The following is a 102,754-nucleotide window of genomic DNA, read 5'->3' as shown; positions in this document are numbered from 1 at the left end:
CAGTATTACAGTACAGTGTCTGTTGTTAGATTACACACCTGAATGATTGAGGACACAGTTGTTCTCCCAACATTTGGCTGCACCCTTCAACCAGCCTCAGCCATGACTGAAATGTGGTCTACAAGTGTGGCTCTCATCTCATCAGGAACGCACACGTGTCGTCTAAAGATGAATATTCAAATGTAAAATCTCAGGCTCCATAAGGCTCAAAACACAAGTCAGCTGGAGCCCCATGACATCTAGCTCATGCCTCACCTAAATTAAGACATATGTCTGAGAGTGGCCTTTTGAACATTTCTTTTTTCCTAAATCTCATATTGATCCGTTTGTTTGACAATCCCACACACTGAAATATAATTCATGGCTTTTTCCTGCCTTATGACTGTGATTAAAAAGGAGAAAGACATTGCCCATATTGTTTCTGTCTCATCAAATAGGCTGAAGCAGGAACTGGATACAGACAGAGAGGAGCCTCTCTGACCAGCAGCATCGCCAGACTTAAGACAGCAAGCACTGTTTCACTCACGAGATAGTCGTATGGGAAGTACACGGGCTGCCATTATTCCTTCTTTTCACTTTGTGAATATGAAGCAGAGAGGTTCCTTATCAGTTCTCCTGTGTTGCTGTGTTATGCGCCTATTTCCTCTGGCATTTTTGCTAATGTTTTACAGCGGCAGTGATTTGTTCTCTGATTATGTTTGAATATTGTCTTAAAATACCTCCTTTACAGCTGCGTGGAATATTATTGTACGTACTGGGGGAAATCTGCTGAAAGGAAAGCTGTTTATATGTGTTGTAAAGAGGACGATTTTCTCCTCAGAGGAAATGTAAATTTCCAAATAGTTTATTTACTGTGGCGGCCTGTGTGTCTCCCCTATTTGGAGAATTGTGTTTTTGTGTCTGTTTAAAAGGATGATTTGTGTGAAAGTACTGAAATAATAGCATTATATTTTTAGATTAATCTCATCCCAGCTTTTCTGTTTTTTCCATCAACTTTCACAGCTTCAGTAATTTCAATGCAATTTCAAGCTCTGATTGCTCTGTTGCTCAAATGCTAATCATTGTTACTCTATAACTTGTTTGCTATTCTGCCCTTTATGCATTTAAAGAAGCGCTGTTTCATAAAAAACATGAAGAAAAATAAATAAGAAGAAATGTGAAAGTTACGAGAGGTCAATAAACAGATGGAACAACACAGAGATGCAAGGTAAAACTGAACCGTCTGCTGCTCAAAAATTGACTCGGTGCATAGAGAGAGTATCCTCAGTCTAATTTAAATCATTTATTACTCAAACCATAAGGGCCAATGGAATAGAAAAGGTTGCATATGACCGATAGAGCAGTAAAGGTTAAAAATATCTAAAATATCTAAATAAATAAGTGAATACTGAGAAGGACTGGCAGTCCAGTCCGACTGGGGATAGGCAAACTGGGAATCAGAGAAAAACCTAAGCAAGCAAAGAACAGCTAAACATGAGAAGTAGATACTAGAAAATGCTCATGTACTCGAGAGAAAGCACAAAGACGACTTGTTAGAGAGAGAAGGTGAAGGCATGGAATATATACGCAGCTTAATGAGACACAGGTGAAACAGTCAGGGTGGGGCTGACAATCCCAAAGGCAAAAAACACACAAGAGCAGGAAGAGGGCATCTGATGTAAGTGGAAGAACAAAACAAAAACGCGACACAATGGAGAACAAAATAATGACCCAGATAGCGGGATCAGGCCTTACGTGAACTGACATTGAAATTGCCCTAAATATCTTTCAACTTGCCAAGCTCACATTCAACTCACTTGTAACATGTGCGTCTCTGTGTACCATCTGTGGTCTAACCTGAAACTGGTGCAACTATAAAGTGACTTTCAAGTGAAGTCACACCACACAGCTTGCATTTTAGTTTTGCACTTTAAAAATGAACTTTTGAAATGCTTGCACATTCACAAATACTGATTTTCGAATGGAGGTGTAGGCATGAATGATATGAAGTGTCGTATCCATAGATAAAAAGAAGTCATCAATGCCAGAAATGATTAGTTAGACATCTCCCTATTCTGTAGTGAAATATGCAGGCAGGCATCTTAAAGGAATAAAATAATAAAAAAACATGTTCAAATAATTAGACAATTATTTTAACTGAAACTGGCGTAAATGTAGTGTTATTATCATTCTTATTATTTTAATTAAACTCAAATGAACTGATAATAGTCCTGTGATAGACCAGTGACCTGTCCAGGGTGTACTCTTCTCACCCAATGACAGCTGGGACAGGATACTACCCACCCCAACACACGAGCCTCCAGAGGACAAGCAGTTACAGAAAATGAATGAACGAATGAAAGAAGTGATCATCAGAATTCAATTACTATCAAAGTTTACTTGGTCAAGCCCCTGATCAAGATCACATTGATCTTTGAAATGCTCTGATCAATTTCTAATTTATCATCTACAGACCTTCAAAGTGGCACAAATTCCCCAGATTTTGTCACTGTGAAGCCTCTTTTCTTCAGCCTTCGGTACTGAAGAGTACTGCATCAGTGTTACAGTACAGTGTCACACTCTGGAGGCAGCGACAGAGAAGAGGATGAGAAGGAAGCTGAAAGCCCCTCTCACCCCCTCTCATCCTCTCTATGAGCCTCAGAGCATTTAGGAGGCTCTTTCTTACCATCAGGCTCCACAGCGCCACCTCAAGTCTCAACTGATGCCGGTACTTTTCAGATCAGTAAATCTTTCTAAATTAATGCAAAATTAGGTCAAAACTGTTCTGAATTGCTTTCCTGTCCATATGAAATGTCATATATTCAGTCACTGTGCTGGATTGTAGCGATCAGCCATAACATTATGATCACTGACTGGTGAGATGAATAGCTGATTATTTCATTATCTGTCAGTGGGTGGGGTATTTTAGGCAGCAAGTGAATATTTTGCACTGAGCAGAGGACAAGGCCTGATCACTACGTCATTTTTATATCTGCATTACTTACCTTTATTTGACTGTTTATGAAGCGAGCTATGAAGATCATTCAAAAGCATGGCAATTTTCTGATTTTTCTTCCGTCTGATGTTTGAAATTTTGAACGTTTAATTAACACGCCCAGTGATAAAGACTTCCACTTACAAGATGAACAGCAGGATTTCTAGAGTCAAGGACTCAAGTCAGTGGAGCACAGGCATTCCAGTTTGTTATTTACTTTATTACGCAGGTTTTATTCCCGTTATACAAGGTGTAACGTGGACAGAAGTCAATATCTGGGCACTGACAGAAGCTGTGCTACTGAGGATATTCATCGGATGTGCGGTGGCTGACTACTACCCAAAACAAAGACTGACCTTCGCTGCAACTCTCTGATCTCAGTACTTGACCTATTAAATTGTCATGATTATTGATTATTGTTGTTTCAGTGTGTGGCCGTCAAAAAAAAGCAATGAAGGTATAAAACTAAAATCATCATTGTGTCTGGTCAGAAGACACAAACAACATATAGATTCAAAGGGAAAAATCAACAGCAGCACAATAAGTACAGCAAGGATTGTCAGAGTGTAAAAGAAAAGCATTTTATTCATGTTTCCACTAAATCACATGCTCTAAATTAAAATCAGTAGTGAAGAATATAATCCTTATTTCACTTAATTAACAGCAACAAGATGCAAGTGTAAAAATGCATCAAAAGTACCAAATGAATAAATGGATGCATATGCATAACTGTAATACAACATTATTGGGTTGTTTATTTTTATTTTATTCTAATAATACATAATAACATTAGTTATTAACAGTAGTTAGTGCTGTTAAGTACAAAATATTAGGAAGTGGAAACACTTAAATACGGCACAAGAGCCTTGAAGTACAGGACTTGAGAAAATATATATAGTTGCATCCTACCACTGATTAAAATCTACGTCGGCCCTGAGTAGGCAAAGTCATAATATAAAAACAATATAAAAAAGGACATTGGATAACAAATGTATTTGATGAAATGGACAATGAGACTGAGACTGTATGACACTTCCTGTTATGAACAAGGAAAATAATAAATACATTTGCAGTTTTCTTTATTTGTGGGCCTTCATGAGCATTAATGCGTAGCTCTTAAAGAGGGACCATTGTGAGTGATCAGGAAGCCCTGCTTGTTATTATAACATCCTAACAATAGAACTAAAATCAGACCATTCAAGTCTTTATAGCTTCAGTCTTCAGTCTTCAAAGCTTTATGTGCATTCCTGGACCGTTTCTAAAGCCACATTGATGCACCTTTTCAGAAATTTACTAAAGAGCAGAAACAAATGCAAATACTACAAATGTGACGTATTAAGCATGTGTCCTGTCATGCAACAAAGGCAAAAAACAAACAAACAAAAAAAAGGAAAAACTGATGTGGGACGGGTGAGCTTCGCTCTTCTCCTCTGTTCTTCTGGATCCTTTCAACCTTTGAGGCATCCACTACACATGTGCAGGTACAGTACAGCTGACTTATTCCATGGTAATTATGGAAATCGATGGGTCAACAGCCTTTGTTTTCCTTTTCTCCACAAAGACATACAGTAGCTCTGCAGAGTCTGGGTGTCTGCTCACAGACATTTATGCAAACTTACACCACTGATGTTTTCCAGAACCTACAGATCAAGAGGTGCAGCAGTGAACCAAACAAACAAGTTTCTGATTTTATCTGTTGTTTTTAGCAATGTGCTCTAAAACATTGTCAAAAGACAGTAAAAACATCACATTTAATGCTACAGAGCCACATAATGTATATTCTTTAATCTTCGTCTTCCTGCCACCATCATTACCCATAATGCAACTTGACCAGCAACAACTTGTTGTCGTGCTAGTAGAGCTGGGAGCCTCCGGCAGAGATTAGGAGCAGGATACAGAGGTCTGCTGAGCTCATTTCTTGCCGGCATTCAGATTTTTTCTTTCTGCTTTTGAAATTGTAGTGTCCATGCTCAGCTGATGCTGACCAAACTGATTTTTTTATTTTTATTTTTTTTAAAGCACCCCAACACATCTGGAATCAAACATTGACATGCAAAGCGCTTTTCAAGTCCTCAAGATGCAGATAACTAAATAAAACATGAGTGAACTGCTGGAACAGTCGCCCTCACATCAACTTCCACTGAGAACAGTAGCTGTCCCAGAGCGCAGAACAGATGTTTGTTTTTCTCTCTGCACTTTGAAGACCAGTCATGCATGTTAGCTTTGAAATGTAATTGTTGAGCATGAAAACAGTAGTTTATTTGAACTTTTAATAAATCAGTGAGAGCCGACCGTAAACATCTGCTGAGCGAGATCGTACGATATAATTAAAAAACTCCAAAACAGTTACCGGAGAAAACTTGTAGTGACCTTGTTTTGCCAAATAATGTTTACATGATGTTTTTACAGAACCGGTTAGGAATTTTCAAACTATGAAGTTGGTATTCTATTTGAGGAATACTTTCCACTTCACACAGTGCAAAACAGGTTGGAATAATAAGGCCTAATGTGAAGTTTTGGTTTGTGTCCTTCACCGGTTATTAGTCCAGTGCTCACGCCGCTGTTTAATTTTGCCTCATCATTCATTCTATGTGTGGGCTGTTGCCTAAAACCAAGCCACGTTAGTACTAGGGCATTCAGCTCCATGGCAAACACTGAAGCCGCTCATTAGTCATCAGCTTAGTTTAGGCAACACTCACTTCAAAGGCCGATGAATATTTCAGACTGAAAATCCCGTTCAGTCGTATCAGACACTGTGGGTCAGTTATTTAATGAATTAATCAGCATCTGCAGCCTCCTCACAATTACGGCACACAACCAAGTGACCATGCAGGTGATCACCTTCAAAACGTCATTTCTCCTAACCATCCGGTTGTCTCAAACGCTTCATAAAAGGCATCAGCTGAATGAGAGGAAAAGAACATGAAGACATGAAAAAAAAACAGCTTAATGCACAAAAGTAGAAAATGTTTATGAAAACAAAATACTGACATTCATATGAAACAAGATATTTGGTTACAGTATGCATGGAATGTCATCTTGCCACAGAAACTCATATATAACTCACATGTCATACAAGTCCATAAAAAACAAAACAGGTCTTTGGTATCTTAAAACTGATGCACATGCACTCGATTGTGTCATTCAACATGAGATATTAGGCAGCTGATAACATAGCACACACATAATGTATTAACATGGCAGAAACTAACTTTAATATAATGCCTGGTCATTTTGCAAATATAATTTTCAAGCAGTTCTAAAGGTAAACTACATATTCTGCATATCTAAAGTGCTTCAGCAGCATCATTAGAGTGTCCATGAGAAGAGGAAGCGACCTTGTGTCCTCTCGTCAGAGAGGTTTGATCTTCTGATGAGCATGGTTAAAAATTGTGGCAAGATTGGCAAGTATGGTCAACCACTTTCCACTATTGTCTACAATCAATCTGAAAATGTTACAAATATTAAAACAGAATTGTTTGTGATGTTGTGCAGGTTGAAGTTAAAACTGTGAAGGTCTCGTTACCCCTTCATGTTTTTAACTGATTCAACAGTAGGTGGCAGCAAAGTAAAACTAAATACTCTGTAGTATTTAGGACAGTCCACAGCGAGTGTTTTGTGTCATTCATAAAAAAATAACTGTTCATGAGAGTAAACAGTGGTCAGATCATAAAACACCCTGTAAAACACATACCTACATATATATATTTTTTTAAAAAAAATTATGATAATAATTATGGCAGAAGCACATATGCATAGTCAAAAGAAAACCTGCATTACACCAGGCTTTTGTCCAATGTGACAGTTTACAAAGATAAAGTGCATCAAGTTGGTCAGTCATAACCCGAGACAAGAAATTTAACTCCAGGTCCAATTTTCCATGGTGTAAAAGTTAAATTCTACAGCAATGATGATTTCAGCAGTCTCCTATGCTACTACTTTAAACCTATTGGGACAACTAATTAGAAAATCCGCACAGATTCCACATCAAACCAACTGCAAACTTAGCTGGTGCAGCTTTCATTGTGTGACAAATTGTCCCAAGTAAACTGCAAAAAGTTGTATTAGCAACCTACAGTGTCTCTTCTTTGTCTTGTGCACAGGAACATCCAACAGCAAATCTACCCACAGTGTCATCATAAAAGGTAAGTAAACATTAAAAAGGTGCTTGTGCACATTTGCAAACGGTAAAATGACGAGCTCCTGCTAATGTGCACGTCAGCCACTGATTTCCACTTGTGGAGTAATGTTTCAGGGTTAAACGTTAACCCGTTAAGTCTAAATGAGCCTGTGCCCGACCTGCTCCTGCAGCCATAGTAGTACGGGCTGCAAAAAGCTAGGTTCGTCAGGCACGGCCTCTGTGTACATCTGCAGCAGTACCTCTTGTAAAACAAACAGCAGTGGCAAGCTCATACTCAGTAGCTCATACAACAATGCATAGTCCTGGGCGTTGTCCCTCAGGTGCCCGGCAAGAGCCTGTGCTGCACTGCGTACACTCTGGGACAAATACCAGGGGGCGTTACACACAGCGCGAGTCACACTCAGGGGCCAGCTCAGCTGTTTCCTTATGAAAGAGCCGAAGGTACCTGCAGCAGGTTGACTCTGCAGGTCTGCTGTACAGCTGGACTGTGAGCTTTCTTCATTAGCAGCAGGTTGCTCCTGAACTCCGTTGCGAATCTATGATTGAGAGCGTGATGGCCAGAAGGGTTAGAAACTTCACAGGAAACAGTGATAGAAAGAGACGTGTGAACAAGCAAAGGACTCACAGAGCGGAGGGAGAAATTCCTCCGTAGGTTTGTTCCATTGTTCCGTTGATCAAAATGAAGTTTGCAGTACAGTTTCCCTGTAAGATGACAGCAGACGTCAGGACAAAGCACGGCAGCAAAAAAACAAACAATTTGATGCCGACAACGTAACTGGGACACAAACCGTCTTCAGAATGGAAGTCATGTGCTCCCTGTCGCAGAGCAGAGCTACAGGTCGAACAGCGAAAACACTCCCTGTGGAAGTAGAGCCCCTCGGCACAGACCCTCTCCACCATATAAACACGCTTCTCGCATGAATGACACTTGTCACCGGAGTGGGAAAACGTTCGTCGTACGGAGCCACTCTGGGAAACAAACAAAAAGATGAATGCCAGTGGCAGACACTTTGTTAGATGTAAAGATAATACACTGACCACTGACTTTGATCTTCTCAGTGTTCATTTCCCATTAAACATAATAGATATAACTATTAAAGTCAACACATTCAATTCTTTATACAGCTGTTGTATTTCTCTGGCTTAACCTTTCTTAAAACATCTTTAAGATAATTTATATCTTTTATATCTTATATATCTTATCGTGTCTATACCAGCTTGTTCAAATCTGATCCAAACTGAAATACATGCATCCTAATTATGTAGCAGTAGTTGCTCCTTTATTAGGCTAGTCGAAGTCCTGCATTGACATCTGGCTCGGGAGTTGGAGCAACCAGTTTGTTATGGGTGGAGAAGAGAAAGCCACAAAGTGACAGCACAAGAACACCCACTTCTGCTGTGTGAGCAGCGCCGGTAATTAAAAACACAAGAAGCAGAAGCAGCAGTTAAAGCACAGCTCTCATGCGAAGCACACTGCTTTTGTGTGAATCTGTCTCTTGTAAATTACGAGACAGATGCATGTTTACAATGCAAATGTTGGGAGTAGACGATTGTTTTGACACTCTGGAAAAAATCATGTGTTGTCTTTAGAATTAATGAGATACGGAAAATACACCGTAAACACCCGCACATTTTTCAAGTGTGGAAAACTAATGGACGTGGGACTGCATGCAACACTTGTGATTCCAAAGGTGTTTCTACATGCAAGTAAACACACTGTGCACACACTGTGCAAAACACAAAGCTGGAGTGGGGTCACAAGTCAAACTTGAGATGGTCACCTTGAGTAAAGCAGAGCTGTCTTCTGAAAACATTCTCCTAAGGTGAACAGCTTTCTCCTTTATACTCTTAGTATGAAACTCTCTAACCTGTTGTGTCTGAGCTCTTTTCTGCAGGAGTACAGGAACAAAAGAAAAGTCATCAGCCTACGGGGCACAGTGAAACACACCCACTGACAAATGTGGAGGTCTCTGTTTAAGAGACATAATTAAGTAGACTAATACACACTTAATAAGCGCTGCAGAGTTAAATGATGAAAGACCTTTCTGTTCTGCTCTCTCAATAAGCAGCAGGATTTGACAGCTAAGTGTGCATTGTCGAGAGGAGAACAATGACGTCGCTGTGTGGAATGAAGGCGGCCTTATTACGTTAATTTCACACCCCACTTGATGTGGTTACTCATACTGTACTGCTTTAGAAACCTGAGCCAGCCGCGCAGTCCTGGCAGACAAATCAGACGCAGGTTGAGCCAAAGTCAGATTTTTAAGTGTGTTAAGGAAAAGGATAATCATGGAATTAAACAGCAGTTTGCACAAAAAGTACAAAAAATAAAATAAAAATCCCTTAAATGAATAGTTCACCTATTCTCTTTGCTTTTTTGAGAATCGTGTGGGTTGAAGTGTTGCTCACTGTAAATCAGTTTGGAGCGGGAGCTAGAGGATGGTTAACATAGCTTAGCATAAAGAATGGAGGGAGGAACAGTTGTAATATCCGCTTGACTCTCCCTACGCCACACAATTGTTGATATGTCATATAGACTGAGGTACAGACACACCAAACCAGTTAGGATCTGTGACGTCGCCTCACATCACACTGAGTCTCAACCAAAGAGTTGCTGTCGAGCCCACAGTAAATCAAGAATGGAAGCAAGAGACTCATTCTGATTGGTTGTTGCACCATTTATGAAAAACGAGAAGAGTCTGTGTGTCCCACCATGACTTAGTGTGCTTTCTTTCTCACATCTGATCCTCTTAACGTTCACTGTTTTGCTCTGACCAACCGACCAGAGGGATCTCTGCCACTGACGAGCTCCGCTGCTGATTCAACATGTGGAAAAATAGTCTGCAAAAGCAACGTTGGAGTTCTGACCGACTAGCAGCAACAGTGCATAACACACTGGCAAAGCTAAGGTCACAGACAGCGAATGCTCGACACCAGCGAATGGCCAGCCGTTGGCTTGGTGCGTAATGGCCTTAAAACAAAAATTAGAAAAATGACGTCTGCTAGTGCGTTTTAGCTTTGTAGAAGTAAAGCTATCAGTTTCAGCCTGTTTCGGGTCTTCACGCTAAGCTGAGGTTATCGCCATTTAGCTCCAGCTCTGGATCTGATTCACACGTTTATATGAATTAAATGATAACTTACTGATAATTACAATCAGGGTTACCAGAGTTTCTGTGTTCCTTGTATTTGAAACTCTCTCTTTCTCAACAAACGTTCTACACTAAATCTTTCAACAATTCTTGGAGTTCTGAACGGGGCCAGTTCAGGAAGTCCCTTAACAAATCTGAATAATCAAAATAACTTAATTTCAGACATAAGCCTGCGCCTGCAGTCTGGCCTTGGCTAACCTGTTTCACAAATACTCAGACCGGCCAATAATCTCTCTGTGTGTCTGTCTCAGCTCGTGCCAGGTCTGTAGGCCTGCTCTTGCCATTTCTGTCATTTGGGATAATTAAGGGCCGACTCCGCCATCTGACTACACATTACACAAGTCTAAATGTATAATCAGGACGTAATATATAATCAGCATTCACTCTGGGGCCTTTCGTGGGGTCAAAACTTTCAGTAATCACAGTGGTTTGCAAAGAGGACAGAGAAAAAAAGACGGAAACACACAAAAGAAGAGATACTGTTCACCTCAGAGACGTGTTCATCCACCTCCCTGAGGCGATGCAGGATCCTTGACATGAAATGGATTGCTGACTGGCAGGGGGTAGGAGGAGCAGGGGGGTCTGGGCTCTCAGGCTGGGGCTGGGGCTTCATCTCAGCATGTGGCTGATCAACATGTCTGAGCTTCACTACAGAAAATGGATGCAGGAGCTGGGGTTTGGGCAGAGTCTTTGGAGGCAGACGGACTAACTGCTCTGCTGCTTTTCTGATACTGACTTCAAACTGAAAAGGATAATACACAGGTGAGCTCTAGCAACTCCTAGACCAGTCAAACAAAGTCAACTTTTTGGTCCACTGCAGGGACTGCAGATAATTTAAAGAACCATGAAGGTGGTTTTATATGTTTCAGCCCATTACTGCCAAATCACACATAGTTCACTATACTTCCAACCGTTTTCAAAGTAGAGCACGAGATAGATTTCCTACCCTCTTGGCAGACATTAGTCACACCAGCACAGCATGAAAATCAACCTGCATAGGTAATCCATTACAGAGTCTGACTGATCCAAGTTTTACCTAAGTTATGAAATCATCTCATGAAGTCATGCAGCGTGAGCATGAACTGTTTTTGAAACGAGGCAGTCAAGAACTGGAGAGGCAGTCTGACATCTGAGAGCTACGAGTGAACAGCCAACAGCTAAGTCTGAATAAAAGAGACTCTTAAATTCACATGCTCTTTTCTGACACTTATGTTTGCTTTTTGTTTGCCCTGTGGGTACAATTTTTCAACAGCTTGGCTTGTAAGAAAAATTAAGTGCCAAAAGCTGTAGTTCCATAAATGGTCACTTGGCTATAATTTCAAGTCAGTCCCCACAGGCTTTAATGTTACTATGGCCATCTTTACAGCCGAATCAATTGTTCACAGGCTGATACAGAAATAGTTTTTGGTGAACATTTATTTCACTCTTTAAACTGTGCTAAGGCTATGTTGTGTATAATTAAGGGCAGCTTTAAATGGTACAGATGGGTACCACCTCAGCTCCTTCTTTTTAAACTAGCTGTGGTAGATGTGGAGTCTGGCAGTGTTACCACATTAATCCTTAAAAATGATCAAAAAAATTCAAACTAAGTTAACTAATGCTAACCATGTACAAAAGAAAGAACAAATGATGATAGTGGAAGTTAATTGATTCAATATCTCTTCCCCCACATTTAAGATGGCTAGACTGGCAGCACGGAGTTAGCTGTTCAGAATTATCATTAATTGTCATTATCTTTACTTTTTTCTCCTCTTTCTTTAGCTATTTCTTTCTGTTTTCATTTCCAGAGGAATAATTTCTTTTCATTTTGAATTTGGAGCTGCTGTCAGAGTTGTGCATGCAACATTTAATGGGATTAAGGTCAAATGCTTGGAAGCTATCACCCCTCACCACTAAACCAGCCCCTTACTTCAAAGCAAGTCACGGCTGAATTAAAGAATGGTGCCATCGTTTGTTTTAAGGAGCAGGTCAATAGATATGATTTGCTGGCGTCACAACGTCACAACTCTAAAAACTCAGCACTTTGCCATTGTTGAAGTTTTTAAAAGTTTGTCAGCCATTTAAGGCCCCACGCCGCTGCGCTCCTTGCCTGTTGATAAGGCGCGCCCGTGCTTGTTTCAGAACTTTCCAACAAGAAAAGCTACTCCAATGGTAATCCCTTTTGTTCTCGCATTTGAGCGCTTTCATAAAACATAATCGAGTGTAACGTGAAGTAAAACAGACTTTATAAGCAAAGAGGATAAGTATAACAAACTCAGATGCCAAGGTAAAATAAGCATTGTTCACACGATTTTGAGTGTTTATTTTATGTTTTGAACACTGAGCAAGTTTACTGTGTAATATAAAATTTAAAAGATACTTGATTGGAGAGTTTCTAAATTAAAAGGAGGGTCCAAGTCTGTCAAGACTAAAGAAACTAAAACCACCAACATGGTCCTTTAAACATCCAAGGAGTCCTTGTTTAGGTAAATTATGGTGTGCTGTGTGAGATGTGTACACTACATGTGTACACTGTGAAATATAGTAACCGTGGGAGAACTTGATGAATTAAAAAAAAATCCAAAAATAAGTGTTTGCTTTATGTGAAATTGACCAAACTGTAACTACTTTTGAAGGCACGCTCTGAAGCATTTTTGCCACAGTTAGTACACTTTGTGCAGCTCCAGACTACCTGTGTCAGAGGAGGAGGTTTGGGCGGCAGCGGAGGGCTGAGTTTAACAGGGAAACTCTCAGTCAGGTCAAGAGCGTTCAGCAGCAAAGACTTCTCACAGTCTGACTGAGATTTTTGAAAGGGGTAAGGAACAGACTTGAAACATGAACACAGAAACAGAAAAGGCTGAAAATATTCCACGCAAGAAATGACAGACAACAGCAGACTTCGTAGCATTGGCAAAAGGAAAGATTTTGGAAAGTTACGTTAAACCACAGACCACTGACTGAACTCCAGCTGACAACAGAGGAAATTTAAAACATATTTATGGTCTGTAAAAAAAAAAAAAAAAAAAAAAAAGAGTGCAAATGGGCCTTTTAAATTTCTGTACTGAGGAAGGATGTAAACATATCGGACAGTAGGAGCTGCACTTACATCAAGATTAAATAGATAAATAAACGTAAATGCTGTTGTGTTTACCTGTGTCCTGCGGACGGTGCAACTGGGTGGACTTTCAAACTTGGCCTGCAACTGCGTAGCCATTGAGCGCACTTTATTTTCTTTGGGATCCCGCCCACCCAGTACTGCAGAGCCATTAGTGGAAAGATTGGTGGCCTGAGTGCACAACAGATAAAAACTTAGTAACACATCGAAACACCCGCATAACTTTGTATTCAGAAGTATGACATTAACAAACCTCCTCCAAATAACAGAACTTCCGCCTCCTCTTGTAAAGGGAGTCTGTACCGTCCAACTTCTTCTCATCCTGAAAACACAGAATGAGAAAATGAGGAAAAAGACGTTTCAAAAAAGCAACATATTCCTTAACCAAAACTATTTTGACATACAATAAAATGTACATTAAAAAAATAATCAAACTTCAGCTTCGTTACCTTTGGCACCCGTTTTCTTGGCAGTGTGAGATTGAGCACATTATTATTACTTCTGACGTCCTTAGATGGATAGTCTTCATTGTTTTCATCCACTCCTCTGGAACCTGAAGAGTGTAACACGTGACTGCATTAGGCTTTTCACATTTTCCACTGTGTACAGTCATAAAAGTCACATAACATCAATGCATTATCGCCTTATAGATGAGACAGGTTTTATGAGTGGCCTGGAAAAAAAGAAGCTATTGGAATTATATAGAGGAATGTTCCACCACAACAGCACCGCTGTATAACGCAGCAGCACCAAAGAGGTAGGTGAGAAGGTTGAGGTTAAATAACACAGCGCAGTATAGGCAGGAATTAAGTAGCACTTTTGTTGAAACAGGCAGCCGTATGCTGGGAAGAATCTCAGACTGCAGCAGTGCATAGCTCTGATACCGATGCACATTCCTCTCATGCCACTGCACTAGATTAAAACACCAGACAACAAACACAACTTTTTACAGAAAATCAAAAGTAATTTAAAACATTCTCTCATTAGATGTTTTGTAATTGCTGTGGCCAAACAAAAGAGGACAGAAAAAAGGAGAAATGGTAGCAGCAGGCCTCAGTGAGTGAAAGTATCAGCATGGAGCAGCAGAGTAGTGTACCTGAGGCAGGTAGAGGCGTTCCCCGGAAGAGCTCATAGAACTTGGACAGATAGGTGCTCATCTTGGTCTTATCCAGCTCCTCATCAGCACTCAGCTCCTTCGCAGATGCGAATGATCGGATCCCAAATTCGCGCTCACTGATGTCAAAAGCCAGCTGGAGGTTTGCAGCATGGTCCAACTCGTTTAATGAGTTAAAATCTCTGATGGAAACACAGAAACAGAAAAAAAATGTCCAAAAAGTCCAGCTTAAAGATGTCAGTGCAAAGCAGTTAGGAAAAATATATAGTCGGTATGTTTGTGCTTTGTCCCCATGACCTATAAATAAATGTAATGCTCTGAACAGTGAAAGAGGAATGTGAATTTTATTCTCTGCTTTCTACCCGTCAGGCATGCGATATGTAAATGTAAACATAACATGAGCAAATGTAACATAACACACAGACGTGAAGATTTAACACAAGCACAGTGGCATTCACACAGATATCTATCCTATTCAGCGTTCAAAAAACATAGAAAAAAAAGAAAGGAAATTACTTCTAATGGGAGGAAAAAGACACAGCTCTGACGTCTGTACTAACGTTGACAGTGTGCAGACACCGTAAGGACTAACGTAAAGGAGAGAGCAGTAACCTAGCAGCAGCACACAAACTTTGGTGTTATTCAGTTAACTGCAGAGGCTCACTCTTTCTTTCTTTCTTTTCTATGAACCTGCTCCCCTCTCCGCCGTCTGCTCCGCTGACAGGTATGCATTTGGAAGAGCGAAGGGAGAGAGAGAGAGAGAGAGAAAAAAAAAGCCAGTGCTTCCTGGAAACTTGCATGACCACATGAAGCGGTGCAGCGGTATGGAGTCAATAATTGAAGGGCGAGAGGATATAATTAAATCGGCAAATGTACTAATCTAAAGTTGCACTGACTAATTCCATGTTGTGTAAGGCAGACCGACCCTGGAAGTGGAAACTAAGCTGCAGTTTCTGTTTGACTTGCTTTTTTTCCTCTATAACCCCAGATTACTAGAGAAGAAGGGGCCATTATTGAGAATGAAAGCCCGCTGAATAATAGCTTCTGATGGATACATGTTAATACAGGCACTGGAGCAGTGACTATTGGTTTCAGCTGAGTCAATAAAGTCAGTGTTGAAATGCTCTTGATAAAAATGCGTGACATGAAGCAAAGGCAAAAGGTCAATACGGGAGATGTATTGACTCATTTTGTCTCTATCCCTCCGTGTTCACGTTCCTACTGCTCCACTCACTTCATCACTTTTGCCTTTTCAAACAGAACGTTTCTCAGAACAGAATATCAGAATATTCTCAGTTTCAACATCATAACTCTTTTGAAATTATCCGTCCAGCGATCGACCGGCTTCTAAATTTCAGCAGATCCCGTCTCTATCTGTCCCTATCTAATCCAGGACTCTGTGGTGATGCTTCTTGTTTGAGTCTAACCACAAAAATATTCACCATCTTCTTGTTACTTCAATAAAATTCACACATTACTTCCACATGATTTCTCTTATTGAATTGTACACGGTGCATTCTGACACTCCTCTGGTTTCACACTATACTACCAGCTAGCTTTAAGCTCGGGGCATTTATTGGTACTCTAAAAAGAGTGTGGGTTTTTTTTAAAGTTGTTATATATAGCAAGTGTTGCTTTCATCCCGAGCATATATAACACACCCATGAGAAATGAATTTCCTCCCAAAATAGTTAGCACAGAGAGGCAGCCAACAAAACAGAAAAAAAACTTGTATGTCCACTGGAATGTGTTAAAGCTGTAAAGAGATAAAGGCAATGATTCTGGTATTTGATCGAAGCTGCAGCTCTGCAGGCTGCCGCGAGATTATCTGGTGTGTTTTACGTACATCAGCTGAGGTCTGAACCTGTGGATGAGGGCACAGAGGGCGATGCCACTCTTCCAAGATGATGTCAGGTCCGTGATCGTCACATTCCTGTAGCCCTCCGTCTGTTTCTGGCACCAGGTAAGAAGCCTCGCTGGCCTGATCTCCGACTCTATAAAAGAAACAGAGATAGGCAGGTTTTCATTAAAACAATCAAAAGCTCATATAACTTGTCAGAGGAATGCAGGCTAGAGAACAGCATCAGTCATGTAGACATTCGGGGGGTTTAAGGCCAAGATAATATAAGGCCACAACCTTACTCCAGCCAACAATGCTGTGAAGTGGGTGCTGAGGTATGCACATGTCTCTGACAGGACATGTACATACTTGCTGTCCTTGCTGTATGACTAAAGTTATTCACAGCTCATTTCAGCATGCAGCTATTGTTTCAAATGTTTCATTCATGAATATAGGTTTCATAATTACGTGCGTGTTTTTTTAGTTCAAACTCAGGGTCATTTTAAAGACAGCAACATAAAACAACATGGAACTTGGTGAGTGTGGTACGGTGTGTGAGTGTTTCTTCCTGTTCCTCCCGCAGCCCTGCAGCTCCTCTTTCAGAGCTCCCTCCCCTCAATGAACCCACATGTAAAAACAAACCCCAGATTGTGACTTATTCCCTAAAATGCAGTGAATTCTGTTTGTTGGAAGGCGAAGGACGAGAACAGACGTGGGCCGCAGTGTTTAAATCAGCCAGATGGCTATCATAAATAACGCAGACATGAGTCAGCAGCAGTCAGACTTTGAGTCTGTCAATTCTTGAAATACCTCGTCTGCTGAGATTGACAGGCCGCCGTATGGAAGCAGCGCGCTCCAGAGAGCAGGGGTTAAGCTCTCCGCTGATGTACAAGTGACGCACCTGAAAGAGCAAGGGCAAAGAAAAGAAGATCACGTTCCAGACATTCATAAAAAATGTGTATATTTATTAAAAAACAAGCCCATTGTCACATCCTCTCACCTGATGAGGCCTCACGCAGGCAGTGTTGAGGTTGGGGTATCGGGTCCCCGGATCTACGGTGTACTGCTCAAAGTTTTTGGCTAAGTTTTCAGGTGTGGTCTGAGGCAGTAGTCGGTAAATACTCTCCCTACAGAAAAAGAAAAAAAAAAAAAAAACACAATCAGATGACAGACATCACTGAATTACGTAATTATGCAAACACACACCTGTATATTTCTCAATCTCAGTCTCAATGTGTGTGTGTGTGTGTGTTTTTACCTCTCTGCCAGCACTTCCAAAACCGTCCGACCTTGAGCCCAGCTCTTTACCATCCAGGCCGTGTCGAAGGCCGCCAGGAAGCCTCTGGCACAACCTGTACCCATTGGCCAGAAGGGCTGCACATGAACACAGAGCAAACATTTCAACTGTGTGTCAGGAAAGAACGAACAATACAAATACAAGGGGGAGAAGAAATGATAAGTAGTGGCTGTGAAAAATAATTACACTTTCTTATTTTTTTCAGGCTTGCCAGGAATTTGGAGCATGTTTTAGTTATTTGTCAGTTGTAATAATTTACTCTGTAATGTCACATACCAGAAGGATGAGTGTTTGCCTTCAAATATTTTGGAAACATTACTAATAACTCCTGTCAGTGTAACTGTGCAGATCAGCTTGTACATGTCCATGCAGTCACCTTTAACGTCTCCCTAAATCTTGGGCTTGTACAGTTGCCAGTAAAGAGTCCCTGTCTCTGCTGTCAGAGACTCCCCATCCAAAGAAACTGAGCATCTCAGCCATGACTGGCTGTGTAACGGCTGCTTCTTTTCCCAGGTAGAACTGAGCAAACCTGACTTGGCTTGATCTCTCTTCCCCTTCCTCACCTCCAGCAGACTGTCGCCGACCAGCGCCACCAGCAGCTGGCGTCCACTTCTCTCCCGGACCAGAGCAGCGTTCTCAGAGGCGTACATGCTTGTGAAGTCAAACATTGCCACATCTGGCTGCCCGCAGTGGTTCATGGCAAAATCCAGTGTGGGAAGTTGGTAGTTGGTGCCAAAGTCAGCAGCTTCTCGGGCGTAGCACAGAAGAGCTTCCTGGTTGACATTTTCACTGCTCAGCAACATCTGGGTCTCTATGTAATCCTGTAGAGCAGAAGCAGTCAGGAAAAGATTGCAGAGATTAACATTTTTAAAATACACCAGTTCAATTCTATATGATTGGTTATATATACCAATATATTGGTAATAAATAAATAAATCTATACCAACCCAATTCTAGACCTCTGCTTATCAGTGTAGTTTGTAATTTCATCCAACACACAACAATTAACAGTAACAATTCTGTATTAGAAAGACTTAGCAAAAATAGGCAGCGTGATGAGTATTTGTGGAAAGGCATTTCATTCACAATATGCATCCCTGTTACGATCAAATGGAAAACTACACTGTCAATTAGCTATTAGAAAACAAGGAAAGTCAAACTGAACACTGTGCCAGCAAGACATAGTGGATCTGCAGGATTAACATATTCTGCTTACGTTAATGACAACTCCCTTGTCCAGCAGGCTTTGTTTCTTGGCAGTCATGACGAAGTAATGTGTGTTGTCCCTGTAGTAAACAATGTTCTCCAGATCGATACCTGCAAGACATGACATGTTTTCAATGTGGCAGGAATTCACGAAAAAAAAGCAGACAGATGTTATTAATTTAACTGCATTTTGAGTGCTTTTTTCAGTCAATTACTGCTGAACAAACCAAGTCAGTCCTTTGTATTGAGGACAGCTATTGTCATTCCTTCTCACCTGTCTCCTCTTTGAGGTCAAGAAAGAACTTCTGGTTGAAGATGAAGGCCACTCCGCTGATCTCTTCTACTTTGGCCTCTGCAGTGGTGTTCCTGTTGATGAAGTTGGCTGTGATGGCAATTGCAAGTTTACCTCTGAACTCCTTCCTTTTGAAACCTGTAAGAAAACACAATATAGACACAGAGGGAGAGAGAATGAAATGGAGACATGGATCTTCCCAAGCAAACCAGTCCCGTTGGATAGGTTGTTAAAAGCTCAGGAAATCCAACCTTAAAAATGATTACAAGGTAGTTATGAGTTAGGATAAGAGGCACGTTAGATGAGGTAAGCTTTTATCCAGCCATGCAAAGAAAAGATTAGAAAGAAGTAACAGGAATTCAATCAACAGGACCAAAAGTTCTGGTGGTTAAAAATCCACTTGTACCATACAGTGTTTCGAATTATGAACAGCTTATTCATAGATAAAGTATTTAAAAAAGTCCAAATTAGAGTAGTGCATTCAGTGTCTCTGATTAAATATTTTAAAGTCTGAACGAGTTCAAAAGTTCCGTTTCAAAATAGTTGGAATAGGCAAAGTCAGGGACACAGGGGGAAAAACAAGTTAACTTTTAAAATGAAGGAACGACATTGTACTGGTAGATTTTCAAACTGTCTATTCATGATGAAGGACTCACTAAAAATGTCACTCATTCTAAAGCTGCAGCGCATAAAGAAAAAAGGGGAATAAGTGAACTGGTGGCTTCCTTCAAAGTGTCTCACGAGACAAGGAAAAGGAAAGTGTCACTGTTAAAAAAATCACAGAAGGCCGTTTCCATCCCCGCAACAATCAACATTTTTACCCCGTTACCATAGCTAGGCCACAGAAGTAGCACAAAAGCAGGCTGAGTAAAGGGGAAAATCATTTCCCTCGGGCGTCTTCATAATTGGGGAATGAGCTAAACGTCTTGTTCTGCCGCACATTGCCCTTATTAGGAATAAGCATTTAATGTGAATTGGTTGTTCGATGACAGCATTTTTTAAGAGAAACAAAACAGTTTGAGAGATGGAGCCGGTCCAAAATGAGTGCATCAGCTGCCGCGCTGGGATCTGAGCTCTGCTCTATTTATGTACAGTGTTTCGACAGTTTCTTGCCGTTCCCATTGGGAGAGTCAACTGTTATTTGTTAGCACAAGTTTACAGAAGTTGAGTTTCATTTATAGCTCTTAAAACAGAGACAATATAGGACAAGTTATTTAAAGGGAAAGTTCAGTGTTTGCTGAACACTTAACAGTGGATATGCTGGGTTCTATCTGATTAAAGCCACAAACCCTTGAGTATGTCGAGTGTGTGTCAGTCTCATCTATGACAGGCACTGAAGTAATGTGTAGCTGAAGTAAACTGCTGGATGCATCATACAGTGCCTCTGTATTTAAACACGCATCAATGGACTGAAAACCTGAGCTTTCAAATTTTGAATGAAAAGTTCATAACAGCCTTGGTCCAGAAAAATCTGGATCATAGCTCCTTCCTGTATAACACACTTTGTTGTCAGGTCTAAAAGAACTGTAATCCTTCAGGCATCTATACTGTGTAACCCTTTTGTTCGCCGTCTTCTCACCTTCCAGAGTATTCCTGCGTCCGTCAGCCCCCACCACGACGTCAAACTCAAAGTTAGCCACAGGGTGATCAGCAGGTCGGATTACAGCCCTCCACCCAACTCCTGAAAGACACAGAGAAACCCACATAATATAAATCCTAGCTATATTCCCTTTGTTGTCTTCTCTTCCACAGAACAGTCAGCTCAAAGCATGTGGAACGTGACATGATAAGGATTGGTGTTTTTCCTCTTTATCACAACATTTCTCCTTTGACCATCTGCCATGTTCTGCACTTCTAAATTTGTCAGTCCAGAAACAATGAAGGATGAGAATGAGTAAATACACTTAGGCACTGTTGCTGTTTAGTGTTGCTATGTTGCTGTAATCCTGCTCATGCTATGATGCCAATAAAGTAAGGACAAATATGGCTATTCGTTCGGCAATCATGACGGAGGAAAATAAAATGTTAAAGACGCTGCATTGGCCAGTTCAGGTTGTTAGACAAATAACACAGTGAAATTGATACCTAAAATATTATTTTAAGTTTAATGTTAGTAGAAACAATATGAGCAGCATAGCAAATGTTAGGCAGCTTGTTGTGCACTGTGTGGAAAATGCTTTCCGTGGAGTCAAGGATACAGCTATGTCTGTCACAGCAGAACGGGAGGGTTAAGGCTACGTCTAATTTTAGGCAAGGCTCTTGTTGTTATCGGTGTATTGATATTAGAGCTGAAGGGACACCACTCCAGTGTGCTAGTTATTTTCTTCCTCAGAACATATAAGCCCATGTGAGATAAGAAGGTCAAGTAGCCATCTGAAGTGCAGTGTCCATGCTCTAATGTAATGTCAGTCGACGCAAAGCTCTAAATGTCAATTAAAACTAAGGAAACCAAAACTGAATCTCTGGTATTATTATGGTAGGTTAGTGCTGCATGGTACATTTGAGTAGAAAAACCCTTGGCCTCTGCTAACCTCATCTAAATATGATGAAAATGAAATCAGTGCCAGCGCTTCAAATACTGCAGGATGAGACATCCCGTGCTGCCTGATCAGCCTTGAAATAGAAAGTCAGAGAGTAGGAGGGTAAATGCGGCTCCTCCAGGAAGCTACGTGGAACCATACATCTGTCGAACAATGTGATGTCTGTGTTAAACTTCTCAGCCTCATTCTGCTGACAGTCCCAGCTGTACGGTTTCCAGCTGTGCTCATCTCCCCACACCTTGCAGATAATGATGAAATGTGAAGGCGCAAGGGCCGTGTTAATCTATTGTTTGGGCGTGTATCTGAAGTGATGGTGTGGATGAATACCTTCATTTTCCTGATCCTCTGGAGGCTCCGACAGCTTGACAAACTCCACGTTGATGTGAAACTCCACTGCAACTATCAGTGCAACCTTCAGGAGGATCAGCTGCAGCTGCTGGATGCCTATCAGACACAACACATGCACATATTAATACAACCCTGAGAACATATTTAGATTGATTGTATCCAATATATTGTAGTTGGACTTGATAGATAATTCGCAAAGAGAACCCCAGACGTAGCAAATGGGCACATAATGACAGATATTTTATAGTCATGCAGCAAAAATTTGTTCCACTCCATTACATCATAGGCTTTATAATTTTAGAGTTCAGTCAAATTCTGTGCATCACATTATACGAGACGGTAAAATCAAATACTCACTGATGTGGTCTATGGCCCCGGCGCAGAACTTTCCGTAGAACTTTTTGGCCCCGAGGCCTCGCAGGTCATGGATGGTATAGGGCCAAAGATGGAGCACGTTGTTCCTGGAAAAAGAGTCTCTCTTCTCAATCACCACCACTTTGGCACCCATCAAGGCGAGCTCTATGGCGGTCCGCAGGCCGCAGGGACCTCCTCCAATGATGAGGCACTAAATGAGACAGAATGACAAACAGACCTCATTACCAATAAGACACATGGAGATGAGCTACAGCATGATAACATCTTTGTCATATTAATAACAGAAGGCTGAGACTTCTCCTGCAGAAGAGACTGAGATGTGCTCCCACTTGTTTATAACTTGCCCAGGAACATTATAACATTTACATAGATCAGGAAACACTGCAGCACTTTCCTGCACCACCCGGGCAACTTAGAGGCTGAGCGTCCCTCTTAGGAACATTTGAGCATGATAGACGCTGATTCTGAGAACTGGGCCATTTGTAGGATGACCGTTCTGGACCACCTGGCATGTGAGAGGATTCTTAGTATTAAACATGAAGAAGAGTGTTTACCCGTGGCCGAAGTGGTGCAGGCCCAGTGGGACGTTCTCGTGTAACCAACCTAAACCATTACCACAACCTTTGCATATCTACGGTGTTATTCACACACCAGGCTCACGCAAAAATGCATGAAGTCAGTTCACTGAGGTTTCAGCATTTGTCTGAGAATGTGTGCTTCAAACATGACATCATCCTCTTGAAAGACGATGAAAGAAGTGACGCATGTGTGCTGGCTCACTCTGTCTCATTTCTTTTGCTTTAAACTAATTTAGAGGCACTGGGGTGAATTGTGTAGGAGTTTGCGTGTGGATTTATTTAACGTTTAATCGAGAATGACGCCACTTTTCAAAATCATTCCTGCTGTGCTCAACATGGTGGGCTGTGTCCTCACCAAATTAGCTCTAAATCACAAAGACATGGCACTACCGGTACACAGCAGACAGAGTTTTATCAAAAGGACTGTCTTCCTGCCTTCCTGTGCATCCAACAACAGAATAATACCAAGGTGTAGGTGGTTTCAGTAGTGATCTGAAATCCTACATCAAACCCTAAACGGCTTTTTCGTCAGCACCAAAATAACAAAAATAGTTCGGCTTTGTTTTCTCCATACTCCATTTTCCTCTGAGTGCTTCAGGATGTTTTCTTTGGCATGAGTGTGAAGAAGAACACAATGTTTCATCATTGCCTGAGGTTACCAGGATGAGGTATTCTCAGGTGTGAAGCACTGCCTGGACAAGCCTGCCTGTTGTTTTGGGGTGGGTGGGGGGTTAGGCTATTCACACAGCTAGAGACGGTGATGGGAGGATGTTGAAAATGTGATCATTTACAGTATGCACACGGCACCAACTCAGTTTATACAGATGTTCACATTTTTTCTCCTAAACCCCCGTCACTGTTTTCATGTCTCTATCGACCAATAGCAGACATGTGCCGTTTGTTTGTACTTTTCCATTCACGGATGTATTTGAGCAGATTTTCCTGAAGGGTCTCGCCGCATCTGCTGAGTCAGGACGCACACTTCCTTTCAACTACCCACCTGTGACCTCATCTCATGCCAACTCTACCTCGCCCAGGCATTCATCACACGCCCTACGAACAAACTCACATGTCAAGGCCCAACACAATGCAACCAATAAGCCTTTAACTATCACAGACATTGAGATGTGGAAAGCACCTTGATTTAAAAACAAGGACAAAAGTGACGTCCCAAGAAACGCATCAATGTACAAAGAAAGAAGAAATTACGCTAATACTCCAAGGAGCCCTTTAAAGTCAAAGGTTTATATCTCAAATGCACATTTTATTATTTTGTTTAATACTAATCCAAGAGGGGTTACAAGGATTAAAAACTCAGTGGAAGATCTGATTAAATGTAAGACCATATGACAAAATGGACAAATTAAAAAAGATAAATTTTACCTTAGACAGTAAAACTTTATGAGGAAGACACACTTTTACGTGTTAGTGCAGCCAGCTGTGCCGGGCCATAAAACATATATGACATCACATCCTTTAAAAGGTTGCTGCTGCAGCAGAAATATGAAGAGGAGCCGCTGAGTGATATCACATCTGTCACTGTTACAACAGAGCTTGTGATAAAAACAAGTCATCACCTTGTGGTTTCCTCCAGGGCACGGCGATACTATTAATCGTGTAAAAGCAGCTATCCTGCACTGTGACCAATTATATATACTGAAATAAATCTCAGGCTTTAGAAGAGAAACATAAACTCAAATGTTTCATTCATGCAAAGCAACCATTGTTCATTTCGCTGGTTAGCCATTTTTCCTTTAGAAGAACTCTGTGCAATGTCAGAACTGTAAACCTAAAGGAAACCCTAAACATTTTGGCTCAACGGTGCAGGAGAGTCACACCTCTTATTACCTAATGAGGTGCTGGCTTAAATCAGACAGGCCCTATGAAACTGGACTGAAACATTTTAATAATGAGCTGGGCCTCGCTCCAACCTTTAAGGAAGAACCTATAAAGAGCAGTGCACACCTCAGTTATGACTGGGGCCAGATAATAATAGTTGCCGAGTGATGCTGTCTGTTTCTCCTTGAAATAAAAACACGGTCTCAGGCTGGGCACAGCTGATGGCGCAATGGCAATCCTCCAGGTTTTTGCTACTTTTCCTCAACCATCCAGCCACAACATTCAGCTTCGTAGACAAATGTGGTTGTCTGTCGTCAAGCAGAGATTCAATCCAGGCCACCAAGGGTTCACTTTAAATATACACCAATCAGGCATAACATGATGACCACCCTCCTAATATTGTGTCTCCCTTGTGTCTCCAAATCAGTTGTGACTCATCAGAGAATGGACATGGGTCTTCTGAGGGTGTCCTGTGATGTCTGGTAACAGAATATTGTTAGTGGGGGTCTTTGGGTCCTATGGGTTGAGGGGAGGGGCCTCTATGGATCATCACACAGATCTGAATTTGGAGGCCAGGTCAACACCTTGTGCTGTTCACCATGTTTTTTTTAGTTGGTCCTAAAGTCTTGTGTGTGTCTGTGTCAGGCTGCATCCTGCTGGGGATGGCTGCTGCCATCAAGGAGTGTCATTGCTATGGGGTGGGGGTGTCTGGTCTGGTCTAGGTGGGTGGTACCTGTCTAAGTAAAACCCACATGAATGCCAGGTCAAATGTTTCTCAGCAGAACACTGCACAGTGCCCATAAGGTTGTGGCTGATTGGTGTATACACAACCATTATTATTGCATTGCCTCTACTGCAAAACTCATATTGTGATTCATTCTCTGAATGAAACTGAAGCTTTGCGTTATGTGGTTGCAATTTCATTGTGTCTCTTGTGTCTTTGGTTGTGATTAAATCCTGTAAACGTGCTTGGTGCACGCATGAGGTCTTTGTCACACATCAGATTGTGCGTTATATTCACAATGGTTGTATTTCTTCAAGTTTTGTTTCAGTTTTGTCACATAGCGCCTCTGAACAGCAGAAATCACTGCAGAAATCACTGCAAAACATTTCCTCTTCTGTGCATTGTAGCGTCAGAGTAATTGTTACTGTCAGTGTTATCAATAGCACGACCTGAGCAATGGCTCTCTGCAGAGTTCTGTAAAAGGGCAGTCAGAGTGCCGGCGGTTTAAAATAAAAATAAAAAAAGGAAGCACATTAGCTGAAGTCATAAAGACACTTCCTAAATCATAAAACATGAACTTTAATGATGTATGAAGAGAACCTGATATTTTTTCGACATTTTTCAGGATTCCTGTGAGGCTTTAATGGACCGTACACATTTAAGGTGTGTTGGCTGTTCTCCAAAGCATACAGCATATTTTTCTTTTCAGTAATGGAAATTAAGAGACATGGCTGAGTTAGAAAAAACCATCGCACTTCATCGGCGATGTCTTTTTCTTATCAGTTTGAAAAACTACCGCGTTGCAGATGTGAGCGTTGGTTCCTTTCAAGCAAATAACTGAGTGACAGAGTGTCATTTCTTCTATGAAAAGGACACGCAAACTAACATAACATCAAACAAATGACTGAACTTCATACCAGTCTGAAAACATCACATGAAAAGATAACAACGTCTGCTGGGAAAATAAATCTTGTCTTTAAGCGTTTTTGCCTTTATTGGATAGCTGCAGTGGAAAAACGGACAGAAAATCAGGGGAAAGAGCTGAGGAATGAAAAGCAGCAAAGGTCCCGCCGGCCGGGAGTCAAATGGTAGACTGCTAAGCTGCTGAGGGCATTTTCTGCCCATGTGGTATGTGCCCCAACCACTCAGCCAGGAAATATATTTGTCATATACTTCAAAAAACAGCCAACAAACTCAAACAAAAAAATCCATCTCTATGACTGGAAAACATTTTTTTTTTTTTCATTTTACAAAGACATAATTAACTTACCTTGGTGTCTGCGCAGGCTTGGCCTTTCTTGTACTCCTTATGGGACATCCTCTTGTCTAACTTACTCCAAAGTGCTTTGGCCTTCCAGGTGGTGAGCTTCGCCTTCAGACCGCTGTAGAAAGTGGTGTGGTCTGCAGGGTCCAGGTCCAGGCGCCTGCAGAGGACGTTGAAGGCCTGAAGAGTCCCTTTGCAGGTCGAGGCCTGGATGAAGTTTTCAAACAGCTTTCCCACATTGTCCCTCTCCTCCTCCGTCTCCCCCATCTTCCCCACCGCAGTAGACGATCTGGTGTACTGAGGCTCCTGCTTACTTCAGCGCTCCCTGCCAGATGTGGCTACACCCTCGACTTGGCCCGCTCTGTCATGCCCAATCTGAGGAGGCAAGACACATAAGAGTCTGATGTCATCTTATGGCTCATTCACACATGGCTTTCAGCAAATAATGTTTTTCCCATTTTCAATCATTAGCATGACAAAATTGGGTATTGGATCAAAATCTATTTAAAAAGCTCCTAGATAAGATCAGAATGCTAAAGTAGCAACACTCGACAACACGACTGCAGTCTATCTGCTGCTCTCCTCACTGGGGCTCCATGTGCACAGAAGTCGCCAGGCATTTTGAAAAGCAGAAGGCTTAGACCCACATCAAGGAGATAACATTTCAAGTAGAGACAAGGCTACGAGATACACAAAAGTAGACGGAGCTAGTCCGTCAATGTCAGGCAGCTGCTGAGCACATTTACTGCTTGAGCTTTATAGAGGCTTAACCAAGGGAGCCTATAAATGGAGCTGTTTGTGGTCCTACACAGCACTTATTGGTTTAAAGCAGAGCCAAACTTATCAACAGCTTCAAGTTTCGGAGAAAGTTTTTACATGAGATTTCGCAAACAAATAAAACAAAATCAGATACTGTTCTGTTTTTTGGAAGTATATTTTTGATGCAGAGTCTTGGAAAGTGTAGGCAATTTTTTATTACAGAGCCAATAAAGGTGAAAAACAATTGTTCAGGATACATGGAAAATTTAATAGGTGGCAAATATACTCACGTGTGAAAACTAGTGAAAACAAAGGCAGTTTAATATAACAGTTCAGTACTAACTATTCAGTTTCATGAATGGTATGGTATTCAGCTCATTTTTTTGCAATAATTAACCTACTATGATCAATTCATTTCCCTTGTGACTTATTAAAATCTGTCTAAGTCTAAATTAACAGAAGGATGCCCTTTCATTCATCTTCGTTTTCATTGCTGAGCTTGTGATGTCTTCTACCAACACACATTTCTACTATTTGGATAATGCCATTTTACTCAGAGCTAGGCCAAACAACAGAAATAGGTTTGCGTTTAATTCAATCCAGTCTAACAGCACCACAAACTACATCTTCTGAAATTCAAAAATAGAATAAATGAAACAAAAGAATTAACGCATTTCTTACAATGTTTCAAGCTAAACTGATCTTCAACAGCCATAAAACTAAGATTTACTTCAAGACCAGCATAGGAGTTGAACTGGCTAGGGAATGTATATTATCCATACACAATTTAGAAATAGCTCTGTTTACTTTTTATGATAAAACACATACTGAAATTCTATTCTTTCAATGTATTGTATTCAGTGTGGATGGCTTTTTTCTACTACAGCACTCCGGTAAGTGACTGTTTGTTTCTCTTAAGCACCTTTCATTCCTGGTGTGCAGCACTGACCATGGAAGAGTGGACAGGAAAAGTATTTGTCTTGTGGTATTTTTCATTCCAGCTGAAAGCCAGACAATGATCCGAGCAGTGAAAAGGGAGTTCTTTGCAGCTAAGTGTAACACAAAGTCAGGCTAAGATAGGCTGGTACACGCTGTTAGGTCTACATGCCTAATAGTACACCTTGTCCTGTGTATCACTGTGTGTGTGTCTGCGTGTGAACAACACTTTTACTGACACAAAAAAATGTCAGAATGGAGCTGAACTGACAGAATGAAATACAACGTCTGTAGTTCTCTCTTTCCTCCAATCAACCATCAAGCATTTTGAAAACCATGCCAGCAAGCCAGTGCCAGGACTCAACTTCAAAGGAAGCTGTGGATATTTTCTGCATTAAGCATGTGTGTGTGCTCACTTGGGAGGAGACCACAGCTTCCGTGAGTTTTGGGAGAAGCCTGCCTTTGATATTTTAGTGTCCCACGGAGCGGGATGGGCATGGTCAAAGGAGAGGTCAGACTAGCTGTGCAGGACTTGAACAACCCCCCCACATTAATCCACTCTTACTGTGTCACACCCAGGGCCTCAGGTGGTTCCACGACAGTACCATGAAAGCCACAGCTCACTATATACTGTGCAATGCTCATTTAGTTTTAGGTCACAGCCTTGTTTGACTGTGTTTTGAATGTGGTGAGATGTTCCCAACAGCAACATTTGTCCCCGGTCTAAAATTAGCATATTCATTTGCACAAGATCCTGTCTGGCTTTGTGTTTGCATCCTGTTTTGATGTCATGATGTTTTACATTACAGAGAAAGATTTGTGCAGAGAAAGGAACCTGAATCTGCTCACAGAAATGCTGTAAACTCAGGTGAACCACTGCCTGTTTTCTACCCCTTTGTAGCCTAAAAACAAAAAAAAAAGACTCTTGTCCCTTCAGTAGATGCTATGGACCCCTGAGGTTTTACACAGCAAACATTCAGCCTCACTCAGCGAGCTGGCATTCCTTTGCCACGTGGCTAGAAGGGCTCTGAACTGCTCCATAAGCGCCAGTGCTACATGCACAATGCTAGCACTCCAGCTAGCTCAAAGGACCACCTCCACTCAGTTTTGGGGAATTCACCCTGATTGTCAAAGTAACAAGTGATGACTACGACATGCCTGGACATCGGATGCCGGAGCTTTAATCTTTTACGCATGGCAGGAGACAGTGATTGACAAATGGCTGTGTTTTCTGGAGAGTTTTGGGCTCAAATATCTTCAATAAAGCCTTAGTGTGTCATTGCTTTTGACAGCTGAGTTTAAATTGAAATATTTCTGCCTAAACAAAAGAGCAAAGCTACAAAAAAAAGCTTATTTCCCATTTTCATAACTGTCACAAACAATTTCACACAAACATTGTTTTATTCTACACTCTCTAATAAAGACATGTTGACTGCACTTGTGTTTTCACCTTTCAGTCCAAATAAAGCAGTAAAACAGGCACAATTATTGTAACCATCTGTTGCGTGAGTCTGCCAAGACTAATGAAAAGGTGCCGCACACCGTCTTCATAGCCAAGTCGATGCTCAACCCTCGAGCTTCATTGTCTCTGACCCAGTCCTATGACTTCACCATCTCGGGCTGACAGAATGGAAAAGTCACTTGTGGGCAGACGAAGCGAACCCACAGAGCGGCTGTAAAAATACAACTAATGACAGACGAAGCGGAAAGAATACACACCCGTGCACACACACGTCATACATCACAGCCTGATCAGAGAGTTTAACGGGGTGCAGGTTTAAGCTTCTTGTCTGTTTAGACACATTACCTGACTGTGGCTCAACTGTGAGAAAACCACTGATGGATTCCTTTGTCCAGAGCGAAAGATTTATCTGCGAGGAGATATGTGCGGTTTGTTGCTTATATTAACAACTTAGGCAAAACTAATGCTGTCTGTGTGTTTTTATCATTATTTATGTGAAAAAGTGTATCCTGACACATAACCCAGAGAGAAAAGTAGATAGGCTATTCAGCTGAGTGTACGTCACATGTTTAAAAAACAAAGCACAGACGTGTGTATGACAGACATAGCAAGCTATTGGTTTCTACTCTGATAAAGGAGGAATGAAAGGAATGACATGAACGTACCTGTTACACCCTGACGGCAAAAACGAAAAAAACATCTACATGCAAAATTTCTTATTCATTTATTGCACTTCATTACGGCATTCTTTCTGATACAACAGGCCTGCATTAAATCCTCCCTCTTGATTGTGTAATGTTCATGTTGAAACAGGGTAAGAAAGGAAGTAATTCAACCGTGTGATCACTGTGAAGTATGTAGTTTGAACTGCTGTTAAGAGTATGAGAGGTTAAGACACGAAATATAAAGGTAGCTGTGATATCAAGGCTTGGCTGCACAGGCAAAAAATGTAAGTAGGATTTATGTATTGTTTTTTCTCTTTTCAATGGAGCCACGCAAGAGTGGCTATGAGTATCTTATAAAAGACAGGTTTATTTAAAACATGTAGACAAAACTGAGCAGAGGAGAGTCTGATCAGTGGAGCAGTGTCTCCATTTGTTTCTGCAGAGTGCACAGCTTCAGGCTATCAGAATACAATAGGAAGCTGACAGCACAACGAAAACACTGGGAATGCTGGGAAAATGCACACACTGTAGTGTAGCAAGCCAGTACACTACAACAGTAATTACAGGCTGGACTGAAGAAAACCAGGAAGGAACCCTCTGTAGGCCTGATAAGCAGGCAACGTGCCTCGGAAAACATTGGACTCATGTGGACTTCAGCCTGTGGGCTCTGCCCTTCACCAGGCCCCAGAGCTTCAGAGTATTATCTCAGCTCTCTGAAATCTGACTGCGTGTTCAGGCACCGGTGCCAAAACAAAAGAAGATCTGTCACAAGCAAGGTAGAAACGCTGATAGAACACAGTGAATGTCAGTCAGCCTCAGAGGGAAAAGCCGTTTATGTACACAAACAGGAGCGGGCCTGTGGGGCTCCGGGGCTGCTGCTGCCTGCGGCTGACCCTCAAGGTGTGTTCACTACATGGCTCCGCTGGAGAATGATTCATCTGGACAAACCGAGCACAGAGTTACACCTGCTCGGCTACTCACTGACACAGGAATGAATATTCTGACTGGTTTTATTGCTACGGTGTAGTATATGTGACTGTGATAAAGAAATATTGTAGAAATAAAAAAGAGACTTACGTAACATCAGAGCATTTTTAAATGATCACTAAAGTACGCACAATAAAAGTAGTGAAAGTAAGCCAGGACAATGTGTCTGATGATGAGGGTTAAAGATCAGCCTCATCACACAGGAGCACAGTGAAGGTTTAGACAGCAGTATTACCACCTGGCAGGAATAGCAAATTCTGTGAGCCTACAATCATGAAGCCAGGCTCAAAATAGACGAGTGTCGTGTTGCAGGAAAAAAAACTGCACACGAACTGAAAAATGATATCAACCAAACTAGAATATGTAAACAAGAAGCCTGTAAACAAGACTACCTCAACAAAAACATCGAAAGTGAACAAAGTTCAGCTCAATAACTGCGCCCTGGGTCCAGCTACGTTGCACTCGACATAGAGGTGAGTTCAGGTGATGAAACGCTGCAACAGAGAGCGTGAGCTCCCCGAGACGCCTCATATCCAGACTCTTCCTGCAGGTTTCCTGCCCAGATCAAAGCCAAGAGGAGAGCTGCTTCTGTAAAACTCCACCTCTGCGACTTTAAAACGTGGCTGAGATATATTTTATATCCTTTTTATGCCAGAGGGGACTGGTTAACGACACCCTGGTGTGAATATACTACAGCTATCCCTTCTGCCCTTTTCAGTGGCTCCATATGAAGAAATGTTAAAAATACTATTTGTGCTATTTCAATCTGACCTGAAGTGGCAGACAATGCTTTTACCAAATAAATGGGAACTTGAACTTGACAGACTGCACAGCATAGGCATTATGCTGTGCTCTTTTTTTTTTTTTTGCTTACATCACGGCAAACCTTTCTTTGGTTTGGCCACAGGGAACAACATGTCCCACCTATCTCTGGGAGTTCCTATCTCTTTTGTGCAGCCGATGCTTGGAAACAAGTGTCCGCTTTTTATGCTGTGGAACAAGGAAGGAAACATATGGCAGAGAGGAAGGAGAAAGTTTACAACGCCTCTCTGGCAATAATGAGCGCAAGCTTCCACTCTGTGTCCGTTTATGGGGCCGAGTGAGACACGTTTTTTATAGTTTTTGTTCACAACATGACATCCTCACATTTCTTAGTACTTTAATTCATAAATATCGTGAAACAAACGTCTCACATTTGGTGCCACTGTTTACCTGTATGCAAGAAGCTGTAACCATTGACGCATAGTGTTAAAGTAAGAGGTCTTGGAGAGACTGGAGCAATCATTACAACACTGAGACCTTCCAGGTCAGGAGTCTTCAACAAGAAACACTTAATTACGTGTTGAATGCAGCTCAGACTGGCAGCAGACTGTGTTATCGTCACAGTGGATATCAAAAAGACGTGGTGATTAACATCATTTTCGGGATCCTTCATCATAATTTAGGCCTTCATTTGGGCCTCTGCAGCTTTCTGCAATGTTTCTATCTGCGCACACTGTCGTTAAGTCGAACTCAAGTAAAGCTGGTAATTACAATCTAAAAATGAAAGGCTGGCACGGGAATTTGCAGTTCTAAGCCACCGGAGCCGAGTTCTTCTCTCCCGAAGATATTTTTGGCAACACTCATGCGACTGTTTAAAAATGCGGTTGTTTGTACACAAATGTCGTCTGAATTAGTTTGTGTTGGTGCACCGGTTTCTCATCATGTGCCTGTGAAGTCAGACATGCTGGTGAATTTGTTCATACATATCTGACCCACAGCCTCATTATCTCTGGACGTTTGTATATTCCCTCAGCTCTAGGGGGAGTTCATGTGTTGAAAGAAAAAGAGTATAATCCTCGGAGCTCTATGACAAACACACAAGGCTGTATAATAAAGCATTTGGCGAAAGACTATTTGTCTTATTGAGCAATACAATGTTTACTACGTTTTTCCATATATTTTATATCATCTCACAGGAGGGACTCAAAAAAGGGCTTACTGAGAGGGAAATTCCAGCACAGGGAGCGTAATGTGGTCGCAGCCGAATGTTGGGGTTGTTAATCTCTTTTGGGATAAATTACATGGTCCGTCACATCAGTGTCTGGACCGGCTGAATACTTTTTAGATGTTAGCATGTTCACTGGCCGAGTCACTCGACGGAGAAGAGTGAGCTGAAGAAAATAGGAAATGATTGCTCATAGGAAGGACGGCTGTTTTTGACTCTTCTGGCCTCCTGTAAGAAAACATAAGATACGCCGATGTATCATGCATCTTCTCACAAGACGTGAGTCACACCAGAATGAGTGCAGTATGTTGAAACGCAGAGAGGAAGGCCGAACGGACTGATTTTTGTGGCGTCTTTTCCTGCTTTATGGGGAAGCTTTTGTTTAGGGGCCCAGCTGTGTATTCGACCTGCAGCTTCGTATTAACGTCCAGCCGCACTCACACTCGAAAACTTAAACAGTTTCCATCACTCACTGAGCTTTGTTCAGTTGTCTGCAGCACCGCACCTTTCTTTATTATGCAGTTTGTGTCACAACAGCCCAAAAGACACACAGAGGGCTGTTTAGAGTCTATTTACAGAAGCTGCTGAGCAGGTGGAGTCAGCCTGAGAAAGAAATAACCTGTGCCAGCAGAAGGATTTAAACAAAAAACAAAGTCAGCTTTAATATGCCTTAACCCAGCTTCACTGTCTTTGAACTTGTATAGAAAAGGCTGCCGGTCCAGTACTTGATGGATTTGATTTAAGGCATGTTCTGAAAAAGGCAGCCACACAGGCACTCAAAGGTGATTTATGGCATCAGCACAGCAACAACAACAAAAATGTAGAAATAACCTTTTTGTTATCAGGGAGTAGATGGAAGTCCAGATGTCTGACTCCTCCCAGGGAGTTCAATCAGGAGTCCTCGATAACAGCTGAGATTTAACACGTGTTCAGAAGTCATCGGGAACGGTGCTTCTTAAACATCTGTCAGAGGGACAAATTAGCCGCCTCGCTTGATCACGGCTCGCTTCTCCACACATCGTGTCATAAATTTTAAGTCTGAGCCTCTGAGACACATGCTTTAACAAACGAGGAACGGGTCAGAACTCCTGTCAGGTGCCTCAGAGCCACGAGATTAACAAAGACAATATATGTCAGAAAAGCACCCACCTCATATCTCTGTGTAACCCGCCCTTCCTTCCTTTTCAGTGTCTTCGGGCAATCGAGGTGCGGACTGTTGTGTGAAGTGCGTCCTCGGCCGGTCAGTCAGTAAGTCAGTCAGTCTGACAGGCAGCTCAGCAGCTGAGTCCAGAGTTTGAGGGCGGTGCTCCAAAGTTGGGACACTTCCCAGAGCAGCTACCGCTCCCGCTGCTGGATCCAGAGGTTCCGCACTTTCTCAGTCTGAAGACAAACTTCACCACTTAACAGACCACCTGAGTTCTTATGACAGCAGCACGGGAGCGATAAATACACACTGCACCTACTGCATCAGACTGGATTTATGTGCTTAAACATGGCTAGATTTATTATTTACATATGTTGATGAAGAAAGTTACTGCCGACTGAAATTTTAAAACGCTACCGTTGCTTGTTAAATGTCGAGATCATTTTTTTTTATGCAGTTTAGTGGCTTTTTGTGCCCGAATATCAGGCGCCATACGGTCCCAGTTAGTCAACACATCTGTGGTCCACGTTTCATTGTGTCAGCGGGATCGGTAATCTACACAGCACACGGACAAAACCCACTGAACAAACTCCACAAACATGAGCGCAGACGATGAAGTTACTGTGTGACTGTGTGAATTACTGAAAGGAAATGATGCCATCTCGTGGCTAATTTATGAAACTGCAGTTTAGACCCAGCAGCTATGCCCGTGTGGGCTCACAGTGGGCAAATGTGCAGATAGTACAAAGCCACATTAATCCCGTGTGGGAGAGCCCATATGCTTTCCTTTTTGTGGTTCTCAAACTGGCGTTGTGGTACCATTCCTGTTATTTAACTGATAAAGCATTCATTCATAAGGAGCAGTATTTATAATCATATTTACCCATTCTTTACACTGTGTGGTTTTCTAGTGTTTAAGAATCACCCTATCTGCTTCTGAGACCCTGACCACGATAACAGAAGATTTCCCTTTTCTGTCCTTTATCACCAAGTAAACACAGTCTTGGACAGAGTGGCACAGTTCTTTGTAACCAACCACTTTGCCCATTAGAGCTTCCTTAAGGCAACCCATGCGGGCTGGCGTAAAGAAAATCTGCAGCAGTTTGGGGCCACCAGGATTTACTGTGGGAAGCCCTGTCTCAACAGCACAGACAGTAAAAACATAGCACTGACAACATACATGTTCTAGGACCAAGAGGTATCAAGCCTTTTTATCTGCAGCCTATATGCAAATGCTGCAAAGTCATGGGTCTGATCCTTGAAGAGCTTGTTCACATAAATTATGAAGGATCCAGTCCTGTTTGGACACAATGCTCTCTGGTCAGTACAGTAATTACACTTGTTAATCTACTAATTTACCCAAATATCTAATCAAAAATGGGGAACAACTGTCATTTAAGTGATTGGTCATGGTGTGTATTTTCACACACAACCATCTTGAGTGGTTTACAGAGAACGGTCTGATAAAAAGAAAACATCCAAATACAAATATCCAACAAATCCAAATACAAAGTTACAAAGTAACTGTGAGTGACAGCTGAGCTGCAACCCTCTGTGGGAGTCCTGATGGGGGATTCAGATTTGTGCCTACAAGAAAAAACACAACATTTAAAGTTTTATACATTTACACAGAAGGAGGAACATAGCAAGAATTCAATTCGCCAAAAGTTGAAAGAAAATTAATAATGTAATGCATTGTTTAATTATGATTATTATGTTCAGTAGGTAACAATCGAATTTACACTTGGGTATAAGCGCATTGCTGCTCCCTACCGCCCCCTCGTGGAGAAGATACTGTGTGGACGTCTAATTCACCTCACCAATAACATAAAATAAGATAAAATAAATATGACACATACACATACCAACGCTCTTAAAGGTATGTGTGGCAATGATGTTCCAGTTTTCTCTGGATGACCTGTCCCCCGGGTAAAGCTGTCCCCGAAAATGTCCCCGATTGTAGCGTTTTATGAATTAGGGGAAAAAAAATTGTTATTAGGAATATTACGGTACCCAGATGGGAAGCGCTAGTGAGCATGTTGCGCTCAGACTACAACTATTATGGTAGCTGGACATTACATAAATAGCAGTTTAAATATGGAAAATGTCAGAATAAATGAAGTCGTAATTGTTTGTTTGTTCATTTCACCTTGATAACATTTAATACTTTTTTTTTTTATCTTTGAGCTGTACAAGTCCCCGAATTTCTTTTCACAAATCTGTTCCGTGACACAGTTAGAACAAAGCAAACTGCCTGATATTTTTCTTTTTGTGGCTAACATTGTTCGGACTAACCTTTCAGTTTGGCTGGTTCAAATATATGAAAAACATCCACTGATATTAAACAATATACGTCCCACGTTACAAACAGTCGCCTAAATAGCTAAAGGCGTCTGAAGTGAAATGTTTGCTAGCTGCAGGCCCGGGCTGTTTGTGGTCGAAAAAATCCAACATTTTCGGATAGCATGTAAACGCAGCAGAGCCGTTTGGGCGCCAAGGTACAGATGTGTTGATTTAATAGAAAATAGCCATAAAATAATAAAAATACTCGGCTAGCTGGCGAGTAATAGCTGATACTCGGTTCTATACGTAGTAGCTAATTTTTTATGATAGTCTCAACTATGTTTCTGAACAAGACTGCCTGGTTTTCAAGCAGTGTGCCACAGGCCTATCACAACTTCTGGAGTAAGTATGCTTTTATTAAGTGTTGAGGCTGTTTTATTTATTTCAGATGACTCATTAAACTGACTACGACCATCTATGTAATGTGTTTATGGTATTGTTGGCAGTTGATTCGTGACAAAGCAAACATGTTAGCTTATCGCAACCATATTTTTATTTCAACTACAAAAATATGTTGCTCATATTTGCACGATGAATAGCACCTTAAAACCACCAACCCTTGAAATTAATAACTCATTAATGAAAAACGCATTACAGTGTAATTGGGGAAACCTGTGTCCTGGATTTTATTTTGATTAACCACCACCTGAGCAGCAGACCAAGCACAGCCCCATGGCAATACAAAGGGGTGTTCCTTAAGTCCCTGTGCTATATGTGCCATCCATGGGATGTAAAAAAGATGTGGCACATCCATTGACTGTATATACTAGGGCACATCAGACCAGTCCATCATTGTCCATTGCTCTGTGTTCCAGTTCTAATGATCACGTTCCTGTTGTAGGTCCTATTGGACCACAATGCGATCGACCCTGTCACTGGGTCACCACTTTTTTTTTTTTTTTTTTACCTTTTGCTTCTTTTCATAGATCGACCACTGCAGACTGGAAACAACCCCCACTAGATGCCAGTCGTCTAGCTATCACAATTTGGCCCTTGTCAAAAATCACTCAAATCTGTTCACTTGCCCATTTTTTTCACGCTTCTAACACATCACCTAAAAGGACAAAATGTTCACCTTCTGTCTGATGTATCCCATCCACTGCCATGATGTCAAGATATTCAGCGTTTTTCACTTGATCTGTGAGTGAGAGCCATCCATTGTAGTGTTACAGCAGATTGTTTGTGTTTCTTGTAGAAACGCAGGGTGGGACTATTGCAGGATGGAGGTCAGCAGATTACCTTTTCAGTGCAGATGCTACATGTCCTGATACTCAGAGGTGATTAAAACGGAACATACGATTATTTTCATTATTTTATTTCATAAATGTATACACTGTTTGGTTCTGTTTTTCAGGATATTTGAGAGCAAAGATTATATCTGCAACAAGGTGACGCTTTTTCACAGCTTGTTTCTGTCGACCTGTGAGAAGCGTCAAAGTGTGAAGTCCGTGGTCATCGGCCATTATGTCCTGCCTCCAGTCTCAGTACAGGACGGTGAGGATTACTAAAGGTTCACTGACTATACACGTACAGATACACTACTAATTGCACTTCTTCAGGTCTTAAACACAGCATTATCAAATTCAAATCATGATTCTCATTTAAGAGGTGAGGAGCGTGGTTGGGAGGTTGATTTGGGAGTGTGAAGATGCACAGTCAGTGGCACAGGTACTGATTCGTTCAACAGAGATTATAGGAAGGCAGTTTTCACTGTAATCACTGTGGGTGGGCTACTTCCTGTTTTGCAGAGTTCCTGTAGGAGTTTTAGTTGCCTCACCGAAGACGAGTACAATGAAGAAGAAGAAGTCAGCAAAAGCGAGTATGTTGACTTTCCACCGTAATAATTTAGAATTGAAAATGAACTGTAAATTGTCCAGTAAATTAATTAAGTCCCCATTTCTCTTTCTGCAGTTGTGTCCATTCTGACACAGACTCGTCAGAAAGTGAGGCCTCTCTCTGTGATCACTTGCAAGATTATCCAGTTAGTAGTATGCATACAGGTGAAGTCATTTATTGTAATTTTCATTTATTGTATTTTATTTCAGAAAATGTATAGACTTTTGTATCTAACGAGATAACAGTAGATAATGAACCTGCATTGAATACCCGCTGTAATCAATGTAAATAGGCTGTAGAAGCTGCATCTGTTACCAATATGTCTTCTGTTTACTTCCTCCCTACAGGACATGTCAGCATGGACAGGCTCAAGAAATATTCAGGTGATCTGAGTGACGTCCGTCCCAGGTGCTTCCGATGCTCCAGATGTAAAGCCCACTGCTGTTTGTCACACACATAAGCAAATGTACACACTGATTAAACCAGTTTGATGTTTGTGTTTTATCTCAGAATTGTCTTCATGTACTCCTGTTTTAAATTTAAATCTACCCTGACATTTAATAAATAAGTATCTACTGTGATGCTGATCTCGCGTCTAATGTTGTGTTGTCAACATTGTTGTTCTTTTTGCTAAACATCCCTGATTTTTGTTGTTTTTAGTGAAATAGATTATGCCTGAAGAGTCAAGTGATTCTATTGTATCTGCACTTAAATACATACACAATAAACCATAACATTATGACCATCAAAGCCAGATATCTATATAAGCAAAATTTGCTTTTTTTTGTCCCAACATTTTGAAACATTTATATTTAATTGGCACCCTCAATAAGAAACTTGGAGCTTTATCAAAACAGAGAAATACAGAGTCGTAGAAAAGTATTTTAATTACAACATGAATCATAATATTGTATTAGAAACGCGACAACCACTCAAATCAGTTTATCAGTTCAGATGCCGTAACCAGCTGTATTGGAGTAATCGATGGAGTTTAAAGGGTTTTATGATAATTGCACATTGAACACATAATTATGATACAGACTCGGCAGTGACCAACAATGTATAACAAAATAATTTACAGAAATGTCGCTTTAAGATTAAGTAGTAGTGGGTGTAACGTGAAATCTGAAGTGAATTTCGATTTGTCTAGTCGCTAGCGTCCACCCCCGCAAAATAGACTGCGCCGCGGCTCTTCGACCAATCACATGCTTTGTTTTGGTACCAGCCCTGCTACCAGGAAGGAGTAGCCTCGTCTTTGCTGCTGGACTTTGACACTAGCAGGAGAGCTTTCAAGTTTGAGTGGTGACTTTTTTCTGTCCGTTAAGTCTTCACTCAGAGCACAGCTCGGTGTTGCATCTGATCATGGCGCAGAAAAATCTATCTGTGGTGCTGCACGCTCAGGGAGATCTCAGGCTTGTATGAAACAGATCACATATCACAGTCCCACATGCTGCATCATATGTAGCCGGACAGACTGTATGATTTAACCGACTGCAACTTTTTAAAACATTTTGTTGTGATCTTTTTCTCCTAGGAAAATCTCCCCGTCCCGGAGCCAGGACCTAATGGTAAGTGTGTGTTTCTAAAGGAAAACTACTAAACTGCTAAGCAATATATAATGTACTTTGACAGAAATTATCCACATACGTAAACATATGCAAAATGTGAAAACTCTGTGCATCTTCTGTAGAGTTATATAGAGTTATATTCTTTGCAATGCGTTACATTAACCGGTTAACTTAAAGCTGCTTTGTGTCAAAAAATCTTATTAGTCTTCATGGTGCCGTTGTCTTGTTTTATATTCAGAGGTTTTGCTGCAGATGCACTCGGTTGGAATCTGCGGCTCAGATGTGCACTACTGGCAGCATGGTCGAATCGGGGACTTTGTGCTAACAAAACCAATGGTGTTGGGGCACGAGGCTTCAGGGACAGTGGTCAAGGTTGGCTCAGCAGTCAAGCACCTTAAAGAAGGTGAGTCGGTAAAGGCTGGATGACTCTTGAAGTTGTATAGCTCCAAAGTGGGTGTGTCCTGCAGCAATGTGTGGGCTGCAGAAATCTGGTCATTCGGTTGAAAGGGAATGTTTTTTTTTTTTTTGTTTTTTTTTTAAATATTTGCTATCCAGATGTGTTCTATTTCGTATCTGTGGTACTTTTACATGCAAATACATTTAAATGTAGACATTCAGACTACTGTAATATCATACCTTATCATAGCTTTTTATGGTATCATAATCAGTTCATACTGTGATAAGGTAACTACTGTAAACACAACTTTTTATTTTCTAGGTGACAGAGTAGCCATTGAGCCTGGTGTGCCCCGCGAGACGGATGAGTTCTTCAAAAGCGGACGATACAACTTATCCCCCACCATCTTCTTCTGCGCCACACCGCCTGATGATGGAAACCTGTGTCGATACTACAAGCACAGTGCCAACTTCTGCTACAAGTAGCTGTTATTTCAGGGCTTTGCACCGGAGATTGCTTCACAACTGCCTGATATACCACTCTCTTGACTAACCTTTGCTTACCCTTTGGTCTGTGTAATGTTTCCCCAAATGTCCAGGTTGCCTGATAATGTGACTTTTGAGGAGGGAGCTCTAATTGAACCTCTGTCTGTGGGGATCCACGCTTGTCGCAGAGGTGGCGTACGCCTCGGCAGCACTGTGCTCATCTGTGGTGCAGGTAATTGTGAGAGCTAAACCTCACAAACCTTTGTAGGAATATTCCATCAACTCTGTACTGCAGACTGCTGCATACTAACATAAAAGACTTGATTGTGCTGTATTTGAGTGACATGTCTGTGCAAGTAAAGAATCTGATTACTGCACAGTGGGTGCATTCACAAGGGATGGACTCATACTGACTCAACAAAACTTAAGAGTCAGAAAACCAGTGAACCCTAATCAACCTTGTCAGGTACTTAATATTTAACATGCTCTCGATGAGGAGAAAACAAGCTAATGTCCATTTCAGGAACTTGTCTTAAGTAGTGAAGTCCTTGATCTTTCTCATTAAACCCAAAGTTGTTTAACACAGATTTACTGTGATGCAGTGTCTACAGTGTGCATGTTTATTTCTTTTCTTTCTACAGGACCTATTGGGTTGGTCACTTTGCTTGCCGCCAAGGCAATGGGGGCCTCGCAGGTCATCATCACCGGTAACATACCGTCTATAATCACTTATGTCAGCTGACTCATGACCCAGCATGCAGACAACGATACACCATTGTGGCTTTTGCTCTCTCTTCACCTTCCTTTGCTGTGTTCAGATCTGTCCCCAGACCGTCTGTCAAAGGCCAAGGAGCTGGGCGCAGACTTCCAGCTGACAGTGAAGAGAGCAGATTCGCCACAGCAGCTGGCCAAGAGTGTTGAGGACATGCTGGGAGCTCAGGCTGACGTCACCATCGAATGCACTGGTGCTAAGAGCTGCGTCCAGACTGCCATCTATGTACGTGACTCAGTAAAAAGCAATCAAAGTTATATTCTGAATCACGAAACGCTTCCATGCAACTCATCGACCCAAACAAAGAATTTAAAAAGTCCAGGTGTTATTACTGCCTCAGTATCAGCAGGCTCCAAACATAACCTAATAACTTTCTTTCCTGTCAGGCAACACATTCAGGAGGCGTGGTGGTGCTGGTGGGTCATGGTCCTGAGATGGTCACCATCCCTTTGATTAATGCTGCCACGAGAGAGGTGGACATCAGAGGGGTCTTCCGCTACTGCAATACGTGAGAACATATCAATTCCTTTCTTGTCTTTTCATTCAATCAAAGTTTTTAAATAAAGTTGGCTATGGTTCTTTTGAGTTATCCAGTCCTCCTTGGCTGGAGCTAAACTCATGAATTAATAATTCCATGTCATGGAGAATGAACTGTTACATAAAAAAAATTATCTTGCCTTGTTGCAGCTGGCCGATGGCCATCTCCATGTTGGCATCAGGTAAAGTGAACGTCAAGCCCCTCGTGACCCATCGTTTCCCTCTGGAGCAGGCTCTGCAGGCCTTTGAGACCACTCGTCAGGGCATTGGGATAAAAGTCATGTTAAAATGTGACCAGAATGACCCGAACCCCTGAACTGACCTGCTGCAGTGGAACCAAACAACCAAGAGCGACTCAGCATGACAGGCACAAACTGGACATTGACCTCAAGTAAGATAAAAGATCTAGTTCAAAGAGATGCACTAATAACAGCACTTTGAAACACAACTGACTGCTGTGTTGCCTGCAGGTCAGATATGTAATCAGCATCAAACGGTACGACTCTTTCATGATGCTCAAAATGATTTTATAATCATCACTTTAATAATTGTATCACTGCAAGAAAATGCAGTTTAAACATTTTAACTGTAACAGATTAATAATAATAAAAAATAACAATCATAGTGAAAATGTGTGAATTTTTCTGTACTATATTTAACACTGATCACACGTAACATTATGGCCACCTTCCTGATATTGTGTAGGTCTCGTTTGAGCCTCGAAAACAGTTGTGACTCAGAGAGATATGGACCTTCTGAGGGTGTCCTGTGGAGTCTGGTGCCAGAATGTTGTTAGTGGGGGTCTTTGGGTCCTTTGGGTCAAGGGGAGGGGGCTCTGTGGATCATCCCACAGATACTAGATCAGTTTGGGATCTAGTGAATTTGGAGACCAGGTCAACACCTTGTTTGTGTTTTTTGAGTTGTTCCTAAAGGGTGTGTGTGTGTGTGTGTCTGTGTCAGGCTGCATCCTGCTGGGGACGACTGCTGACATCAAGGAGTGTCATTGCTATGGGGTGGGGGTGCCTGGTCTGGTCTAGTCTAGGTGTGTGGTACATGTCTAAGTAACATTCACCTGAATGCCAGGTCCAAAAGTTTCCCATCAGAACAGTGAATTGTCACATGATGTTCAATGTTATTAACTTCTGTCCGTGGTTTTAGTGTTGATCGGTGTGTATCATAGCCTGCACTACCTAATTCTAAACACTAGAGGGAAACAGAGGCTCCAAGTTAAATCGTTGGAAGACAATTGTACCAGTGCGTACAATATGCTGCATATTGTCCTGTTTCTATAACTGCTAAGCAGGAACTCAGTGAGCTTGACAGTGCAGTGCAAGTTAGAAATGAATATACAAACAGTGCAACAAGTTTAGCTTGAGAATTATAATGTTTCCCTGAAAATGTAATGTTTTATATTTTATTTACCAATATATGTGTCTTGTCACTGTCTTCTCCACTTTTTCTTTGCAAGAGAAACATGTTTATCAGTGCCTCAAATTACACACTCATCCATCAGATGTGGCATGCACATTATAAATGAAGTCACTATTCAATACACAAAATTAGTAGGTATGAGATCACATTATATCATAACCATTCTTCTTAGGGCTGCAGTATGTAGGCTTGTGACCCCTTTAGGTCAATATATATATATTTTTATGATTAACATCCTGCTTTGTGTTTAAATATCTGTGAGTAAAAGAAAAGAAACTACCTAACATCTGGCAAGTTAATTAATGGCGATTAAACTAAATTTACTGTTATCCTATTATCAGTTTGTATAAATCAGTTTGAAACCTCAGTTCGATGATGCTGTACTATCTAGTATTAAGTACATGTACAGTACATCTACACAATACTAGCTAGTACAGCATCACATACAGATGTAAAGGAGTACTAGTTTGCAGTTAGTTTTCAATAAATCTGTGTATTAAAGGAGAAAAATAATTGATCTAATGCACAGCTATATGAAAAGACTTTGTGTCTGTCCTGATTGACTTCTCCACAGCAGACGTTCTGAGACGGCAAATCAGGAAAATGCTCCGGTAGAATCAACTTCTTTAACAATGGCTCTGGTGTGCTGCAAAACTCTGATATTGTACATCCTCCTTCACACTGATGACTTCTTTCCATTGTTAATGTCGCTATTATGTGCTTCTCCGGCTTTGATGGGGGAAAACAAAGAAAATCGTTTATCTAACAGATATTTCTACAAGAGCAAGGTGAAACCTTTTCTGGACTGGTCTAAATAGAAGCTCAGCTAAAAGTGTCCAACATACACAGTAGTTCATCCTTTATGGGAAGGCCTGCTCCAGCATAATTTAGTCCAGAGTTGTGAGGCGACAACAAGTTATTGGAAAAATATTTATCTGATTTATTTATCTTTGTCATAAAAGCTTTAGCATCTTCTATTGATTCGATCTCTGATGGCAGCTCTGGGAGTTACACACTTAACACAATATTAAGCTCAGAACAGAGGATGTCATCATTCGTCAGCCAAAAAGCTACACCAACACACTCAAGCTTAAAGATTGAAGTGATGAAATATGTGGAATTAAAAAAGATTAAATTCTCTCTGGAAAACAAGATTAGAAATGCTCCGATCTGGCATCTTTTAATGGATCATTTTTTTTAGAGATGCAAGGGCTCAGACTTGTGGGAAGCTTCCAAAAAAAAAGAAAAAAAAAGAAAAAACTCCAGACATGAGAGATTACAGTAAGTAAAATAGACTGATTCCAAATTAGTGTTTTGATGTAAATGTACGAACTACAAGTTTCGAGTTGTATCACCTAAATTTTATTGTGGAATGGAAAACGTGCTGTGAAATAAAGATCTCTTGTGATTATTTATTCATTAAAACAGTTTTTATTTATTATTATTTTCATGTTACCATTTATTAATATTTCTTTTCTTGGCAGCAGTGCGCCTCCATTGGAACAGTTCACTCATGAAAGGGGGGTGGAGATTTGAAGCAACACATGCCTTCCTTTTAGATTCAGTTTCATCCTCTCCAAAAAAAAAAAAAAAAAAAATCCTCCAGCTGATGTTGAGCTCAGATTTTCTTACCTTCTTTTGTCAGAGTTCTGCCTGGGGCGTTAGATTTTTGTGAAGCGACATTTCTACTGAAGATGTCTAACCTACAATCCAAAGTTAAAATCAGTAACTTCATAAAGTTTCTCTAGAGCTTCTTTATGCACAAGACATTAAAAGGTCTTGTGCATTGTTTTAGTTTGAATGTGTTAAATCAGAGTGGCCCTTTAACAAAAGGCAATGAACTGTATATAAAGTTGGACAAACCCTCTGTGATGTCACCCACTTTGAAGAGATCTCACAGTTTATCAAAAAAAAATGGGGTATGAGTGGAGGTGGACTCACTCCATTGATCATGCATTTTGAATACAGTTTAAATGTGAAAACGTCTTGGATGAGTACAGTGTCCCGAAATGACAATTACAACTTACTAATTCAAATAAAACATCATTTTGATTTATCTAGTTTTTATTTTTTACCTGCTAAACATCCCATTTATTTTGCTTTAATGTATCTTATTTTGGCAACAATGGGTCTCCATAGAAACCGTCCACAAAAAGCTTTTATTCAAGATTCAGTTTGATCAAGTCGAAAAAAATAATAATCCAAAATCAAACCCAGGTTTAGCTCAGATTTTATTATCTTCTTGCCACAATGACATGATACTACTTTACGAGGCATGCACACAGATAATGTTCATACGGTTAAAATTTACTACAATGCATTGAAAAGCCATTACTCCGTGGCTTTTTTTTCCCCGTCACAGTGTGTGATTCACAGTTCTCTCCTTCCTTCTCGAGATCGAAAGCCAGCATACAGTCGGGAAGATGTTTGCAGTGACTAAACCTGTGTGTTTTGGTTTTGTTTTGTTTTTTTTTCTAACATGAGCACAATACTAGACACGTTTCTCTTTATGTACAGACATTCTAATACTGCTTATGGCAATGAGACAGCTCACACAACACAGTTACATTCACAGTCCGCTCATAGTATGCATGAGTTCCAGTCAGAACACTAAAGATGAACATACAGTAAAGTAGCACACGAAAGAAATTGTTTGTACATGTGACTTTGATATCAAAAGCATAGTTAATGCATGTTAAGAGTCGCCTTTTATTTAAATGTGTGTGCGTTTGTACATGAGAATTAGAAAAGACGTCCTATTCAGAGATTGAACTCGTGTATTGCCTTACAATGTCGTAAATCAAAAGGATATGGCGTTTTTCCCATGAACCCCTGCTGCAAGCATGGGTTCGATTCACATGTAGTTTATGTCAACTTAACACATTCAAACCCATTGATCCAAACACGTAACTCGGGCCACTTTTCACTGGCCACTACTATGATATCCGGCATTTTTAATTGTGTCTTTGCCATCATCATGGTCTGTTTTCAATTCACTATCAATGTTCAGTAAATATTTACAATGCAGCTGTGGCCCCTCCCTCCCCACTGCCTTCAGTCACAATATTAGCAAAATATGTATTTACATGGGAAATAAATTAACAGGGAGGAACATGAAACTATACAAGAAGTATAGCAGAAGTCATATTGCATTACGTGAATATAAAAAAATAGACTGTGACACACTCACGCTGTAAGTCCGTCCACACTATCTCACTGGAGTGACAGGAAAGCACAGACAGGACAAATAAATAACATCCACACACACTCTGCCTCTTCAGCTGGTCAGATGGATTAAGCATCTCGCGTCAAGAAAATGGCTGTTGCATGTTAAGCACAGACAAGAGAGAGAAAGGAAATTAGAAGTCATCAGCCCAAAGAAAAAAGGGAAATGAACTGACGGGGAGGAGAAGCGCTCCTCCCCATGGTCGCTGATCGGCTTGGTTTGCCGGTGAGATAACCAATCACAGCTGACAGTCTGTCCCGTGGAGCGTCCCTGGCCGTCGTTCATATGTACATAGGCGTCTCCTGTCCTGTTAGAAGCCTGAACATGGCTGCTGGCATGGTCTTCATGTGAATCTGGCAGTGAGAGAAATAACAGTGTAGTTTCAGTGCAACGCGCAAACAAGAGAAAAGCGTAGGACATTGTGTGTAAGTCAGTGTGTTTGTACTGGTGGACACTGAGCAACATATCGTATGATAAAAACGGTCACATTACAGGGCGCATAAAACCCATAACCCGAGTAACACCTTCAAGTTCTCCACCCTCTACAGACGACCTCCTGCACACTGATCAGTGAGTGAGTGAATTCAATTCAACCTGGTGCTCTGAGCTCAAATGACCTTGACAAATTCTTTACATTAAAAGCTGTCAGTATTTTTGAATTCATTCTTTTCACAGAAACACTCTCTTGTATCCACACTCATCAGCCACAACATTAAAACCACTGACTTAAATAGACGTAAATAACACTGACCATCTTGAGGCAATTCAGTGTTCAGCTGGGAAACGTTTGGACCTGGTATTCATGTGGAACAATGACGAACAGCTCCAAAAAACATGAAGAACATCACAAAGTGTTGACCTGGCCTCCAACCACAGAGGCCCCTCCCCTCAACCCATAGGACCCAAAGACTCCCACTAGACACCACAGGACACTCCCAGAAGACCCATGTCCATTCTCTTGTCACAACTCTTTTGGAGGTACAAGGGAGACCTAGACAATATTAGGAAGGTTGTGAGACATTCAGACTTTTAGTGCCCCAATAAATTCAACAGTTCCCTTGATGCAACACTTAATTATCGCATAATTTTACGGGTTAATACTATCTTAATGCGTGAGTTACATAAACCTCATCCCTGGTACATTTAAAAAATATAGTTCTGTGTTGCAATGTTCTTCATGTGTACGTTATCCCTCCCTTTGTTTGTGCACGTGTGTTCGTATGCATCAGACTAACCTCGCCAACAGAGTTTGACAGGGCCTGGACGATCTTCTCATGTGCTGTGGCCACCACACTCTGGCCATTGATCTCTATGATCCTGTGCCCCACACGGACACCACCTCGCTCTGCAATGCCTCCTCGCATCAGACTGCATATCTGCAGGGGAATACAGATGAAAGAAATGCCCTCAGGTTTACAGGTAGCAGTGGCACTGAACGGTAAAACCGCAGAAATATAGCAGAACGGTGGTACCATCTAAAAATGATTCTTAGAAGGTACTATATTGAGTCAAAATAACAATTTCTCTCCATCCGTCGTGTCTCTGGTGTATCCTGTACAGAGGAAATGCAACACTGAGCAGGTTAACCTTAACTGAGACGGAGTTCATGTGAAACATGCACATGCTGTACTTACAATGCCGTTCTGGACACTGAAGCCCAGCTGGTACTTTAGATCTGGTCTCTTGATGAGGACAGTTGTAACCGGAGGGCAGCTGACAATGTTCATTTTCACCTGGACTTGATTCTTTAAGCCCTTTGTCACAGAGACACACAAAATGATGTGTTTGAGTGTTTGAAAACTGACGGCTTCAGCTGCCTCTTGCAGTCGGACTTCTCTGTACATGTTCAGCGTCGGCGTACCTTAATGATTCCCTGACAGGTGGCGAGCGGCAGCCCCACTAGGCTCGTGTTGTTGATGGACATGATCTGGTCTCCGATGCTGAGCTTGCCAGAGCGAGCTGCTGGCCCGCCATTCATCATGTTGGCTAAGATAACTGTGGGCAGGATGGAGCCCCAGCCGGACTCCACGATCACCACACCCAAGATCTCCCCTTTGCTCTTCTCCAGCTGCAGCTGTGGATTGGGGGTGGGGCAGAGGTGGAGAAGGAAGGAGGAGAAGAAGAAGAAGGAGACAGTTTGTTTTTATTTTGCAAATTGCTGAAAAATGCATAAAAAACTCATTATCACTTGAAACAATATGGTTTCTACTTGACACCTTTCAGAAAAATATATTCTGACTCTAGCTCTAATGGGTCAGAGGATGTTATAACGGCAGCTCAGAGGATAGTGGTGAGAAATATCACAATATATACAGTACCATGACATAATAATGTTCTTTTTTTGTTTGTTTATATTGAGGTAGATATCTCTGGTTGCATTAGATCGTTGCAGATAATGTTGCAAATCAATGAGGGGCGGTGCTCTATAGCGTGGATTTACAGAAACAGCGTAGATTTAAGAAGTAGCCTCATCTCTTGAATTTTCTGGCTCAGTTTACATTAGATTAGACAGAACCATCGGTATATTTGATCTAGAAATGGATTCTCTCTTGAATTCTGCGTCCTTAAACCCAAACACTTAAATAACACAAATAAAAGAGAGTCAGGAAATGAACAGGGATCTATCATTAGCTTTGAGGAAGCATGTCAACAGTTACATTTGGTGACCAATTCTAACAAGCATAAACTTTAAATGGACGTTAATGACATGATGTCAAGTGCTGTGTGACAGGACTAGAAGATTACAGAGGTAAATATGTGCCCTTTCATTGTAGTGTGTGACATGTTGAAGTAAAAGAAAACATGCATTAAACAACAAATAAAACTTACTACACAAATTTAAATAGCCTTAACAATATAACAACTCAGTTTATGTTCCCTTGATTGAATTAAATGAGGACAGTTAAGTCGTATATAAAAGTTACAAATGAGGTGTGTCTTCAAGGAGACATAAGAAGCACGATGAAGCACATATAGAGCATGTAGGCAGATAAAATATTATAAAGCATAAAAGCTGTGCGCAATATACACTATCAGTCATAACATTATGACCATAACATTATAACCATTATAATTTTTGGGCCTTTGTAGATCATCCCACAGATACTTGATCAGTTTGGGATCTATTGAATTTGTTTTGGTCAACACCTTGTGCTGGTCTTTTTTGTGTGTCTGTGTCAGGCTGCATCCTGCTGGGGATGGCTGCTGCCATCAAAGAGTGTCATTGCTATGGGGTGTCTGGTCTGGTCTAGGTGAGTGCTACGTGTCTAAGTAACATCCAACTGAATGCCTGGTCCAAAAGTGTCCCAGCAGAACATTGAATTGTCACAAGATGATCAATGTTGTTTCTTGTGTCAGTAGTTCTAATGGTGTAAATCAGTGTACTTTGGTTGTTAGTTATACTATAACAGACTGTAATTGTACCATTAAAAACAATGGGAGAGGGTTAAACACTTTGCTACAGTCAAGACAATCTGCACTGCAAAACAGACTTTAACATCTAACATCTAGACTGAGTTCTGCTGAAGCTAAATATGGGTTGTTATGTTAGACATAAACACTCAAAGAGCACAAGTCATTTATTCATAGAACTATTTTATGTTTCAGTCATATTTTCCTGTTCCAGTTCTTCAGACCAGCAGATGCTACCAGCGCACACAACCAGCCTCGAGACACAAATTTATTCTCAGTTAGGAAGGTTGGGAAGCTTTAGTGCTTCAAGAAAGCCCAAGTTCCCCATCAGTACAAATTACTCATGTGCCTCTAATAGAGCAACTGTACAGTGGTAATGCCCATGCAGCTTCCCTGCTCCTACAGCACAGAGTGTTCCACGGTTTTTAATTCTCCAAAAGCCTCCAGCAATGTTTTCAGGGCACAGCGTTAACGAAAGTTGAAATGCTACAGCAGAAAAAGCTTGAGTTGACATGCTCCCTGTACCATCTGCCTTTTAATATGTCTAATTAGCTAACAGCTACTATAGTTGTGTTTCTTTAACAGCCCTGCGATTGTTTGTACCACATGTGAAAGGTGCTCTGTCTTTTTTCCTGGACTGACACAAATAAACATCTACATGAAAAAAACAAAAAAAACAACGCATGCATACCTTCTGAGATATTAACATGTGTACTGTACGTTTAACCAACCTCTTTGCAGTTTTCAGAGTTGGAGAAGTGAATGAGGTCATCATTATACATTTCCTGGGTATTGATGATGTCGCTGTACTCCTTCTGACTCAGATCCTCTGGGTTGATGCCGTTGGCTCTCAGGAACTCCTGGTAAGCTACACTGAACGCCTGGCCGATAGACTGAGCGATAAGCTGGGCCTGCAGGCAGAAAAAAGATCAGGATTCATGAGGTAAATGTGTGTCTATGATCTTGTCTTGTTAGGGGTAAAAAAAAAATGCAAACCTTCACAAAAGTAACAATGGAGCCTTCAATGGCATCAAACAATAGTGCTGCTGGGTGTGCCAAGTATGTGTTAAAGGATAATATAAATTGATGTCCACTGTCAAAAGCTGTTCACAGTTCACATTGAGAGAGCTAGCTCTTTATTCCTCTCTGGGTTAGGAGGAATGGAGCTTAATGAAGACAAAGAATATAAAAACACAACATGATGGGAAGCTAAGTGGACTTTGATCTTGAAAAGTGATAGAAAAGTAGAAGAATCCTCATGTAAATCTTTTACAGAATTTGCAGACACTAATGAGTCAAAGCCATGCGGTGACTTGGTTTCCCGCATCAATAAAGTCACAAACCAGATACAAGGCAGCCTTAATAACAGAAACAGTTAATAAGTTGATGGATGAGTGGCTCAGTGGTTCTATTATAACTCTAGCCGCCTTTATAAAACCTGGCAACAAAATTAGATGAAGAGGGGACAGCTTGGAGTCCAGCTTTTAAACTCATTGGCACAGAAAGTGAGCTGTTGGCTCCTCAGTGCAACATTGTTCACGTTGCCAAGTTTCACTGAATCTGCTTCAACAAGGCCAGCAGCCGTTCAGCGTGGTAAGAAAAAATAAATGAAAAGTGGCCAGCCACTTTACATCATTGCACATCACTGGGTTGTTTTAATTAGATACTGCAAGGCACACCGGAACATTTGTGGGATTTCAAAATAACAGTGACAAAATTAAAGATACACAAATAAAACGATGTGTTGGAGCCGAACTGAAAAAAAAAAGATAAAGCTTAGAAATGGGAAGGTGAATTGAAACACTTACAAGTACACTTACCCTTAAAGAATATAAGCATAACCTCTCACTTGAGACAAATTGTCTCACAAATGCAAGAAGACACAGCAGCTTAATGAATTTGAAGTCAAGAGTCACTTACATCCTCGGACTCAAAGACGTGGCATATCATCTTGTACTGCTTCTTTGCCTCTGGTGCCCCAGGTGTAGTTTCGATACAGTCCTGCGAGGCTGTGCGTGGCATCCGGCGTCTCGCCATCAGGACTACGATGTTGCCAATGTCAGCGATGTAGGATATAGTGCGGAGGGCATTGTCCATCATCGTTTCCTGTCCACACATTGACCACAACACGTTAAATAGGACTCCACAGTTGAGTGCTTGTCATTATGATGAGATTTAGATTTACAGACTCTGATGGTGATGGCAGCATGTAGGACGGCACCCTTTTTAAGCACTTCTGTCGGTGGTTTATGCACGGCTACGAGGTAGGATGAATTCATCTTAAACTAATCAATGAAATAAATAATATATGTATGTATGGACACAACAATTAAACGTCTCCAGACAAACTCCCACAATTAGAATGATGCCATCCATGCAGGACTTAGTGAGTTTTTTGTGAAGGGTCGAATTATTGGCATGCATCAAGCAGAGGGTAAGAAGAGAGGCAGATGAAGTGATGCCCTCATCATGCCTAGTGTCTACTGTACCAGCCTGTGAGGGCAGTGATATGATCTGGGATTGCTGCAGTTGCTCTAGTCTAGGTTAAGCAACATTATGCCCAAAATGAGATCAGCTGACCACCTGAATATAATGAATGACCAGGTTATTCCATCAATGAATTCTTTCTTCCCTGATTGTATATTCCAAGATGACAATGCCAGGACTCATCAGGCTCAAATCGTGAAAGAGTGGTTCAGGGAGCATGAGACCTCATTTTCACACATGGATTGGTCTCCACAGAGTCCAGACCCTATTGAGAATCTTTGGGATGTGCTGGAGAAGGATTAGTGGACTGGTGAGACTCTCCCATCATCGATACAAGACCTTGGTCGGTCGAACCAAATATTAGACCATATGTTTTGGTTGCAAGTTTTTCTTTCTTTCTTTTTCCTTTCTTTCATCCATTTAGCACAGAAGGTGAGATGAAAGTATTATCGACAGAAAACAACCAGGCCTACTGCTGATTGGATTCAAACCTGCAGTATAATCTGATTAAAGCACAATAAAGCCTCTGTAAATCGTGTTGTGAGTATGATGTTCATCTTAACAGGTGTGCAATAAATAAAAACTCTGACTGTTTGTGTCGATGGTTTAATCAGGGTTCTTCACTCAGCCTTATAATTGTGTAATAATGCAGATTTCATGAGGTATCATTCCTGGATGAAACAACTTAGAGAAGATCTGAACTTCAAAGACGAATGTGTCACTATGAGGTATTTGTTCACGGTGTTATGATAATGTGCTATATTTAATTTCAGTTTAGTTACCATCACTTCATTAATTGTGTGGTGGGTTTTATCACATCAGCCTAATTAGTGTTGTAGTTTCAGCCCACGTTTGGAGTTGTTCTTATTGTGACTCATTGTCAGAAACAGCGCGCAAGCTGCATCAAGCTTTTAATTGCAGAAGAAGGCTTCAATACTTGACTCTCCTCTCCAGGACCAGTGGCAACCAGATGGGAAAGGGAGGAAGATAGACACTGCATTGCAGCACGTTATTTTCTGCCAGGCGGCTGCCCACACACTCACACACATTCTGACACTCTGCTCAGATGGCCAGACGGCAGCTGAGACCGAAATACTGCACATGAATCATCTATCACATATACATTGAACTGTTGCTGGGACCGCAAGGCCCTATACACGATACACTGCAGAGCATCTATCAAAAACTCCACCTTCTGTGGAGACTTGAATTGCTGCTTCACATGATGTACCTCGTTGTAAAGGCAGAAAGGGAAACAAAAAAAAATGGAGAAGCGGTTTTGTGTGAAGAAAACATGTGGTAAATTGTGCACTTTAAACAGGCCTTTAACAATTTCTGGTTAAAATCGGGATGTTTGTACTAAGCCAAATAAAATAACACCAAGCTGCACAGATGTTAGCAGAGCTTTTTTTTTCTTCACTTGGCTTTGCAGAATTTATTTTTAAGCCCGGTCAAATTGAACTCTGACTGTGACGCCATGAGATTAAACAAGTAACAATCAGAGTCGGGGTTTCATAAGATGCAGTTGGTGTCAGGAGTTAAGCTGAGGACAGCAATGACAGAGCAACAGTCTCTTAATGAGTAACTCAGCTTGAAGCACTTACCTGTGAGTCTGCATTGAGGACCTTGATCCTCTGGGTGGAGATGAATAGATCAACCTCAGTGAGGGTTTGAGCATCTCCATCTGCACTCTGAAGAAACACAGAAAGAGGGGAGTTGGTCAAATCATCTCCTTGTGACTTTGATGGCTCAAGATATTTTAACTAAACCTACTGACAGAGCTGTCTGAATGATGTCCGTGTTAAATGTAGGGTAGTCCTAATCTATATATCAAAAACTCATGCATATTTGGTTTAGTTTCCAACAACGTAAATGGCTGTAAGATGAACGGGTTGCTGATTTAAATATGAGGTGGAAAAGTCAGAAGACGAAAGTGTTTAGCAGTGGTGTTAGTTTACATCATCTGTCCTGGCACGAGGATGCAGAGCTGGCACGGGAATCTGGAGAGCAGCTTAACATTAAACCCTTACCAGCTGGCTGTTACACCAGTGAGAGCTTCAAGCCGGCACACATTTCCCACTAATCACTAAACTGTAGACTAATAAAATTATATTTGTTTTAGTTTAATTGAAAATTGCCTCATGCATTTCAAATAAGGCAACAGTGATACAGAATCTTTATAGATATAAAAGCATATCGCTGTGATTAAAGTTTTCATGACATAAACATTGGACTAGACTGCAGAGAACGTAAAAGAAGATTAGAAAGCAAACATCTGGTCGGGCTTTGTTCATTAATAGCCATTAATAGTTCATTAGAGTCATTCACTGGAGGAAGAAAACAGCATCAAAACAAATTCCTCCAATTACAGATAGTATGTGTTTGACTTGGATGACTGGTGAAATTTCTCCATGAAACCCAACAAGTCCAGTTGCCTTTAGTTCTGCTTTGTTTTCTTGGTATGTACCATGACCTGGATGGCTGAGAACCTCCACAGACATGCTGCTAATTTATGTTTCTCGTATGCAAGAACACTTGCTTTCAATTAGAGGTTAACATATGGAGCAAGCAAACTAATTTATTCTGGTCGACCAAATCAAGATCCAATCTGTGTAGTGAATATAAATCACCATGCATGTCCTTCTGCCTGTAACTGCCTATATGATGAAGGCAAAGCAAAACAGTTTACCGCCAAATTTGTGGATTAAAGCTCTTTAATGCTCTCCTTTAAAGCTTTCCTTGGTTCTTTAACATTTAGTCTAAAACGCATGTGTTTGTTTGCACATAATCCTCCTCCCCACTGCATCTCAGAATCACCAGAGTCTAGAGATGACATGATATGAACTGAGACTTATTTCTTGCTTTGGCTGGTAAAAAACGTTAATCCCATAAAAATTAGACATGCAAAGAATTACAATTTGCTAAATACATCATTTAACTTACTTGAGGGCAAGAGCATACTGCTAAAACATGATCATGCACCCTTTATTAAATGCTATTTCATTACACAAATATGAGTTGGTATGAACTTTGATTTGGATACGTTAGTGAGTTTATGTCTCTGACCACGATGGGAAGGAGTTGTTCCAAATGTGTTGTGCTTTGTTACCATTTCTGTTATTTTTCCTGACACTTTGGTATATTTATGGGAGAAAATATACTTAATTAAACAGACAAACAGATGCTTTAACTTCCTGATCCTTTAGTTTAAGGAATTTTGAGAGATTTATGGGAAACTGGGAAAAAATGGGTTACACACCGATCAGGCATAACATTATGACCCCTGTGTCGTCTGCATACTGTGTCGTCTACCAGAGGTGCAGATAAACTTTATTCCAGACTCAGAGTCCACACAACAAAAACACACAAAACGAAAGATTAAATATACAAAAGATTAGAAAAAAAAATGTTTAGTGACCTTTTCTTAAAAGGCACTTGTACCAGTGCTCCCAAAGTTGAGAAGTGCAGCATGTGGCGTTGAGCTTCACGAGGACCAATACATGCAGGCTCAATATTTTATAGTTCAACCACAGATGTGCAGTGTATAAAGGAGAACAAAATGCTTTAAACAGAATCAGTTTCACTCCATCAGTGCAATATCTGCAATCTGCATTAGTGAAAACGGCCTCCAAAACAGTTCTGACTCAAGTTTTTTGAGTTGTTCCTAAACCATTTGTGTGTCTGTGTCAGGCTGCATCTTGCTGGGGATGACAACTACCATCAAGGAGTGTCATTGCTATGGGGTGGGGGTGTCTGGTCTGGTCTGGTCTAGGTGGGTGCTACATGTCTAAGTAGCATCTGCATGAATCCCAGGTCCAAAAGTTTCCCAGTGGAACAGTGAATTGCCATAAGATGATCAATGTTATTAACTTCTCCTATCAGTGGTTTTAATGTTGTGGCTGATCGGTGTATATCAGCAATTATATGTATTATAATGTCTAAATGGGTTTTATAAAGGCATGAGTAAATATAATCACAGAACATACACTGTATCATTGTGTATGACATGTATAATGTTTGTATTGTGTGTTGTGTATAATGCACTGGTTCATATACAAGAAACCTGACAAAGACGTAGTGAAGCCAATGCATGAAGTTAGAAGTGTGCAACACACACATGGGGGAGGATACACAGACAGGCAAAAAAAATAAATAAAAATAAATGAAGAAAAAAGGTGAGAGTGGAAGGAAAGTGGCCAAAGGGTCTTCCGTTTGCTCTGTTTATTACACACCGCCTTTTTCTTGATTTTGGCAGCCTTCTGTACCCTCTGGCAGGCAGGCAGGCAGGCAGGCAGGAGGGCAGGCACGCAGGCGTTGGGACGGGACAAGGTCAGCAGATACGGAGCACAAAAAACAGGAGGAAGAGGAGGAGGAAATAAAGAAGGTGAATAAAAGAAGGTAAGATAGCAAAGCCCCAAACCAAACGGCAGGTGTGCTATCACTGCACTCACAAACAGGGAGAGTGATACTGAGACAGACAAAGAGAAAGAGATAGAGGAAGTGTTCAACTGAGAGAAATGTTTGTTTGTGGAGATAGCGTATTACACGACTGTTTATCATAAAAAATATAAAAAAAAATGGAATATACCATTACAGATGGTAATAATTGCTTTTCCCTCTTTAAAATACACCAATTCAAAAGACATGAATTTATTCTTTTAGGGCGGCAGCCTAAAAAGAATGGGGATGTAGATGTCTAACAGTTGTCAACAGCAAGTCAAGTGTATGGGCACTGCTCTTACCGACATCCATGTTCATGTCACAGTCAAAATGCTATTAACAGAAAAGACATGCTGGAAAACAATCAACGACACACAAAAAGGGAGGGGAGATTAAGCCCTGGACAAGGATTTAAACTGTTTACAAGGTCAACTCACCATGTTTGGAATTAAAAAGCTCAGATCAACAGTTTTACACAGCTAATGCGTGTCATTAGTTCATTAGTAATACTGTCCAGGGAGTGCGCCTGAGATAAACCTAAGTCAATGACATTTGAGAGGACTCTTAGCAAAATCAACACTTCTGTATAAAGTTCAAGCTGAGCTGCTGTCCCTTTTCTCCACCTACCACCATACCAGAGCAAATGATCTCCCAATTAGATTTTTGAGCACAAGACTAGATGTTTGCTCGAGCCACCATGCTAAGCTGGAACCACTAAGATGGTGTTTGGAAACAGCCCAAAAGGAAGAGTCTTTTTCCAGTTTTCAGTTTGTAAAGTTTCCTCCACCGTGATCGGCTCTCATGTAAGAAAAACATCCGCAACATCTAATGCTCTGCTGAGGAGAAGCAGAGTGAATGGGGGTGGGTGGGGTGGGGGGGTGTAGCCTCATAAATATTTCATCAAACAGGGCGAGCAACATGCCAAAAAAGATCTGCATAAATAACCTACACAGTTCTGCTACAATTTACCTGGCGTGCTTCTTGTTACTCGGCGCAGCACTATGTGGTGTGTCCCTGTGATTGTGTTTACCACATGTGTACTTCCTTGTTATGATCTAAAGCAAATACACAAGTACGACTGCACTAAACTGCGTGGTTGGGTTTGTTTGAAGGCGACTGCATCCTTCTCAGAGTCACAGTTTAATTGTTGGTTCCTGCAACAAATATATTTGTGGCAGTAGGACAAATCAAGGAGATGCTGGGTGACTCTTTGTTCAGTCTGCCTATCGGGGCAAACCATAAAGAGGTTTATTGTCACCATGGTTTTTATCCCAACAACATTATTACAGGAATGGCAGAGAGTGAGTGAGTGAAAGAAGCAGCACACACAGACTAGACAGATGGAATGATGCCAGTAGGCTTTGTAATGAAGAGGGCTGTTAGACTGAGACAAGTCAACAGGCCAAAACATTTGAAGACTTTCCTCATGAACCTTTAATGAGCATGTGACTGATCCGAATAAAGATGTTAGGGATTGGTTTATAATAAGTTTATTGGTCTCAATCACTACTTTCCAGTCTTCTTCCAAAACACAGCATGGTGCTTATTTTATATGGAAAATAATAGTTGTATTTAAAGTAAATTAGATAATAAAGCAGGTTACAATTTAGGGCATGGTATCCTAACGCTAACTCGTGATCGTAGTGGTGTTCCATCGCTCCTCCAAAAACCAAGAAGAAAGCTAAGCGGCCGAAATTCAGACTTTAACTATGTTTAGGTGTGAATGCTCTGAGAGGCAACATGTGTGGCTGTAGTATACAATGTAAATCAAGGTGAGTGATGGAAAAGTGAAGCCAAAGCAAATAGAGCTCCCCCTGGTGTCTGGCTGCAATATAGGTCATAAGCACCAAACTAAAACACTAAAAGACACGCCAAATAAAATATTTTCAATGATGGTTTCAGTCATTTTAGGTGGACAATATAATGCTGATTCATACTCAAGTGTTCATTTTTCTTTTAAGTTTAGTTTTATTTAGTTATTTGATGCTATAGAAACATATTGTGACATCATGATGATGACAAGTTGCCATGCAAACTACTCCCTTTTCTTTCATTTCTTTGTAACTCGTAGGGGGTGGGGTTGATCAGAGCACAGTAACAAAAAGCTAAGTGAGTCTAGGGCAAGTGTGGGAGGTCATTAATAACGCAGTTCCACTTGGCTTCACTCTCGGACCGTATCGTGCAGCCCGTATCCCTTGGGAAAATAATGTCAGTTTGGCCAGTGCAAGGAAGTGGGGACGTGTTGTCCATATTTATATACAGTCTATGGGTTGAAGTTAGGTTAAGAATCATCCAAGCACCTGTGTTTTTTTGAAAGAGTCTGTCCTTTTCCAAGCAGTTTTCAAGGGCCATCTGGTGGGTCAGGTTGAACCCTCATGCCACATACATGGTTACAACACTTATGAGCCAATAATGCTTTGGTGTGTTTAGTTTATGGAATTATGTTCACTTAAAGAAGACCAAAATCCAATTATAAATACTTGCATCAGTAACTATCTCTCATCCTCTTAAACCACAACATGATATAAAATAAGATTGACCAGTAGTCCTTGGTGCAAAGTGTGATAACAATCCATTACAGTGTATGCTACAAAGGACCATATAACATTAAAGGACAGGGCAAAGTGGTAACATTGTGTCATAGAATCTGCCTCTTAATTAAAAAGACCAATGTGGCTAAAATCATACCAAAACAGGTGTTTGCATTGACACCGGAAACTATAGTTTGTTTTCTGATATCAAGCACATGGACAGCTGAAAAACACACTTATATACTTTATCAATCAGAAGTTTCATTACAGCACGTAACTTTCTAAAAGTAGACCACTACACAGGAAGTCATTCAATATTTAGAAGCCAAGCTTGTGTTCACATAAGCAGGAGATAAAAAGAAAGTGCTGTCTGGGTAGCAACTGTGCGCTGAAAAAAAACAAAACAAAACAAAACACTGGTGCTGAATTATGTCATTTGCATCATGACATTGGTCTTTGATCACAAAAGTTACCTGGCAAAGGGGACTCTGAACTCACAACAGAGGGAAACGTGAGGAACATCAAAAGTTTTCCTTGACAGAGGGAAATTTTGAGCATCTTTTTCTATAAAGTTTGCACGTTGAAGGGTGTAACAGCGATGCATAAAACAACTGCAATCTGTTGAACTGGAACACCATCCTCATCACAATAATATTAGTGAACAGTAGGGTGCGAGTGTCAGCAAGGGAAATCTAAAGTTCACATGGCAGCGGCCCCATTGTCCAGTCGTGTGTGTCAAACACATGCCCTACAGCCCAATCTGGCCAAGTTTTTTAGCTGCTCTAAAAGAGCACTCATGCCTAATGCGTTATTTTGCTGCTTTGCTGTAGACAAACAGCATTCGTAAATTTGTTTAAGGTGCAGACACATCAAACTGACATCAAAGAACGGCCGGCAATGAGGGCCAACGATGTTGAAAAAGTAGCCTGGCAAAGAGCTAGCACAGATGTTCCATGCCTGTATAGAAGGAAACAACTGTTTCTGAAAATGGGAAGAGACACTTTCAATGCTAGGAAGTTAGGAAGATCTGTGCGTGAGGCCTATTTAAATAATAGCTCGTCATTACTCGAAGATGGTCAATGTTATTTACTTCTCCTTCTCCTTAGTGGTTTTAATGTTGTGGCTGATTGGTGTAAATTAATATAATATACTAAAATAATAAACTGTAATAACAGAATGTTAAGTGTTTCCTTGAGTTTGTGGACTACACTGGCTTTCAGTAATATCCAAATTATAATGCAGAAGGCTTCTATGTCAATATTTTATGATGCTAAAAATCAAGCTGCAAATTATTTAGGTAACCACTCAAGTTGTAAAATATATAACTGCAAAGGCGTGTATCTAACGCAGCTGTTATTTTTGGAAAAGTCCTAATAAGCATAGTTATTAAGAGTTTATTAGGACATCAAACATCAGATGAGAATGTTTCTCTGGGATGGCTTTAAGGGAAACATGTTTCTCTTTTTGATTCTGAACAGTGAATAGGCCAAACATGTGGCACAGACTGAGTATGCGTGTTTACAAGTGGACCGTGGCGTGAGTGCTTTTGAGTACCTTGACCCTGCTGACAGCCTCCTGGGCTTGCATCATGCGTATGTTCTTGGAGGGGTTCCTCTCAGACAGCAGCTGAGTGGAGCCCAGGTAGTTAGCAGCAAAGATAATTCCATCAATCAGGTCTTCTGGCTCGCAGGGTCCTGGGACTGGACCAGGGAGAGTCAGAGAAGATGATGATTAACAAGGGGACACATGGAAAGCGATTAGATGAAAGGGTTGGGTGTGAGGTGGAGAGGGTATTGTAATCACTGCACTCCATTGGCTGTGGGGAGAAACCGAGCCAAACCCTGTTGCTCTGGAGATGGAGATATGGTGATAACAGGCTGAGCAGTGAGATGGCCACTGACTGTGAGCTGATGGAGTGCAGTACAGTGCTGGTGGGAGCGAGATTAATCTGCCCCTGTGATACTATGTAGGTGTGGACTCTCAAACACACACTTCAGAACGCGATAGGCTGTCGTGATCAAAAGGAGCAAACACACAACTAAGGCCATCAGGTATTATTAGACCTGGAAGGTGCCTAGAGGCAGATACACAGCACTGGAAATGGTAGGGAAAGCGACACTTGTAATATTTCATTAAAATATTTCGATTTCATTAGCACTCAGGTGTGCAGACAGATTAACTTACCATCGACAAAGCTGGGGAACGATGCAACTTTCTTTGTTGGCTGGAAGACAGAAACAGAGTGTGACAGATAAATGGTTGTGGATTAGGTATGTCTCTACAGTCTCAAAGGAGCCAGATGAAATGTTAATGCTTGATCCTCTTTGTCAGCGTTATTAGGGGCTAAACGTGGCTTGAATCTGCTACTTACATTTTCATGTCATGCCATAAAACTGTAAGCGGTTTGATATATTTTAGAGTGTGTCTTATTATTGATGCATCTGTATGAAACAATAATCAGGTTTCATTCATTTCAAGGTTTCATTTTCCGATTGATTTTAAAACCATCCTTCCTGTCATCCTTTAGAAATAGTTACAATATATATATTTGTGTGTGTATATATATATATATATACATACACACACATATGCCTTGCGCAAGAGCGCTGCAGAAGGGAGGGAGGTGGAGGAAAAGGCTCCAGACAACTGATGAGATTCAGACCGTCATCCCAGTGGATCTACTGAATCCCATAACCGGTGCACTGCATATTCATAAAGTTTACATTGCTCAAGGACAAAGAAATGTGGGTGGAGCCTGTGGAGGAAGCATCCACTGCAGACATCCCAGTGAAAAATGGCTCTCATAAAACCACAAGCAGACACGCTGCTCAATTACTAGGATGCTATCACGCCGTAAGGAGAGGACATGAGCTGAAGCTGTAATTGCACTATTACTCATTTACTCAGATGGCCACATGTATCCACACTGGAACCCACACATAAACAACAATATCTAGAGTCTAAAGGACAAGCGACTTCCCATCAGATAACGGACAACGAAGGAAATGCTGCTACTGAACATATAGCAACACCTTACCTCTGGTACGTTGTTGTTCTCCAGGGGAACGTTGAGGTCGGACCGCTGCTGTTTTCTGGGTTGCTCTGCACCATTGCTCCCCTGTCAAGTCAACCCAGAAGAACAGGGGCAAACAAATAAGAATTTTTTTTTTGTTTGTTTTTTTAAAGAGAATGATACTGAATTAGCTAATGCAAACATATTTCATTTCCTCCAGAGACTCAGGTAGGAAACTGACGTACATGTGTGAGGTTTTGTATATACAGAATATTGCTATAAATAAGATGTGTGAGAGAGTGCAGCCCTGTCATAAACCTCTGGAAGCTCAAATACAATAAATGTGTCTTTCTGCTTTTGGTGTGTTAAGCTATTACAAAAAATTAAACAAAATCATTCTACGGGCTAAGCGCTGTTTTGAAGAAAGCAACAATCTGGGTTCAAACGACTGTCATTTGGCACACGGCTAAGCTCTTCGTGTTGTCACATCTTTTTATAAGATTTACATACACAATACATCCGGAGTATAATCACACAGTGGAAGAATTACATTGGGTGTTTTCCATCTGGCTATCGTGGCTCCTCGCTTCATGTTTTCATGATGCATTCATGATTCACATTCTACAAATGCATTTGTGTTTATGTTATTAATAAACAGGAAATTATTACTGTAGTTGCTTGTGGTGCCAGTTGGGAGTCTCATCATGAAATTCTATTATTTTATTATAAGTTGTTTCTGTAACAGCGAGGCTGGGAAAGAGCGGACGGATGGCCAATTTAGCAGAATGATAAAGTCCCTTTTTACCCACCTGGATATTCATTTTCAAGTCCACAAGCACTCATTAACATTCAGTCATATTCGTGGCAGAGATTAAACGCTCCAGCCAATAAAACCTCCAGTGCAGAAGTGAAATGCAGAGGAACTGCTGAGAATCTGTGTCGCCTTTTTTGTAAAAACTAAACTAAACATAAAGTCTTGATCAGTATTCATTATGCTGCTCAGCTCAGCTGTGCAAACAACCATTAAATTAATGAGATCCGTGTTGTCGTTTGGAGGGACGCGACGGTAAACTGTGATGTTCTACAAAACTTTGCTCATGTTCAGAATCCAGAGCGAATCCAGTCCTGCTTTGTATCTTGCACGAAGGGTCTACATGTAAAATTTTATCATCAATAAATAAGCACCACATAAATTTTAATCCATCCAAGCAATTAACAGCCGCAAGATCACCACTGAGAGGCTTGGCAGCTTCCACCCATGTGTACACGACAGGAGAGATTTAGTAGGATTTGTGTGTAATTGAATGCCTGATCCTGTATCTACTTATGAGGCTCAAGTTAAAACTACAGTTATATGATCTTTACTATTTTCTGTCATATGTTTAGCCGGAGGTAAATTATTTGTCTGTGGTCTTCATATGAAACAGGATATTATACAATTGAAACTGCGCTTAACTACCCACCTACAGAAAAGAGATAAAATATCTGGTGTATGTACAATATGTATTGTAAATATCAAAATGGATAATTTCAGTCATGGAGAAAACCCCTAAATATTATCTGTTGTTGGAAAAAGACACATTTCTGAAGGTCAAAAACTAATACCGCTTTCACACTGAACACAGGATTTTCTGACCAGGTTCGACCTGCCTTGGTGGGCGCTAATGGGCTTTCAGACTGCCAGCAGTCCCAGGCTTGACCTCCCGCTGTGAGAGCTGTGTATCTGTTTTTTTTTCCTCCCTCATCATTACACATTTAAGTGCGAAGTAAACAATGGACAGCATGGAAATCAGTGAGTCAAATGTTAGCCTTTGTTGTGCATTGCAATTTTGTCCCTTTGGTATTTGTGGAATTTGTGGCTAATCTGGAAAGGGATCGTAGAAGCTAAAGGCAAAGGAGGCGAGCCCTTATTGCCTCCATGGTGGCTCTTATGGGTGACGCTGTCCCGACTGTTCATCGTATGTGGGTACGAGATCGAGCACACGGTTTTTAGTCGACTGAGCAAGGATCTTGCGGTCGTGCCATGATCGATAGAAATGTGTGTGACATCGTTATACAAGCTGTATATAAACACAGTGGCGCATTCGCAGCTCACATCAGGATTCCCCCGATCAGTAGCGTATGCGCTAACATTAAAGATCGTGTAATTACGCATTTGATTAGTTTGATTTAAAAAAAATGGAGAAAAAATCAATCTCGGGGAGATCAACAGGAAGACAGGAAGATCTCATGAGAGTAGACCAAAACTTTGCTCTGTTTGAGATTTGAGTGAGCAGCTTCCAGCACTGGAGCTTCCACAACGACTGTCAGACAGGCTGCCCAGTGACAAAAACAGAACGAGACAGGCACGTACATCAACGTCATCGGGTAATTTAGCGGGACGACACAGGATGCGTTTCACACACGCTAAATTTATGGGACATTTTAAAGGTCATTTGACCCAGGAAGAAATGCCAGGGCAACCATTTCGCACAGTGTTAAAGGGGCTTAATATAAAGCAAGTACGAAGGAAAATGTGCGAAAGCAGAAGAAGGATATTATGGGAAAGGATGTGTGAATGTTTGGTGTGAAACCCTCTCAATGGTGCTCAAATAAACAGATTACAAAAGCACTGACATGATGATGTTTAAAACATTTAAACCAGTTAAACTAATATTGCATTTGTATGTGTGTTCAGACACATACATTATAGTTTTTCGCAATATAGAATCGATATTTCTGAAATTTCGATTTGTGTTTCCATTGGTAGGTATTTTGAAAATGAGCTGCAACTCTACATCATCTCCACATGAACGATACACTTTTATATGGATATGTCAGGAAAACCTCCTCATGAGAACGTAAAAATGTTTTAGTGATATTTGAGAAGTTTTCTGAAATGTAGGCGTTTATATTACCAGTTTTATTGCGGTATTTATGTTTTACGCCTTTCTAGGGGTAATGGAAATGCACCAAATGAATTTTGCACAGCATTTCTTCTGTTGACATAATCTTTTGGCTCCATGCTGGTCCAAGAGGCTCTTATTAAATTCATTGTTGCTCTGGTTCAGTCGAGGGTCACGCTGAGGTGGTGTACTGAGAACATTTCAATTGATAACAGAGGATGAAAAAATAATCCGAGTGAATCTGCACCGTACTGTACATTTTTTCCAGTTTAATCTAGTTACACTGTGTGACCTAGTTCAGTGCGACAAATGAGCAACGTAGAGTGATTGTACGAGCACATGTGCACAGTGTGGAGCAGGTGTGTATCAGCATGTTGCCCACAGGAGACTATCCCTGCTCTCCTTTTACCATCTGACTTTTAGAAGATGGGGAAGCTCTGCATGCATTTGAATTTAATGATGTCTCCATACAGTGTGTGTTTGTGTGCGTGTGTATCTGTGAGAGTAAGAGAGTATGAGGAGCGGGGGACATTTGAAGGTAAGGTTGAGGTGGTGTGAGGCTGCTGCGATTCTCTGGGTGGTAATGAGGAACGTGTCACCTGTATCTCATCTCTAGCTTGTCACAAAACTCTTTCAATCACATCCAGTGGCAAGACTCTCAAAATATCCTGAACCTGCATCCTGTGCTTAGACCATGTACAGTAGCTGTGTTCCCATCACTGCTGACATGCTTCCTGTTTCTCTCAGCCGTTGTCTGTATCTTAACTTCAGTGATCTTCAACAGGGAAGTCTTGAATTGAAATAATGGCACATGCATTCTTCATTAAGACCAAACTTCATTAGCTTTATATGAAGCCCTTTGGAGGAAATGGAGGGCAGTGGCTTGTAAATGGAAAACAACTATTACAAAACCACTTTGGGTCACATAATTAAATCCCAGTGTGACCACATGCGTTTGTGTATCAAGGTTTGGACCAGCAGCTATATCAGACATCACATATTGAACTAAGAATTACTTTCATGGCAGAGCTAATGTTATTAATGAATTAAATAAATTCTCACAACTGCTCTGCCTCAAAACAGCTCACCTGCTCTTGCGCCCATCGCTGCCGGTCTTCAGGGGAGCGTGGATGCACCTTCACACCCCTCTGCAGGTCAGGGTTGTTGTGGTGCATGGATGGGAGGTTCAGCGACTTGGGCCGGCTGTCGTGACGGTGGTGGGCCGGTGGGTAGGGGGCTACGTCAGGCTTGGAGAGGGTGTAGTCGCTTGGTGCTGGGTCCTGTGCCAGCTCCTCTGGGCTTTGGTCAGTGCCACTGCTAAGACTCCCCATACTCATGCTCATTTTAATCTCAGCAACAATTTGGTCAATGTCCTCCTCTGCCTCCTCCCCCGTCTCTCCTTCTACCACCAGCACTTTACGGCTACGGTACGGAGATACTCGCACTGAGTTTCCATTGTCTTCAGGGACGTAGTAATCTCCAGTGTAGGCCCTTCCGTGTTGCTCCTCCTCGTCCCCTTCCTCATCTTCTTCCTCATTGGGGCAGTACTCCTCGCTCTCTGCCTCCTCCTCTTCCTCGGCCCGGCAAGTGTGCGAGGCGTCTTGCATGGCGGGCTGGTGGTGATGATGATGGTGTTGGTGATGGTCCAGGATGGGTTCTGGTCGTCCATTGTATATCTGTTCATCAGGATCTTGCTCCACCACCTCACAGCGCACCTCCCCCTCTCTGTCGCCCCACTCCTCCACCCGGTGCCTCTCTCGTCTCGCCCACTGCTCCTGCCGGACCTGGCCCTCGTCCCTCCACTCTTCTCGTGCCTCCTCATCTCCCTCTCTCCACTCTTCCCTCACCTCTTCCTCCTCCTCCTCCTCCTCTTCTCTCCACTCTTCTCTCACTGCTTGCCCCCCCTCCTCATCTTCCACCCATTCTTCCTCTCTCGGCCTCCCTTCCCCCTCTTCGGCCCATCCTTCCACAGCCTCCTGGCATTCATCGGTGTGGGCCTCGTCCATCTCCCTGGTGCCGGTGCAGTCCCCCTGGCTGTGGCCATGGTTACAGTCTCCCTGGCTGCTGCAATCCATACCTTCCAGGTAGCTGTCGTCTTCTGGGCAGTAGCGGATGTAGTAAGTCACACCCTCGTCTTCCTCTGCCAATCCTGGAGGTGTTTATAGCCACAAACAGAAATGTTTCTCATTAATACAACTTAACCAGGGTGGGGTGGTATACACATGAAAGCATTACAGCAGTGCTCCGTCTGTCTATTGGTCGATTAGTTCTTTGGTCCAAATTGAAGTGCTTCCACCCCTATTGACTTGATTACCATCAAAATCACAACCTATTATCTTGGCTTTCATGTGTAGAATAAATAAAGATGCTCTTTTTGAAGCTTTTTGAGATGTAAATTTAGCAGAATCGATAAGAGAAAGTAATAAATAGACATACGTTTGTTTTATTAGTATGACTGATGTCACACTCACCGTCATCATAGTCTTCCTCATCATCCGAAGTGTTGTTGATATAGTCAGAGCTGGAGTCATCATCCAAGCTGTCAGCTCCTCCATGGAAGTCAGCCTGGTCATGCACATGCACATGCTCATGTTCATGCTCATGCTCATGTTCATGCTCATGCTCATGCTCATGCTCATGCTCATGCTCATGTTCATGCTCATGCTCATGGTCGTGGTCGTGGTCGTGGTTCTGTTCGGGCGTGGACGGTGTAGCTGGCCGCTGGTCCTCAATGTCTGCATCTACTTGGTTGCTGTAACGCTTCACATCCACCTCTCCACCTGCGTCTGCTTCCGGATGACTTCGACCCGCGTCTTCAGACTTGGAAGAAGAATATTGTGCCTTACAATTATGAGGGAGGGATTTCGGAACACGTGACTCTTTGGGGTAGCGCACTGGGCGTCGCCGCGCGGGGATGGCTTTCAGATCACACGACTCTGTAGGATGAGGGTTGGGACAGGAGATGGGACCTGGAGCAGCCATATTGTTTGCTCCGCTGGTCCCTGGCCTCTTCCTGTGAGCCATGATTGGCGGCTTACAGGCCGTGCATTGTTATTGGTTTTATCCTGTAAGAGAGAGACACACACAGGGACAGCGTTTCAGGGCCACATCAAATGAAACTGTTAATCTGGCTGCATCAAGTGGCATATATACATAGAGCAGAGCACGTCCACACACTATACACCTAAACAATACCTTCTAAATATTTTCCACATCTGACAATACAATATATTGACAAAATTGAGTCAAACTTTCTGTAGTTTACTTTATTCATATAGGGAGCAACTTTTGTGCTTACTCTGCACAGTTCTAGTTCCATAGTCACAGCAGTGGGCTCAATATGTCCCTCAGGCTCAGCTTTATAACAGCAAACGCAAAGAGTGGTGCTTTTCAAAGCACAATGCCTTCACATAAACCTAATGGGACACTGCCAGACCAAGAATCAATATTTAAATCAGGGCCATCTCCACATGTGCACTGATAACATTACAGATGATCAGTCAATCGAAAATCTTATTGATCCTTCTGAAGCTCACTCGCTAAGATTAGTCAACATGGGAGACAAAGGCTATTCATACGTAACACCTGGTTAAGTACATGTGTAGAGGCAGTAAAATGCAGCACACAATCTGACTGGAAACGTTTGCTGCTTCCTGGACATAAAGTGATAGGTGCGATCAAGACAAGTGTGCAACATCAGTGATTACTTCAGTATGTCTTTATTTGTAACATGTAGCCGCAAATAGTTGAAAGTGTTAATTTAAAAGGTCCATGTATGTATTTGTAGGTCAGGTTTCTCTGAAGCCAGCATTAAGTGAACTGTTTTCTAATTTTTCAGCTGTATAGATCCTAAGATTTAGATATCACCTCTCCAAAATAAAAATAAAAATCCCACCCAAATACCCTGAAGAACAAAAAGAAAGAATATCCTGAACAAGGGTGCAACCGAAATATGTGCGCATGCTGCAGCTGTGCTCCACGCTGTTTCTGAAGTGACGTTAAAAATGTACCAAAGCAAGGTGAAGATCCTATCATATTTTATGTATCATGAACAATGGCATAAATAAATCCAAACCAGGACTGACACACACACCAACAAACTAAAAGCACGTTATTATTAGCTCTGCTGCATTATATCAACCCAACAACTTTTTTGTCCTGTCATCATTTTTGCCACTCTGTTGTGCCCTCCAGCTTCAATCAACAACTGCCCTCAGAGGGAAGCTTTCCCCTATTTTCCTTCACCATAATTACATTTTCCATCACCAGTAATTATACCGGTTAATTAGCTCTGCACAACCTGGCACAAACATCTCCTCTGAAACACAGATAGGAGTGCACAAACATGCAGCTTGTTGTTCCCCGAGTAGCTAAGTCAAGATTACACACAAGACACAAATACTGGGCTACAAGCAGCAGAACTAGCATGAAGGGTAGGGACACCTGATGAAATATAGCCACACGTCTCTATAATAAAAGATTTTTTTGTTCATCATTTAAGACAGCACATAAAAGCTCAACTCAAAAGTCTCCTCATTCTTGTTAACATCTAGGAAGCCATGTACCGACTGTACCGCTTACCTGAGATCTGTAGTTCTCCTGAGCTGATATACAATAGCACCCTGATCTGTTGCAACAACGGCCCCCATCCTCCCTTTGCCCTCCCTCATGTTCTTCCTCGCTCCTCCCATCCCCCACATGCTGCTACACAGCATGCACCTCTGACTCCACCCTCCCTTTTCCTTCACATTATTTCCCCGCACCGTGTTGTGTGAGCTCAGCCACGCCTCATCCACATCCCCGGAGCTAAGGGTAAGGACTGGTAACTATGGGTAACAGCATCCCCTGGGGACCGATACCCTCTGACCTCATCTCTGTGCTTCCTGGATGCACAAGTTCTCTTTGTTTGGGGCAGCAGTGCCTGTTGTGGGGTAGCAGACTGTTGCTGTGTTTTTTGTTCCATTTTCTTCTCTTTTTTACATTGTTCCCACGTGCACTACAATTGCCATGTAATTTTGAAAATCCTGCAAGTCCCAAGCCATGTGGCTTTTCCCAAATCTGCTTTGTCCTGCGTATATTTGAGATTTCACTGTGTTTATTCAATTTGCATGCATTTGTACATGAATAGTAATGCCATCATAACAAGACGCACAGGGGATTTGTCCACCTGCTTAGTACCGTTAGGACAGAATTCGAATGAATTATGGAACGCACTACAGCTATGCTTATTCACAGATGACACATTTTAGTATTGCTCTTTTAAAATCGTTGTTTATCTTTTGGGGATTTTACCAAAAAGCCCTACAACCCTATCCTGTAGTTATTTAGTCATTTCTTTTTGCTTTTTTATCTCACAAAGGTCTTTTCACACTCACTGAACCTGTAAAGTTTTGAGAATGGTCTCGTGTATGAGCCTCACAGCATTTGTCATAACAAATCAATACAACTAGTGAGAAGTGATGCGTACATATCAGAAGCAGATGAGGAAAACATGTGTTCAATGGCACCTTATACACTTTCAGGTGTGTCAGGCCACGGTGGTTCAGTAGTTAGCACTGATGCCGCGCAGCATGAAGGTTTGGCGTTCTTGCTGGGTGGAGTTTGCATATTCTCCCTGTGTCTGCGTGGGTTTTCTCTGGATACTCCAGTGTCCTCACACCATCCAAAGACATGCTCATTAGGTTGATTGGTGACTCTAAATTGACCCTTAGTGTGAGTGTGGTTGTTTGTCTCTGTGTTAGCCCTGTGATAGACTGGTAACCTGTCCAGGTTGTACCCCGCCTCTCGCCTGATGACAGCTGGGATAGGCTCCAGCAACCCCCACAATCCACTGAGGATTAAGCGGTAGCAGAAGATGAGATGAGTCCTCACTTCCTTGCATTGGCCAAACAGACGCTAACCCTGCTAACCTGTTCTGTTGTTCATCTTCATACAGTTTATGGGGGAAACAGGAAGAGCTACTATTAGTTGTGAGAATCTAGAAAGGCCCGGCCTCTTGTGAATCAAGTCATCTATACTTTATTCATTGTGGGCCATCATTTGTATATTCCAGTGTTAAAATGAGATTAAGATGTAGAATAAAAATAGGCTTCTGTGTGACCTTTTTCGTTTACTTACGTCAAATCTGTTTCTCTTCTCGTTCACTGGCTCTCTAAGAGCCAATGAGAGTGATATTTCAGATCAGCTGATTGTGCCACTAGTTCAACATGCTACATTGGTTGACAATTCATAGAGGGATATCTGACTAGTGCTCATGGTGTGGGATAAAATTAGAGCCCCAGACACCGGCCAACAGCCAACACTGACAAAAGGCTAACAATCGGCTTGTTGTGTCATGGCATTTACGAAAAGTGAAGCAGCACCTTCCACTTTTGTCACAGGTATCCTATATTGGCTTTGACTGTGCATCTTGGCATCTTGTCATATCACAAATAACAGTTATGGCACAAACTGACTGATTAACTTTGACACTGCATTTCTTCTGGGGGTGATTTTATGTTCTTCAAACTCCTTGTTTTATCTAAGCTGTTGACAAGCTGAATAAAATTGATCCTTAAGGCAGTTTTAGAGCCGGCAGAACTTTGGTTTGACTCACAGTTAAAGACTTAAACCACCACAACGTCCCATTCTTCAAGAACTATGATACATAGAAATATAGTGTTAACATGTTTATGTGTCTAAACAACAAGACATCTAAATTTAAATCTAAAAAGTTTGAAAGACAGAGTGTCCCTGTCCCTGTCTTATGCCCAATGCATGCAGCAATATGCTCCAGTATGGCTGAAGAAAACAACTCAGTGGCTGGAGCCAAAACAAATCAAAATCCAACCAGCTCCATCAGTGTGCACTCACGTCTATATCCCACCTGCACACTCACACACACACAGGCACACATGCTCTTAAATGTATGCACCCATTCAAGCGGTTACCTTGATCACTAAAAGAGGTTTGGCACACACATGCAGACTAACTCAACGCACCGAACGGCAGCGCACCAGGCCTGCCTGCAATATCCCATTTGTCTGTTTTGACCTGCAGCTGGGGACCACTTGTGAAGAGCTGTCTCCACAGAGAGATCCATTCATGCATTCCACAAAACACTACAGCAGACTAAAGCTTTAAATCACCCTCTGACACGCCTCTTATCTGGCATCTCTTAAAGGTGTGCATATGCATGTGTGGTTGACAATAATGTACGTGTGTGCCTAAAAACAGGGCTGAGGAACAGACACAGGCCAAGAGAAGCAGTCCGAAAGCAGCAGATGGTTTGGTCAGAGTGTGGGCCTTGAGAATACTAATGCCTTTCTGTCATTGAATTCTAAGTTGTGACCTCTGATCACACCAGCAAATTAGGCAGACAGTCAGGCTTCGATAGGGAAGAGGCACGACAGAAAAGAAGAAAGAAGTAAGAAAGAAGCATAAAAACTGAAGATTATCTGACAAACTGTGACACAGCTTTTTAAATCTTCTTTAAGAAGAAATAGCTGCACTGAAGTTGTTAGGATATGACTGATTAGGCTGGGAGACTGATCAAAATCAATGAGGCATTAAACCGTGAGACCTCCAGCATTCAGATAAAAACAAATTCACCATTTTAGTTTCTCAGTAAAACAGTGGTTCCTCTGTTTCTTTTTAACCTTGAGGAGTAAAAATATTAAACTTTGCTTCATATGATTAATTCGGGTCATATTTTAATTATAAACCGAGTTAATGAATAATTTAAATGGCAACTCAGACCCTGGCTGAAAAGACAAAATGCATGGCTCTAGATCAACATTAATTGAACTAAACACTAATTTTACTCGCAACGCAGACGTGAGTGTGCATGTAGTCCACTGCAGATTGTTTTTTACATATTTAACATCACATGCAAATATTAGAAAATACGTGTTAATGTGTTGTGACATTGTTTGTTTTATGGATGTTATGTAATTTAATTGTTGAAAGTGATTCATTCAGGCCCACTCAATTAGAAAATTCTTGATCCAAACTATTTTTTTGTTGAAACAAACTGCTGCTTTGATCATTTTAGTCACTAATTGGAAATTAATTTCAAAAGCCTCATTTGCTGCAGGCTCAGCTGTTTAGGAACCACAAGTGTCATCAAAATGGAACTGTTTGTGGAGGTGGAGGAGATGGCATCGAGGCAGCAGCTTACTCAGAACGTGTAGCGTCATGGTCTCTCTGGTTTATTTTAATACCACTGCATCCTACTATCAAAAGGTCACTGCACATTAGGCCACAGTGGGAAGCAGCCAAACACTCAAAGCTGAATCAGTGTCTTTTTAAAGTTGCTCACAGACCAGAGTCTCTCTCTCTCTCTCACTCTCACTCCATCTTGATTTAAGTTTTTTTCTGATGTTTAGTTGCCCTGCAGTACATGGTTTTGAACTTTCATCATCACTATCTTTAAAAAACCTAAATATTTTCTGCACCACCATAGACCAGCCATCCGGTTTACCCACTACACACACACTATCTTTACTGCCTTTTTGAGAACAGACAAAGCCAGTCGCCTTGGCCATTTCAGTACATTGTGAACTATTTATTATTGAATTATTATTACAAACTATTTTGGTCAATTACAAATAAGGTCCACAATAAATCCAGCACAGCCATCATGCACTCTCTTTTATTTTATTAAATGAATAAAGCTATTAGTTCATAGTTTCTTTATAGGAAATCAGATTTGTTAAGTTACAAGAAACAGTTTGACATACTGAGAGTCACGTACGATGGGAAGAATCAGAATTTCTGAGACAAACTCTGTGGTCCATGAAATCACCACTGCTGCCATTTGTCATTCATCTGTCATCCTTATTAGGGTCAGTTCTGATTCTCAGTGTGATCTGATAAACATTTCACAGTGTGACATTAAAATGCCCTTACAACACTTCCACATTCTTAAACACATGTAGATAAACTGTGCCACGTTACGCAGCAGTAAATAAAGAACAGAAGTACTATCAGAGAGACTCAGCGCTAGAAAATGAGTTTTTTCCTCGGCTGTCTCATTGATATTCAGAATTTGTTCTTGTCACAGTCTCCCACTCACTTCAAAATGAAAACGAGAGAGAGATATGTGGGAGACGGGTGGAGAAGGAAAGCACTTGGACTTGGTGAGCAGCAGGAATGGCGCAGGACCACAGAAAGCATCGTTTCGCTCCCCCGTCATTCTGCCAGCCAATGTCCATTTTGCTACTTCTAGCACAACAGCACAGACACACCCTCCTCCTTCACCCTTGACTGTTACCATGGTAACTCTTTGTTTTCCAGCACAGTCTCTCTCGAGGAGGATTGTCTCGGCCAATCATCACATAAACCCTTTTACTGAATAAACACACAGGCACACACAGTATTCAAACAATTCCACTGTGTGGATATAGCCTTTGTTTAGGATTTTTGCAAACACAAGATTCTGCAGTACTTCTAGCGCAGACTGCGTTAGGTAAATCTTCCCCATCGCAACATATGAAGGTAGAGTGAACCCACCTGAGGGGAATTTTGCTTTTTGGGTGAACCAACATCAAAGCTACAAGAACACAAGCAACAAGCCTCCATTACAGATTCACAGCGATGCAAAAAAGCATCCAGGACAAGACCTAAGGGGCAGACAAAGACACAAATAGACAATACTAAAACGGTAAAGACTGCATGCTAAATTAGCAGATAAGCATATGGCAACACAATAAAACCAAGGTGGTGAACGTGATACCGATTGTAATGCAATTTTGAGCTTGTTAGAATAATGCTCAAAGCGCTTCCGAGTACAACCACTTCTGGTTTTATGACTGGTATTTTCCCGAGGTGATTTAATTGCACCAGTGGGAGGAGAGGATAGGGGGTGTTGCTGTGTCAATCCAGCTGCATACTGCAGTCTCATGCGGTTTACTGCAGCTCACCTGCTCAAAAGGCCGGCAGGTCCATGCAGCCGTGTCCCAGTGAGGTAATCTGACGCACCAGATGGTCTGTTACACAAGACCAGAGAGGTCGACCTTGAAACACTTTGGAAAAATGCAGGTCCGTTCAAAATATGCTTGGCAATTTACCGAGCTAGCCGTATTTTCTCATAGGATTCTGATCAGCCTAAGCCACTGTGGTTTAGCATATATTGGAGTTTGAGAGCTACATTTCCCCTACAGCAGCATTTCCTACAGCTGGGTCAATACACAAGCACTGATGGGAGCAGACTGTTACAAAAGGACCACAGAAATGTATGTTTATGTGCAAATGAAGCAATCTCTGCACGTAAAACTATTCAGACAAACTTGAAATTTTTATCTTCCAATGTCAAATTTTAGTTTCTTCTAAAATGCAGGTTCTGTATTTAAATAGCTGCTAGATTTCTTGCTGTAGTCTTATAGCATGCAAGAAACAGTTTTAACAACACACAAGCTGATATACACTCACTTCACGGCCACTTTATTAGGGTTAGTTAGGCATAGTTTTGGTCCATATATTGGTCCAAATTGACATGATGGCATCACACAGTTGCTGTAGATTTTTCGGCTGCACATCTATGATGTGAATCACCTGTTCCACCACATCCCAAAGGTGTTTTATCTATTGGATTGAGATCTGGTGATTGTGGAGGCCTTTGGAGTACAGTGAACTCATTGTCATGTTCAAGAAACCAGTTTGAGATGATATGAGCTTTGTGACATGGTGCATTATCCTGCTGGAAGTAGCCGTCAGAAGATGGTTCACTGTGGTCATAAAGGGATGGACATGGTCAGCAACAATACTCAGGTAGGCTGTGGCATTTAAACCATGCTCAGTTTATACTAAGGGGCCCAAAGTGTGCCAAGAAAATATCCCCCACACCATTACACCACCACCACCAGCCGTTGATACAAGGCAGGATGGATCCATGCTTTCATGTTGTTTACGCCAAATTCTGACCCTGACATCTGAATGTCACAGCTGAAATCGAGACTCATCCGACCAGGCAACGTTTTTCCAATCTTCTATTGTGAACTGTTCTCAGTTTCCTGTTCTTAGATGACAGGAGTGGCCCCCTGTGTGGTCTTCTGCTGCTGTAGCCCATCTTCTTCATGGTTGGACGTGTTGTGCGTTCAGTGATGGTATTCTGCATTCCTTGGTGGTAATGAGTGGTTATTTGAGTTACTGTTGCCTTTCTATCATCTCCAACCAGTCTGCCCATTCTGCTCTGACTTCTCACATCAACAAGGCATTTTTGTCCACACACCTGCTGCTCAGTGGATATTTTCTCTTTTTCAGACCATCCTCTGTAAACCCTAGAGATGGTTGTGTATGAAAATCCCAGTAGATCAGTAGTTTCTGAAATATTCAGACCAGCCCGTCTGGCACCAACAACCATACCACGTTCAAAGTCACTTAAATCCTCTTTCTGCCCCATTCTGATGCTCGGTTTGAACTTCAGCAAGTTGTTTTGATCACCTCTACATGACTAAATGCATTGATTGGCTGATTAGCTATTTGTGTTAACAAGCAATTGAACAGGTGTACCTAATAAAGAGGCCTGAGAGAAAACATTAGGTTGATATAGTAATTATAATTCTATGCACATACACACACACACCAGGAGAACAACACACGTGGTTGTTGTTCACTTGAAAACCAGTTGCCTTAAAATACTAAATGCAAGAAAACTATCACTCAGCTCAATGGACCTCTGTACAGTATGTGGCCTGACCAGGTGGCACATAAGTTTACTCTTGGTTTACTTGGTCTAAAATTTAAGAAAGAAAACACAAAACGCTCCTAAGATTGCCTGGTGACAAGTTGAGCTTGTGGAGAGCTAAGCACAGCTAAATGGTCCCACAATTTCACAGGGTTTAATTGAAGCGATCAACGGGGTTTGGTAGCTGATGAGAGTGAATGAGTGATAGGAAGAGAGCAAGAAAGAACCATTAAGTTATTAAAATATGTAAAATTATGGACTTGACAGCCTTGACATCACACCTACACTCATTCATGGTTTGGACAGCGACCACTGCACACACATTACCAGCAAGGAAAACGTTTGGTTTTGGATATAATGAGAAATCCTCCCACACTGCTCTCTCCCAACAAGGCTGAAATCTGACAGCAAAAATAAATGGTTATTAATCTAAACCTCAAAAAGAGAAGATGAGTTGATAAAGATTATGGAGATGCTGCTAATTAAAATCTATGGCTGGAATATGCAGGATAAAAAAAGACATTTTTTTTTTTTTTTTAGTTTGAAACAGGATTTGTTATATTTATGTAAAAGCTCTATCCAAAACAGGATAGAAAATGAGGACATACGCTGAAAATAACAGCGAGGTGCATTTTTATAAAACATGTCTGCCGGTGGTGAGGATAAACGATGCAATCATATATCATTTTAATTAGGAAAAGCATAGCAGAGGCTGAAATATTTGCTTGTTTGAAATATTCAAAAAAGTAGAAATAAATAAATACTGTAAAGTAAATTAAATCTTGAGTTTTGCACCGAACATATGTGGTAAATCACACTAAACATGAAGATATTCATCCATTTGCTACACCAACCTGTCATTCCTCCTGAAGTGTCACTAACAGTGTGAAGAGATGAAGGTGAGAATTGCTCCCTGGCTGAGACAATACACCACCTGATCCCTCAGTTGGAGGGAGGCCTTTCATAGCTCTGCTTCCCATTGAACCCTCCCCAGAAACAGTTCTCTCCTCCGGCCTCTAATCCTCATTCTTTGTCAACTTTTAATCAACAGCAGCCATTTCTCAGCAGCCTTCTCTCCCTTGACCTCTGTCAGGTCCTTTCAAATCAGAACAACGGCAACAGCATGAAACTGCTGAGCCAGGTGATTTTCTTTTTTCGTTAATGCACGGCAATAACGGGTGTTTGACAGCTGCCTCATAATTGAATTTAAGCCGGACAATAAACTGCAGTATCAACTTTATTCTCCGAGACTCGGCTCAGATATCAAACCACGGCCAAAACAGCGTGTTCCTTCTACTCCCACAAAGCTCTCTTCCACATAGACAGAATCCTGGGGAAAATGCTAATCATATTCATTGGAAATGGTGATGGTCATTGTATTCAGTGACAGTGCAGAAAAGAGCAAGCAAATATCCCCTTAGCTTGTTGAGAGACAGACTGCCTGAGCCAAAACAGCGAGGCCCGCTAATGCGGTTTGGTGGCAGGGACATGAAATAAGTTCTGGGCCCGGTCAATCACACTCACCCTCTGGGGAGGAAACAGGAGGAAAATATTCATCAGCTTTCACATTTCTCACAAATGAATACACACAAATACACATTCTGTAGTGCGCTCTCTTTCAGGCCTTGCTTGCGTCTTTCCACATCCATGCACAGTTAGGTTACATGCATTCAAGAATGAAATGCCTTGAAAACCACACACTAAAGCCGTGACTATAATTAACTGCAAGCTGAAAGCGAAGCATGCTTGTTGCTCAGACTTCAAGTGATGCAGGGGAGGAAACAGCACGGTTGACTGTTTTACCTTTCATTGCTTTGCATTGATTCTAACCCAACCCGCACGCCTGCACATCCAGAGAGGGACCATGAAAGCACGCTGCTAAGCTTTGTGTGAGTTTTTATTTGGTTCCTGTATCATAGCCGGCCAGCAGAGAGGCGGAGGATTAATCACTGAGACGGCGACTGTTCAGCCACATGCAGAAGGACTACTCCTGATAGAACAAAAGACAGGCGGACAGACAGAAAGAGGCTTGTTTTTTATTATTATCAGTCCAGTCCCGTAATGCACTGACATTTTGCTTATCTAAGTGCGTGTGTATTTGTACCTCCACCCTGTATGCGTGCCAGTCGACAGTGTCTCGAGTTCGTCGCATCTGATGTCTGTGTGTGCATGTTGTGTGTGAAACTGTCACATCAATCCTCCTGAAGCAGTAGCGGTTTCAGCGGGGTGTCACACCTCTCAGCATCTTCTATGCTTTACTGAACCCAAGGGAATTACACAAAGTCAAGCTGGAAGATTGAAATCTGGCCACCACCACTCCACAAACACAACATACATGCCCCACGAGATGCTCTCCACATTCCACAGCAATTGCACTTTTACACATTCAAACTTCAAACAATGACAACATCTATTCACATGTGTTTTTTATGATTCTTCTTAAGCGCATTTACTACTGAGAGACAGGGAAGCCAATGCGTGAGTTTCTCCTTATAAACTATAAAGCTATGCTAATGAGGTTAGGGAATCTTTTCACATGTGAAAGCTTGAAGAAAACAAGGAGACAATAATCACAGCAGCAAGTGCAGCTTGACAGAGGAGGCAGGCCTGCTATGTAATAATGTATGATCCAAAGCTATTTTAAGATTGCGGTTTGCTAAACCTAGATTTCTTTAGGGAAATCTTCCTCACATTGCTCAGTGGAAACTGTGCCAAGCAGGAATACAGTCAGTGCCTCTGTTTGGTAATGAGTTTGGCTCTGGCTCAGTATTATATGTCGACATTTAGGGAGAGCATGTTTCAGTTCACGTTTGGAGTTGGTGCGACGTGTCTGCTCCTGTTTGTCCCGTTTTAAGTCACTAGCACAAAGCAGACTTGATCACAGCTGTCTTTAACTATGGCTCTTTTTTTTTTATTCTCAACGAAATCAAAAAAGTGGATAATACATCAAGATCAAATACGCAGTTAAGGGTTTTACATCATTTTATGATTATTGAATACAAGATAATAAACCTTGAAAGGTCGAAATCACAAAATGTGCACATTAAATGTTACAATAAATTAGGGTTTAATGTGCCATGAATATGAGTGAAACTCTGAAAGAAGCCAACTAGGAACAGAACAGAGCTGTGACCACGCTTTGATGGGCTATTTTATGTGACTGGGAGAGTACCAAGTACATTTTGGAATTTTCCATAGCCACCTGATTGTATTAAATTATTGAGAGACAACTAAGAAAGCTAAATAGCTGCTTATTTCTCAGTTTAGTTGCTGTAAAAATGGGTTTAAATCCCAGTGGCAGTTGTAACAGAACAAATATATTTAAGCTGATATTCAAGTTTGCAATAATTATTTTCCTCATGTGACTTGTTTGTCATATAAAAAATGTTTATATGTGGCTTAACATAGAGAAAGTAAGAAACCATCACAACTGAGAAGCTTGTAAACAAGTCTAAATGACATGAGATAATAATTAAAATGACTGCCAGTAATTCTTTAGTCATTTCACTAACTGTATTATTAATGTTGCAGCTCCAGTTGCAAGTATCCAATAATTATCATAATTGATTAATTTGTTGAATTAATTTAGATTTGGATTTGTTAGTCATAAAACAGTGAACCCCTTCGGAACGATCTGTTTTCTTTTCTTGTTATGAAATGTGACTGATCAAACAAGACAACAATCATCACATTTTGTGTCAAGAAAAATCTATTTTACACTGAATGACAGATTAAACTTATTTTAAGTCAAACAAGCACCTCTGCTGCACTGATACACAGTGTTCGGGAGGTATGTTGAGTCATTCTTCCTGACAAAACCATCAGTTCAGTCATAGTCTGAAGATGGAAATGCTTCACTTATGTGGTACTGTTCTACTTTCATGGTGGTTGAAAGGCCTTAGAATGTTTCTCATTCACACACTGATGGCTACAGAGCTCGCCCAAGGACACTTGCGGAGGTGGCCGGGGATCAAACCGTCAACGCTATGATTGGTGGACAACCTGGGCAACAGCTGCCCTGTCTGATGTCAACTGTTATATTATATTCCTGCACATTTATAGTTAAATGAGCCAAAGAAATTGCCACTAGAGTTTTGTGATTCATTTCTTTCCCAATTCATGTCACATTTTCTGCAAGTGAGCTGGGTGTGGTAGATTTATTTTTTTTTGTCACTATATAAATAAAATTTAATTGAAATGTCACCTAGTTAAAATCAATGTATACAGATAAGGTTTCCAGTGAAGCCACTGGTTTATAGTAATATTCATATTCTTAAAAGCTGGTTTTATAAATTTGTGAGTCATAAAACATAATAAATAAATTCAATAAATGTTTAAAGAAGGGAAACAAAGGGGATATGAACTATGGGAGGACTATACCTTCATTATCGATGTTTATGTTCCACTGGCACATACAAAGTGGTAATTTGGGGGAACTGTCAGGCTTTTATTACTATATAAAAAGGTCAGATCAGAGGAGAAATAAATCAATGTAAGGATGGCAGCTTGTAGATACATTGCCTCCATCATTCCAATGTGGTGTTCTGAGTACTAATTTCAATGTCCCTGGGGATGGAGCCAGGGATCATTAGAGACAGCAAGGACACAGAGCTGGCTGACCAACACAAGCTAACAGCAGCACTGATCCCATGATGACAGAAATCTGGATTATAGCAGCTCTTATGTGAATCCCCTACATCACATGACTCTGGTCTCTTTGCTACAGTTTGAAACGACACTAGAGACTCTGCAGTCGCTAAAACTACTCAAAGTTCACTAGCTGAGGTTTCTCTGAGCGTGGCACTGAATCACCAAATGCTGCTTTCAATATTCTGTATCTGACCATGCACTCTGACCTCCTCTTATCGGTCTTCAGGACTGAATGAAGTAGTCACACCATTAAAAGCACTTCTTGTTCATATCTGTGATCACTCTCGAGGAGAGCACATCATTACTCCTTTGATAGATAATATTCAGTATTCTGCTTTTCTAATGGGATTCACTGGCCTTGTCCACATAATTGACTATTTCATGGGCAGCTACTGCCTGCTGGACTGGCTTTGTTGAGAATCCCAATGGTTATATTTTCTGGTGAAACTTCCCATTAAATTGTTTGTCACCTTTTTCACTTTCATTACAGCATTTGGATAGTGTTGAAATGGCAAAGAGCATCTAAACTGTAACGATTCGCTAATTAATTAGAAAATGTGTTGGCAGCTATCCTGATGCAGCATTAGCATATTTATTTCAGAACCTATACACGTGCTTAAATTTGGGCACTTGTCAAGAGAGAGTTCATGATCGTTTTTCTTGTTTCAGTCTTCCACCCACTAGGTGTCCTCAATCTCTCAGTCCACATCCAGTCTCCTATTTACCACCTGCTGCCAGGTCACCCTCTATGGGAGAAGCTGGAAGCACACTCAGAAGGTGATACAAAAAACATACAAGCAAAGGCTGGCTATCAAGAGCAGTGCATCAGGTAAGGGCTTATTTTTATTGTATCTAGATTGTCTTTACACATTTTGTCTTGTTGTCTTGATTTTGCTTGTATTTGGTGCAGCTGATCCATTTAAACTTTCTTTGGTCAAAGCTGTAAAGTTTTACCAGGACAACACATGAGCTCAAGTTTAGAACTAATATCCGATAACTTGCATGAGGATTTTGATATTTGATATTGACGCTTTTTATTAAGCAAATATTTGCTCTTCCTTGCTCAAATAGAACATTTTATTTTCCTTATAAGCACTAATGTTTATATCTCTACATTCTGAGGATGGCTACTTTCCTTTCCTGTGTGTCATTCCCCCCTCTCTGCCTCCCATTTCCTGTCTATCTTTGCTGTGCTTTCCATTAGAGGCTTAAAAGCCCAAAAATATATTTAAAAGACACAAATTCCTTGAAAAACAACTGGAGGATGATAATAAAAATCATCATTTTTATCATCACATAGTTTATGTCTAAAATGGTTGTATGCATGCAGTGGGTTGGTGCAGTTTTTCTTCTCGGCTTTCAAAGAAGATTTCATATGGTGGTAATATCCTGTTCTGTGCTGCCAATTTAGACTAAATGCATCCAACTGTCAAGCGACGTTAGAATGCAAACATGCAAGCTATAGAGTGACTGTAGATTCTTTGAAGTATTCAGATAATTGCAATCCCTAAGAAGAGCAGAGAGAAAGATTAAGTACAGATGATTCCTCACACAGTTAACAGCATATTTGATGACAGATGTGAGTAACTTCATAGCCCAGCATTCGGTGACTTATCTGAACATTCACAGTGCGGTATCACAGAACCAGTGTACACAGTAATGATTCTTTGTCAGTCCCTTCATCTTCAAAGGATTCAATCAAAATAAGTGAAGCATGTAGACGGCAGACTGAGCACACATAACCGCACTGAACTGTCTGACTCAAATTGCAAATGCTGCCATCTTTAAAACTAGACTGAAGTTCCTTTTATGAATCTTAACAGATTTCTCAGAAATGAGCCTGACTGTGAGTACCATGCAGATGGACGGAGTCTCATTTTGAGGCGTGTTATGGAGGTAATCAAGTGTGAATATGATCCTGAGGCTGATGTAATGTGGAGGCACAGCTCCCTTAAGCTCATATTGTGGATTAGAGACTGGTACCCACAACACACAGCCCTGTCCTGTGGCTCGTTAATCCGTTCACAGAAAACAATATGGAATAAGCAGGAGGAAGTATAGATCAAGATGGTAGTGGATAGAGTGACTACAAGACTGGAGCACAATGTTGGATGTCAGGATGATACAGGGCTATATTAATTTCTCTCTCTAGGAGAATTGTGCTCTACCAGGGTGGTTGAATATTCTAGCAGAAGATTAATAAATGATTAGTTAAGACAGTGTTGAGAGAGCCTTCCAACACTTTGAATTGCTCAACTGTTCTTGCATCTTCTTCCTCCAACCATGTATAGCGTTCCAGGCTGTGCCATGATGCTGCTCCTTCACCAACACACAATTTGCCTACTCTCCGAACCCTCTCATTTTATTCCCTGCTTCTGTCTGCTTTTGTAGTTGTGCTCATAAAGAGAATGAATATCTGACTACATTAATAAATGCAAGACCTGCTACTGATTCACATTAACCATCATCTCCTCTGCCATTCAATTCAAAAGTCTACTGCAGTGAGATATTAAATTAAAACTAACTTAAAAATAATTCAAATTGCATAGTTGTTTAGGTTTGTTATGAGTCAAACAGAGGGAGAAATGGGTGAACTTTGAACACAAGATGAGCACTGGATTTCTTTGTGTGACTTTATAAGAATTCCTCCTACACTCTTCAGTGCCACTACGCAGTAACAACCTGCCACGGCACTGTAAAGATAACTTACTGATAGCTGTGAGCAGGCAGAGCAGCTCCACCGTTCGTTTCAAATGAAGACCTAAAACACAAAAGGAGAAAACTGAGCATCGGACTGACAACCCACATAAAAGAGACGTTTCAGCATGAAGACTGAGCTTTGATCTGTTTCAGCCTGCCAGAATGTGTCGACAATTAGGGATGTGATGATGATGATAAACAGGATTGTTAGGTTATAGTCGTGAGGACGTGTGCTATAGAAAATGACTGACACTGAATGCAGCATTAGTAAGGGGTCAGAGTCAGAACGGATGTTTTTGAAGTTGCATCAAGCTCGGGAGGAAAATGAGCTCTATAAAATACCATATCAGATATTATTGATATTACACTGTACATTATAAGAATATACTTATGGGAACTTAAATTGTCTTGTTATCTGGCAAACACATTTGCTGCCTTAACAACAACATTAATATTCTATTAATAATCATACATAATAGTCCCATCAGACTGAAAATGGCTCACAACTACCTCACTGGAACGGACTGGCTACATGTCGGCCTGACTGAAGGGAATATTTGATCACAATGAGACGGGTAGTATGAACCTTTGATATCCTGTTCAAAAGAAAAATATCAGGTCTCTCTGACTGAAATAAATACATTGTTTTTATGCATCTTTGCCCCACTTGTTGCAAACATCATAGCATGTGATATGCTTGAGGGCGGGATAGAAAACATGGCTCCATCTTGGTTATGTTCTGTTGAAATAATTCAGTGCTATAAATAAACTTGGGAAAAAAAGTTCTGATTATGGTTTTGAAGCACATAAAGCAATACTGTATATCTTGTCAGACTATTTTATTTAGTGTCACAGCTGGAATGTCTAATAAGAAACATTTCAGATGAGCTGAGGCTATGTTGATATAAATACAAATAAACATGGCCACTGATGTTTTTTGCATTTAATGCATGTATGTATTATGATGGCATATGTAAAGACACTAAATAAATTTTTCACACTTTACCATGCTGAGAGAAATAATGCCAAAGACAGAGGCTACCAAAGACTAAAGGCTGGCAAACCTGTAAAGAGGTTTTGCACAAGCATTTGTATTCATCTCCACAGACCCATAATCCCAGCGTCTGCTCTGAATGATACTAAAACAAGACCATGTGTGTAGTGCAGTGGCAGTGCATATGGAAGCCCTCTTTAAAACTACATTTTACAAAATATAATGTATGTGCACAAAAAAAATGAAACTGCCTAAATTTTGCAGTTTATACAAAAACAAATGTGTGAAATCACATGGTCAGATATAATCAAATTGCAACTTTGACTCTTCATTAGCTTGTTTTAAATCTGGCCCATAATGTAATGGGTGTACATTTTTTCAAGGCTGGTAGACAGTCCGAGGTTACCTCTAAAATTCATGGTGCTCTGAAGATCTGCTGGGACATTTAAAATAATCCGTGTGGGCTTCAAGCGGTGACGAATAAAAGAGTAACAGATGTAGTCATACATGTTATGTGACTGCCGTCAAAGTGATTCTGTTTATGACAAAGTGGCTGTAGAAGTGAGAAGTTTAGGTTCACTACAGTGTTTTACTGTACTTTTACTTTTACTGTTTAAGACAATATTAGTGAAATAACAAAAGTTGGATGATTAAATGTGATCTAGGAATTTGTTGGGAAGCATGCATCACATCATTTGTTACCTTAATTGCTATCCAGTTTCTTGTAGAGGTTTTATTTCTCAGTATCTGTCAAAACATGCCCCATAATGAAATCCAAATGGTGTGTTACCCTGCCGGGCTACATTTTCTCATCGTAACAGGATCTAAGTCAAGCTAAAATTAAGTGAGGTTAATATAAATCCAACTAATACTTGTATGATATGAAATACAAATTGCATCTATAAGACACACACTGGATAATTTGGGTAGAAAACAGGGAGGAGCATTTGATGTATGATCACTGCTCTATTTATTATCTTGATTAAGCACACTGAGGTTGAGGCATGGATATTAGCTCAGCTGGATTCTCCCAAACTTAGACAGCAGGGTTTTACCATCTGCCACTACCCCAAGGCCACATATCACGGCCTCACGGCCCGAGTCCCACTTGTAACAGTTTCAAGGTTGCTGTCCCCACTTAGCAGTTGGATCAAATCTGCCAGAAAACACACCAGCAGCATGCACACTGTTACTGTCAGTATGATGGCTCTTTCACGGCAAACTGGTGTTTGTGTTGGAGAAAACCAGAAGCTCAGAAAGAAGGGGGTAAGAAATAGGCACGTGGAAGATATGATGAAGACAAGAACAGCTCATCAGCCATGAGTCTCTTAGAGTGCTAATATACATGAGCAGATGTCCAGGGATTTTTGCAATAGCTGATGAAAGTGGCAGATATTCAAATATAACTTGAAAACAATAGGTGTAGCACACAAAACTGTTGATATACTCTTGGGTCCTTTATTGGTCATGGACAAACAATGAGAGAATAGAGCCATGTTGTCTTTTGAACTGCAAGCGGACACCCACTGACTCATAGCTGTAGAAATTTGTTATAAGCTATTGCTATTGAGGTATTTGTGAATGCATTGTTTTGATGTTACATGACTAACTAAAGAATGTATGCACTGACTTAAACCATGACACCTTTGACCTTTAACCTTGACTTAAGCATACCTCCAACCTCAATTTGAAAAATTCATGAAATTATTATATAGTTACAATGACCATGTCTCCCATTCAACCACTGTTGTAGATCACCATGACTCCCCTGCCCCTTGAAAACAGCCCAGAGGCTTGTACTGGTCCCACAAGTCCAATTCACACTGCAGCACACTGCAGTACTCAAGACAAAACACTCAGCACATCACACTGAGGACCAATCCAAGGGGAAAGAACAAAACCCAAGTCAGCTGCAGTCTAGGAATCTTGGTTTACTCTGTAGCCAACTGTCACCATCTCGTTATGTAAGAAACCACTGTATATGGAGATGCACACAATAAACTTAGGGAAACAACAGAACTATACTGCATAAACTCAGAAAATGTGAAGACATAGCTGAATACAAAATCTAATTTTACCATGGATTATGAGAGAACTCTTCCAAAAAATTACAAAAATGCAAATGAACCTACATAAATACCTCAGAGTCATTTGCTGTGTTTTCATTACCCCTAGAAATGTGCACAACCTAAATATCACTAATTTCTATTCTAATGGAAACGCCTAGATTTTGAAAAACCTGTCAAATATTGCTAAAACATTTTTACGCTCTAATGAGGTGGTTTTTCAGATGTATCAATGTAAAGGTTTATTGCAAAAGTGCGATGGAAACACTTTTTGTCACCAGCGTCACCAAAGATGAATTTGGGATATTGCGAGACGAGACTTTACAAGAGTTACAGCTCATTCACAAAACACCAAATTTTAGAAATATCGCTTTTATTCAGCGAAAAACTAATGGAAATGCAGCTAGTGTCTAGTACCTTGTTTAGAACAATTATCTGCAATTACATCTTTTGCAAAGTCTGCACATAGATCAATGCTGGACATGTTATTTTTCCTTGGACAACAAAATGTAGGATAGCACATTTTTAGATGGTAACACTTCTCCAGGTAACACTGTCACATGAATTGTGTCATGTTGCCTGCTGTCAATAAAGAACACTTGGCCTAAACCATCAAGAGAAATCTTGAAGGCATAAACATTCTCTCTGAAAATGTTTTCTTTGTTTTGAGATCCTCAATGTCCCACTGCACCTGGAGTGTAGCACTCTTTCAGTTTTTTGAGATTTGACTGTTTGAGTTTGGAAATAATTAACTGAAATGTTAATTGCAGTTTGCCGTGGTGAGAAGAACTCTGGCAGTTTTGGTATCATTAAACAGGCACTTAATGGTAATTACGGATAACTTCTTTATTCATGTATTCTGTTGTCCTGGCAGAATTAACAAGGATAGGTTATTGTGGGGATAACTAGTGGAGAGAGATGCTTTACGGGAGCAACAGGTCAAAACAACAATCCAACAATGCTGATGTTATCCGATGCGTGTAAAGCTATATTCATTATGAGACTTTGGCAGCCTGCCATCGTCTAAGCAATTAATGGGAAACACAAATGTGCTAATTACTTGATGTTTAATTCCATGGTTTATAAAACATTAGAAAACTGAAATCATTTCCATCATTACTGTTCAGTACCCAGAGTGGACACCATTTAAAGTCTTGTTTTGTAGTCAGAAATCAAATATCTAATATACTCTACATTACGATAGTACAGTATGTAACCAGAATCTGCAAAAAATAAATGTTGGGCATTACTTCCTTGGGAAATCAGTACGTTAGCAGAATAGTTGTTTGGTAAAATGTCTGTTGGCTGGCTAAAAAACTTGGTCAACTAATTGATGCACTTTTTTTCATTTGACGTTCCAAGAATGAAATCAACAATCATCAACAACAATCAACCATAATTTATAATCAACCATTATTTATAATTTCCTGGATGCAGTGTTTTTCAGTTGATAGATTGGTTGTACTGGTGGAAAGCCTGTGTATGCACACATACATTTCATCTCAGAGGCCATCTCCAGCAGGAAATCTAACCCCATCGGTCTCTCCCCCCTCTCTCATGCCAGCCAAAGCTTATTTGCCCTGTTCTCTTTAAAGCCTTGCATAAGCTGTTCTCTGGTTCTAACACCCGTCAACATTTTACAAGGTTGCTCGCTGCCATGCCGACGTGACCTCCTGTCCCACAGCAATAACTAAGCGTTCTTTTCTGAATTATAGACCTAAGGCACCTAAAGCTGGAATGGAAGATGTAGCACAGATAAACAAGCTGCTGACAGTCAGTTAGGATGCGCTGGCCTGTAGCTTTAAACACTTAGTTCAGTAAGCTATTGTATTTTTCCACCGATACTTTAGTCTTATCAAACAACAAGCTTCCTCAAACTGTGTATCTGATCACAACTGGGACATGATGATGGCCTGTCAACACTGACACAAGACCTCATGTTAATGTTCTCGTATTCATTCAGTTTAAACCCACGTCTATTTATTCTCTCATTAGTATTCCTGAGCTAACCTCAACACAACCTGAGACTGGGAGGTCAGCACAGACTGCTCCAATTTCAGCATGTAAGACCAAACCATAATTCGTTTTTTTGAGATTATCGCTTAAGTGCAGAACCTCTCTCCTGGCCTTTTGAAACGCCCCCTGAACTAAAATCAGGTAGGTATGAGAAACTCTTTGATGCAGAGCTTCAACAATGCAGTGCGTTTCCTATTAGTTTGTCTGGAAGTGCAGAGTCATCCAGAATGTTACCGTTTACAACCCTTATTTTTTTCTTTTTTTTCCTATTTTTAAATCAGATTGTTCGGTATGTTCTCTGCTCTTCTCCCTTTACACAAACAAATGCCCCTCAGGGGACCCTTCTGTTAAACTCCTTAAGTTTGCAGACGACACCACTGTCACTGGACTCATCCGGGATGGTGACAGGTCTGCATACAGAGAAGAAGTGGAACAGCTGGTTCTCTGGTGCAGTCAGAACCACCTCGAGCTAAACCCGCTCAAAACTGTGGAGATGACAGTGGACTTCAGGAAGAGCCTCCCATCAACCCCTCCTCTTACAGTCCTCAACAGAACAGCCCCTACAGTGGATTCATTCAGGTTCCATGGGTCCACAGTCTCACAGGACCTGAAGTGGACCTCTCACATAGACTCTGTTTTAGAAGAAGGCCCAGCAGAGGTTGTACTTCCTTCATCAGAATTGGGACGGTAAAATCTCCACAGACCCCTCATACCCCGGACACAGTCTGTTCAGACTCCTCCCCTCAGGCTGGTGTTACAGCTTTTATTTTTATGCTTATTTGAGTTCTGTGTTTTTGTACAGTTTGATGTGCTTTTGCAAAGTGACCTGAGTCATATACTTGGCCAATAAATCACTGATTAAAATTTCCTCAGTAAAAAAATAAGAATATGAGTCCTACTTGTATGTAATAATAATAATAAATAAACCTATAAATTGCATTCAAGCCTCTTTAAAATGTGCCTATTTGCCATAAGATGTACCAGACTGTACCTGACCAAAAAAATCAACTAGAACGAACTAGACCCTTTAAATATATATGCCTAAATATATATGCCTCTGTTGATCATCCCACGGATATTTTATTAATTTGGGATCTAGTTAATTTGGAGGCCTTGTGCTTTTTTCATGTTCTTTGAGTTCTTCCTAAACCATTTTTGTGTGTGTGCCTGTGTCAAACATTATTATGGGGTGGGGGTGTCTGGTCTGGTTTAGGTGGGTGGTACATGTCTAAGTAACATCCACACTAAAGCCAAGTTCAAAAGTTTCCCAGCAGAACACTGAATTGTCACTGATGGTCAATCTTATTTACTTCTCCTGTCAGTGGTTTTAATGTTGTGGCTGGTTGATGTGTGTGGGTGTGAACTGTCTATACAAGCATGCACACATTTTTAAGTCTGGGGTGCTGTATTCAAGATGAGGCACGGTCGTTTTTACTACGTACTGACTATATATCCGTGGTTAGCTGCTTATCTCTCGGAAAAGTGAAAGCCATTTATGAATACTTACAGCTCTTCAATATACAACTCAATGCCTCCGCTGTCGCTGAGCCAACCTGCATGCATAAAATACAGATAACAGCCAGGATTATATCAGTGACTGTAGTCTTATTTTAAATTAAGTGTTTGGGCTTGTATTTTTATGTAAATCACAATGCAACATTCAAAGTCTTAAGAACTTGTTTTAAGGCAAAAAAATCTACCCTCAAATAATTTTGAAGCTTTATATATACACACACATTACTTTTCCAAAATGATATGAGGCTGACCTAGAAATCATATGTTGTTTATTCATCCATGTCTGACCTCAGATCCACGGAACAAACAGAATAGGCCCGGAAATAGAAAGCACATCTGTAATAATACCTTTTTGACATTGCTGAGGTGATCCTTCCTACTGTAATACTTGAACTCATGAGGTGAGTAATAGCAACTGATTGATGCCCTACATAACCACAATACAGAACAAAGAAGAAGGGTTGGGCTAGAGATTTAAAAGCAACATGCTGAGTCTCTTTTTAGTCTTTGGAACAGTCAATCAAAAGTAACATGCACGCTATACTACTTATGCATTTTAATGTTATCTTGTATGTGGAAGGATATACTACACAAGCGATCACTGTTGACAACTACTACAGGTCCTCTGTAGCTCAAGGGATGCTCACACTGCTAGTCTTACTGAAAATAAACATCCTATGTCTTTTCATGTTATACTAAATAGGTCTTCCTCATTTTCTAAACCCAATTTAATGTTCCATTTTACCTTTCTCTCCCTCACTTTCATTCCTTTTTTGAGCCATTTTTATTTTTTATCTGCGTGAAGTCTCACACCCTCTTTCCTCTCAGACAAGTCTGACACTATAGATAAAAAAAACATCTGTTTACGTCCCCTCAACTTGATCACACAAATGATGAACAATCATCTATGCTTTCAATCAACGTGTATGGCTACAGAAATAATGACAGAGAGGCCGGTGCTCTAAAGCAATTCCAGATTCTGTCTGGTTCCCATTCATCATGCTTGAATAACAACACCATTCTCCATTGTGGAAATAAATTTACCCTTCCATGCTATAGACAGCATTGCTTGTTCGAATGACAATCTCTCACTACTGAAAGAAATTTACCAGATGTGAATTTGACTGCACGCTCCAACAATGACAGCAGCAGGTGAGTCTCTGGGTACATCTAAATGCTAATGTCATGCCGCTCGTCAAACAAAAGCAATAGCTAATGAGCAAGCTTGGGGAATGCATCTTAAGCTGTCATGATGACATAATTGACAGCATATAGAGAGACGGAAGTCATTTTATGATTCTCGATGCAGAGGGTGGGAAAGTAAATACTGGTATAGGGTCACATACAAAGCGTACTAACCCACACACACATAACCTTAAAACTGACGAAGCCGACTGACAAATTCAAGGTGTTCTTATCACATCCTACACACTTTGAACACTTATACCTTCCTCATTGCACTGCAAAGATCTCAAACACGTTTTACATAAAAATGGCAACTTTGAAGGACGACTGTTGGCCCAAAACAACCAGAGTTAACCATGCACAGGATGTGCAAACCTACCCATGCATATTCATACTCTATACGCTTGTAAAAGAATGTTCAGAAGTCGAAGAACAACAAACTACAAATATAGTCTTACCTCAAAATAATTTAACTCACATGCCACTTTATAAGGTACACCTGTTCAATTGTTTGTTAACAAAAAATAGCCAATCAGCCAGTCACATGGCTGCAGTTCAATACATTTAGACATGTAGAGGTGATCAAGACAACTTGCTGAAGGTCAAACCGAGCATCAGAATGGGGGAGAAGAGTGATTTTAAACGTGGTATGGTTGTTGGTGCCAGGTCTGCCAGGTCTGAATATTTTAGAAACTGCTGATCTACTGGGATTTTCACACACAACCATCTCTAGGGTTTACAGAGAATGGTCTGAAAAAGAGAAAATATCCACTGAGCAGCAGGTGTGTGGATGAAAATGCCTTGTTAATGTGAGAGGTCAGATTAGAATGGGAGGACTGGTTGGAGATGATAGAAAGGCAACAGTAACTCAAATAACCACTTGTTACAACCAAGGAATGCAGAATACCATCACTGAACGCACAACACATCCAACCATGAAGAAGATGGGCTACAGCAGCAGAAGACCACACAGGGGGCCATTCCTGTCAGCTAAGAACAGGAAACTGAGACTATAAATTAGACAATAGAAGATTGGAAAAACATTGCCTGGTCCGATGAGTCTCGATTTCAGCTGTGACATTCAGATGTCAGGGTCAGAATTTGACGTAAACAACATGAAAGCATGGATCCATCCTGCCTTGTATCAACGCTTCAGGCTGGTGGTGGTGGTGTAATGGTGTGGGGGATATTTTCTTGGCACACTTTGGGCCCCTTAGTATAAACTGAGCATGGTTTAAATGCCACAGCCTACCTAAGTATTGTTGCTGACCATGTCCATCCCTTTATGACCACAGTGGACCATCTTCTGACGGCTACTTCCAGCAGGATAATGCACCATGTCACAAAGTTCATATCATCTCAAACTGGTTTCTTGAACATGGTAATGAGTTCACTGTACTCCAATGGCCTCCACAGTCACCAGATCTCAATCCAATAGAGAACCTTTGGGATGTGGTGGAACGGGAGGTTCAAATCATAGATGTGCAGCCGACAAATCTGCAGCAACTGTGTGATGCTATCATGTCAATATGGACCAAAATCTCTGAGGAATGTTTCCAACACCTTGTTAAAAGTATGACACGAAGAATTAAGGCAGTTCTGAAGGCAAAAGGGGTCCAACCTTTTACTAGCAAGGAGTACCTAATAAAGTCACCGGTGAGTGTATATATGTTTCTTTTCAGATCCATGTAACTGAAGATACATTAGAGATATAATTGTCTCTATTATAGTCTCTTCTTGCTTTGTTTTCAAATTAACACACATCAAGTTTAACTGTGAGTTGTTTAATCTCTAGAATAACTTTCCAGGAGCAACCAGTGGCATTTCTAATCAACATTTCATCTCATTATCTGGTTGTAGTCGCAGGTTTTGTACATTATGTTAATAAACATGCCAGTCAAAACTTATCTTTTTCCAGGCAACAACACACATCTCTGTATCTTTCAAAACTGTAGTAATTTCCAATTTTAATTACAAACAAATGCTTAAAGCTGAACCTAGAGTTAGTGAGGGATTTGAAAGATAATATTTATGAATTTCATAACAGATTAAAATGCTATTAAATCAAAACCAATTTTAGCTGTATTAATAAGGAATAAAAAAGACACCTTGGAATATTCAGGGTGAGTTAACAGATACTAAAGAGTAGATGTGGATTAACACACCCATGTTAAAGAATCTAACAGATGTTTAAATTATACTGGCCGAGATCAAAGAGGACACAACTGTGAAGCGAAAGGAGACAGTTAGCATTCAGACAGATTCAGTTAACGAATAAGGCTGTTTCAATGCTTCTGTTCTTTTTCCGTCTCCCTCTCTCCCTCTCTGGGTGCCGCCTCAGAGCCATTCTTTAGTGCCACCCATGATTAATGCAGCTATGAATGGGTTTCTCTTTCACCAGGCACTGTGGGAGAAGGGTTTCTTTCGTTCTTTCTTTGCCATTTTGCTTTCCTCCCAATGTGACCTGATTTAGTCAGTGTGAAGCTGATTTGGACTCATTTACATGCTGATTCTATGAAGAGAGGTGAAATGATGTGTCACCTCATTGATTCCACGATACACAGATGCACTTAGAAAAAAAAAAACGATTGGAAGATTAAACTATATCATTTACCGTCTACATTTAACTGGCGAATAGTATGTAGGAAAACACTCTAGTACTCATTATACACAGAGAGAAGCAAAAACTTAGTTACTAAGTTAAATAAAGGCTTGAAATTGGAAGAAGGCAGCCTGAATGTGTGTGTTGGTTTGGTTTGTCCCTCAGCAAATGAGTTTAGTCAAAGATTTTTTTAAAAAGCTCAACATTTCTGATGCTAGTTAATAAAATAAATAAATCATGAAGGCAATTCATAACGTAGAATTTTAAATATATATACAGAATCCATATATGGTCAGCGTTCCTAACTTCTTGCTGTCAATAACTCCTGAAATATGATTATTTTCTCTACATGTCCTGTCTCTCTGGGTGCTTTGTGAGTAATTTTCTGTGCATGTATGCGACTGTTGTGCGTGATCTGATGTATTAATGACTCTCATACTGATAAGTTTTCTCATCTAATCGACATACTCCTATAATGTTTTTGCAAGCAATTAAAAATAATTAAGAAACAGATAATTGATGGAATTAGAGAAATGCCTACAGCAGTACCTTAATAAGTTGCTCTCTCTCGCTTTATATGCGGTCAGGACTGGATCAAAGATGAGTTGCTGTGCCATAAACTGCACCATCTGCGTAAGGATTTCCAATAGTGTGGGGATTTTGTACTTTCTCATCATAACTAAAAACTAAAGGGTATTTAAAACAGCAATGAAGATTATATCACATTTGGCAACCAAAGAGATTTAGTACACTACCTGTGTGCTTTGAAACCCTTACCCAAGAGGCTATGTGGCCTTCACGGTTGACTCAGCAGTGCTATTCTGAACACTAAGGAAAGTGTAAACAACACATCCTGCTGGCCTGCAACATTTCTCGCAAAAACTCTTCATGCCCTTACTAACCACTGCTTTAGAATTGATTACCTGGATGTGTGGGTCATTGATGTGTTGACAAATGTCAAGGGAATGAAGACAAGTAAGTTTCAAGCATTCTGGAGACTTTTCCAAACTGCATTTAACACGAGGCCTGGACAAGGAGAACACAGAACTGGAGACTAGTGTGCCTAGTGAATTGCCCAATCAGAATAAATATGCCTCATTTAACTACCTCGATCAGAACAGACTGATCTGAATAAAAGACGAGCAAAGACACGCAAAGCTAGAATATATGGACAGTGGTGCTTCTTAGTCTTTTTCTATTGAAATAAGCGAGTGAATGTTAATGAAGTTGGAAAAAGAAACCCTTTGGCATCTCAAATACACACCAGTCTGACACAAAGGTATGACCACTAACAGGACAAGTAAACCTAACATTGACCATCTTGTGAAAACTCAGTGTTCTGCTGGGAAACTTTTGGACCTGGTATTCATGTGGACCAGACCAGACCAGACACGCCCACCCCATAGCAATGACACTCCTTGATTGCAGCAGCCATCCCCAGCAGGATGCAGTGTGACACAGACACACACAAAAACGCTTTAGAAATAACTCAAAAAACGTGAAAAATGGAACAAGGTGTTGACCTGGCCTCCAAATTCACTAGATTCCAAACTGATCAAGTATCCATGTGATACAATGGGACAAGCCTGATCCACAGAGTCCCCTCCCCTCAACCTATAGGACCCAAAGACCCCCACTAACAACATTCTGTTCCCAGAGGCACAAGGGAAACCCACAATATTAGCAAGATGGTCATAATGTTATGTATTCTGATGTTGTGGGACATGTAAACCTATACAGTGTAATGGATTTTAACTCATGTAAACATTTGATCAGAATGATTGCAATGGGATTGAGGAAATATTCTCGGAATAAATGTAGCCACTGGCAAGAGCAACTTCTTAGTGACAATAGCGTGCCGATATATCACCAGCCCAGTTGGGAGAATGTGAAATCGAACTGTCCCAGCTATCTGTACAAAGACTGGAGCATCACAGAGCTCTCAAGGTTGTTGCCTACACATGGCATAATTAAATCAAACAATACTACTGGCACTCATTTTAAGAACAGTCAAACCATAAAACCTATAATGTCCAAACAGGGGGCACAGTTTAGCTACGACTGACTGACCCACAGAGTGTGACCTGGATTCCTGCACGATTTTACCTGTTAGCGCAGAGCAGTAAAAAATCTTAGCCCTGAGCCTTAAGTCAACACTTGATCCAGATTAATGCTCTGCATCACAAAGGCCAGTCAAGACACTGCAAACGACAGTGACCAACGGACGAAAAATAGCTGCATCTCCAAAATCATAGGAGTCTAGTGGAACTTTAAGGCATGACAGAGGCAGTAACATAGATCACACTTAAAAGGAAAAAGGGAAAATCAATTGAGACAACACTGTCAAAACAACTGTAGTAACCCTGATATGGCTGTCATATTCATGTGTGTGATACTAGAACAATGTCAAGAGCTGAACAACAAGGGCTGACCTAACTCCTTCTAAATAGTCATGCTTTATTAAGGACTCATGACTCATTAAATATTATACAGCCTGGCATTTAAGGCATAGAAAATATGTCCACGATCAGTAAAAGACTCCTCACAGATAACCTCAAAAACATCTGTGTCAGTTGTTGAGCCTTTCAAACATATGAACCTATCAAGTATGCTATCTATATATGCTATGCTATGATCACTGGATACAAATATGAACACAAAAGGCCAGAAAAGGGCTTTATGAATTACCTAAAATGAATATGTACATGGACGTCTAGGGAGCATTATCATCATCTGATGCGCTGGTTGTTGCAGTGCCAGCTAAGTTGTGATGCTGCGCTCATGTTCCCAAGTCAACCGCAAAGCTATTTCTCCTTGTGATGAACACTGAATTGTGATTAAACTCTACGGTTAAAAAACAGCTGCTGGCAGGTTGAAAACCAGAAGATTAAAGTTCATGCTGTTCAAACATAAGAGCCAGAGGACCAGAGCCGCCCAGCGAAAAATGATGAACTGAGGCACATAATCTGTAGAAGTATTAAGTTACACTGTGATTTCAAATCACCTGGGGAAACTCGACAAACAGAGACAGAAAAGTTCAGCTTAATTTAAGTCAGAGCATTTAAAATACTCCAGAGAGGTGCCAAGTCATCTCTACACTTTTTTTGTACTTGCAATTAACCACATTAACTGGCCAAAGTTTTTGCCAATATGTTGATCTAACTTAGTAATTTTAAATGCCCAACTAAAAATAAAAAACACATCTCCCAAAAGGCACATACACTCTCTTTGCCCATAAACCTTAAAATGTTATCATTTAATAACAGACTTGATATTTTAGGTTCACCCAAATCCAGTACATTAATTCATATTGTATCCATGACCAGCCTTAAAGGGTTGCTGGGGGGCTGGAGCCTATGCCAGCTGACTATGGGCAGAAGTGGGGTGCACCCCGCACAGATTGTTTGTCCATCAGAGGGTGGGTCCAGATCAGCTTCAACAAAGACAAATGTGATTGGTCAGAGTTTTAGGAAAATAACAGCCTGGAAGGTTTTGTTTAGGAAGATGAGATTCTTGACCACTCAACTGAAGTCACGCATGTCCGATCGGTGGATTGAACTGCTCGTTATTTGCACAGCTGAGCAGAAAAAGACCGTTGTGATGACATCATCTGGAAATAAACCCTCCGTAGATGGTGAATAATGGGACAACTCACACAGGCACTTAAATATGAGAGCTGCAATAGAGAGCTTAAATAGGGCAATATTAAAATACATATTCCTGAGGAGGTAACATCAGCTTATGTCTCCATGCTTGGATTTCCTCCTTAGACAAATGACCTTGTTTGTAAAGAGGGAAAACCATTGTCCACAATGAAAAGTGAAGTCAGTTTACTTGTTTTGTATTCACATTAATCAACTTCCAATGGATTACAACTATGTCTGTGTTGTGCATTATATTCCTTATCTCTAATTCATTGCTTTGTTTGCTAGTTAACACACAGCGGTGTGTTAACAATGTGGTGTATAGCTTATTCTCTCCATGCTAAATCGTGTGCTGGATGGAAATTTCCTCAATCTAATTGCTCACACAACGGTTCTCCATTACTATACAATTGTCTGCAGCACCACTTATCTTAGAAAGGACCCACCATAAATCATGGATTCAATTCCCTTTTCTCATTTGTAACAGTTTTATGGAATCTGAAAATCAGCTCACTCCCTAGTAATATCTACAGGCTTTATCGTGGAATCTTTTGTTTTTGCTCAAGGGCATTATAGTCTGTTATTGTACCTCCACCCACACCAATTTTATGCGCAGAGCACCAAATGCAAATGTTTTGCATGTGAAATCCGTTGCTTACAGGGCAAAGCTCTTAAGAAGATATTGCACATGATATTATATAATGGATGACAGATTTCCCTGTGGCTCTGCCATCCGCAATGCCACGGACAACCCATTTCTCCTAAAAGAATACTGGTGTTTGTCTGATGCTAGCAACTTCACATGGTGATAATTCAATAACAAATGTGCAAATATTTGTTGTGTCTTTTGTTATTTGTGCAGCAGTCCTGGAAGTTGCTGCCCTATCCTGGTCCTCCCTCAGAGTCCAGTCTAGTATCCTGCGACTGCAGCATGATCCCAGCAGACTGCAGGAAAGGGTGTTTGTCGTCTACTGCAGGTGCTACATGGCAAACCTTCCTAGGCTACAGGCCGGGTGAGACAGAGCAGTGACATGAAAGAGCGACGCACAAGAGGTGAGAAATTGAGGACAGACCCACAGTACAGGAAAAAACAGGATGAGAGGAAGGAAATACTGATGAAAACTTTCAGAACATAGTGGCACGTCAACATGCTCTGTGCTTCCTTATTGGTATTTTTTATGGCTCTCCAGGGGCCCTTCACTTTCTCTAATAGAAATGCATTACTCTCCTCCATTTGCCCTCATCATCCCCAACCCTGGTCATCACTCTCTTCCTGAGCTGCACCACAGTTTCTTTCTATTAGTCTCGTGTCCACTCCCAACAGAACTCAATATTTATTCAGTTAACGTCTTTGTTAGGCATTGCTAAATGTAATTTATCATCCCGGAACGTCCATCTACTCGATGGCAGCAACAGGCAATTTCAAATATAAGGGTTGATGTGAGAATATTGTTTTTGAACAATTTTAACTTTTGATTTCACAGAACACAATTGAACATTGTTTCTGTTCCGTCCCTCATGCCGCCAAGATTGTATCATGTATTATTGCAAATTAAGCCAAAAACATTTAAAATCACACTAAGTAATAGAAAAGACTTTTACAGCATTCTTTTATAAGTCTCATGCAGCTTGTCAAGTACTCATCCGTGGAGCGGCATCAACATCACTGCTACTGACATGAATGAAATGAACAAACCAAGGCTGTAAACATGAAGACAGCCTATGGAAGTCATACAAGTGAACTATGGCTTGTGAAATGCATGTTGCATGACTGGATGAGAACAGAGGCTAAAGACATTGTATAACAGTGTATGATACAAAGCAGACCCTGTGACTGTCCTCTGCTCCCTCGGAACAATGAACAGCCAGACACAACGCTTGTAAGCAGCTGTCCTCCCCTGTGGCTGGGACACACATATCCACCCCAAATGTAACCTTCACGTACACAGCCTTACATTCAGGTCTTAACAAGTTGATTTGAAGTGGAGGATATTAAGACAAAGGTACAAGAGATTATTAGGCCTGTACTTTACATCATTGTTTTCAACTTCAATACTATTGAGGATTTTTGAACCCTTTGATTGTTAGAAAAGTACTGGGTAATAGGATCTATAGTGTATAATTTAAAGAAAATGAGCACATAACACTATAAAAGCCGTTCCCACAAAGAGGGCTGAGAGAGATGCGCCTGAGGTGCCGTTCAATAAAACCACGCTGGAAAAGATCTGGACCATTAAGAACATCTAAAATGTAATGACCTACCTCCTATCTCATGAAAAACTGAAACCTATTCGCAATGTGAGTACAATCGATAATTTTAGACGCAGACCAGGCTGCGGATGGATGAATCACCGAGAAACGTAGCGTTAGGTGTGAACAGACTTCAACTGGTTTTTAAATGAGTTACCCGTGAAATCATACCGTCTAAATTAGACACAAGACTCAAGAAGCAAAGAGACGTTTTCGGTCAAAGCCCGTCGCCCTGTTGTTGACATCGATGCTAAGGACAAGTCCACGGGCTGAGCGATCAGCATCCGTCCACCGTCCTCCGGGTGCCTCCACCTCGGAGGAAGATGGCTGTAACCTCTCGTGGACAGAGCTCGATGTTTACTTACATTTTAGGTTTTTCGTAACACTTAAAGTCTTACCTGAAGAATGGCATATGCCGATCAAGTCACCTCCTTTTGAGATTTGTGAGGGACGGTGCTGGCTGTTCGCGCATCACTCGGTGTGCGTTCCAGCGACAGAAAGCGTACGGAGCAGCACGGCGCCCCGGAACGAGCATAACACCAGACGAGCCCACTGCAGTTGTCTGGTCGGTGGATGAACACGGCTACCCCACCCGAGCAGCGTCAGCTCGACCATTACCTAGCACATTCAGGGTTTTAAAAAAGTTCATCTGCAACATTTAATTCCTGGTAAAAACATCCATAGGACCATCTAGCCATTATTTGTGTAGCTACATACAAATAACCCTGTTTTGTATAGGGTTTTATTGCAATGCATTGCACTAACTTTAAAAACTGTTCTATAGTCTAATGATTGCGTAATGTCCATCAAGGGACTGATTTTGGAAATTAGCTTTGACTACATGAGGTAGGCCACGTGGGGCATTGCTCCTGCCACCGTCAGTGTTTCTCTCTGCATACTTCTTTATAAACTATTAAATACAAAGACAAGTCCATTACTCAGCTATCGCCACTGCCATTAGGCTATAAAGCATGGAGTATATGCACTCACTTAACTGTTTATTGGAAACACTGGTGAAAAATACAATACATCAGGACTGCATAATGAGAGTGTGTATTTGTTTCACATAACAGAGATATCTTGTTTATTGTGCTGTACCCACATATGCTTCTGTTATTTGAACAATTTCACTTTTTGTGTTTAATTCGGTCTAGTTTAATAGCCCCACAAACTACATTCTCCAAAATGACCACACAGTTCACCTTTCTTATGCATTTTCAACATAAACTAAATAGTATAACATTCATGAAGGTGGACTTAGTTCAGGGTCATTGTATTAGAATTCATTTATTTTCACAGTAAACATCCAACAATTAGCAAAAAGAGTTGCTTTTCCTGACCACCTTATTCACTAGATCCCAACCTGATCAAGTATCTGTAGGATGATCCA

The 102,754-nt window shown here is 41.0% G+C and overlaps 4 protein-coding genes across 14 annotated transcripts; 2 read left to right on the top strand and 2 right to left on the bottom strand.

Annotated features, from left to right (window-relative positions):
* Positions 1 to 3,541: 3,541 nt before the first annotated feature.
* On the bottom strand, positions 3,542 to 35,117 carry mical2a (microtubule associated monooxygenase, calponin and LIM domain containing 2a). 8 transcript variants are annotated; one of them, XM_047581096.1, is made up of 24 exons: positions 34,721 to 35,117; positions 26,782 to 27,150; positions 22,353 to 22,560; positions 21,975 to 22,091; positions 20,687 to 20,788; positions 19,090 to 19,245; positions 18,826 to 18,926; positions 18,173 to 18,430; positions 17,571 to 17,686; positions 17,313 to 17,439; positions 17,123 to 17,213; positions 16,319 to 16,466; positions 14,455 to 14,654; positions 13,808 to 13,911; positions 13,612 to 13,680; positions 13,395 to 13,529; positions 12,936 to 13,070; positions 10,752 to 11,006; positions 8,897 to 9,004; positions 7,904 to 8,084; positions 7,741 to 7,817; positions 7,561 to 7,651; positions 5,816 to 5,876; positions 3,542 to 5,727 (listed from the first exon to the last, which is right to left on the bottom strand). In XM_047581096.1, exons 2-23 carry the CDS (start codon positions 27,040 to 27,042, stop codon positions 5,818 to 5,820), a joined length of 3,099 nt encoding a protein of 1,032 aa, XP_047437052.1. In that variant the 5' UTR covers positions 27,043 to 27,150; positions 34,721 to 35,117; the 3' UTR covers positions 3,542 to 5,727; positions 5,816 to 5,817. The 8 variants fall into 8 exon arrangements, with proteins under 8 accessions (XP_047437052.1, XP_047437051.1, XP_047437048.1 ...); XM_047581095.1 differs by having other exon boundaries at positions 3,542 to 4,614; XM_047581092.1 differs by lacking the exons at positions 3,542 to 5,727; positions 5,816 to 5,876 and adding an exon at positions 34,403 to 34,534 and having other exon boundaries at positions 5,921 to 7,651.
* Positions 35,118 to 37,188: 2,071 nt separating this feature from the next.
* On the top strand, positions 37,189 to 39,473 carry terb2 (telomere repeat binding bouquet formation protein 2). Of its 2 annotated transcripts, none has more exons than XM_047581201.1 (7): positions 37,189 to 37,400; positions 38,254 to 38,335; positions 38,413 to 38,552; positions 38,665 to 38,726; positions 38,807 to 38,877; positions 38,970 to 39,001; positions 39,242 to 39,473. In XM_047581201.1, the coding sequence occupies exons 1-7, from the start codon at positions 37,322 to 37,324 to the stop codon at positions 39,352 to 39,354; spliced, it is 579 nt and encodes a 192-aa protein (XP_047437157.1). In that variant the 5' UTR covers positions 37,189 to 37,321; the 3' UTR covers positions 39,355 to 39,473. The 2 variants fall into 2 exon arrangements, with proteins under 2 accessions (XP_047437157.1, XP_047437156.1); XM_047581200.1 differs by having other exon boundaries at positions 38,970 to 39,058.
* A 666-nt stretch (positions 39,474 to 40,139) lies between these two features.
* On the top strand, positions 40,140 to 43,277 carry sord (sorbitol dehydrogenase). The gene is made up of 9 exons (XM_047580678.1): positions 40,140 to 40,310; positions 40,429 to 40,462; positions 40,701 to 40,865; positions 41,181 to 41,340; positions 41,458 to 41,576; positions 41,986 to 42,051; positions 42,163 to 42,341; positions 42,503 to 42,624; positions 42,804 to 43,277. The coding sequence occupies exons 1-9, from the start codon at positions 40,257 to 40,259 to the stop codon at positions 42,967 to 42,969; spliced, it is 1,065 nt and encodes a 354-aa protein (XP_047436634.1). The 5' UTR covers positions 40,140 to 40,256; the 3' UTR covers positions 42,970 to 43,277.
* A 3,020-nt stretch (positions 43,278 to 46,297) lies between these two features.
* apba2b (amyloid beta (A4) precursor protein-binding, family A, member 2b) lies at positions 46,298 to 101,884 on the bottom strand. 3 transcript variants are annotated; one of them, XM_047580601.1, is made up of 17 exons: positions 101,763 to 101,884; positions 91,676 to 91,721; positions 85,103 to 85,153; positions 68,754 to 69,142; positions 68,549 to 68,717; positions 67,166 to 68,226; positions 63,217 to 63,297; positions 62,364 to 62,403; positions 61,734 to 61,879; positions 57,441 to 57,476; positions 54,813 to 54,899; positions 52,642 to 52,827; positions 51,453 to 51,632; positions 49,172 to 49,384; positions 48,945 to 49,064; positions 48,546 to 48,686; positions 46,298 to 47,663 (listed from the first exon to the last, which is right to left on the bottom strand). In XM_047580601.1, the coding sequence occupies exons 4-17, from the start codon at positions 69,099 to 69,101 to the stop codon at positions 47,592 to 47,594; spliced, it is 2,880 nt and encodes a 959-aa protein (XP_047436557.1). In that variant the 5' UTR covers positions 69,102 to 69,142; positions 85,103 to 85,153; positions 91,676 to 91,721; positions 101,763 to 101,884; the 3' UTR covers positions 46,298 to 47,591. The 3 variants fall into 3 exon arrangements, with proteins under 3 accessions (XP_047436557.1, XP_047436554.1, XP_047436556.1); XM_047580598.1 differs by having other exon boundaries at positions 68,549 to 69,142; positions 101,763 to 101,883; XM_047580600.1 differs by lacking the exon at positions 57,441 to 57,476 and having other exon boundaries at positions 68,549 to 69,142; positions 101,763 to 101,883.
* Positions 101,885 to 102,754: the final 870 nt, after the last annotated feature.

This window comes from Mugil cephalus, chromosome 3 (genome assembly GCF_022458985.1).
Source record: "Mugil cephalus isolate CIBA_MC_2020 chromosome 3, CIBA_Mcephalus_1.1, whole genome shotgun sequence".
In the NCBI taxonomy this organism is placed as follows: Eukaryota; Metazoa; Chordata; class Actinopteri; order Mugiliformes; family Mugilidae; genus Mugil; species Mugil cephalus.
This window is presented reverse-complemented; position numbering and strand designations above follow the sequence as displayed.

Excerpts from the sequence above, each read along its gene's own strand:
- apba2b (XM_047580598.1), bottom strand. The coding sequence starts at position 69,101 with ATGGCTCACAGGAAGAGGCCAGGGACCAGCGGAGCAAACAATATGGCT. Across the intron at positions 63,298-67,165 it reads AGCGATGGGCGCAAGAGCAG|GGGAGCAATGGTGCAGAGCA; the intron begins GTGAGCTGTTTT and ends TTGACTTGACAG. Across the intron at positions 47,664-48,545 it reads TGTCAAACTCTGTTGGCGAG|ATTCACATGAAGACCATGCC; the intron begins GTTAGTCTGATG and ends TCTCACTGCCAG.
- sord (XM_047580678.1), top strand. The coding sequence starts at position 40,257 with ATGGCGCAGAAAAATCTATCTGTGGTGCTGCACGCTCAGGGAGATCTC. Across the intron at positions 40,463-40,700 it reads CCCGGAGCCAGGACCTAATG|AGGTTTTGCTGCAGATGCAC; the intron begins GTAAGTGTGTGT and ends TTTTATATTCAG. Across the intron at positions 41,341-41,457 it reads AGTGCCAACTTCTGCTACAA|GTTGCCTGATAATGTGACTT; the intron begins GTAGCTGTTATT and ends CCAAATGTCCAG.
- terb2 (XM_047581200.1), top strand. The coding sequence starts at position 37,322 with ATGATAGTCTCAACTATGTTTCTGAACAAGACTGCCTGGTTTTCAAGC. Across the intron at positions 38,553-38,664 it reads TCCAGTCTCAGTACAGGACG|AGGTGAGGAGCGTGGTTGGG; the intron begins GTGAGGATTACT and ends TTCTCATTTAAG. Across the intron at positions 38,878-38,969 it reads GAAGAAGTCAGCAAAAGCGA|TTGTGTCCATTCTGACACAG; the intron begins GTATGTTGACTT and ends CTCTTTCTGCAG.
- mical2a (XM_047581092.1), bottom strand. The coding sequence starts at position 27,042 with ATGGGGGAGACGGAGGAGGAGAGGGACAATGTGGGAAAGCTGTTTGAA. Across the intron at positions 18,927-19,089 it reads TGACCTCAAAGAGGAGACAG|GTATCGATCTGGAGAACATT; the intron begins GTGAGAAGGAAT and ends CATGTCTTGCAG. Across the intron at positions 9,005-10,751 it reads TGGATGAACACGTCTCTGAG|AAAAGAGCTCAGACACAACA; the intron begins GTGAACAGTATC and ends GTACTCCTGCAG.